Source organism: Moschus berezovskii, chromosome 10, assembly GCF_049115385.1.
Source record: "Moschus berezovskii isolate FMDL1 chromosome 10, NW_MosBer_1.0, whole genome shotgun sequence".
Classification (NCBI taxonomy): Eukaryota; Metazoa; Chordata; class Mammalia; order Artiodactyla; family Moschidae; genus Moschus; species Moschus berezovskii.
Window position 1 is genome coordinate 102,517,538 of NC_142469.1, and position 144,179 is coordinate 102,661,716.

The following is a 144,179-nucleotide window of genomic DNA, read 5'->3' on the forward strand; positions in this document are numbered from 1 at the left end:
GGCTCAGAAGGATCGCTCACCTTTTGGACAACAAGGAGGTGTGTCTGATAAATGTAGTGGACACAGGGCAGGCAAACACATCTTTATTTGCACTCTCTGCCTTGGTCCTGATGAGAATCTGGTGGATGCCATGGAGATGCCACAGTGATGCCTTGGTGCCATGGCAAAGACGATCACTTGGAGTCAGGTGCGTGGGCTGGACTCTCACCATCATGGGTCACTAGTGGGGTGGCCAAGACACATGCCCTCTCAGGGCCTTAGTTTTCTCTGTAAAATCAGAGTGGTGCCTCTGAGGTTATTGTGGGATGTGGAACAAAATGATCACTGCTCCAGAAAACTGGGTGAAGCGTTATTTTACTTTGCTTTTCTCTTTCCCCTTTCCCCGCTGTTTATGGAAACCAAGAGGCTGATGTTTTCCTCCAGGTCTGCTGTGCCTGAATGAATGCTGTCCCCGCATCACCCCAAGGAGGCATGAGTCCGCCCTCTCCTTCGTTCTGCTTCTGTGTCGAGTCTTTTAAACGTCGTGTGCACATCGCCACTGTGCCATGGGTACTGTACAATGTCACAGTGAAGATACACACTCAAATGTACAGCTTAAAAAGGAACCAAAAAGCCACGAGCCAAACCAAAGCCAGAACAAGACTTGACATTGGACAACAGTCTGAGACACACGCTGTCAGCACCCTCTTGGAGTTGGTCCTGGATGGCATTTGAACTTGGCTTCTATTTCTCCCCATGAAACAGAAGAGCATTTTAATCTACTTTGCCACATAAGAATGCCATGACAATGTGTACAGAGAGTGCTGAACTCTTTGAATGCATGGTTATTTAAAAAATTAACTAGAACCAGAGATGGTGTGCATGGACACAGACTGATTTGCATAACTAGGCATAAACCATAGAAATAACTTGGAGGCAGGCTAGTAAGGGATCATAATTAAATAGCTGATGATCTGCTTAGCCCAATAGTGACATTGCTTTGTTTTGCTTTGATAAACAAAATAGAGCAACAACTAGGAGCTTAAGAAATTATGTGAAAAAATAATTAAGTCTATCAGGACGATTGCAACAATAGAATGGACAAAGAACTGACCAGAAGGAAGGACACTTCAGACAGCTTATATTTTTGAGATGATCAAATTCAGGATAGATGACCATGGTTCTTAGGTCAGGTGTTTTGAGGTCTTTTAAAAGGTTTTAAGGAGATCAAACCAGTCAACCTAAAGGAAATCAACCCTGAAGATTTACTGGAAGGACTGATGCTGAAGCTGAAGCTCCAAAACTTTGGCCACCTGATGTGAAGAGCCGACTCATTGGAAAAGACCCTGATGCTGAGAAAGATTGAGGGCAGGAAGAGAAGGGGGCGACAGAGGATAAGGTGGTTGGATGGCATCACCAACTCCATGGACATGAATTTGAGCAAACTCCGAGAGACAGTGAAGGACAAGAAAGCCTGGTGTGCTGCAGCTCAAGGGGTTGCAAAGAGTCAGACACAACTCAGCGAAAGAACAACAAAAGGCTTGAGAAAACTTTGAAGTTTCTTTTATGACTTTTAAGATTAAAAACACTCTCAAGTTTGTAATCAAATCAGGATTCAGACTCATAAAAGTTAGTTATTTCATTTACTCTTGAACAGTCCATGGCCAGTTGTTCTGATCTAAGATGGAAAGTTGTCATCAAAATGGAAAGTTGGAGGTGATGTTGCGTCAGACTTTACTCTGAAATGTCCACAGAAGAAAGTGACTCTAATAAACTGGGGAGACAGGTGAATGCCTGTGTATTTCATGAGGAAGGGAGGAGGGGAGAGAGGAAAAAAACCACCCTTTGGTGAGCCTTCCCTGTGCGCTTCTGCTTCTCATGTGGTCATTTTATTAAAACCAAATCCAAAAGTGAAATCCTGAAATAACGAGCATCCTAGTGGAGCATTAATGACTAGGGGAAGACCAGTATGACTTTGGGTATTTCCAGTTCTCTCTTTTTCTCTATTCCCTCTCATCCAGTTAGTCAGAAAATCACCCGACCTGTATCTTCAAGCTGTTCCCAGAGTCTCATTGGTTCTCATCCCCTCCATGGCTGTCCTTTCGGTCCAAGCACCATCTTTCTTCACCTGGATCATCAGAGCCTGCTTACTGGTCTTTCTGCTTCTATGTAAATCTTGTAGTCACTCTTATGATCAGAATCCTCCAGTGCACCATTTCCCAAAATAAAAGCCCAAGCCCTTACTGTAGCCTGCGACATCCTTACTATGATATTCCTTATCTTTTAAAACTCATCTCCTGCTAACTTGTAATCACTGCTGTGTTTAGTGTTTGAGAACTGCAGTGCCTGGAGCAGTGTCAGGCATGAAGAAGATACACAATAAATATTGACTGAATGGACAAAATAAATGGCAACTGATCAATCAGCATTTCCTGGAAGTTAGTCTAGTCAAAGCTATGGTTTTTCCAGTAGTCATGTATGGCTGTGAGATTTGGACTACAAAGAAAGCTAAGCACCAAAGAGTTAATGCTTTTGAATTGTGGTGCTGGAGAAGACTCTTGAGAGTCCCTTGGACTGCAAGGATATCCAACCAGTCCATCCTAAAGTAAATCAGTCCTGAATATTCACGGGAAGGACTGATGCTGAAGCTGAAAGTCCAATACTTTGACCACCTTATGTGAAGAACTGACTCATTGGAAAAGACCCTGATGCTGGGAAAGATTGAAGGCGGGAGGAGAAGGGGATGACAGAGGATAAGATGGTTGGATGGCATCACAGACTAAATGGACATGAGTTTGAGTAAACTCCGGGAGTCAGTGAGGACAGGGAAGCCTGGTGTGCTGCAGTTCATGGGGTCGCAAGGAGTCGGACACGACTGAGCAACTGAACCGAACTGAACTCTGTGCTTGGTACTGTGATGACCTTTTTGGGTGGCAGACAGGATATAAATATAAATCTTTATCCTCATACTCTTACAGATGGGGGCAGGTACTGGTCAGGACTCACAGGTTATGTTGGATAGACACCCCACTCCAACTTAGCCAAAGGAAAATTTGTCTCCCAGAAGCAATCTTCAGGAAGTGCAGGGCAGAGGTTGGCGCCCAGGACTTACCCACCTGCGCAATTTTTTCTCCCTCATTGGTTGTCCTCCACCTGGGCATCTTTGAGGAAGGGCATATTTCAGCCTACCTCAGACTTTTTCCACCAAGTCCAATGAGAAGAGTCCTGATTTGATTGACCTGGCTTAGGCCACCGGCCATCCTTGGACCAACTGGGGTGGGAAAGAAGGTGGTTAAGAGGGGAGCCCCACCAGAGCCCCTTGGCCTGGAGGAAGGGGTTAGTCTTCCCAAAATAAAAGCAGAGAGGAGGGAGTGTTGCGGAAAACCAAGGCTCCATGAAACGGTGGGGAACGGTTTCAAAACTAGGGAGTAATTAAACATCAAAATGATTGCAAATTACAAGAGCTCTGGGAGCTCACAGACCTTGCGGGATAAAGGAGGAACGAACCCTCACGGGGACCCCGGAGAAAGTTTCCCAGAAAGGCAAACCATAGGATTCTGCCTTTGCTGGGTGCTCATGGGGACAAGAGGTACCTGCTGGGCTTAACGACTTGGATGAGTTTCTTTTCCTAAAAGAGACGCTGCGTTTCAGTTTTTCATCAGTCTAGAAACCTTTCCCTCTCTGCAGAAGGACGCAGGTCTGGGGGCCGTCACAGTGGAGGGCTACCTCGACCTCAGGTTGTGAGCTGCAGCCCCATGAGCACCGCCAGGAGGCTGCTGGAGACCCTGGCGAGCGCGGACCGGCCGGCTGCAGGCGTCCGGGTCGCCTCCAGGGGCGCTCCCAGTCCGCTTCGAAGGCGGGGAGCTGACCACAGATAGGTGGAAATCAGGATAGGGAATCCCAAGCCGTGTTATATCACAGAGATCGGAGTCAGCGAGAACAGGCAAGCGCTCCGCCTTTCTTTGCGCGTTTACAGGATGCTTCCTTTGAACCCAGTTCACCGGCTCCGCACAAGACAGCTGGGAGCAGCGGTGTGTCCTTGGACAGGAACACCCCTCTCTAACGCGGGGTGTGGGGAAGGCGGGGGTGAGCCTCAGGGGTGACCGCCGCGTGCTGATCGAGGTGAAGGAATCTGGCCAGGGTCCCCACCGGGGACGCCAGAGGTCTTTTTTTAAGGCGACAGAGGGCACACCTGGGCTTGGCGGCGACTGGACGTGATGGGCCCTTTACTGAGCCAGCAAACCAGAGGACGTTAGACACCCGGGGCGCCCCCCAATCCCTGCGTCTTAAGACCCGCCCCAGCGGTTTCCCGCCGCTCTCGGGCACCCTGAGCCCCGGCCCCGCGCCCCGCCCGCCTCGGGCCGCCACCCCCGCGGCCCTCGCGCCGGCAGGGGGAGCCCGCGCGCGGCTAAAAGGCGCGGCCGGCGGCCGGAGGCCTCAGTGCGGAGCGCGGCGGCCGGGGCGCGGGGCCGGGAGCTCTCGGCGCGGGGCCAGGGGCGCGCGGGCGCGGCGCAGAGCGCTCAGACGCACACCGACGGCGGGGACCCGACGGCAGCCCCTCGGCGCTCCCGGACTCTCGGGCCAGCGCCCGCCCGCCTGCCCGCCGCCCGGCCCAGTCGGCCGCGCACCCCGGGGCTCGCGATGGCCCCCGAGGTCGGGGCGTCCCCGCGCGCGCGGCGCCCGCTGCCCTGGGCGGCGTTGCTGCTCCTGGCCGTGCTGCTGCCCGTCGTCTCCCCGGCGGGGGCTGCTCCAGGTACGCGCAGTCCCGGGCTCGGCCGCCGGGCTCTTCGCGCCCCTCTGTCCAATTTCCGTGCGCCCCTCGACCGCCTGTCGCTCCGGGCACCGCCACCCTCCCTGCTCTGTACTGGCTGCATGTCGGGTCCCTAACCTGTGCGTCCTCATCGCTAGCGAGTCCCGGCGCGGAGGGGCGACTGGGGACGACGGGTCCCGGTATTCGGTGCCTCACGCGCGGGAGGCGAGCGCAGGGACACGGTTAGACGCAGGGGACCTCAGCTTCCTAGGTTTCAACTTTGCCGTCGAATGCCCGGAATTCGACATCCCAGGAACATTCAGGCAAAGGAAAGCTGGGGGGCGCGGGAAGAAAGGAAAAATGACCTTTCTGCGCTGCGGTGGGAGTGGGGGCGATGCTTTTCTTCGCCTACAATTTCCCCCCGGGGCATCCTTCTTTTCCTCCTGTTCACCTGCCCCGAGGCACGGATGCCTGGTGTGTGGTGGATGGTTCCCGGGAGACCAGAGGGAGGCGGACAGGCAGGACACGTCCATGAGCGCGCGGGGAGAGCCGTGAGCCGCCGCGGGGCGGTCGGGTACCTCGGTGCCCGAGGAGAAGCCCGGCTCTTAGGGTGCATCTCGGTGGGAACTTTGGAGCTGGGAGAGGACTTCTGTCTTGAGAGGAGAGAGGGGAAGCCGGGAGTCGGTTCGGGAGGACCTCACCCTTCCCCTAAGGCCGAGGCTGGACACCGGGTGGATGCTTTCCTCGGGGGCTGAAATGTGAGCAACTGCTTTTCTGAAAACGCCAGCGCGCTGTGTTCACATTTCTCGTAGGTTTCCCGCAGAGAGAGACAAGGGTTTTCATCCCCAAGCCGTTGGTGGCCTTTGTTTCCACCTCCTGTGCAGGCACTTTCACACGACACTGCATGGCTTTTATTTATGGCATCGGTTTGTAGGAATCCAAGAAATGGACATTTTTGTTGATACTGTTCACTCCCAGCTGGGTTATAAAAAATTCAGACGCGATTCCAAGGAGGGCTACTTGCTTTGTGAGACTATTTCGTGTCTCGATTGCCCTCTTACTACAAGTGAAAGGGGGAAAGGGCCACACTGCTTGGTGACTCTTTTTGGTGGGTGCCTCATGTGTAACGCTTGCTTCAGGATTACGCCAAGTACTGAGATGCCACTTGTTCATAAAAGGCGGTTCCAGCTGTGGGTTTATTTCCTCTCTGTTAGCTACTTATAGGAAAGCATTATCAGAATATTTTTTATAGTATTTTATCAATAATAAGACTATTTTAAAGCCTTTCAACACCCCCGCCCCCGCCACCTACAACCCATGGCTTTTTTCCCCCCCTCTAAATTAAATTCTCTGAATGTTGAAAGAGTTTTTGTATCAGAAAGGAGACTGAAGCTGGAGCCCGTGCCCTGCTGGCATTTTACAGCCTTGGACCTGCTAGACTGCTCTGCCACCTGCTTGATGGGTTATGTTTGAGTGGGTCTGAGGTCCGGGTGGCTTGTAATCGCTCCCGGGACCCAGCTGTGTTCCGTGCTGCTTCTCTGCCTTCTGCTCTGTAAATCACTGAGCTGTGGAATGTCGGAGCTGGAACGCTTGCTGGCACTTCTCTCCACTCTGTTGACGTGGGATTTGCAGGAAAATGATGACCAGACTAGAAGCAGACAAAGGAGGACTAGCGTATTTTGAAATGCGTATTCACTGCCTTTAAATGATAGAAGGAAAGCAACAGATGTAAACTGCCGAGAGCGCCCCCATGCTGGGGAAGAAATCGGGGTCACAAAATGTATTTCATCTGCTTCTCTGGAAGGCTTCCTGTCTGTCTTGCTGTAATAGCTACAGTCACTGCCCCAGACTTGTACTCTGGGTGTTACAGCAGGGCTGTGGACACACTGCTTCCTCTCTGGCTCAACCGAAGCATAGGCTTAGCAAGCTTCTTGAGTCAGAGCCTCTCCTAGTCCCCAGAACTTTGGGACCAGAATCCCTGTAATGAAATCCCCCAGAGACAGATTCCTAGTGGTGGACCCACCGCGGCTCAGAGGAACTTTCTTTAAAGCACAGATGATTTGTAGGGCATGCTGGAGACCTGAATAAACCCTTCATCTTGATGGTCAATTCAAATGTAAAACGAAGTAAGCAAGTGATGCCTTTCACCCCCTCTGCCCTCTCTACAATAAAATGCAACCCAACCATTAAAATTATGATTGCACTTGTCAGCCTGATAAGATAGCTTTCTAGAAAACATGCAAACACACACACACACACACACACAAACACACTGTCATATATTGATAGTGGTAATCTTAGGGTGGTTTGGGGTGATTTATTTTTCTTTAAAGCTTAAAGACTCAGGGAATCCTCAAGGTCAAAGCGATTTTCAAAGAAATACTAAGATACTATTTGCCTTTTTCACAGTGTTGTATCTGTGGAGACAGTACAAAAGTTTGGTGGGAAAACTGGTGGTGCTTTAAGGTGGGAAAACTGGTGGCGCTTTAGGGTGAATCTTGGCATCGGTGCCCTCATGAACTCAGGGTCACTGCATCTTTCAGACTTTTGAAGGAAGGATATGCTAGTTTCAATGAAGAATGTCCTTGGTGCAAGAGTAAAAATGATAGATTTTGCCAAATCTCTACCCTTGTATGCATGTCTTTTTAATATGCTGTGTGAAGAAATGGGAACTGCATGATTAGGACTTCTGACAGCCCGCGTTCATCAGTGAAGTGGAAGTGTTCGTCGCTCACTCACGTCTGACTCTTTTCAGCCCCATGGACTGTAGCCCGCCAGGCTCTTCTGCCCATGGGGTTTTCCAGGCAAGAATACTGGAGTGAGTTGCCATTCCCTTCTCCAGGGGATCTTCCCGACCAGGGATCGAACCCAGATCTCCTGCACTGCAGGTGGATTCTTTACTGGCTGAGCTACTAGGGAAGCTCATTGGTAATTGTGCAGGAAAGCAGTTGTGTGATAGTGTGAGGTGTGAGCTGAACTAGCTGCTTTTTTTCCACGAAACACCACCACAGCTGCGAACAAGCCAGTTATTTTGACTTGGGTATTTGGCAGACGTCTCAAAAAATGAACAAAGGTGGGCTGCTTCTTCTGGTAAAATAACTGCTCGAGTGTCTTGCCAGTGAGAAAATTTGAGCTGTCAAGTGAAAATTAGAATTTTGCCAAGTCACCGCCATCATCCTAAGCTTAAAAGTGTCCCACTAGTTAAACAGTTTTCTAACAAGATAGGTGCTGATAGAAATGATTTTTGAATACTGTGTTATAAAGTGTATCAATGTTTAGAGGCTCTGCATAGCCAAGGGAACTGGTAAATCCAGGTGACTGATGCACAGTGTTACAAAACCTTGCCTGGCTAAAAGATTCATCGAAGTTCAGAATAGCCCAGTGGATTTTTAATGTAACGAAATGTGAGAAATTCTTTATATGGTTTCAGATTGTACACTGCAACTAACCTTGAAGGAACTGCTACTTGATGAGTTTTGGTGTAGTATCAAAGACTTTCCAAAATTATCTGTAAGGCTATTGAAATACTTTTCCAATATCTGTATGAGGCCTGATGTTTTTGGAGGACTCCAGTGAAAACAATATACTGCAATAGGTTGCAGTTTGATAGGAGATCCTGCTGTCTTCCGTGAAAGAAATTTGCCAAAATGCCAAAAATGCCATTCTTCTCATTATTTCTTTTTTATTTTGGAAGACAGTTTATTATAAAATCCAGTTTGTTATGATGGCTTGTAATGGTTTACTATTGCTATTTCAACATGAATTAATAGGTATGTAGATTAACCTCTTCCAAGATTTAATTTCTAGTAAGTAGACATAAACATAACCTCTGTGAGATGGTCGTTAATTTAAGCATAGAAAAGAGTCTGAGAACAGGAAGTTTGATGACAGCTGGTGTGTGGAAAGGAAGTAGGTTCAAATCCAGGTGCATGGGTTTGTCTCCGTGCTGTCGCCCTTCACCTGCTCTGTGACCTCAGGCCAGTTAGTCAGTCCCCGTTAGACCAAGTGAATGGAAAGAGTCCTTCTGCCCCTAGAAGCCCTCATAGGCTCTCCTGGGACCCAGGCTCCACGCAGCTCCGAGGGTGTCCCTCCTCCTCTGTCCTCTGGAAGGAGGGGTGAGCTCCTGGAAAGATTCCTCTGCCCCTGGAAGCCCTCCTAGGCTCCCCTGTGACCTGGCTCCCTGCAGCTCTGAGGGTGTCCCTCCTCTGTGTCCTCTGGAAGGAGATGTGAGCTTCCCCTTTCTTTTTATCTTGTGCATTGGATTCCCTCCCCTCGGATGAAAAAACTTTTGTCAACTGAGCACAGAATTCATTAGTAGTGTTTAGAGGTTGTGATAGAATTGCAGAGAGGTAACTTGTGTCCCTGAAAAGTTATCACTGGTCAGCTCCAGGATACCATCTTACCAAGACTGTCCCTAGCTCTGTTTAAGACCAAAGGGCCTGTTCCCTGAAAACTGGCCTGGTTGGAGATGAGGAGCGGAGGGGTGTAATTAGTTTCCTTTTGCTGCTGTAACAAATTGCCACAAACTTGCTGCTGCTGCTGCAAAATCGCATCAGGCGTGTCCGACTCTGTGCGACCCCATAGATGGCAACCCAACAGGCTCCTCTGTTCCTGGGATTCTCCAGGCAAGAATACTGGAGTGGGTTGCCATTTCCTTCTCCAATGCATGAAAGTGAAAAGTGAAAGTGAAGTCACTCAGTTGTGTCCAACTCTTAGCGACCCCATGGACTATAGCCTATCAGGCTCCTCTGTCCATGGGATTCTCTAGGCAAGAGGACTGGAGTGGGTTGCCATTGCCTTCTCTGAAACTTAGTGGCTTTAAATAATGCACATTTGTTATAGTTCTGGAGGTTAGAAGTCTGAAATGGGCCTCACTGGGATACAACCAGGGGTTGTGTTGCTTCTCCGGGCTTGAGGGAGGATCCAGTTTTCGCCCTCTCCAGCTTCTGGAGGTGCTGAGATCCTCAGCTGGTGGCCTCTCCAGCAATGACCTCACCCTGCTTCCATCCATGCATCACCTTCTTTGACCTTCATGCTCCCTCTTTCGCTCATAAAGACCCTTGTGATTACACTGGATGGTCCTTAACTTAATCACATGTAAGTTGATTTTGCTGTGTGAGGTCACGCACTCACAGGTTCTGGGGATTAGGACATGCACATTTTGGGGGGCATTATTCTCCTCCTGCATGGGGTGAGAGTTGGGGGAGGTGATTAGATGCAAATATTTCAGGAAAGTCTCCATGACTTTGCTGATAAGAAGCAGATCCTTTTCATTGGTCCCTTTGGAATTTAGGAGTTTCTTGAGTTACAATAAAACTTCTTATCAGAGGCTTTCATTTCAGTTAGAAAATATGGGGGTGAGTATTTAAATATATAAAGATAAAGGAGAGAAAAGAATATATATGTATATGTAATCAGATGTTTAGCCATAGAATATTTATGTTAAGATACACCTGAAATTGAAAACTTGGCTGCCTTTGGGGAGGGCTGGGTAACTGGGGGGTGGGGATAGATATTTCATTATTTTAACAGACATACATGAGAGCATTTGGAATCAGGGAGATAGTGGTTAAACACATGGCAAACACCCTTTTTCCTTCTAAGATGTTATACTTGTTTTTTCCTTTTTTTGAAATCTTTTATTTTTTATATATATATTTTATTTTTTCTGTATATATATTTTTATATTTATTTTTTATCCTTGTCTTAGTTACAAAGAAGAGGGATTTAATTTAATTGGGGGAATTGTGTTACTATTGTCATCTTATTAAGGAAGGTTCTCCAGTATGGATCAGATGGTTAAAATTTGGAAATTCTGAATGAGGAATTTTTGTGGCCCTGAGTATTAGGTGACGTCATGTGGAAGGCACATTTTTTTTCTCCCAGTTTCTTCCGTCTTGGGCTCCAGGCCTGGCGCTCGGCAGTGTTTGCGGCCCACGGCCCTTAGAGGGCGCTCCGGGCCTTCCCGCCGCGCGGCGCTGCCCGCGGGCCCCTCGCGTTGCGGCCCCAGTGGTTGGGGGGCTTTTAGAACACACGTTCAGTTACCTGCTTTGGTTTTCCCTTGGTGTTTTGCCTTTTTTTTTTTTTTCCCATTTCTGCTACTCACTGGAGCTTGCTTCAGATACTAAGCTAGGAAGGACACATCACTCATTGTGATGCCTGCAAGTTAGCAATTTTCACCTGACTGCTGGTGAGAAAGAACTTGAAGCCTACACCTAAAGCTGAGGTCAGCAGCCCTTTTTAGCTGCTGGGGTACCCCTGGAATCTGCAGGTTCCAGCCAGAGCTGCAGCAGCTGGAGGATGAGTGAGGACCCGGGAAGCCGAGGGGTGGTGCCTGTCTTCTGGGTGCTGGAACTCAGTTTTGAGTGAGTTTTAGTGAAACTGTCTCTCTCAATATCCACCCCCTTCATGCTCTGTGGATTCTTTTTGTATCCAGGGAGACTGATGCAAATCCTCAGATGGGTTTAATAAGTGCACCGAAATAGTTCAGTTCAGTTCAGTTCAGTCGCTCAGTCATGTCCGACTCTTTGCGATCCCATGGACCGCAGCACGCCAAGCCTCCCTGTCCATCACCAACTCCTGTAGCTTGCTCCAACTCACATCCATTGAGTCAGTGATGCCATCCAACCATCTCATCCTCTGTCATCCCCTTCTCCTCCTGCCTTCAATTTTTCTCAGTATCAGGGTCTTTTCCAATGAGTCGGTTCTTTGCACCAGGTGGCCAAAGTATCAGAGTTTCAGCTTCAGCAGCAGTCCTTCCAATGAATATTCAGGACTGATTTCCTTTAGGATTGGCTGGTTGGATCTCCTTGCAGTCCAAGGGACTCTCAGTAGTCTTCTCCAACACCATAGTTCAAAAACATCAATTCTTTGGCACTCAGCTTTCTTTATAGTCCAACTCTCACATCCATACATGACCACTGGAAACACCGTAGCTTTCATTAGACAGACCTTTGTTGGCAAAGTAATGTCTTTGCTTTTAAAGATACATTTCAGGGTTAGAAGGTCGTTTTATGTGGCCAGATGGTTGGTCCAAGCCAGAAAACATGGATTGCGGATGCACCTGTGTGGCTTGTGGGAAAAGGGTGGACAGTGGGTCCCTGCACCCCCATGCCATGGCTGGAACCAGTTAGCAGCATGATAAGCAATCCAAACAGCTGTGCAACCACGGCTCCTAATTTGAGATGACTCCATGTTTGTCTGCCCATGCAGTCCCACCAACACTCACCACAGCTGGACTGCCCAGGGCTGGGCAGGGCCAAAGAGGCCAGAGAGCTGAGGGGGCATGTATTGTTTCCTTGGAGCTTAGAGGAACAACTTCAGCCCAGGTCAGGTCAGGTGAGGGTGGCTGGGGCGCGTGGGCCCCGCGAACTGCCATCTGAACCAGGCCAGGGTGCCTGTTAACACTGACGGGTTCTCTGGGGCAACAGAGGGGAAAGCGGCCAGCACCATCTCCTGAGGGCAGTACCACCTCATCCTTGTAGAGTTTTATGAAAATAAAATCCTCTGCCAAGAAAGCTCAGCCTGTCCGCCCTGGTGATGGCCTGGATGTGTGGTTGTCGCCTGCGGCTTCCACCTAGCACATGGAGAGCAGAGGTGAGCCTGTCCCACTGAAGCTGGGGCGGGGGTGGGTGGGTGCAGCGTGGGGGTGTGAGGCTGAAAAGGGTGGAGGAGCTTATTTTGCTTGCTGTGGGTCCGTTTAAAGAAAGCTTTAAGGGATTGTTTCCCTAGACAGAAATGTCAGAGCTGAATGGGACTGTACCCGGTGTCACCAATGGGTGGTTGATTTAGGGGGTGACTGTCAGTTCAGAGATTGCATGTTCATACCTAATGACTTTCCATCCTTATCTATTCCTAAGTGCTCCTCTTGTTCCATCTTATGTTCCATCTGCAGCATGTTTTAAAGGGAAATAACTTGTTATTCTTGATAAATCTTGTGAAGTCCACATTTTTCTCACAATCTTCCTGTTCACTCATGGTGTATAGTTAATACAAGCTGTGGGTTTCACCTGTGTTTCATAAACCAATATCTTGTATGCAATCTATGCTTCATCCCTTCTGTTTGTCTTTCTTGTGCTTTATGGCAGATTACAATAGGGCTTTGGACGACATTATCATGTAAAAGATTCTCTTTAATGGTTTTTGGAAGCTTTTATTTTCAGGGAGTTGTAGATTCCCTTTGCAATTGTAAGAAGGAATGCAGAGAGCCGGTGACCATCCTCCGGTTTCTCCCCCCAGGTAACATCTTGCAGGGCCGCAGCACACTGCCCTGGGTGGGCAGCTGATGCTGGTGCCATGTGTCGACTTTATCCAGCGTGCACCAGTGTCATGTGCTTGTGCGTGTGTGTGTAATTTCATCACACGTGTAGCCTGTGCAACCACCGCGGTGGAGATACAGAACGTTCCATCAGAAAGACCCCGCCCACTCCTCTTTGGCAGCCACGCCCACATCCCTTCTTTCCCTCCTTCTTGGCAGCCACCAATCCATTCTCCATCTTTGTAATTTTGTCGTTTCAAGAATGTCATATCAGGGACTTTCCTGGCAGTCCAGTGATGAAGGCTCCACGCTTCCACTGCAGGGAGTTCTGGAGGGGGTCTAATCCCTTGTTGGGGAACTAAGATCCCTTATGGCATGACCAAAAAACAAGTCATAGCATATCAATGGACTTGTATATATAACCTTTTGAGATTGGCAAAAGCCTGTTTTTAAAAAGTATATGTGTTAGCCCTTTCTGCTTGAGATCACAGCAGTTAGTTTGCCTGTATTTTCTGTGTCCTTATATATTCCGGTGAGGAATCTGGCGTGGCAGGGAAGTACCACGCCCACCCTGGTCCACACCATTGTACCCGGATCACTGCAGTAACCTTCTCACTGGTTCCCCTGCTCCTGCCCTCTCCCCCTACACTCTGTTTTCAAACCCCCAGCACAGTGGTTCTCATGATGCATGAAGTCACATAACCTTCTGTCTCTCTCAGATAGAAAACCAACACCAAGCAAGTTTTCGAGGCTACACATAATCATCTTCCACACCAGGCCCTCCTTCACCTTCAGCATCCATCCCTGGGCCTGCTTGCTGGTTCCTTGTGTGCTAGGCACCTCCCAGCCCCAGGGCCTTTGCACTTGCTGTTCCATTGGCCTGAACAACTGTCCTTAAACACATATGGGATATCCCTCATCGTCTTCAGGTTCTTTATGGGATATCTTCTTCTCACGCCGTCTCACCTGACCACTCCCCGCCATTTAACAATGTAATCTTACCCCTACCCCACACTGCTTCTTATCCCAGCTTTATTTTTCTCCACAACCTCTGTCTCTACCTGAGAGTGTGTGTATATCACATGTGTGATGGTAATTGCCTGTCTTCCTCCTCTGGAACCAAAGCTCCGTGATCACATGATGTTAGGTCAGTTTTCTTCACTGAAGTCTCCCCATTGCCCGGAATGCTGCCTGGAAATAGTGGGTGCTTAGTGAATATTCACTGAATGATTGGATGTGCTTTCTTTGGTATTAATTACATACGACATTTGTTATTTGTTGTTCAGTCGCTAGGTCGTGTCCGACTCTGCAACCCCATGGAGTACTGCACATCTGGCTTCCCTGTCCTTCACCATCTCCCATACTTTGCTCAAACTCATATCCATTGAGTTGGTGATGCCATCCAACCATCTCATCCTCTGACGCCCCATCTCCTCCTGCCTTTAATATTTCCCAGCATCAGGGTCTTTTACATGGTGAAGTCTCTCAGTCATGTCCGACTCTTTGTGACCCCTTGGACCACCAGGCTCCTCTGTCCATGGGATTTTCCAGGCAAGAATACTGGAGTGGGTTGCCATTGCCTTCTCCAGGAGATCTTCCCGACCCAGGGATTGAACCCGGGTCTCCCGCATTGTAGGCAGACGCTTTACCGTCTGAGCTACCAGGGAAGTTTTTACATGGTAGGTATACTCATTTCCTAGTCCTTCCAGTGAATATTCAGGATTGATTTCCTTTAGGATTGACTGGTTTGATCTCCTTGCTGTCAACAGGGACTCTCAGGAGTCTTCTCCAACACCACAGTTCGAAAGCATCCATTCTTCAGTGCTCAGCCTTTTTTATAGTTCAACTCTCACATCGGTACATGACTACTGGGAAAACCATAGCTTTGACGCTATGGACCTTTGTCAGCAAAGTGATGTCTCTGCTTTTTAATATGCTGTCTAGATTGGTCATAGCTTTTCTTTCAAGGAGCAAGTGTCTTTGAATTCCATGGCTGCAGTCACCATCCGCAGTGATTTTGGAGTCCAAGTAAATACAGTCTGTCACTGCTTCTACTTTTTGTGTGTGTTGACCTGACGCCAGCTTGGTGTGTAGGGTTGGTGGGTGTGGGGTAGGCGCATGTGTCCCTCTTACCTGAACCGGTGGAGTCAGACGTGGGTTTGAGGAGTGTTGGCTTGTGATGGAAGTCCCACCTGCGGTGAGAGGGAAGAATTTTATTTACATGGCTGTTGTTGTTTAGTCACTAAGTGGTGCCCAATTCTTCGCGAGCTCATGGACTGCAGCCTGCCAGGCTTCCCCGCCTTTCACCATCTCCTGGAGCTTGCTCAGACTCATGTTTGTTGATTTGGTGATGACATCCAGCCATCTCATCTGTCGTGCCCTTCTCCTCCTGCCTTCAATCTTTCCTAGCATCAGGGTCTTTTACATGGTAGATGCACTCATTTCCTGGGGCTGCCGGGACAAAGGGCCACAATCTGTGTGGCCCTTTAAACAACAGAAGTTTATGCTTCCATAGGTCTGGAGACTGGAAATCTGAGATCTGCAGGGCAAGTTGGTACTCTTCCTGAAGGCTCTAGGGAAGAATCCTTCCTTTTCTTAGCTTCTGGAGGTTTCCAGAATCCTTGGTGTTTCCTGGCTTGTGGACGCGTCACTCCATCTGTTTCTCCTGTCGTGTGGCATCCTCCCTGTGTACCGTCTTATGAGGATATTGATCATATGGAATCAAGACCAACCCTACTCAAGCATGCTTTCATCTTAATGTGATTACATCTGCAAATGCCTGTTTCTAAATCCCATCCACAGGTCCTGGGCGTTAGGACCCAACATAGCTTTCTGGAGAACACAGTTCAACCCACGACATGTGGTATGCCTACATACCAACACGATTCCTTTTCAGTAGGTGAAAGAATTCACACAGCCTCCAACACTGGCCCAGAGTTGAGATGTGGGCAGACACGAGTCACTGTGTTGCATTGTGTGCTGAACTGTCAACCCAGAGCTTCAAACACCTACACACATTCAGTGAGCCGCATTCATAGATCCAGCCTGGCTACAGCCTCCATTCATAAAGTAAGTGATTAAATAGTTAACTCAGGGAAGTCCCCTGAGAAGGAAATGGCAACCCACTCCAGTATTCTTGCCTGGAGAATTCCATGGACAGAGGAGCCTGGTGGGCTACAGTCCATGGGGTTGCAAAGAATTGGACACGACTGAGTGACTTACACTCCCTCACTCAGGTCTCCTATGGGCAAGTAACTCTGCTTGGTTCTAAGGCACAGGCTATAAAGACTTATTAAAGGAGCTAGAATTCATGTAACAATAAATAATGGCATCAAATGTGATCAGTAGCAATATAAGATCATCCAGTACTTTCTAACAACTTCCACCTGCCAGAGAGTGTTAAGTTCTGAATATTTTTACACCGATGTACCTAGAATTGTAAGATTGACAAATGAGTGAAGTCACTCAGTTGTGTTGTACTGTTTGTAACCCCATGGACTGTAGCCTACCAGGCTCCTCTGTCCATGGGATTTTCCAGGCAAGGGTACTGGAATGGGTTGCCATTTCCTTCTCCAGGGGATCTTCCCAACCCAGGGATCGAACCTGGGTCTCCCACATTGCTGGCAGACGCTTTACCATCTGAGCCACCAGGGAAGGTTGACAAGGGGAACCACCAAATTTGTCCCAGGACTTTGGCCTGGTGAGTGCACTCCGAAGTTGATGCAGCCTGCATTATTTTCCTGTGTAGTAAAAGTTGGGATGTGTGACTATCTTTTATCTAGTTTGTGTTCCTTAGTGGAGATGTCTAGGTGGCAGCTTGGCTTTCCCAGAGTGTCTGATTCCCTGACATTCATTGTGTCATGGAAAGCTACCATGTTCTCTTTCTGCTGTAACCACCCCCCGGCCCTGCTGCTTTTAATACCATTTTCTACAGGCTTCCCTGGTGGCTCAGCTGGTAAAGAATCTGCCTTCAGTGCAGGAGACCTGGGTTCGATCCCTGGGTTGGGAAGATCCCCTGGAGAAGGGAAAGGCTACCCACTCCAGTATTCTGTCCTGGAGAATTCCATGGACTGTATAGTCCATGGGGTCGCAGAAAGTTGGACATGACTGAGCGACTTTGACTTCACTTCACTACCCTACCCAACAATTTCTTTTGATTATTTTCTAATAGACTGGGATGGTTGAAGCATCTGCTTATGTTGAATAACTCTCAGAATCCACAAACGTACCTATGTATGTTTCACCACAGTGAAAGGGCAGAGAAAAGAGGGATGGAGAATACGACGCTCCCTGCCTGAGACCTGGGCTGATCCTGTCTTACAGTTTTCATGACACTTTGACTCTAACACCCAGGAAGGAAGACCTCTGGGAGATGAGACACGGCTATTGTCTGAGTGTGTTGTGTGTCTCTCTTGTGTCTAAGAGATCCCGTGAGAAGTCTCTGGGGTGAGTTCCACAGGTCCACTGATGCTCTGAAGTTGTAATGAGTTTTCGCTGCAGGGAACAACTCAGGAGCATTCTGAGGGATAAAGAGCAGACTGGATGAGAGTTTTAAGAGATTCAGTTCAGTTCAATCGCTCAGTTGTGTCCAACTGTTTGTGACCCCATGGACAGCAGCACGCCAGGCCTCCTTGTCCATCGCCGACTCATTGAGTTCATTGATACTCAATGTCCATCTGGTCGGTGATGCCATCCAGCCATCTCATCCTCTGTCGTCCCCTTTTCCTCCTGCCTTCAATCTTTCCCAGCATCAGGGGCTTTTCAAATGAGTCAGTTCTTTGCATCAGGTGGCCAAACATTTAAGAGATTAAATGTCCTCTTAGAATTCAAGTTGTGGAAAGCAGTGGCCAGTGCTCCGCTCATGGGAGCACTGAGGCCACACTTTGTTCTCCGGTCATCCTAGCCTGGGGAGGACTTTCTGACCCTTGATAATGTGTATTGTCAGTCGCACTCAACTGATCTTTCACGTTGGATGCGCTTATTCCTCTTCTCAGATGCCGGTCGGGTGCTGCCCTCAGGAGACTGAACACCCCTGCCTTTCGTGTATATCTGTGATTGCGTCTCTTGAATCCCGGGGCAGTGCCTTGCTTAGTAATCCCATGTCACCCCATTGACACATTCATAGATGTCTACTTTTGAAGGAGGGCTCCCCAGTTGGCTCAGTGGTTAAAAAATCTGCCTGTCAGTGCAGGAGACGTGGGTTTGATCCCTGAGTCGGGAAGTTCCCCTGGAGGAGGAAATGGCAACTCACTCTACTGTTCTTGCCTGGAGAATCCCATGGTCCATAGGGTCACAAAGAGTCAGACATGACTGAGCGACTGACCATGTAAGCACCTTTGAAGGTGGGGGAACCTGTTGGGGTTTGACTGGGGAGAACCACCTAGTCATAGGAAGGATTGAAGACTATTTTAGACACATCACTGATAGGCAGACTGAATAGGGGAAATGGGATTAGATGACCCAGCTTTCCTCTCAACTCTCAAGATTTAAAAATTCTAGTAAGTACATTCTGTGAGTTAATTCCCCAGAATGAGGAAGGTGAAAACCCAAAGCCTGTTGATGCTCTGTGAGGAGGGAGCGTTGGCCCAGAGCCCAGGTGCTGGGACTCCTGCCAGGTCATTTTCTTTTGGGTTGAAATCGGTGACATCAATTCTGTGGCTCTTCTTCCCATATCTCATATTGTTAGTGCTTTATGATTTTCTTTCACATTTTATTCTCACATCAATCCTTTGAGGGTAGCCGTAGCAAAGGAAGAAACTAAGTTTAATATTTGCAGAGTGAAACTTCAGTGGCATATTTGCTTGGTTTGGGGCTTTGAATAGGGAATATCTATAGCTGTGCTCAGTTGTGTCTGACCGTTTGCAGCCCCATGGACTGTAGCCCGCCAGGCTCCTCTGCTTGTGGAATTTTCCAGGCAAGAATACTGGAGTGGGTTGCCATTTCCTACTCCAGGGGATCTTCCCGACCCAGGGATTGATCCTGCGTCTCTTGCATCTCCTACATTGGCAGGTGGATTCTTTACCACCAGCGCCACCTGGAAAGCACTTGAACTGGGTGAGCATGTCCTATTTATGAATGGAGAAAAATGGGCTCTTGTCTGCCTTTACTTGACACTGATGGATATTCGCTTCTTGAAAGTCTCTCTACCCATGTCTGCCACGATGCAACCTGAATTCTGGTTCTCTATTTTATCACTAATATATTAGATTTAAAACAACTTTGAGTCGTCTTTTAGACATCAGTGTTCTTTGGGTTCCACTGGAGATGCTAAGTAGACGGTTGAATAACCCTGGTGCTCAGAGGACAAGCCATTTGGGAACCATCAGCACACGAATGGGGTTTTCAATCCTGGGACTGGATGTGCTAACTTAGAGAAGGCCCCGGAAGTGCACGCAGAGAAGAGGGTGATCCAGAGCGGGCTTGGAAGCACTTGAACATTTGAGTCCTGGAAAAGGGGGAGGAGCTGAGAAAGGAGACCAGTGATGGGGAAGAGAAACCAAGGAGCAGGGTGCCCTGGAAGGAGGCAGATTGTGGGCTGGAGGACAGGAGAGGTGCTTTCAGGAGGAGCATCATTCATGTGGTTGGAAGTAGGGTAAGTCCAGGACCAGGAATGAGGGCTCAGCAGCATGAGGCCCTCCTGATGCTGACAAGATGCTCGTTCAGTGCAGTGAGCTCCCGTGTCCCCGTGAATTCAGCTTCCGCTGATGACTTTCAGTCTCGCACCTTTGGCTCTGATTTCTCTCCAGGCCTCCATTTACTCCTTGCAGCTGTGGTCAGGGCTGAGAGGCAACCAGCCGTAGTAGGAAGAGCATGGTCTGTGGTTTCAGAGACGCCTGGCTGTGACCACTGTCACTTTGTAGCTGTGTGCCCTCAACAAGTCACTCAACTCTCTAAGACTCAGTTCTTTCGTTTTTGTTTTTGGTGGTGCTGGGTCTTTGTTGTGGCGTGGTGGGCTTTCTCTAGTTGCCTCATGTGGGCTTCCCAGGTGGCTCAGTGGGGAAGAATCCACCTGCCAAGCAGGAGACATGGGCGCGATCCCTGAGTCGGGATCAAGGGGGAGGAAATGACAACCCACTCCAGTGTTCTTGCCTGGGAGATGCCGTGGACAGAGGAACCTGGTGGGTTACAGTCCACGGGGTTACAAAGACTCTGACATGACTTAAGCGACTTAGCCTGCGTGTACGAACTCTTCTTAAGCACCTGTGGATCCCCAGTGCGTAACTCAGCATCTGACACATAGAACGTACTCAGTAAATACCTGAGGAGTACTCTGCAGAAGTAAATGAAATGGCGGGACTTCGCAGGCATGTAACACGCGCGTCTTTCCTTTCTTCTCCGTTACTGCTCACTCTAGTTTTCCCTTTTCACAAATGGTCCCATTGCAATACTTGAACATTTTGCTTATCGGGTGTGTTGTGAATATTTTCAGTCCACTGCTAGTTTATTTGCCTCTAAACCCATTCGTAACCAATAAGCTATTATCTGAAATATTAAAAGATTTTAAATGTGAAAATATATTTTAAAAAGTGATTATCCTCAGCCATCTGGGTTGTCACTAGATCCGTGTGGCTGGCTTCCGGTCCTGTCTGCCTCAGTCACCCTGTTTTATACCTTCCTCTCCATAGCATTTTCTTGGCCTCTCTTCTAAGGGTGTTTTTTAGGGAGCTCTGAGTAAGATGAGTGGTGATTTTAGCCACAGTAATGCCCAAGTATTTAACATAGTTAGACAATGACTTTCACATTTTGGGACAAGGAATGAATTTTCAAGGAGTTTTTTTTGGCTGGTGTGTCAAGCAGTTTGTAGTAGGCTGAATTTAAGCTGGACCAGCAAACAATGATTATTCTTTAAGAAACTATTTCTCAGCCGCGAACTGAATTTGAAGAATGTGCAAAAGACCCACAAAAACCTGAAAAGTACTGGTTTCTGGGTTTCTGCTGCTGGTCAAGAGCAGACAGGAGTCCTGTATTCCCTTCTCTTACTTAGGTATTTTCTTTTCAGGGTCCTTTGTTTTCTTATGGTTGTCATAAATAAGTGTATCTATGGAATTCCTCCAATTTCATTTCCCTAAACCATTCTGGGGGCTTCCCTGGTGGCTTAGTGGTAAAGAATCCACCAACAATGCAGAGGACACTGGTTCCAGATGTCAGTTCGATCCCTGGGTCAGGAAGATCCCCTAGAAAAGGAAATGGCAACCCACTCCAGTATTCTTGCCTGGGAAATCCCATGGTCAGAGGAGCCTGGCGGGCTACAGTTCACAGGGTCGCAAAGAGTTGGACACGACTGAGCAACTGAAATTTTGCTTTCATTACACGTATGGCATCATCTCTGTAAGGGGACATGACTGAGCAGCTAAACCACCACTATCAAACCATTCTGGAAAGCTGGTGGTTTCGGTGGGGAAAAATTCTTGTTTTTGTCTTGAAACAGTAGCTTTTGCTTACATTGCTTCCTGAATAAAATGGCCAAGGGCTGTAAAACCTTAACTACTAATGATCAAGTTCTGCCAGCTCTGCTGGTTCAGTTCACTCTAATTTCTGGCTGCATCAGTGTCCTTACTCAAGTCCGAAGCATACTGACAAATAAAGCATTGACATTGTGAAAATCAAATTCCTGGAGTGGATCCCTTAAAAACAACAAACAGGAAGAAATTAAAGTTAAAACAAAGAAGCTCTCATTTAGAAATTAAGAGAAAAAAGTGACTTGTTTTTATGGACTCAGATAAGATGTTATCAAGGAGCAATGAATCGGGCTGCTAATAACGTGATATCTGGTGAGCAGTGGCTGAACAGGTTAAGGAATCGTTTATCTTACTCACCAATAAACTCAGGGGCAGAGAGGCTCACAGGGACCCAGTATTTTCATTCTGCCACTGCAGACCAGGTCGTCATTCTCAGACGTGTCACTTGATTGATGTTGCAAGATGGCTGCTGCATCTCCAAATATCGTATTGACATCCCAAGGCGGGATTGATGGAGGAAGAAATAGAAGGCAAAAGCACATGACAGCAGGTCTTGATCCCCCACCTGTTTTTTTAATGCTTTCTTGGAAGTGGCAGCAGTAACTTCCTCTTAAGGGTCATTGGCTTGAATTGACCACGTGGCCACCCCTCGATACAAGGGAAGCTGAAGGGTCATGAATATTTTGTATCCTCACCTCTGCTGTAGGAGACCATGAGAGAGGAAGAAGAAGCTGGGCATGGTTCCTTGGTACCCAATCCAGAATGTCTGTGCAGCAGTTTCTGAATTAAGTGCAGATTGCTAAACTGTTCTTAATTAGCTGGGAAACTTGGCTTGCGTGGGACTAGTGAAAAATTCAACTTAAAACATCTCAGAAAACATCTTGAGGGCAAAGGCAGATTCATTTTAAGAGTGCCCTTTGGGCTTGAGTATTTGACTTTAGCTTTGCCACTTGTCTTGAAGCAGAATTCTTTGCTGCTTCACCTTGTGTTTTTCTTCTCTGTTGATATTGCCCAGGGTGGTAGTGGGGCGAGGGGGAGGGAGAGAAAGAAAGAAGATAATGGAGGGGAATAAAATGAGGTTAAACCAGATTAGCAAAATATTCTGGCTTTCTCTCTTCACCCCAGTTTTCCTCCAAATACAAACAACCGAGAATCTAGAACATTCTAAGCAAACTCTGTCCACTGGGAGCTGTTAACCGTTGAGGTGATGGGAGAGTGCTTGAATGACAGCCCTTGTTTACCAGCATCAGAGGACTGTGGCTGCTTCGAGAGTGCAAGTGGCCTTGGGTGGGAGGTTGGGAGACCAGGGAGAAAGCCCTGCCCATGTGACATCAGGCTCTTCCCCTGAGAAGTCCTCAAGTGCCCATAGGAGTGCCTGGCAGCCTCGAGCACAACCAGCTTGCATTCAGCCCCCAAGGGGAATAGTTTCCCAAAGTTGAGTGTGAAGATCAGCTCTGTCCGTGACACAAAGCCTTCTGATGCTGGTCCAGTATGGAGGACGTCTGCACAGGGATGGATGCCCTGTGGCACTGACAGTCCAGAGGGGATGGAAAAGGACATAGACAAACTCTTACTTAAGGATTAGCCAGTGACTCGAGTTTTGAGATTTGGAGGCTTCACTATTTGACTTCTTTGAGCTGATGGAGAAAAAATGTGATTTACAGTTGTACGCAGTGACCATCTTGTGCCCTTATAAGCACAGTGGCATGTATGCATGCGAGTTTAGCCTTTTTGTCTGAATAAAGTGATGCATTGTTGTTATCAAAATACTAGAAAATGCTCAAAGGGGCCAGGGTCTCAGGTTAGGCAGAGGCCACGGGTGAGATGAGTAGCAGGACGCAGCTGGCCCCTCTGGTCATTAGGAAACCTGACCTGGGGCTTCACACACACACAAGAGTTGTCTGGATCATTTGGAATCTCCTAGCTTCTCCGTCTACACCCTCACCAGGGGACATATTTACCATATTTGAGGGCATGGGGTGGAATCCAGTAAGTCACCAGGACCTGGAGAGGTCGACTGGGTTTTGAAGACCGTAAACTGAGGTTAAAAAGTCTGGAAATCCTCGGACGCCCTTGATTTCCTGAGGGACTTGGGACATCTGCTTGCCTCGGTGCTTCTCTCTGCAGGAGGCCGGCATTGTGTGGTTCCCCAAGGGGGATCAGAGGTTCTGTTGGCAGAGCTCCTTCAGCTCCCTGGAGTGTTTTTAAGTGTAAAGACTCCATGACCTAGAGTTTGGTTTCACTTTTTATTGCAGCTCTCCCTCAAGAACCATGCCAACTGTGGGGACACTTTAATGGAACCCCATGCCTAGCGTGAAATGTCAGAAGAGGAGCCAGGCCATTATTTTAATACTCAGACTCCATCCACCCAGACCCAGCTTTCCAGGTGGAAAGCTCAATCATCCATCTGTCAATTTTACTAGCGTTGGTTTTACTTCCCACAGTTACAAAATACCATGTACACCCCTGCTCCTTTTTTTGTTTTTGAAGGGAAGGTTCATAACTATTTGGCAAATAGAATTCCAACATTCATTTGAAAAATTATTTAAAACTCAGTCATTTTGGTGTTTTGCCCACACATTGCCAACCATCTGGATATTTCTGCATTTCTGGATGGATATTCCTGTGCTGTTTCGGATCTTATGGATAATTGTTGGATTTTTCCAATCTTCCCCAGAATCATAGTCAGATTTGTAGATCATGTTGCTTATTCCCCCAAGCCCCAAGATACACTGCACTTCAGTACATCATAACCTTTCTTGGCATATCTATGGGATTTTTGGTCAAACGTTCATGGTTACACTGAGATTTGTGTTTTCTTCATTTCAGAGTCTGGGAACTATTTGGCGGTTTCCAGTGGAAAGTCAGAATTGAATTTCAAACAAAGAAGCAGTAGGGAGACTTACATAAACATGAAGGTTTTTGTGCATTAAAGAGCAATCCTTGGTATACTTAAGAAATAATTTTACCATTTTGGGGTTTTTAGGGACCGTTTTATTTCACAAGCTCTTAACATTCCTTTGGGGGTTTTCTCCGTAACCAGGGTTGTCCCCTCCTACTCCCCCGCCTCCCCTGCCGGACTGGGTGGGCTGCAGGGAGCTCTTAGCTGAGAATGGCAGCCATTCCTGGCTGGTATTTGCCTTCATGTCTTTGGGCGTGTCTCCACTGGCAGCCTTTTGTGACTAAATGTACTGGCTGCCGGGGTAGCTTCAGAAAGTTATTTTTGACTTCCATAGAAGATTTTGATTAATAGGCTCTTAATCCATTAGGTTCTGAATGCAAGTGGCGAAAGCCCAACTTGAACTAATTTAAATCCCAGAATCCATTGGCTTGTGAAACTGCACATTGGGAAGGGCTGAGCTGGTCTGAGGGAGCCCTAGACTCTTTCTATCTTTGGTCTCTTCTCCGCGGGACAGTAAGAGCTGGTCACCCACAGTTCCAGCCAGAGGCTAAGGCAGTGGCTAGGGTCCGGCTCCAATGAGAACGTTTCCTGTGAAGACTTTGGGGCTGGCTGGGGTCACAGGGACAGAGGTCTGTTACCAGAAGAATTGGGGGAGGCTTCACTGGGCAGAAAAAATAATGTGTCTTTCACACAGTGCATTTTGGTTCCCTGCTGTGCAGAGATTTTTTTCTTTTAGGGTCTTGGAACTCCACAGAAATGTAGTCTCCCTGGAGAGATTTTGGATTCAATTATTTTTACTCCAGGGAATCCTGAAGTGCTGTGCGTCTGTGCTCAGTCACTGAGCTGTGTCCGACTCTTTGAGACCGTGTGGACTGTAGCCCACCAGGCTCCTCTGTTCATGGGATTTCCCAGGCAAGAATACTGGAGTGGGTAGCCATTTCCTTCTCCAGGGGATCTTCCCAACCAAGGGATCGAACCCACATCTTCTGTGTCTCCTGCACTGCAGAAGGATTCTTTACCCACTGAGCTACCTAATCACCACCAATTCCAGTGAAAGATGGCAGAGATGGCAGTTGAGTGAATCCTGACTCCCTCTGGGCATTTGAATGAATCTCTTTGGGCTGAGGCTAAACAGGATAAGAAGAAAGGGAGGAGAGCAGTGTGGACTTCAACTCTTTCCATCTCATTTAAGCCACGAGGCTGAGAAGCCTTCACTCTTGGACTTTACACTTTCCCCAGGCCTTTTGTGGTAGAAGGTACTTACATTGAAACTTGGTATTATATCTTCAGAGTATATCCGTGCTGTCGTTTCATCTCATTGCTTAAATCCTGTGGGCTGTTTTGGATCCCATGAGGTTGGACAAAATTTGAGATTGAAATAGAAAAGGCCAGAAGTGGATTTCCAGGCTAGAGGTCAACTTGGCTTTGGAGTTGGTTGAAGAATGAGGCTTCTTCTTTTCAGAGCTTTTGGGGGGGGCGCCTGGGGGACTCCCCACCTATGACCCCAGGAGGGTACATGGTGGGAGCGTGATTATTCCTGGGGGAGGCTCGGAATGAGGGGGAAGTGGCCTGGACCCTCACTCTGAAGAGGCAGCCACACTTGACCTCACACTGATGGTCGTGACCAGTGGGTGAGGGAACGAGCCCCTGGGGAGCTCGGGAACTTCCACTATCCTCTCCTCACACTCCTCACCCTGCGCTCGCTCCCCCGCTGGACGTGAGCTGATGGGAGGGGTGAGTGGTGACGGCCCAGCCTCCACGGCTCTCCTTTCTCTACACGGAGGCATTTATGGATTAGCGGAGGCAGACACATTGGGCTCCTCTTGGAATTCGTCTTGCAGGAAGGCTGCTTCCACCTTCACTCCTGCTTCGCTATGGTGGGGTTGGGGAGTGGTGCTGGGTGGAGGCCAGGCTTGCTGCTCTCACCTCCCTTGTGAGGCAGTGATCCTGAGCTGATCTACTCTGCAGGCTCAGTTGTGTCCAACTGAGGGTTTAGAACTGGAGAGGGAGGGGTTACAGAAAGCTCCACAGTAGTCACACTCTAGATCCACCTTCTCCAGGGCAACTTCATCAGTAATAAACCCGAGAGTTTGATTTTCTGACTCCCGTCTTCCCTGGTGGCGCAGTGGTAAGGAATCCACCTGCCAATGTGGGAGACGTGGATTTGATCCCAGGGGTTGGGAAGATCCCCTGGAGAAGGAAATGGCAACCCACTCCAGTATTCTTGCCTGGGAAATCTCATGGACAGAGGAGCCTGGTGGGCTATGGTCCGTGGGGTTTCAAAGAGTCAGATACTACTTAATAACTAAACAACAACATCTACTTTCTTAAATTGATTGAACTCAGATGTGTCATAAGGACCACTTTTGTCCCTCATGTTTCAAATCCAGGGGAAGCTCCTGCATACATTTAATCAGATGAGATAAAAATTATGTGAGATTTGTTATTTATCAGCTCAGGAGACACATATAGGTCCTTTTTCATCACTGTCCAATCATTTGCTATTTTCATCATTGTCCACTATGGCTATTTAACATCGATCTATAAATTGTGTAGTACATATTGTGAGTTTCGAGAACCAAATAGATTTTTCAGATTTGATTTTCAGGTCAAATCAAACTGTTATTGTCTGAGTCATTTCTCTCAGTAAGTATTACTACCTCAGAATATACTGGGTTTTACCTATTCAACGTTTTACCAGTTGGATTTTCCACCTCGGCTGTGGGATATATCCTCATTGTTGATGATGATTCTGTGAGTGGTGGCTCCATCCAGTGCTGTCACAGAAATGAAAGAATTTGAGCATGTTTGTCAGCTACTGTTTTGTTTGTAGATGGCAGGTTGGCTGTAAATCCAGCTTAAAGTTTTTGTTTATTCCTCTGATGTTTGTTGAACCTTGTGCACCAACACTTTGGTGTAGCAGGTTTGGTGAAAGTCCATCAAGTTGGGAAGCGATGATGGAGCAGATACAGAGGAAGCATGAAGGTGGATCAGTGGGGGCTTCACAACTTCTCCCTCGCATCTGCCATCCGTCTACCTTCCTTTCTCTTTTTGCTTATCTGGAGAATGTAATCAAGTAACTGTATGATATTTTTTTTTAAGGCAAAACAAACAAAAACAATACTTTGGATCCAGAAAGAATCAAAATCTTAAGCATTTCTCCATGAATTGTGCCATTTTTGGATCAGTCTTACCCTTGACTCATTGTATTATTGGATTCTGAACTTTTCTTCTCTTATTCTGAGAAATTGCCCTTGGTAGAGCTCTCTTTCTAGAAATGTATTTTTTTCCTAGCCTTTGTGGTTAGACCTGTACCTTGAAGGATGGGTGGTGTGTCTGAACCAAGAATCTTGAATGTGTTCAGTTTGGAATTCACACGCACCTCTCAAATAGGCAGTGGGGACTTGGTCTGGGATGGTTAGTTTGGAGCTGAGCATATGGAAGTTATTGGTTGTACGAGTAACTGAAGCATAGGGAACACCTTACACTCCCCTCCCCAGATCCAGATGGATCTTCTCTACTTCCTTGGAGCCCAGGTCAGTTTTTTCACAGCCACTGGGTCTCTTGGGGGAGAGAGGGAATTTTGGAGGTGGGAGATGAGTCCTTGAGCAGATCTGTACCTTAAGCCTTCAGGGTCTGGGTTAGTCCTGGTTCTTCTCCAGACTTTAGCCTTCGTCTTGACCTAGAGCTCTTTTGGATGGACCCAGACTCCCACGGGAGTCTCGGAATTGAAACAGGACATTGGGAAGTTGTCAGGATCAGCAAATAAATGGTTGCTCCCGGAGTTAAGGAGGAGGTCATCAACTGGCAGCCAATGGACTGAGTCTGGCCAGCTGGTGTGTGTGTGTGGTTATGTGGGTGTATATGTTCTTCTTCACATAGTGGTTTTTTTACACTTGACTGAGCTAGTATAAAATGGAGAAATTTCACATACAATCCAGGATTTCTAGCTTCCTAGAAAAACCTCCAGAATATTGGACAGTCTGGGTCCTGAATTCCCTTTTGTCAGCCGGTGCCAGAAACTAAACTGTACCTTTGTGTAACGTGTATATTCCTTCATATGTCTCCACTTACTTGCTTCATTTTCCTGGTCCTCAGGGGGACTCTTGGCTGACCTCATTAGTCTAACCTTAGCGTCTTTTTGTCAATCCATCAGTCATTTACGTGAGTACAGAGTGTGTGGTCAGTATCTGATGCCCACATATGTGCCAGAGTGGGTAGGTGGGGGTGGTGCCCTGTCCACTGTGATCAATGAGCCCTGCACATGGGCAGACCAAGCTGACCCTGGGTACCTAGCTCTGAACTCAGCCTTCTTGAGGGCTTTTGTTAGCCCTGGAGGATCCCTTGAAGCCACTCTGTGGACTCTCCAAGGATTGACATGGAGGAGCCCTTGGAATCTTGGAACCATCCTTGAACAGATGTGGATCCATACTTTGGCCCTTCAACCGAATTGGCCTCCAGGGCCCTCTTGAATGAGAGCTGGAGTTTGGAGCTTAGACCAAAGTGAGAACTCTGGGCGCCAACTGTCCCTTATTTTTCATTCTCAAACAGACCAACAGGGGCCTCAGGGGAGCCATAGCACTGAAATGTCTAGCTTGGCAATGACCAGGTATCTGAAATGTCATCAAAATACCATTTTGCCACTTAGTACCTGGTAAAATATTCTTGACTCTGGATGGGGTTTACTGGTATGAACTGTGGAATGAGTCTGCTGTGGTATGCGATTGCTTGAGTCATAGCAGACGCTGCTGGCTGCTGCTTCTGTCTTGAGCACCTTACCATCTGTCTCCCTTCAAAGACAGCCTTGACTGGGGGGAGATGGGGAAGGACACGGACAGGAAATTCTTTGTACTTAATCTAAAATCCTGGTGGCTGCAGCTTGAACTCACTTCCACATTTTGCCTTCTATGGAGAAGAGAAAACAGCTTGTCACGGCCCTCGTGTATCATGCACGCTTTGTGAGGTCACCTCCCAACGTCCCCTCTATCAGGCCATGTAATTCCTACCATGTTGACTTTGGGTTTGTCCTTTTTCTCTTTGGAGAAGCAGTTCATGGGGTACACGGCTTTAAAGAGTATATCCCTCCTTACCTTAATCAGATGAGAATCCTGCAAACTGTTCCAAGAAGGTTCTGTGCTTCATTTATCTCACCGTGCGGATGGTCTATGACACTTACAAATAAGTAAGAAATCACTCTGTCACGTCTCTGCCTTATGCTACCAGAATGGTACTCCTGAAACACAGAACCCAGAATGCAGTCCGCAGACCTGGAAACCTGCTTCAACTTCCTACATTTCATTTAAGGAAAGAAGTCATGAGACCTACCAAACGATCAGGAATAGAACACATCACCGTGTTTCTAGTCCCAAGAATAAGTCTCCTGTCGAGTAGCCCAGGTTCATGCACGTTGATCTGCGCCTGCCTAGAACAGTTCTTCCTTAATTAGAGGCTGGTTTGATGGATTCCTGCAGAGCTAAGGCACATAGTGAGGAGTGGACCTGGCGTGACCACAGATTTCCTTTCACCCGTCCTTCCTGTTCTTTTCATCCAAACTTTTCTGAGTGAGGCATGGGTGCTGTTGACCAGGCAGCATCAGCACCGACATCAATTTTAAAGGTCAAAGTTGATGAGAATCCAGGGAATGATAATGTCCCTTAAGTCACCATAGTATTGTGTGTAATTGGCCTGATTCGTGTGTGTTGGGGGTGGTGTTGGGGAGGGGTTTTGGCTTAAGGTGTTTGGAGAACCTTAAATTCAAGACTGATTTTATAAGGCAGTTGACCCTAAGGGATGATTTCAGGATCCCCTAAAGGCCTTTGTGTTTTAGAAACGACCTTCATTAGGTAACTCTCTAAGTCCTAAAATGTCACTATTAGAAAGTTGTTACTTTGGTCCAAGGGCTTCCCTGGTGGTTCAGATGGTAAAGAGTCTTCCTACAATGCGGGAGACCAAGGTTCAATCCCTCGGTCGGGAAGATCCCTTAGAGAAGCAAATGGCAACCCATCCCAGTATTCTTGCCTGGAGAATTCCATGGTGAGAGGAGCCTGGTGGGCTACAGTCCATGGGGTCGCAAACAGTCAGACACGACTGAGTGACTAACACGTCCACCTCACTACTTTGGCCCAAGATTTTGTTATACAAATGTGAATATCGTTCACTTACTCCATTCCTTCCATAGAGAGGAGCCGACTAGGAAAGACAGCAGGAGGTGGAGTGACTGTGGGTGAAGGCAGAGTGCCCCTCCGAGGGGAGAAATGGCATGAGAAGGTGGGGTAGGTGGTGGAGGAAAGGGTAAACCCAGCTGGAGCCCTCACGATTGGTTTTAGGATACCAGTGGCTTCCTAAATCAAATTTTCATGGGTGTGGTCATTGATCATTTATGAGCAGGGACAGAGTCCGAGGGTCTGTGAGCTGTGGGAAGAGCTGGGCATTGCGGTTGGACACAGCAGGATTTGCATTTGGTTCTACCCCTGTACAGCTGTGTGACTCTGGACAGTTCTCCTAACGTCTCTGTTCCACACCTTGCTTGCTGTCTTCATCTGCCATATGGAGGGAGTAAACCGCACCTCCTGGGCTGTGTGTGCTAAGAGTACCTCATGCGGTGTGAGTTTCAGGCAGAGGGTGGTGGGTGTTAGGCACTCAGTAAGCCCCCTTTTCTTGTCCATTTCCCTCTCCCATTTTTATACTTTAGAGTTGGTTTACACCAGATGTTTTTTTTTTCTGGTGTACAAATGCTGACTGTTATTGTGTTGAAACACACTGACGATACTCGATCACTGGCAGGAGGAGAACAAATAAAGTCTTACACGGACACACTTGGAAACTGATGGGGTAAGCGGAATGCAGTGATGTGCGTTTGGTTTTGACCACCCAGGGGGATTTGCCTCTGTTCTTCTTTACTTATTGTAGCTCCTTGAGGTTCTCAATGTCCCCCTTTCCCTGGGCGGATGCACCATTTGACCGCGATTCTCATGTGATTTAGAAATGATTCCGTGCCGTGTTCAAGGACAGAGGTGAGGCAGAGCAGCAAAGAGCAGCAAGTGTTTTTATGGATTGTTCCTCCTTTCAGATGTCAGTAATGAACGGGGGTCATCTTCAGACCGAGGCCATTGTGTATGGATTGAATCACTCGTGCACAGCGGAAAACGTGATGGTGTTAGGGCTTCACAAATCTCACATTAGAGACTATCTGTCCAGGATCGAACTTTCCTGAAGGGAGGTTTAGAACTGAACTGTAAAGAAAAGCCTCGTTCATGTATTCATTCGTTTTCTTCCTTAGGAGAGTCACCCAACCATTTTGAGGTGTTGGAGTCCTTGCTCTGTTTCCATGATATTTTGGTCAGGGTGAAGAACAGGATTCTTGGGAGTGATTTCTGCTATGGCAGGAAATGGGGACTGCAGCTACAGAAGGTCAAACCCATGGCAGAAAAAGGGGGGAGGTTTTCACAGTGAAGCCTTGGAAGAAATAAAGGAAACTGAAGAAAGGGAACCCCTGTCCTCCAGCCAAGAAAATCCTGCAAAGTTCCCTGCAGGCGAGGAAGGGTTCATGAGAATTAAGGCAGAGCCACCATGATTGCTAATTTTAAGTATCCGGATGCTCACTAGTGGGCTGTCTTTACTGTCTCCTCAACTCAGACTTTCCCCGATGGCATTAGGCTTTTTGTCCTTGATGTCTCCCGTCTCACGTTTACAGGCCCCTCACCTCTGATGTTGGGGAAGAAATGCTTTCTGGGGATTGCTCTGTGCCTGTCCTCCGACATTGTGTTTTTGTCTCCAAAGTGGACACTCTTTCTCTAGTACCTCAAAAATTATGATATACATACTCTGGTTTTTCATTCCTTGAATTTCTTTAGTGGGATCCCAGGAGTTCTCTCCTTTTCTGATCATTTTCCTTCTAAGGCAGTGGGGTAATTTTGGGAAGAATAAGTGATATATGTTAACGTCAGCTATACTTATTTTGTTCAGAATCTTCATTAGTGTTAAAAATTACATACTAACCAATCTACGTGTTGTCATGAAACACTCCCCTTTCCCTCATTTCTATGAGTGTCTAAATTCATTTTTCTGAGTGTTCTGAAGTTTAAATGTTCCTGGGTTTTTTAGGTTACCCTTTTTGCCAGCTGAGAATGCCTTGCATTGGTGAATAATCAGTTTCATATCCAGGTTTGCCCTGACGTTGACTGTTGTGTGAATATTTAGCATCTGTTTATATCACGTTGCATTACGATATCAGTTATATTATGAACTGATAGATTGTGTTTGACAAAACATTATGTTTCATTTTGGTTAGTTTGGAAAACCAAGAACACTGTTTTGGAACTTCATCAATGAAGATAAAAATGTTGTGCTTCTTGATAATTTTTCTGTCTTCTTCTGGAACGAAATATGGAAACATTTAAATTAGCGACCTGCAGCTAAAACCAGAGGTTTGCCTCTCTTTCAAGATGTTGATCTTGATTTGTTTTCTTTGTGGAAATGACTGATTCTCTTATCCCCCTTTAGATACAGTGGATATTCTTCCTGATCATGAGAGTTTTATGTTGTTCTTCTCAGGGTGGTTTTAAAGATTGTCCAGCTGTATCATGCCAAATCCGGAGAATTTATTTAATATATGAATGCTTCTGGAGAATATGTCAGATTACTATTTTGTTAATCTTGTCCTAGCAAAGCAACACAATCAAGCTGGGGAATGCCTGGAGTTTATTTTGATTTGTTTCACTTTTGGTTTAAATGTACCACTCACAGTTCTCTGAAATACATAAAAGGTTGAGGGTTTGGTATGTTTGTTTTGCTGTCACACTATAATGATGTCCAAACATGATGGTACTTAAAGTCTTTAGGATCAGACAGATGGAAAGTTGTTTGCTCTTTCACTAACCATGTAAGAGAACATTGGAAAAAAACTCGTTTTCCCAGTCTGCCCTTCTCGTAAGTTGATAGTTGTGCTGTTTGCATAGCTGACCACCCACTGAAGCCAAGGCACGTGAAACTGCTGTCCACTAAAATGGGCCTGAAAGTCACGTGGGACCCACCCAAAGATGCTACCAGTAGATCCGTGGAGCATTACAACATTGCTTATGGGAAGTCACTGAAAAGTCTTAAATACATCAAGGTGAATGCGGAGACGCACTCCTTCCTTATTGAGGATGTGGGTAAGTGACCCTCTGTCTTGTTCCCAGTCAGAACTAACTGTCCACCTCCATTCTCCTTCCATTCTCAGGCTGGCTATTTGGGAGACAAAAATGGCACCCAGTGGTTCTTTGGTTCTTGGGTAGCCAAGGTTAAGAGCCTGTTAAACAACAGCCTTCATCTTGCTCATGGGCTTCCCATCCTGCATTTGAATTCCTGGATCTTTCTCCAAATTGATGTAGGAAACAATTCTTAGTTTCTGAATGTGCTTTTGGAATATACGTTGATTCTTTTTTAGCTCACAGAAACTTGACTATTGGACAAGTTTGTAGTCTGACCTTGAGATTTCTAATTTACAAACCAGTTTATAATTAGGGATTAGTTAAACAATGTGTCCCTTCAGGGGTGTATGGTGTGTCTGGCTTTGCCACATCTGATTCAGAGATATAACATTTCTCCCCGTTGAATTTGCTTCTGGAAGTTTGGAGTATTTAACATTTTGCCTAAATATATTCTTGTATCAGTGCAGGTGTAGGTGATTTTGAACTTAAACTTTGAGCTACCTCCTGTGGATCCTCTGTATTCCCCTTTCTCAGTCCCTCTGGCCTGAGACCCCATTTATTCTACAGTCATTCCGCGGTCCAACCTTAAGATGGATCCTACAGAAGTCATAGAAGTCAGCACCTGTGATAACCAGGTCCCCCTGGCCACGTTAGTGTTCTCCTACTTTCCCTCAGTGGATCAAAACCAACTTGTGGCTCTTTCCTGTCTTCATGGCTCCAGCTAAACGTACATTTCTCTGAATCTCCTCCGTATCACTAGGGCCCCAGTGTCCAACTGTGATGTTAAATGGAGATTTATCCCACAAAGGCACGAGCAGGGTCCCAGTTTCTTGCTCAACCCTTGGGTTGTGAGGTTGACTGCAGAGAAGAAAAACGTGCAAAAAAAGCCCTAGAACTCACTGAAAACCAAGAGTATCCCCACCCCTCCCCTGCACCCTGCCCCCGGCAACTTCCTGATGAAAATCAGAAGTTTTCTGAAGCGAAACAGAGACATTTGGATGAAATTTCTTTGAAATACGAATAAGCTCAGAATGAAGAGAGAAAGTGCTGGCGATGCCTGGTTTTGCTTTTTGTCCAAACCTACAGCATTTCCCAGTTGGTCCAGCAGGTTGTGCCAAACCTTAAATACCACCAGGTCCCATCATGGTCAGATAGAAGGCAGACCAGTCTTGAGCCCAATAGGGGTCCCAGATATATCACTGGTCCTGGACCCCTGGCTTGAGAACTGAAGTTTTGTGAAAGGAATGTTCCTCACTGGGAGAAATGCAATGATCGTTATTGCCTTTGACAGAACTCTTTCCTCTCCAGCCCTTTATCCCCTCAAATGCCCACAGACTTTCATCTCTTAAAGGAATTGGCACCTTTGCTTATCTTTCACATGATAATAATTCCTTTTGAGGAAAAACAGCACTACCAGAGTTTGCTTTTCAAAACTGTAGGTTCAAGGTACCCTTGCTTTGTAACATGGTGTCTGGGTTTTCTTTTGCTCCCCAGCAATTTCAGGATATCAGCTAGAGACCTTCATTATGTAACCTGGATCCCTAGATGCACGTCAAAAAGTGTAGTCCAGTTATTTCAGGCATAGCATTTCCAAGGTCTCGGGAAATGTTTTTTTTTAGATCTTTTGACTATTTTTGTTGAAATAGTCAAAGAAAACCTGCACACATAGTAAGGGAAATATTTTATTGTGAAAAGAAGAAAATTTCATGAGGTTCTACTTATTGCAGTGTAGATTTCCCATGTGCTAAATTTCTTGAGTTGCATTGAAATGTTTTTACAATTTTTTTGGAGGTTGCCATTGGGAAGTTTTCTTTGTCGTTACTAACACTGTAGGTTAAAACATTTAGTGGACAGTGTGTGTCTGTTTCCTACATTGATTTCATGTTAAAAAAAGCTCAAAAGCTTATTTTTGTTGATTGCTCATGAATCCAGGTTTATTGCACATGTCATGTGCTTTGTACTAAATAAATTTTGTGTTCTTTTGGTCAGATGTGCTTCAATTGCCTGAGACCAACGTTAGTGATTTTGATTAAAGAAAAGAGAGAAGGCTATAGTTAGACTGGTCTCTTAATTTGGATTTTTATATTTGGTTGTAAGTGGTATGAGGAAGACTGACTTAAGCTGTCATTCGTGGAGATTTGAGACAGTGGCTTGACATGAACCGTGTGTTTCAGAGCCGGGGGTAGTGTACTTTGTGCTGGTTACCGCAGAAAACAGCAGTGGAGTGAGCCGTCCTGTTTACAGAGCGGAGAGCCTGCCTGGTAAGTCTTACCTTAGAACTGGAGGCTGTGTTTTTGTGACTTAGTCTGGGAACTCAAACAAGAAATTTTTAGATTTGGATAGCAAGCTGAAAGATTGAAAACTAGGAGAGATTTATCCCTTCTTCTAAAGTACTTTTGATATAGGTTACTAGCGGTTTGTCTTAAGTTTGGGGGTACTCACTACAGTTAACCATGTATAAAAAGCCAAAAATATGTTTTGTCCATACAGTTTAGGGGGCAGGTCACTTGCATGGCCTGAGCAGGTCCTTTGGAAGATTGTTGAGAAGACCATTGAAATGTACACTGAGGGATGCAGTGAAGTGTGGAAAATCCAGCCGTCCTCCTTTCTAACGATCAAGTTGCGTTTTCCTAATTTAGGAGGTGAATGGATCAAGATTGATGGTTTTCCCATTAAGGGTCCAGGACCATTTAATGAAACCGTCACAGGTACTGCTCGCTCATGCGGTTCATGTCTTCACTGAAGCACCGTCTTGAAAGAGGGCTGTGCTTCTGTCACACACATGTGCTCACAAACCTCCATTTGGCTCCCATCGCTAAACTAACACACACGCCGCACAGTTTCGGTCGATCTGCACTGCCCTGGATGGACCAGACTGCAGCCAGTATCGCTCATTCCTCACCGCTCTTTCATGTTCTGGTGTGGGGGTGTGTCCTTGTCTACATCCGGGGATGCTGTTGCTCTGTTAACAGGCAAATATGGTGGTTGAGATGGCAGTCCTGGCCCGATGAGGATATTTACAGCTCTTCTATGTGTGGATGCAGAAATGAATGCAGCCCACCAAACAGTGGCTTTATTGGCTAATATGCTGCATCCAGGCTTCCTCTCCTTCCTGATGCACAGGATAGTTTGTGATCCGTTCGATAACCTGCCTCCCATCTCTGCTCCATATTTGTATTCACGTGTGTTGTATCATTTGGATGTGGATGTTGTCTGGTCGTATCGTTTTACTTGTTGAGAGAAGTGTTGACATTTCTTGTGTCTCTTGAATATGTTTAATTAATGGTTAAACCGTAATGCAAAATGAAAGCAGTTATTTCAGAGTGTGGTTGACTAAGTATCCTAAAGGCAATGTGGCAAGGCGTGGTGTTTTTAAATATACCAATCTGGTATTATTGTTGAGAGGAAGGTGAGTATGTTGAAACCAGTGACCATAATCTGCCTCTTGGGTCACATTTGATGGGAGTAGGCAGTTTTCAAAGACCATTTTATAAAAATAGGGAATGGAAGAACAAAACAGCCTGAAAAGGAAACTGAATTTTGGGAAAGGTGATGTGTTCTTGTTCAGATATGCTGAACTTAATGTAATGGACCTGTCTTATAGGTGATTGGTGATGAGGGCAAGAGGTAGGCATGGGTTAGGAGCCATGCTGAAGAGTGAGAGTTGAAGTAGGAAGGGTGATGAGAGGCTGAGAATTAGGAGAGACAAGAGTAAAGCCAAGGATCAAATTTGACAGACACGAACAGTGAGAGAGTCCAGAAGGTAGTACACCTAGAAACTGTGCAAACTAGGAAGGGCGTTTATTTTGGAGGCTGTCCGCTCCTGCAGACACACATGTAAACATTCACACTTTTCACTGACAGACATACTGTGCCTTTGAGCCTTATACTTTGTCTTTTAAATAGCCATTTTGTTTTTAATCATCTTCCTGATAAAGTTTTTGAATGGCAGTTTTAGAATGAGTAATATTTTTTCTTATGCCGTCTTTAGTAGAAACAGGCTTGTGTGTGTCCTTTCTGAGGAAGCATGTGGTATAGAAACCCTGGGAACTGAGAATCGCAGACAATCACAGCCCAGTTCACTTCTGGGTTTATGACTGTGAGGTCCTTTAACCTCTCTCTGCAGGAGCCTCTGTGGATTCTTGACGCCAAAGAATGCTCTGCTATAATATATAACACTGTATTTGTCATACATGGTGCTAAGAAAGATCCTGGAAGGAATTTTGCAGCGTGTGATGTAAAACAGACCTTTATAAAATGTAGAGATTTAGCTCCAGAAAAAAAAAGACATTTCATTGTTAATGAAAATAATAAAAATAATTTACGAGAAATTATCAATAAGTGACCAACTTTGCATCTGTACCTTTTGAAATAAGGCCTGGTAAATATGCTATGCTATTGAGGAATGGTTAATATATGATAATCCCATTAAACAAAAGAAGTACTACTTTTGATTTGCACATCAAACATGGTAGAATGAATAGTGTCTTGCACTTATATACAATGCTTTTCCCCCCAAATGCATGTACAGTCTATTTTGATTTAATAAAATACACAGTCTTTAAATGCAAAAATAAAAAAAACAAACACCCAAGAAACCCAGCAACAGCAAAGGAAGGGATTTGTCCTAGAAATGCAGATATTAGCAACTGCATCTGGTGTGAGGCCCCAAGGGTTGGCTCTCGTGCTTTGATCCGTAATACCTCACGTTCTTCCAGTGTTTATTTGAAACTAGAGGAAAATCCATTCTTTTATTCTGCTGGAAACTGTGGCTTCCGTTCACATTTCAGAAGGCCTCTTTGCTGGCTGGGAATCTATCTTGACCTCATTGTCTTTACTTCAAAATAGGACTCTAGTTCTGTGATCAATTCATTCAGTGTCTCTGGTTTTCCAGGCACGATTCTGGGTGCTAAAGATGTAATAGTGAATAACATTGACAAGGGTTTGCCTTGAGACTATATTCTAGTGGGAAAGACAGACAGTAATTGTTGTTCGGTTGCTAAGTCTTGTCTGACTCTTTGCCACCCTATGGACTGCAGCACACTAGTCTCCTCTGCCCTTTACTGTATCCCAGAGTTTGCTCAGATTCATGTCCATTGAGTTAGTGATGTTATCTAACTATCTCATCCTCTGCTGCCCCCTTCTCCTTTTACCTTCAACTTTTCCCAACATCAGAGTCTTTTCCAGTTCATCGGCTCTTTGCATCAGGTGGCCAGGGTATTGGAGCTTCAGCTTTAGCATCGGTCCTTCTGATGAATATTCAGGATTGATTTCCTTTAGCATTGACTGGTTTGATCTCCTCGCTATCCAGGGGACTCTCAAAAGTCTGCTCCAGCACCACAACTCAAAAGCATCAGTTCTTCAGTGCTTAAGCCTTCTTTATGGTCCAACTCTCACATCTGTACATGACTATTGGAAAAACCATAGCTTTGACTGTATGAATCTTTGTCGGCAAAGTGATGTTGATGGTTTAGCTTTTTAATGTGCTATCTAGGTTTGTCATAGCTTTTCTTCCAAGGAGCAAGCGTCTTTTAATTAATGAATGGTTGCATTCCTTGTCCACAGTGATTTTGGAGCTCAAGAAAGAAAATCTATCACTCCTTCCATCCCCCCGCCCATCTATTTTCCATGAAGTGATGGGACCAGATGCCATGATCTTAGTTTTTTGAATGTAGAGTTTCAAGCCAGCTTTTTGACTTTCTTATTTCACCTCATCAAGAGGTTCTTTTGTTCCTTTTCACTTTCTGCCAATAGAGTGGGAAAGGGAGACAACAAGCAATGTAAGCAGAGAGTCAGGCATATAATCCGCATGAGTTTGGTAGAGATGCCATAACAAAATATCAGAGGCTGGTTATCTTAAACAGTAGATATTTATTTCCTCACAGTTCTAGCAGCTCCAAGTCCAAGATGAAGGTGTAAGCAGATGTGATTTCTCCCCAGGTCTTTTTCTTTGGCTTATCTTTCCTCTGTGGCCATGAATCCTTGGCTTCTCTGTGTCCAGATTTCTGCTTCTTCTAAGGACACCAGTCAGATGGGATTAGGGCCACCTTTGTAGCTTCATTTTAACTTAGTCACCTCGTAAGACCCACACTCCAAATTCAGTCCCATTCTGAGGTAATTTGGCTTAGATCTTAAACATACACATTTGAAAGAGGAGGGATACAAAGTTTAGCCTGTAACGTGATCATAAATTCCTTGAAATGTGAGCAGCACGGTGATACAGAACAAGATGGCGACGCCAGGCCGAGGCCCTGTGGGACTGTCTGGGATGCCACACGAAGGGGACGAAGAATGTGTGGTGAGTCCTGGAGGCGGCCAGGACCTGGGTGACTTCAGACGGTCTCTCATACACATGTGGATGCTCCTATAGGACTAAACAGAAATGCAACTCTAGGGCAGACGTTTTGGCTTCCTCTTTGGTTGCTCACCACATATCTTTTTGTTAGAAAGTGGTCTTGGTATTTAAATGTAAAATCTTTCCTGTTGAGATGTAAACCCATATCCCTTTGTTTTGTCCTTGGGGAAGAGATGTCACAAGTCCCTTCACGTATTGGAATCCTATTATTAAGCTTTCCTGCAGCTTTTCTGAAGCTGTTTTAGCTTTTCTTCTGTGACTGGATCTGGGTAATCTCCTCTGTGCAGAGCTGGGCACTGGGGGTCAGGATGAGAACCATGGTCCATCTCTGCTTCTAACTAGACCACGGGCTTGGAGGGCAGTTCATGGGCTTTCACCGATCTGTTTATCTGGGGAATTTTAGCTCTCAATAGGCTCATAAGTATTTTTAGTAATGTGGTTTTCTAAAAATCAAATTCTTTGTGCTTTTCTCAAGCGATGGAACCCACACTAGACACAGAACTGAAATAAAAGTTTGATTTTTACTTCATATTTTCTTTCCATTCTATTTTAGTTCATGAAACTTACTAATTTTTTTTTGGACAGTTAAATTACAGCTCAGACTCAAGTTTAGCGGAGTTCACAATTCTCTTAGGCCATTACAAAAATTATTTATTTCTGGCTGTACTGGGCCTTCTGTTGTGCGGGCGATTCTCCAGTTGTTGTGCTTGGGCTTCTCATTGTAGTGGCTTGTCTTGCTGCGGAGCATGGGCTCTTGGCCACTCAAGCTTCAGTAATTATGACATGTGGGCTCAGGCATTGAGGCTCCTGGGCTCTAGAGACCAGGCTCTGTAGTTGGGGCACAGCTGGGCTTAGCTGCTTCTCGGCACATGGGAATCTTGGGATGGAACCCGTGTCTCCTGCATTGGCAGGCAATTCTTTACCACTGAGCCACCAGGGATGTTCCTTTTTAGGCCATTTTCACCAGCATGATTCCCATGGTCTAGCCATTCCCTTCCTTATCACGGTCACCCCGACCTCCAGGCTGCTCCCTGAATCCAAATAGCTTGAAGGCACGTAGTTCATTATGTGCATCTCCACACTTGCGTCCTGGGCTGCACAATTTTGGTGCTGACAATCCGTTTGATTGTCTCTGCTCCTGTCCCCTAGGATGGAGCTGCTCCCCTCCAAATCCTAGAATCATGAAATTCCCCATCATTTCGCTTCTTCAATGCCGTCATGTCATTAGATTGTCCAGGCTTCGGATCTGTAGACACTTCCCGTTGCCAGACTCCAGAAACTGTCTCCTGGCTCATTTCTGGCTTATTTTATCTTGCTGCCAGCATTTGACCACACTTATGTCAGCATGGCCATGCCAGCCTCCCCCTATCCCTGGCTCTCTGGCTTTCCCTCCTGTGTGCTAATTGCTGAGCCTGCGGAAGAAATAAGAACTAAGCTCATCCACCTTGTGACAGCTTCCTATAACTGGTTTTCTAAGTTCATCTGGACCCTAGGTTCTGCTTGGAGATTATTCTGTTTGTCTTTTCTCAGTTTCCTTTCTTTCTCTCCAAAACTTGGACATTTTCTTCAAGTTCCTTCCTCCACCTGCCTTCCCCTTCTGACCTGCTCTCCCACCTGACCTTGCTTCCTGTCTCCCTGGGAAGTAAAGGTCATTGGGGTGACATCTCTTGTCTCCCCTTCCTTGACTTCTAAGCCTTCATGACTTCCTTCCCTTCTCCTGGCTCTGAAGAAAGGTTGCTATTATTGCTTCTCTCTCAGACTGACTTCATATACAGAGAGCTTCTTTGCAAGCACGGTTAGGACCCAAGGGCTGTTCTGGATTCATCTTTGGAGCCCTCCCCTCCCTGTAGGACCTGGCTCAAAAGCTAATTTGGGCAGGTGTCAAATTATTTGACAGTGAAACTATGAGACCTGAAAACTGAAGCCTGGCATCTTTCGCTTCTTCCCTGGCACTCCTTTCATAGGACGTATCTGTGGGTGTACCAGGAAAGATGTCCAAGCATGTGTTTTGGTCTTTTCTATCAATAGTTCATCAAAATGAGCACCCATCTTCAGGTGCATTTTCTTGCTAGTTTGTTTATGTAGGTGTGAAGTGAAGTGAAGTTACTCAGTCGTGTCCGACTCTTTGCAGCCTCCTGGACTGCAGCCCACCAGTCTCCTCCGTCAATGGGATTTTCCAGGCAAGAGTACTGGAGTGGGTTGCCATTTCCTTCTCCAGAGGATTTTCCTGACCCAGGGATCGAACCTGGGTCTCCTGCCTTGTAGGCAGATGCTTTACCGTCTGAGCCACCAGGGAAGTCCCTATGTAGATGTGACCGATGTGGAATTTGAAAGCTCTAATCGCACTGTTTTGAGATTGCCTCCTTCCCTAATCCCTTGGTTTAAGTGCATAATGAATCCATCCAACCATAACCATCTCCACTGCTCACTCTTACACCCCAGAGTCAGGCTCAATCAACAGTGAGACCCTTCAGATGTCTCAGCCATACAATTATGGGGCTCCCCAAAAAGGCTCCAGGCTCCTTTCTAAGAACTATCTCAGGTTCTAAACTTCCTTCTAAGGTTCTAGGGTTCCTTTCAGCCCTGACATTTCATGAATTAACAACACTAAGGCAGTCTGAATGAGTGATTCCAAGCTTGGCAAGCCATTGGGGACCATTGCTGAGAAATGACTGTTTGCCTTGGTCTCCACCCTACTTAGAATGTTTTAGGCCAGCAAATTCTGAACTTATCTCGGCCAAGGAAGAAACACTGAATTATAGATTTTGGGTGTTGAGGTTGTGAGTGAATACACAGAGGTGCACAGGATAAAGAATCGTCTCCAGTGATACACTGGAAGTGCTGCCTTCCTTCTCTGGGTGCAAATGGTAGGCTTTCTGCCAAATGAGCCAAGGAGATGCCATGTTAGCTCACTTAAACTGACCCGTGTCGGTGTGACTGGGTAAGAGGAGCCACTGCGGTGCAGCGATAAACAAACCACATCCTCCGTTGCTTCTGCCCTGGGGGCACTACCATGTAATCTGGAGCCAGATCCTGGCTGCCGTGGGCCGGGCCTGAGCTTTAAGTATTCCCCGCTCCAAAGTTTTAAAATTAATTATGAATCAAAGACCATCCTCTTTTCATATAGCAGTTTCAATTTAAAAAGTCTCTGGCCCACAGTTCAGTTCAGTCGCTCAGTCGTGTCCGACTCTTTGCGACCCCATGAATCACAGCACGCCAGGCCTCCCTGTCCATCACCAACTCCTGGAGTTCACTCAGACTCATGTCCATCGAGTTGGTGATACCATCTAGCCATCTCATTCTCTGTCGTCCCCGTCTCCTCCCACCCCCAATCCCTCCCAGCATCAGACTCTTTTCCAGTGAGTCAACTTGTCGCATGAGGTGGCCAAAGTATTGGAGTTTCAGCTTTAGCATCAATCCTTCCAATGAACACCCAGGGTTGATCTCCGTCTGGCCCACAGGGAGTTAACAATGTCTATGACATTATTTTCCTCAGTAGCTCTTTCTTGCAGTTATTCGATTTTTTAAAGTATGCAGTTTGGAGGGTGGAACTGGTTTCTGGTGCCTGACCTGGGTGGGGGTGAGCTCTTCGAGGGCAAGGCAACAGTGGTTTACTCATCTTTGTATCTCCAGAGCCTGGGCTGAGCACAAAGTAGGCAATCAAGGATTGTTTACTGGGTGAAATGCATTTAGAGGCTGCTTCTGCTCCACACCCGTGCCCAGGAAGTTGAACTGTGTGTCAGAGCTCAGGCACCTGCATCTCATTCAGCCCCCGACTGTGGGGGTGGCCCTGGCAGGCCGCTTGGTCACCCCAGAGTGGTGCTGTCACTAGTCAGTGGTCCTGGTTCTTGCCCACTGTTTCTTTGGAGGGGCCTGGGTTGAAGGATGGCGTTGAGTGCATTTGGAGACTGGAGTTCCTCAGGGCTGGTTGCTCTGTGGAGTCAGTCGAGTCCACCTGCTATGAGCTCACCTCCCTCCACGTTCAAATCTTCATCCCTCCGCGGCTCAGGTCTCTGTCTGGGTGCTGGTTTCCAAGCCGCCTCTCACGTTAGAGCGTGGATCAGTTCAGTTCAATTCAGTCACTCAGTCGTGTCCGACTCTCCGCGACCCCATGAATCAGAGCATGCCAGGCCTCCCTGTCCATCACCAACTCCCGGAATTCACTCAAACTCATATCCATCGAGTCAGTGATGCCATCCAGCCATCTCATCCTCTGTTGTCCCCTTCTCCTCCTGCCCCCAATCTTTCCCAGCATCAGAGTCTTTTCAAATGAGTCAACTCTTCACATCAGGTGGCCAAAGTATTGGAGTTTCAGCTTCAGCATCAGACCCTCCAAAGAACACTCAGGATTGATCTCCTTTAGGATGGACTGGTTGGATCTCCTTGCAGTCCAAGGGACTCTCAAGAACCTTCTCCAGAACCACAGTTCAAAAGCATCAATTCTTCGGCGCTCAGCCTTCTTTATAGTCCAACTCTCACATCCATACATGACCACTGGAAAAACCATAGTCTTGCCTAGATGGACCTTTGTTGGCAAAGTAATGTCTCTGCTTTTTAATATGCTGTCTGAAAGTGAAGTCGCTCAGTCGTGTCCAACTCTTTGCGACCCCATGGACGCCAGGCTCCTCCATCCATGGGATTTTCCAGGCAAGAGTACTGGAGTGGGTTGCCATTTCCTTCTTCAGGGAATCTTCCCAACCCAGGGATCAAACCCAGGTCTCCCGCATTGTAGACAGATGCTTTACTGTCTGAGCCACCAGGGAAGTCCAATATGCTGTCTAGGTTGGTCATAACTTTCCTTCCAAGGAGTAAGCGTCTTTTAATTTCATGGCTGCAATCACCATCTGCAGTGATTTTAGAGCCCAGAAAAATAAAGTCAGTTACTGTTTCTACTGTTTCCCCATCTATTTGCCATGAAGTGATGGGATCAGATGCCATGATCTTAGTTTTCTGAATGTTGAGCTTTAAGCGAACATTTTTACTCTCCTCTTTCACTTTCATCAAGAGGCTCTTTAGTTCTTCTTCACTTTCTGCCATAAGGGTGGTGTCATCTGCATATCTGAGGTTATTGATATTTCTCCTGGTAATCTTGATTCCAGCTTGTGCTTCTTCCAGCCCAGCGTTCCTCATGATGTACTCTGCTTATAAGTTAAATAAGCAGGGTGAAAATATACAGCCTTGACATACTCCTTTTCCTATTTGGAACCAGTCTGTTGTTCCATGTACAGTTCTAACTGTTGCTTCCTGACCTGCATACAGGTTCCTCAAGAGGCAGGTCAGGTGGTCTGGTATGCGCATCTCTTTCAGAATGTTCCACAGTTTATTGTGATCCACACAGTCAAAGGTTTTGGCATAGTCAATGAAGCAGAAATAGATGTTTTTCTGGAACTCTCTTGCTTTTTCCATAATCCAGCAGATGTTGGCGATTTGATCTCTGGTTCCTCTGCCTTTTCTAAAACCTGCTTGAACATCTGGAATTTCACAGTTCACATATTGCTGAAGCCTGGCTTGGAGAACTTTAAGCATTACTTTACTAGCGTGTGAGATGAGTGCAATTGTGCGGTAGTTTGAGCATTCTTTGTCATTGCCTTTCTTTGGGATTGGAATGAAGACTGACTTTTTTCCAGTCCTGTGGCCACTGCTGAGTTTTCCAAATTTGCTGGCATATTGAGTGCAGCACTTTCACCGAATCATCTTTCAGGATTTCAAATAGCTCAACTGGAATTCCATCACCTCCACTAGACAAAACAAACCAAGCTGCAAAATCCTGGGAAAAGTTTTCCTTAGGATATCTAACACCCCTTTCTCTTAGCTTACCTCGACCAGGAGGCTGTCTCTGTGTCCACAGTGAGGTGAGGAGATGCCAGAGGTCCACATTTCAGCCGTTGAGGAGCTCAGAAAAGGAGGCTCGCTTCCTTTGCTTTCTGTGTTCCTCCAGGGCCCTCAGGAAGTGCAGCTGAAAACTGAAGCACCAGCAGATCGGTCCAGATCGGATGCGCCAGTGATGCCTTTTTTCATCATATGGGAGTTTCACAGAGGAACCTTTACAGCCAGTCCCCTGCAGGATTTCCCCCTCTTGCCTTCCATGCTAAGTCAGTGGGGGCTGGGCCAGGGATGGGGAGCAAGGGAGCTGGGCCCAGGCCAGGGCTCACTCCTGGTGCAGGTGGCTGAGGACCTTGGCAACTGATATCGCTGTTCCTGGCTTATCGCTGAGCCACTGCCCTGAGTAGGATGCAGGGACGTTAGCCCTGCCCGTGTGGCAGTGGAGAGACTGCTGACCTAACATACAGAGAGAGTCCCCTCAAAGGTCTTATGATTTGTGAAACTGAGGGACATGTCCATGCAGAGAGTTGTAGGACTGCTGAATTCCTGTGTAGAGTTTGCCCGCATTGTTAATGTCCTGCTGGCCACCGTCTTGGGGTGACTCGGCCTCTGCCGCCTTGGTCCAGTGCAGTGACATTGGTGGCATAGTCTTCACTGATATTCATATCACTGCTGAGATTATAGGACCTCTGGGCTTCCCTGGTGGCTCAGACGATAAAGAATCCGCCTGCAACAAAGGAGACCTGGGTGGGCATGGCAACTCACTTCAGTATTCTTGCCTGGATAATCCCCATGGACAGAGAACTCTGGCAGATTGCAGTCCATGGGGTCGCAAAGAGTCAGACAGGACAGAGCGACTTTCACTCACTGGGATCAAGGTCAGTAACTGTTGACCTTTTTGGATGACATCCTGGAGCTGCCGATATCCCGGTCATTCTTTGAGGCTTCTCAAACTGGGTCCTCAGAACTTGCGAGAACATAGCGCTGCCAGGAGAGCATGATGGGAACTATTTTCTTGGCAGAGACACCAGGCAGGTCCAACGGGAAGTGTTTTCTTGGTGGCCAGTCATTTAAAATGTTATTTTTGACTTTGAAGACAAACCAAAATATTATAGGATAGTCTATAAAATTCAAATGCAATTTTGAGATGAAACCGAGATTGTGGATCAGTTACCAATGCTCCAGGCTTGTGGGGGCTGCGTTTGTTTTCTTCGCTGTTACATGAACCTCAGTGAAGAGCGTGAGGGGCTTTGTTCAGCGGTAAAATGATCCAGTGCTTTTGTGAAACAAAGAGCCAAGTCAAACAAGATAGTTGGAGTGGAGTGGTCCCAGGGCGGCTGAAGCATCTGCTTTGTTTCTGAGATGGTCCTGCTGGAGTTTTGAGGACCACGTTTGTGGCTCAGATGCTGGCGGCCTTGTTCCAGCCTGTGGGGTTGGCCTCTGACTACACTGTCCCTGGGTTCCCTGTGGCTTCCTCATCTGGTGACAGCCAGGATGTCCCCGTGTGATCCTAGGAAGCAGGGAAGAGGAACCCGTGAAGAACTGGGCAGGGAGCGGCAGAAACCTTAAACTGATGGCACTGAGGTTTGTTTGCTTTAAAAGTTAGCTTTACACACTTCATAAAGGGCTTCCACAGTCCTGACATTACTAACATCATTAGTAATTGGCACTGATTTGCTTGGAGGCGATCGAGGTTCTTTGTTTTTCTTTCAAGACCTTCTCTTTTCTCCCAGTCCCTGAAAAAGCAGCAAGAATGGACTGACTCGGTTGATGGCTTAGGGGCGCTGTGCTAGCGTCTCTGAAGGATGCGGAGATCCGTGCCTATCTCTCTAATTCTCCCCTTGGTGTCCTCACTGACTCCCCGGCAGGCAGCCAGGCCCTTGAAGACTGAAATCTGGGTAAATGTAAGGGGAATGGTGTGACGAATGGCTTCTGATGGGACGAATGGACCCACATTCCCTGGAGGGCAGTCAGTTCCCTTGGGAACTTAGCCAGCATCTTCTGAATGCAGGGATTCTCATGACATGATAGTCCTAGATAGATGGTGATGCCTGGCTCTGCAGACCAGTCCTTCCCCCGAGGGGCACCCAGGGGGACGCTCTCCCAGACAGGCACTATATGTATGCCACCGTGTGGCTGCGGGTGACACCAACTCTGCAACCGCTGTGAGCTTCTAGATAGGGGTGGAGGGAACCAGGGATGCAGCCCCAACAGCCCTGGGTTCCAGTGCCAGCTGAGTGCCTGATGCTGTCCGGCTTGGAGATTCTCCCTTACTCTCTTGGAGCCTCACTTCTGTTGTCTATAAATGGGGTATTTATTGGGTTATTGTGAGGATGCTTGTCCAGTGCCTTACCTGGCAGGGATCCAGTTGATGATGAAGTTTGGTGATGCTCCAACAGACTGTTCTGAAGTAAGGCATGAGATTTCCTTTCTCCTTCTCGGGTTTCCCTTTTGGCTCAAATGGTAAAGAATCTGCCTGCAGTGTGAGAGACCCAGGTTCGATTCTTGGGTCGGGAAGATCCCCTGGAGAAGGAAATGGCAACTCACTCCAGCATTCTTGCCTGGAGAATCCGGCGGGCAGAGGAGCCTGGTGGGCTACAGTCCATGGGGTCACAAAGAGTCGGACATGACAGAGTGTCTAACACTCTCTTGTTAAATAGCTGGGCTTGTCCAAATAAACAACAGTTCAGTGCATCGTTAAATGTACCGAGGGCCTTGATTGGAGAGGAGAGTGGGGCATTAAAGGGAAACTTTAGAGTACGTATTGCACATGTGGTTTTTGGGGAGAGGAGCTCTGGGAGCCTTTCAGAGGGGTTGCAGGAGGGCCGAGTGTCGGAATTCACCCGGGAAGAAGGAGCCCATGGCAGACCAAGGCTGTCAGGTGTTGCCAACCTGCCCGCACTCTGGCCTCGGCTGGCATGGAGGGGAGGGCACCCAGACTCAGCATGGGGGCAGCAGGCAAGTGTCTGGTTCCTCTGGTTGAGACAGCTGGTGTCATCCCCCCTGTACCCCAGTGCATCTTCCCTCCCCAATCCTGCCCCCTCACCTCTTCCTAATCTCTTTCATCGCAAGCGCACACAAGCTCCGGAATCTCACCTGTCCCGGATACAGGTGGGAGGGGGTGTGTTTCCATAAGCCCCACCCCCCAGGTGTTCTGATGCACAGTGCAGTGTGAGGACTGTGGTCCAGGCTCGTGGGCTGGATTCCTGCCCGCCCTCAGACCAGCGTCCCTGGTGGCCTTGAGGTCTGATGTCTGGGAAGGGTGGGGAGGCCGTCTGGGGCCGAGGCTGGGTGAAGAGAAGGGCGGCTTTTCCTGCCCCCGGGCTGAGGATAAGGGCTGTCTGTGTGAAGCTTGGAGGCCAGTGCAGTGGGTGTCAGGTGGGTCAGTAGGACAAACCACTTGCTCTCCGAAGCTCTAGACTGAGGGATCCCTCACATCCTCCTGGAAACAAGAATGTCCTGGAAGTTGAGACCGGGCCAGGGAAAGCGGTCACCAGACAGCCGTGGCCATGGACTTTCATGCCGATGAAGAGGAGGGGCTGACTCAGAGGGGTGTGTGACTGAGATGCTGACGAGGACGAGGAATAGTGTTTCTGCTTACGGTGCAAAAAGAGCCACCTGGGCGTCGACAGCCTCGTATATGAGAAGCCTTTCAGTGTAGAGTCTTTGGCGATACGTCCACTTCCTTTGCTCCTGTCTGGTTCTTTGAAAGTGAAAGTCGCTCAGTCATGTCCGACTCTTTGCGACCCCGTGGACTATACAGTCCTTGGAATCCTCCAGGCCAGAATACTGGCGTGGGTAGCCTTTTCCCTTCTCCAGGGGATCTTCCCAACCCAGGGATCGAACCTGGGTCTCCCGCATTGCAGGTGGATTCTTTACCAGCTTTCTTTGAAACACATTTTTTTTTTTTTTAGTGCCCACAGAAAACTCTGTGATGCAACCACAGCTCACCTTCTGGAAGGAGCCGCCAGCCCACCATGAATCTGATAAAAGAGGGTTTTTATCACGACCGATCACAAACACAATGACCACTTAATGTGTCCTTGATAGGTGCCAGGACAGTGTGAATTACAAAACCCAGTAAGCTGGACACTTCTTGACCGAGGAGGAAACTGAAGTTCGAAAGGCAGTGAGATGTAGACTCAGATTCAGACCCTGACTTTCAAGCCCACAGAAGCCCAATTCAGAAGCTACGTGTTTACCTCGCGCTGAATTGTAAACGGGCAAAGAAAGCATCATGTTGAATTTTGGATTGTTTTGTCTGTGAAAAGAACAGATCTTTTTTGACTCCCTACAATTTCAGAATACTTGCCATTTTGCATAGCTGGCGATGCACATCAGGGGCGATGTTCTGATTCTGCCTGGCTTTCAGACGTTTGTTGCAGTCTACAGGGGAATCGTTTCACCTCACTGACATGCTTAATGGATGGTGTGCGATTAATCACTGTAGGTCTTCTGAGGTCAATTCATTCTGAGCAACATCTACCTGGTTAAATAGTCTCCAGAGCAACGGAGGGAGTCTGTCCTGCCAGGTTCAAAATATACTTGGCACTGGTGGATGTGACCATCATTCCTCTTGGCCATTGTGACTTCCTGTTTTCAGGAGAAAAGGCTTACAGGGATTTATTAGAAAATTTTCAGAAGGCTTCTGTGAGGCTATCACACACAGCTTAGAGAAAACACTTAGAAAATCTCATTGCAAGTGAACTCGAACCAAATGAACATATTTCTTCATGTGTACATCAGCTTCCCAGATGCTCTACAGAAGATCTGTAAAAGCTAACTGACAGTGTGTTTCATCCAGAACGGAAATTTTCAAAGTGCTTGAGAACATTGGGGTTGGCTTTAGGGCTGTGTACAGCGGAATGGCATTGTCCCCTCACTCTGGTTTCTAGAGTCGATGGCCTTCTCTGGTTGCTAAGGGCAACCTGCTGAGTAGCTTCTCTGGTTCCTTAGCTATGCTGTCTGATTCACTGAAAAAAACACATACTTGCTGGCTGGGTCCCTTCTCTGTTCACCTGAAACTATCCCAATATTGTTCATCGGCTATACTCCAACACAAAATTGTTGTTGTTCAGTTGCTAAGTCGTGTCCAACTCTTTGTGACCCCATGGACTGCAGCATGCTAGGCTCCCCTGCCCTTCACCATCTCCCGGAGCTTGCTCAAACTCATGTCAACTGAGTCAGTGATGCCATCCATCCATCTCATACTCTGTCGTCCCCTTCTCCTCCCACCTTCATTCTTTCCCAGCATCAGGGTCTTTTCCAGTGAGTCATCTCTTCACATCAGGTGGCCAAAGTATTAGAGCTTCAGCTTTAGCATCAGTCTTTCCAATGAATATACAGCGTTGATTTCCTTTAGGATGGACTGGTTGTATCTCCTTGCTATCCAAGGAGTTAAAGAAAAAACACATACCTGCAAATGTGAGGCCTACTGTGCAAGGCATTATGCTCACACTTGGAAGGGGGCCTGTCCAGCTTAGAACCCATGTTTCACGTTTATTAGCAGAAGAGGTTGGTGGCTGGTGGGATGGCTTGTGGGGAGGGGTGAGCATGAGTGGACGGGGTCTCGGTGGACCAGCGGGGAGACTGGCATCAGGGTGGCTGCATTCAGCTCGCTGCTTGGCACTTAGCCATGCGGCCTTGGGTCAGGTGCTTCACCTCTTGATCCTCAGTTTTCTTGTGGGGATTATGACATCTGGACTCCCTGCCTGGGAGATGTTGGAAGGACAGTTAAAATGAACCATGCGAGAGCGTGTACCCAAGTATGAGGTTCTGTGTAGAAGAGGCAGTGTGGTTGGTCCTAAGGGCTGGCCTCAGCCCTGTTGCCAAAGCTTGCTCAGCAGGCCTGGCTTTGTTCTGGAACCCTGGTGTGGAGGGTTGGATGGCAGCCCGGAGCCTGTGAGGGGAGCCCATGCGGTCTGAGGGGGCAGCTGCTGTCCCTGCCTCTGGGCAGTGTGGCTGAGATTTAGTGGGCCTGGCCTGGGTCAGGATCTCAGGCCAAACCCTGTACCATCTGGAATGGAGCCCCTTGTCCTTGGAACCTACCCCCTTCCTCTTCCTCAGGGACCCTGGCACTTCAGGACATCCCAGTGGTCTTTCTCCTTCTTTCTGTTTGTTCGAAATTTTGCTCTTGAGTGTCAAGGGTTATTTGTTCTGGAGCATAGGCCCACAGCACTCCCCAAATGAAGAAGACGTGTTAGTCGCTCTTTGCGACCCCATGGACTGTAGCCCGCCAGGCTCCTTTGTCCATGGAATTCCCCAGGCAAGAATACTGGAGTGGGTTGCCATTCCCTTTTCCAGGGGGTCTTCCCAACCCAGGGATTGAACCTGTGTCTCCTTCACTGGCGGTGGATACTTCACCGTCTGAGCCACCAGGGAAGCCTTAAGGCCCCGAGGTGAGGCTCACTTCCACCGATGCTGGTTCCACTGTAAAGTAGATGGCTGGGTGGGTCTCAGGGCGGGGACTGGGCCACAGAGCTGGGAACGCCACTTCTGTTCAGTGATTTACTTCTTAGCTGAATCTTGATAGACCCATGCATGTGGGTCAACTTGCCTGTCTTGCTGGAGATCATCCCAGAAGTCCCAGACCGATGGGTAGCCCTCTGCAGTGGTGGGGAGAGTGGTTGTGTCACCCGGGGCTTCATGACAAGAGAGGTGAGGGCGGCCCTGAGGCTAGGCAGATCGGTGACAGCACCGTGGAAACTCACCACGTTTACTGCTGCCCCTCGGAGATAGACTGTGGCCGCTGTGGGGGTTGAGGGGAGCCTGCCAGTCCTGCTGTGAAGAAGAGCAGTGCAAATGGCCTGTGGCAGCTTGAGCAGGCGTCATTTCTCACGTCTGCATCACTGAGGTTCCCTTGAGGAGGTATGAGCTTTTCTTTAGAGTAAAATGAATACTGTGTATTATTGGCAGACATAATTTTTAAATAATTTATTTTTCACTGAAGGATAGCTGCTTTACAATATTGGTTTGATTTGTGCCATACATGAATCAGCCCTCGGTGTATGTATGTCCCCTCCCTCTTGAACCTCGCTCCCACCTGCCGCCCATTCCCACCCCTCTAGGCTGCTGCAAAGCCCCGGGTTGAGTTCCCTGGGTCATATAGCGATTCCCATTGGCTGTCTGTTTTGTGTACGGTAGTGGGTATGCATGCGTGCTACTCTCCCCGTTCGTCTCACCTCTCCTTCCTCCCGCTGCCCTGTTCATAAGTCGGTTCTCTAGGCAGACATCATTTTCACCTTATGGACTTCTTAAAAAAAAAAAAAAGCCCCGATGCCTGCCCAAAGCTGGACACTCTGGAGCCAGACGCCAACCCGAGGGGGTTCCCCTGGGAGAGCCTGTGGGCTCGCTCATCAGAGGGGCTTCTGCTAAAACAGTGTGTTTTAGGCGGTGATAGTTTGCATTGGAGGCACACAGAGTAAAACTTGACTCGGAAAATGTAACGAGAGTGAAGCCAAGTTTTCTGCTTCCTTTGACATTTCCTCTCTCGACCTCTGTCCCCCTGCCTATGGCTCATGTCAGGTTTCTTTCATAACTTTGCATAAAGCTGAAAATGACGCAAACACTATTCCTGAAAAGTTAAACCTGGTTGTGTATTTTGTTCTGATGCATGCCATCCAAAAATGTGCTGATTTCAAAAACCAAACCAAAGTTTCATCGAGACTAAGCGTGCCACCCCTCGTCCAGATGTTGCATCTCGTTAAGTCGTTTTTACCAGATATTTTCACTACTGGCTTTTAAAAAATGATTCCTACCCTAGCCCCACGTGGACAAGGTCTGTTCAGCAGTGACACATGCTGATGAAAATCCACAGTCACCCACAGATAATACAACTGCTTAACGAGACTCTCAGCAGTCTGGATCTTTCTAGAAACACTGAGCGTCCTGTTCTTAGGAGTATGAAGGAAGAGGTCCCCAATGGGACTCATAAGAAAAATCAACTCATAGGATTAATGTAGGAACTCATTCAATGAATCAGTATTGTGCTGTTAATGAATTGGACTATTCATACTAAACACTTTAGACAGATTTTCTTTTCAGTTATAGAGATGCACATATTTGTCATTTCCATATTGCTTGGTGGTCCCTAATTTTTATAGAGGCTAGATTCTTGAAATGGAGAGCTCCATCTATGAACTTGGAATAAAGCTGAGTTCAGTTTACATCCCCAGGGTGCAAGACAAAATTTTATACAGTTAGTTCATTGACTGTGCTATTGGATTAAAAACAAAAAAAAATCTGAATAAGACAAAATTTTATATAGTTGGCTCATTGACTGTGCTATTGAATTAAAAACAAAAAAAAAATCTGAATAATCACTACTTTGTGTTTTGGGAAAAATAGTTGTTGAACCGTGATTCCCTTAGCAGCCTTTAGGAATGAGGGTGCCCCGTGATTGATTAGGTAACTCCAGCTAATTTACAACAGGATATTCCTTTTGGTTCGAAGACACACTCAGGTGACTGATTTCTTGGCATAACCATCTCCAATGGCTGTTATTGTGCTGTTGAAACTCACGCTAACTCATGACATTTTGTTTTGTTTGTCTGTTTTGTTTTGGTTAGTGTTAAAATATTCACTTAGGTGGGAATTTTCCAGTCTAATAAAATTAGAATTGGTGGTGGGGGGTGATGTACATAGTGGAGGAATGATGCCTGGGAAATATACCTGGCTTCCATAGCCAGAGAGACACGCACTGGATCACTGGAGCCCCCGAAAGGGCTAGAATGTGACCCGCTGTCAGAAACAGGTGGCGTAGTCATCATGTGGTCTGTAGCTCTCGTTCCCAAACGTATCATCAGCTCTTAATCGATGTAAAAGCAAAACTTCGAACAATAAGTATTGGCCTTGCTTTGAGGATGTTAACTGTGAGAGTGACTCCTGAGACTTATCAGCTTAGCAAGAGTACTGGAAATGGATTCATTTGGCAGGAAGGCAACAGCAGACGTGGGGCATGGCAGCAGGGTTTGTCTGAAGGGGCACGACTTGGACACGCCAGAGAAATTAAGATCAAAACCAGAAAGCAGGATTGAGCTCTTAGCGAGTCACCATAAAGACAAGGAAAGCCCAGTTTTTTTTAAAACTTATAGTGGAAAAGCTTCCAGGAGGACAGTTAAAAATAGCGTGAAAGTGTGTTTGCTATACTTTATGCTGACCCTTTGCTTTCACCAGGGAATATAGTTTTTGGCTTTAAGGGGGCAAGAGGAAATAGATGAAAAGAAACACTGTAAAGCGTCCAGGATTTCTGGCTGGCAGTCTCACACACGGTATGTTTTCACTTTAAATCCTTGAGACCTCGTGGCCTCCTGTGTGCGGTGGACACTGAGTGTCGATGCCCTTGGGGGAAGAATGTTCTTACTAGAACTGGTTACCCAAAGTGGATGTTTTAAGCCCAGCTGCTGATTGTCATGGATCCATCTTTGGGCATCCATCCTCTGTTGGGAGCTCCGGGGTTTGCTGTTTAATAGTCTTGTGTCATGTCCTCTTTAAGAAAAGGACGTGCCCAACAAGCCCTTGCGGGTCCGAGTCCGCTCCTCCGACGACCGGCTGTCCGTGGCGTGGAAGGCACCGCGCCTCTCTGGAGCCAAGAGTCCACGGCGATCCCGGGGCTTCCTTCTGGGCTATGGAGAAAGTGGCCGGAAGATGAATTACGTCCCACTGACGAGAGATGAGCGAACGCATGAAATCAAAAAGCTAGGTGAGTTTCATGTTCATTGCTGTTTGATGTCTTAATGATCTTGGCGATCATTTTTAGATTGTGAAGCTCCTTTGAACAGAACGTTGTCTTTCGGCTGTGATGTTCATTTTCCAGGTGTTGCAGTTATTCAGAAATTCACTGTTCAGCCCTCCTTCCACACCTCCATCCTTCTCACCTTCCATCAGCGGTGGGACAAGGCCACCAGCAAGTGCCTATCAGCGGCTTCCTGACGGGGGTCGCGCTGATGCTGTGGCCTGTGGACTCTAAAGCACAGGCTTAATAGTTGTGGCCTACGGGCTTAGTTGTTCTGAGGCCTGTGGGATTGTCCCAGAGATGAGGGATCGAACCCATGTCTCCTGCCTTGACAGGCAGATTCTTTACCACTGAGTCACCAGGGAAGCCCCATCGTTTAGGTTTTTAAGCTTCATCTTAGATCCTGGGGCACTGGACCTTGGGTCCCATCGAGATGAAGCATGGTGGCCGCTGATGGAGCCTGTGGACCAAGTCTGCCCTCCTTCCTCTTTGCAAACGCTCACTGGGTGAAGGAGGCATCACAGCATCGGCCGCAGAGGCTCCAGGAATGTTTGCCAGGAGAGGTTATGAGCTCGGTTGCCTGGTTCGAGACCTGCTTGCCTTGCTCATCAGCAGGCCTGGAGAGTGGACAGGGGCCATGCTCCGAGGTGGGGCAGCGATGACCCCTTGCTCCTGGTATCCCCTGGGGGTGGAAACCCTGCAGCACTCCTCGATCACTGCTGCTTTTCTGCCTTCCTTTGCACCCCCTTATCTACATGATGAGTCTGGCAGGAGGCACTGGGCAGGCGTGGCTGGGCCCCTTCCTTCCGCATCCTGTAGGGGAAGCTGGGCTGCAGAGCACAGTCTGTTCCACTCCTCTGTGCCAGAGTGGTGGAGGGCCCAGGGTTGCTCGGGCCATGAGGTCTGTCTGCCTCTGGGGTTTGGTATCAGAAAGGGCACCTGCCCCAAGTTCTCCAGCTTGGTGTGAACCAGCAAGAGATACTGTGGCCCCCCTGCTTAGTCTTGTTCCCTTCCTAACTGAATCAGTGCTCAGGTGAGGAAGAGGGTGTGATTTTACTGGGTCCTGCTGAGACTCCAGGGGGATACCATGGTCTTATCACGACGCAGTCGTGGCCCAGCTCCCAGCACACGCGATGAGGGGCCAGAGACTGACCAGGGCAGGTTTGAGCTGCTGGAGGTGCTGAGCGGGAAGCCAGGCTGGATTTCCTCCCCGAAAGATCCATGGCAGCTACCTTACTGCTCTGCTCAGACACCTACTGTTGGAAAAGTCAGTTGAGTGTTGCTAGGGCAGGTTTGGCCTGGCATCCTGTGGGCTTTACGGGGTCTCCACATGGTGGCACAGGCAGCCATGAGCCGGGCATGGCATTGAAGCCTTAAAATAGATGCCAGGCTTTTTCCAGCCAGAAGAGACTACCTATCTGTCTGCTCCAAAGCCACGTAAAATCACTAGGGGTTGCAAGAGAGACTGGAGGAATCTGAGAGGTCCATGTTTTGTGAAGGCTGGCTTCTGGATTAGCAGCAAGACCCAGAGCCAGAGGCCTGACACCTCATTTGTATCCATCCATTCCTGGGCCTACCCCTAGCCCTGAGTGGTTGTGCTGTGCAGGTCATGTGGCGGTTTTGGGGAGTCGGGCCAAATTCTACCCAGAACATCAGCAGAAGAGCCGAGTCCCCATCTTTGCGTTTCTGACACTGCAGGTGAGCATTGTGCAAGTGGAGAGTTTTCACTGCCCGAAGTTCTTTCCTAGGCACCACACATTAAAGTGTCCTTTGGTGTTGACGAATTTTTCATCTGACTGGTTCTGTTAACTGTGTGTTTCCTTAGTAGTGAAGCCCTGGCTCACTTGAGCAGAGCAGAAGGATTTTTTTTTTTTAATTTGGCTTCCTGAACTTGAGCAAATGTTGGCACTGAGGTCAGGGGTAGGCCCCAGTCCTCGCCTGAATGGACAGCTCAGGACTCCACCTGCTAGTTTTGGAATGTTCACCAAATAAAAAGTATTGGATTTGCCATCGTGAAGATCTACGTGATCACATAGGAGGAGGTCTCACTGGACACTAGCTCATCCTGGCCGGGAGGATGAGGCGACGTGAATTCCTGGGAATGTCGGAGTGGCCTGCTGTGTCTGAGGACGCCAGACTCCTTACTTTATCCTGCGTAGGATTTTAATTCCACTGGTAACGGAGACGCCATGGAAAGCGTGGTACTGCAGGGAATGGCCAAACTTTAAGGAAACTTGGAGAAAAATGGGCCTGTGGTCCCATCAGCAGAAGCCCTGCCCTCGGAGTCATTCATGAAACATGTCTTCTTGGGCATATTCTAAGTCAGGCACCATCCTGGCACGGCCCCCCACAGTCCCCTACAGGGGCAGACAGTACCCAGAGTGCGTAGAGCTCACTGTTGTGAAAGCGGCTGCAGGGGACAGAGAAGTGTCAGGGACAGGCGGCTCTCTGGCCTCTGGGAGGGGCCGCCAGTGTTGAATCTTGTCATCAGAGGAGGCCCCCGCAGGTGGTGGGAATACGGAGGGGGAGGAGGTAGCCAGCCCAGAGGAGGTGGGAGCCGGACAGTAAAGAGGAACGAGCCTTTGGAGTCCTTCAGGACATTTCCATGGACCTTCGGGAGTCAGTTTCTGCCACGTCACACTGAGGTCAGGAAGTGAGGGGAGTTGGTGGCTCTGATGAGCAGGGCTGCGACCTGCGGTCCCAGGGGTCCCTTGGATGGTGATGCTGCGTTCATTTTGGAAGTTTTGTTTCTACTGTATTCAATGGTAAAGGAGCACAGGAAGAAGTGTGCTTTTATACCCCTGGGTCTCTGATATTTCTGTGAAAAAGTGGTGAATTGTGGCATGCCCAGCTGTCAGGCGCTTTCTCAGTCCAGGGTCAGTGTCCCGTGGGCTCTGGGCTCTCTGTCCCCTCTCACCTATGTTAGTAAGAGCCCAGGGCTTGTCCGAGACAAGCCTAGCATTTGGGCCATGTCCTTGGGGTCATCTCACCCCACTGAGCTGGCTCCTCATCCATGAAAAGGAGATGATGAGAGTGGCTTCCTCATGGGGCTTTGTCGGTACTCAGTGAGGAGTGAGATAAAATGCTTAACCCGACACAGAGACTAGAGCCGGCACACACAAGCCGGCGTTACGGTTTACTGCAGTGCAGCCTGCTCCTGGAGACCATCTCAGGCCACACTGACCTGGAGAGCACAGCAAATCCAAAATCTGGGCATTCAGCAAATCAAGAACTTAAATAATTATATTGCAGACATGCGGGAGAGTCCGTCATGGGAAACTGGTCTTTTCTTGGTGGTTCCTGATAAACGATGAACCACTGTTTTTCACATTTAGTTCTTTATACACATTCCTGGATTGTGAGATTGAAACAGTAAAATTTTTCTTTGTTGACATTTGGTGTGCTTGTCAGTAGCGCCAAGAGATTAACAGATCTGAAGGGACTCCAATGTTGAGACATTTAACGTTCTGGGAATCCAAGTGTTACAAACTTGATTTTTTTCAGGAGTTCTGCGTAAAAACCACTTCCTGACATAAATCGTGTTCTTTTTGAGTTTAGTTCCTACAGTTCTCAGTCTCATCTGTAGTTGTCCTGAGTAAGTTAGAATGCCAATAAGATGAGAAGGGAAGGTGGTAAGGGGAGGGAGACACGGACAAGCAGGGGTGTGCTTTCCAGAGAACCAGGGCAGAACCTCATACCTTGCTTGTTGGTCCACAGCCTCCGAGTCGGTGTACGTGGTCTCTCTGCAGTCCATGAACTCCCGGGGGCAGAGTCAGCCGGTCTACAGGGCTGCCCTAACGAAGCGGAAGATTTCAGGTATGTCTCCAGGGACGCATCTGGTCAAGTGCTCTAGGGCTTGGATGTTTTCCAATGATGCTGGCCGGTTGATGACGTACATGGATTTTATTGGGTATAAGGGGCAACAGGGGGGAAGACTTGGTCACATGTTGGAGGCACGAGGGTTTCTTTTCTACTCAGAGGCTAGAGTGTTCCTGTGATGCAATCTATCCCTGTGTATATTTGAATGGCTTCAGATTTGTCATGATAGCCCCAAGCATTTATTCCATTTACAGGCAGGGTCTGATCCATGCATAAATTGCCCTTGGTGACAGACTGGGAACAAAGAGAGAGAAGGGTAGGTGTGGACCGGGCAGCACACAAGATATGCCCTCACACTTTGTTTCAGCTAAGACTGCCTAAAAATGGCATTGAGAAGAGCGAGGAAAAATGTGGAACTGGCTTGCTGATCGCCTGATCATTGGCAACTTACCTAGGGATAGTGTTTCCACATCTGTTCACAGATGTTTTTTATGTCAGTCATATATAGTAACAAATAACGTATACCTTTTCTGGATCGTGTGCCTTAGTTTAAAGAGGCAACCCATGACATAATGATATTCGTGAATTCACAATTTATGTAAATAATATATTTATATGGTATAATCTTATATTGATAGTTACTGTAATTGTACATTGTATAACAAAAGTCACACATGTATTATGTTTCACTTTTAAAAAATTCTTTAATTGCTGCTCTAGAAGAAGTCCCTGTATCACTTTTCTAAAGGCTACATGGTTAGCTTCCCCTGCTTGTAGTGAAAGCCACAACCTTTTGAAACATGATCCTTGAAAGTTGAAAAGACAAAACAAATGAAAAAACCGCAAAACTCCAAGAGACTAAGAAAAGCAAAACTGAAGACATCTTGTGAGTCTCAGTGTTAGATTGCACATAAACTTTGTGACTGTACTGTAGTCCATTGGAAACTGGCAAACTGAATTCTCTTTTCTATCTGAATATAACATTTAATCTGCTTTGGAATCATATATTCTAAATTGTGAGGACACTGAACTCAATGTGATTTGTGCAATTGTTGAGCGAGAATTTTTATTCATGCCGTAATCACCCAGGAAATGCTCTGATTTGAACTTTTCTTCCCCAAACTTTTGCTTCCTGTAGAAATACTATTATTTCCCAGAAACTCAGAGTGTTTACTGAGAAAGCTCTGAGTGATCTGGACTATCTCTGACCAAGGCAAAGCATCTCCTTTTGCACGACTGTCCTTATGTTGATTGGGTTAGGCAGCTTAGAATGTGTTTAAGAAGAGAAAGAATGGAGATTTTTGGTTTTCTGCGTTGACCAATCAAATAATTGCTTGACTTCCTATTCATTTTATTTTATCTAAATCAAGCGTAAACAATCTAAAAACTAGGCTCTGGGGGCCAGCAGGACTCAGGGCAGAGCCTGCTGTAGGGACAGCCTTTCCACATGCCACACTGTCGTTGCAGAAGAGGATGAGCTGGACGTACCTGAAGACATCAACGTCCGGGTTATGTCATCCCAGTCTGTGCTAGTAGCCTGGGTGGACCCTGTTTTGGAAAAACAGAAGAAAGTTGTTGCATCAAGGTACTTTTCCCTCTATGTCTTTATTTTCTGTATAAGAGACGTGGTTTTTCTGGCCTTGAAGAGACATGTATTTATTTGGATGATTGTATTGTCAGACATACGTGAACGCCGACCTCTTTTGTAGCTGACAGGTAGACTGTTCTAGGACAATCTAGCTGAATCTGTGGGTGGTACACATTCCCGCAGATTAGATGTGGGTATACACTCAATATGCCAGCAAATTTGGAAAACTCAGCAGTGGCCACAGGACTGGAAAAGGTCAGTCTTCATTCCAATCCCAAAGAAAGGCAATGCCAAAGAATGCTCAAACTAGCACACAATTGCACTCATCTCACACGCTAGTAAAGTCATGCTCAAAATTCTCCAAGCCAGGCTTCAGCAATATGTGAACCATGAACTCCCAGATGTTCAAGCAGGTTTTAGAAAAGGCAGAGGCACCAGAGATCAAATTGCCAACATCCGCTGGATCATGGAGAAAGCAAGAGAGTTCCAGAAAAACATCTATTTCTGCTTCATTGACTATGCCAAAGCCTTTGACTGTATGGATCACAATAAACTGTGTAACATTCCGAAAGAGATGGGAATACCAGACCACCTGACCTGCCTCTTGAGAAACCTGTATGCAGGTCAGGAAGCAACAGTCAGAACTGTACATGGAACAACAGACTGGTTCCAAATAGGAAAAGGAGTGCGTCAAGGCTGTATATTGTCACCTTGCTTATTTAACTTATATGCAGAGTTCTTCATGAGGAACGCTGGGCTGGAAGAAGCACAAGCTGGAATCAAAATTACCGGGAGAAATATCAATAACCTCAGATATGCAGATGACACCACCCTTATGGCAGAAAGTGAAGAGGAACTCAAAAGCCTCTTGATGAAAGTGAAAGAGAAGAGTGAAAAGGTTGGCTTGAAGCTCAACATTCAGAAAACAAAGATCATGGCATCTGGTCCCATCACTTCATGGGAAATACATGGAAAAACAGTGGAAACGTGTCAGATTTTATTTTTGGGGGCTCCAAAATCACTGCGGATGCTGATTGCAGCCATGAAATTAAAAGATGCTTACTCCTTGGAAGGAAAGTTATGACCAACCTAGATAGTATATTAAAAAGCAGAGACATTACTTTGCCAACCAAGGTCCGTCTAGTCAAGGCTATGGTTTTTCCCGTGGTCATGTATGGATGTGAGAGTTGGACTGTGAAGAAAGCTGATCCCCGAAGAATTGATGCTTTTGAACTGTGGTGCTGGAGAAGACTCTTGAGAATCCCTTGTACTGCAAGGAGATCCAACCAGTCCATTCTAAAGGAGATCAATCCTGGGTGTTCATTGGAAGGCCTGATGCTAACGCTGAAACTCCAATACTTTGGCCACCTCATGTGATGAGTTGACTCACTGGAAAAGACTCTGATGCTGGAAGGGATTTGGGGCAGGAGGAGAAGGGGACGACAGAGAATGAGATGGCTTGATGGCATCACCGACTCTATGGACATGAGTTTGAGTGAACTCCGGGAGTTGGTGATGGACAGGGAGGCGTGGCGTGCTGCGATTCATGGGGTCGCAAAGAGTTGGACACGACTGAGCGACTGAACTGAACTGAACTGAACTGAAGACACACAGCAGGCCCTCACACCTCATCTGTTCATAGTCTGATCTTGTGTCTTGGATTTTCCTAGATTCTGTTTCATTCTTTGCCCCAAGTTTTGCTTTGTCTCTTGAATGTTCTTTTCAGGCACAGAGGATGTGTGTCCATCTTAGGAAGAAGAGCCTTACCGTCTTCCTGGTGTTTGGAGATAGTGGCAGCAGGAAGGGTCTTGTGTAGAGTGGTAGGCATGTGTCTAATGTCTTGTTCAGAGTGACTCCTCTTGAAATAGTATTCAAACGCTGCATGGCTTCCCGTCCAGCTCATCTATACATATGTAACAAAATGTGCTTTATTTTGTCTTAATCCATGATGTTATGCTCTTCTGGTTTTTATGGTCATTTGCAATAGTAATGGAGGAAAAACCAGTCATGAGGTTAAAATAATTTTTGTGTTAAAAAGGCCACTGTTATTGTTCAGTCCTTAAGTCAAGTCCAACTCTTTGCAACCCCACAGACTGCAGCACACCAGGCTTCCCTGTCGATCACCATCTCCTGGAGCTTGCTCATACTCATGTCCATTGAGTCAGTGATTCCATCCAACCATCTCGTCCTCTGTCGACCCCTTCTCCCCCTGCCTGCAGTCTTTCCCAGCATCAGGGTCTTTTCTAATGAGTTGACTCTTCTCATCAGGTGGCGCTTCAGCTTCAGCATCAGTCCTTTCAATGAATATTCAGAGTTGATTTCCATTAGGATTGACGGTTTTGATTTCCTTGCTGTCCAAGGGACTCTCAGAAGTCTTCTCCAGCACCACTGTTCAAAAGCATCAATTCTTCAGCACTCAGCCTTCTTTATGGCCCAACTCTTACATCCCTACAGGACTACCAGAAAAACCATAGCTTTGACTATATAGACCTTTGTCAGCAAAGTGGCCACTGGTGAATGCCATTTCTAGTTAGTGGTAGACCAGCAGTCATAAAAATGTGCGTTAAATGACTAACACACAGCCAAGAGAAAGCACACAGCCAAGAGAAAGCCAAAGACTTGGTGGTCTAGTCATTATATATTATTTTTTTAGCCTATTTGCAACCAGGAAAAGTGAATATACTGTAGAAAATGAATGGAATATAATGCTGAGTGTATATATATATATATAAAGCATATAGATGTTATTCTACATTATATATATATATTATATTATTTGTTCTAGCTGGAGCTTCTGTCACTGTCTGCTAGTAAAAAAAGACATACGCTTCTTGTCAGAGACCTCAGAAGATGCATAGTGGTTCTCTCCCAAGCCATAGGGCCTCCCCCAGCAGGAAGTGTTCCTGATCAACATGGAATTTGATTTCCAACATCCTGATGAAAACAAAAGAAGACTTGAATTTTCTTAGTAGAACTCTTACTGCTAATTGGTGAGCTGTGTCTGCAACTGAGGGCTTCCCTGGTAGCTCAACTGGTAAAGAATCTGCCTGCAATGCGGGAGACCTGGGTTCAATCCCTGGGTTGGGAAGATCCCCCGGAGGGAAAGGCTACCCACTCCAGTATTCTGGCCTGGAGAATTCCATGGACTGTATAGTCCATGGGGTCACAAAGAGTTGGACACGACAGTCTTATCCTAACTCATGAAATATCATAATGAGTAGCACACTATTAAGGAATCAAATGGCGTCTACTGTAAGGTGGCCACAAAGAAAACTCCCGAGAAAAACGGCTCAATGGACATGAATTTGAGCAAACTCCAGGAGACAGTGAAGGACAGGGAAGCCTGGTGTCGGACACGTCTGAGCGACTGACAACAATAAATGGTGTTTGTAACTCGTAACGTCGCGTGTTGAGGGTGTCTTCTGCCTGGGACTGACGAGTGTGACTGTGTTGGGTCATTTGGTGCTCCTCTGCCTGATAAGCACACAGCAGAGCTCCTCTTACAAGCTTCTCGCTCCTGCTCCGTCTGTTGTCTGTTCTTGTTCCATCTCACGGTAATAAGTCTACTCAGAGCTGCAGGCTGCCTTTCCTTACAGAACGCATAGAAAACACGCCTGCTTTGGTACCTAGTGAGTCTTCTTGTCTTTCTTTTCTGGAGAGCCAAGGTGCTTTAGGCTGGATCTGGTTCTTACTATTGCCCATTCCACACCAGGTACACACACACACAGCACATACACACCCCTCCCACATACACACACACACCACATACACATGCACAGACAACACATACACACACACCACATACACACACACACCGTGCATACAGACACACACCATGTACACACACACCACATACACACACACCACGTACACACACACACCATGTATACACACACACTCATACACACCCCCTACACCCCACTCCCACACACCATGCACACGTACACACATACACACTGACACACACACACACACCACATACACACACACCCCTAATAAGGCACTTGCCTCATCAAAAGTGTCCCCCCTTATCCCTCCCTTTTAATCTCTGCTTGATCTTTTGAGCAATAAAATGTTTTGGTCTTGAAAACACACTAAGCTCTTGTCATTCCTGGGCTACTTTAGACACACCTCTCTGGAACTTAAGTAGATTCTTTGAACTAATAACAAAATCACAAGTTTAGAACTTTCTCTTCTTGATTTCACCACTCACCTCCCGAAGCCATCGCTTTCGGGGAAGGGAGAACATCAAGGACGCCAGTGTCTGCCTGCAGAGACCCGGTCAGCTGGGTGTGTCGCTGCTTTGCATTTTCTTACAGACAGTACACCGTGCGCTACCGGGAAAAGGGGGAGCTGGCGAGGTGGGACTACAAGCAGGCCTCTGGCAGGCGCGTGCTGGTTGAGAGCCTGATTCCAGACACCATGTATGAGTTTGCAGTCCGCATTTCCCAGGGCGAACGAGACGGCAGGTGGAGCACATCTGTCTTCCAGAGAACACCGGAGTCTGGTCTGTATTCAGAATGGCCTTTGAACTTGCAACTTGGGAATTACCTCTAAAAGGAGATTTAAAGACACTTCAGGGAGCCATAGTGATCATGGCCAGGAGAGGCATTTTTCAAAGTAGCACTACCCCTAAATCTCGTGAGAGGCTTCCTTGGGTCCATGCTTTATCCTTTACTGGCTATTTTCCTGAGCATGTTTTTCTATCATGTGGAGTGCATTAAAACCACGTGGAGCCTTCATAAATCCCCGCTGTCCGTGTGAACACCCCTGAGTAACAAACACTTGGCTCCAGAGTATTGGAGAGACTCTCCTTTCTTAAGGCTCAAGTTGTGCTTGATTCTGGGGGAGAAATTTGTTCTATACTCAAGGCTGCAATTATTATCTTTTAAATTATGTCTTTAAAAACTTTGTCCAGAAAACAACCCCAAAATTTTATCCAGAGGAAGTTGGAACTGGATTGTACTCTTCTTTGTATATTTCAGTATTCGGCAATGAGAGAAATTCTGAATTTCTAAAAACATTTCCCAATGTGTGTCTAACCTCCTTGCCCTATGAGTTGGTAAAGCTGACATAAACTGCTAAATACACAGACAGCAAGTGGAGAATTTTCTCTCATGTATAATAAAAATTAACACAGTAGCTCTGAAATGAAACATATGTATGTAGGGACCATATGTCATTTACTTTTATAACAGCCATAAGGGCCTTTTTAAACCTTGGATTCTTGTCCTTTTGTAGCTCCTACCACAGCTCCTGAAAATTTGAACGTCTGGCCAGTCAATGGCAAGCCTACAGCTGTCACTGTAGCTTGGGATGCTCTGCCTGAGACCGAGGGGAAAGTGAAAGGTAGGAACCTCACGACTGAGAGTATAAGGCACACATGGGGGTGAAATACCCAAAGAGAACTGTGTGCGTTGACTCTGATAAACACCGGTTCTAATCGCAGGCTTGGCAACTGCAAAGCAACAGGGAAGTTAACATACGGATTTGGAATGCCAACCCAGTGGACAAGGATTTCAGCAAGGTTTTCATTGTCAGTCAGATCGGGGTCATCGTGCAGATGGCTTTCCATCGCCCCCTGTATGCAGGGATTTTGATACTATTATCAAGAGGGCTGTTGTTAATTGAATGGATGTGACATCGTAACCTTTAACCAAACAAAGTGACACCTTGTTTTCCATTCTACGGATCTTTTCATTGTGCCAGTTGGGATCATGGCAGGTCAGGCTGAGCAGGAGCCCCACGGGCTCAGAAATGTCTTGAATCAGTTCAGTTCAGTTCAGTTCAGTCGCTCAGTCGTGTCCAACTCTTTGCAGCCCCATGGGCTTCCCTGTCCTTCACCATCTCCTGGAGTTTGCTCAAATTCATACCCATTGAGTCTGTGATAACATCCAACCATCTCCTCCTCAGTTGCCCCTTTCTCCTTGAAAATTAAAATGTTGTATAGATTTCCCCCCCCTATTTGTCAACATTTTGAACAATTGAATTTTGGGGGGGATGGGATTTGAAGGAAAAAAATGAAAAAAATATGAAACATGAAAAAAATATTTTTAAAACATGAAAAAAAATACTGTAGATTAAAAAAATGAAAACAGAATAAAATAGTCACAACTAGATAAATTTTAAAATAGTCTGTTGAGAACATTAAATAAAAGCACAAATAATTTCTTTTTAATGTAAAAACATTCAGAAACCTTTTGGAAATCTACTTGGAGACATTTAAAAGAGTGATATTAAGGGTTAGGCTTCCCAGGTGGCTCAGCAGTAAAGAACCTGCCTGCCAACGCAGCAGACGTGGGTTCAGTCCCTGGGTCAGGAAGATCCTCTGAAGTATGAAATGGCACCCCACTCTAGTATTCTTGCCTGGGAAATCCCATGGACAGAGGAGCCTGGCAGGCTACAGTTCATGGGGTTGCAGAGTCAGACACAACTTAGCAATTAAATGACAATTGACGGTTAGGGTTCAACTATACAAATGTACTCTAAGGGTACTTTTTATTGTAGCTTGATTTTGGAAGAAAACTTTAATATGCAAAGTTTGTGTAAGCTGAAGACAATTTAGCAAATTATCACTGATCTCCTTTGAGAATTTCTTAATTAAAGAAAATGGATGATTCTCTTTTGTATTCAACCTTAAGTTATCTTTGCTAATCTATAAGGATATCTTTTAATGAGACAGTAAAAATTACAGAAGATAGAAGAAAGTATTTTCTAAAATTCAATGCTTTCTTTCTAGGTTTTTAAAGAATATATTGTACTATTCTTGCTCATTTTTTTTTTGCAATAAATCAGAAATAAATGAAGAAACAGTTAGCCCCTTTTAATCATTCTTTTTATGACAATTTGAACATTGGCTTCTGTATTATTATCATGATGCTGAAAAGACTTCTGAAACCTGAATAAAAACATATTTTAGCTGACTACCTTTTTCAGTTATTAAAAAAAGTCAATTATTGTTCCTTGGTGACCTTATTACCATGCTACTTACTTTTTTCCTCCATTCCCACATCTGACTTTACATTTATAGCTCTTTGGCAAAAGAAACTCCCTGGTAGTCAATTAAATATTCCCAGAAGTAATAATAGCTACTGAGTTTTTATGTCCAAAAGAACTCATGTACCTCACTAACCTAAAGGTGTAGTGGTGGAATTGTAAATTCACAATTATCCTGGGGCATTTTTTACATCTGAGAAAAAGAAAATATAATAAAAGAGTATACTTTGACATGGTCAAATTTTTTCCAGATGAATTGAATCCATAAAAACAATCTGAATTACAAAATTTTATAGACAGTGGGTTTTTTAAATTGTTACTTTTGACCACCACAAATGACTAGTTTGTTCATTTTCAACAAGAAAAGAATGCTGGTTTATTTATTTTTTTTCAGACAAATGCTGAAAAGGATTTTTGGATGAAAGTTTTTTAACTAATGTACTTTTTAAAGATTAGAGCTTAGGGAAAAAGGAAAGACCATCCATGCTTCCCTAAGAAGTATGATGGTTGCATGGTTATTGTGTAATTCTTTCCTCCCCCCACCTTGGTTAGCTCCTACACATATTAACTCAGTAAGTTATAAACCTTGAGTTACTGGCAGGAAAATATTCATGACAGTTTTTAGCTGAGGATGAAAATTATGCTTCAAAACCTTGTTTTTCAGTCGCTAAGCTGTGTCCGACTCTTTGCGACCCCATGTACTGCAGCAGGCCAGGCTTCCTGGTCCTTCACTATCTCCCTGAGTTTGCTCAAACTCATGTCCAATGAGTCAATGATGACATCCAACCATGGGACTGAAGCCTTGGAATGGATGGCTTCAAAACATGACTTCCTTATGTTGCAGTATTTCTGTGTAAGTGCAGAGATATATTAGTTCCTTGGACTGAATTTGCTATGATTTTCAAAGCCCAAGGCATAATATGTTTGTAGATATAGGGAAACATCAAACATCACATAAGTCTACGTACAACTCAGCAACTTATCTTTACAGTTTTAAAAACTGAAAAATCCTTTTTCAAATAAGAACTTTCCTAATTATTACAAGAGTGAAATTATATTTCAAATATGGAATTTATCTGGCTTAATGTACACATACAAACAGCCCCTATTCATAAAATGGAACTCTTAGAGGTGTCAGCAGCTATTCAGAATCAGTTCCTAGAAGTTGTCTTTCTTTTCCCCCCGCCCCTGACTTCTTCTATTCTGGTTATATTCTGTCATGGTAAATTAGTAAATAAACACAATGAGGAAGAAGCCCAAACAGTGTAAATATTTTTGGTATGTTGTGTGAAGACTGGCCTCCTGGGGTCCATATGCTGAGTGTGCAGTAAATGGAAAATTGCCAGCTGATTGACTGGCGGCCTGATTGAGTCGCCTGTTCACCTCCTACTGTGTCTTTATGCTCCAGCTGCTGACTTGGCATGCATAGCTAGAGTATTAATTTTAGTAATGCGCATTCTAATTCATCCTGCCCGTACAGTCTGTCTGCTGGACACGGGACTGTTTTCAGTTTCCTCCTTCCAACCGTCTGCCAAATCATTTCAGAGTACATTCTTTCATACGCCCCGGCTCTCAAACCATTTGGAGCGAAGTCCCTCACCTTCCCTGGAGAGACGACATCTGCCCGGGTAGAAGGTCTGCAGCCTGGGGAACGCTATCTTTTCAAAATCCGGGCCGCCAACAGGAGAGGACTGGGGCCTCATTCCAAAGCCTTCATTGTTGCTCTACCACCAAGTAAGCATGCTGTGTTTGTGGCTCTCTTTCTCTCTCTTCATTACTCCTAACTGTGCTGTGTTATTTTAAATCATGCTCATGGGTTTAGAACTGCTCTGTTGATGAACTGCGGGGTCAAAGTGCCATTCTGATGTCTAAAATATTTTTGTGGTCCCTTCCGAAATTGGTCTCCCCAAACCCTAATATGATATTGATTGCTAATGACATTAATGATTATTATGATATTAATTACATACTATGTGATTAATGGATTCATCCGTGATTAATCGTATATCATTGTGTAATTTGGGGTTTATGATGACAGGGAAAGAACATTTTACAGGCATAATGGGACATTTTTAGTCGGCTCCATTTCAGTGAATAAATGGCACATAAAATTTTTATAGTCTGTATTCCGTGGTTTTGGAGTACAGCAGTACCCAGAAGAATTTCAGTTACCTTGTTTACCTGCTCAGTATCAAAACCCAGCAGGTCAATAAAACCCAAAACTGGAGTGGGCTGTATTTTCCTTCCTGCTTCTCTGAGTTTGCCACAGATGTCGGTAGCTCTCTTCTTCATTATATGCTGTGAGGATCCACAGTCTACTGCAGTTCTATCTTCAAAACGCTGAAATAAATGAAGTTTGCTCTCTCTGGATTCCCCAGCACTATATAAATCCTTCTGCCCTGACAGCATCCTTTTCCTGCATTCAACCCTGCTCTCCAAAAAGAGTAAATTGTAGGGTTCACATAATGTAATGCTTTGCCTATCCCAGGGGTCTTTTTATTTTAAGCTTTATTGTGGGATTACAAATGTATCCATCATTAAAGGGATTTTAAGTCATAAAAAAGCAAGTAAGGACATGTTATGAGGAATAGGGAAGTCTTTGTAATGCTTCAAAAATGACAAATGTGTAGCTCACCCCAGTCATTTGCAAATTACACACAACACATCTGCATATAACTTTAAGTACAGATCACTGAACATTCTGTGCCTGGCTTATGTGTATTTCTTGCCTACATTGTAAGGAACAGCTATAATGCATTTGTAATATCTTGACAGTTAAATTAAGAAAATCCTATATAAGATTTTGTACTTATGAACTCAATGGATTACTTTAAAGCACTCATTTCAGAATTCCTTCAAATAAGCTGTGGCATAGCCCGATTCAATTTATAGAAACTCAGCACACATATCCTCTAGGACTATATTGCTTAAAGCAAAATAGAACTTTAAAAGTTATCGGGGCTTCCCTCGTGACTCAGACTGTAAAGAATCTTCCTGCAGTGTGGGAGACCTGGGTTCGATCCCTAGGTTGGGAAGATCCCCTGGAAAAGGGCATGGCAATATAAGGACTATATTGCTTAAAGCAAACGAGAACTTTAAAGGAGATTGCTATAGTTGAGAAAATAAGTGTCCAGTGTCTAAAGGAGGAGAAGTTATCAGTTTTATTACTAGTGTTCGGCACCTCCATACTGCCATCTTAATCATTTTTCATCACACATCTTTCAGATTGCTTCTTTGACAGCAAATTCTTTAAAATCTGTTACAGCCCCTACCAGTGAGTCTGACGTTCAACAGAAAACAGACACGGAAGATCAGCACAAACCTGAAAAGTCTGAGCCTTCCTCATCTCCTAAAGCGCCAGCTCCCTCAGAGCATACTCACTTGCCTGTTTCTCCCCAAGGGAGAAATGTCAAGAGCCCGCTTCTCGACTTGAAGAACAAAATATTGGCTAACGGTGGACTGCTCAGAAAAGCCCAGCTTCCCCCCAGGAAGAATGGAGGTTCGAGGCTTCAGTCCACAGAAATCACGGAAGAAGAGGAGCCAGATTCCCGCGGGGACGCACCAACCTCTCCCCCGGAGATCCAAGGCCAGAAGTCCCAGCAGAGGCCACCAAGTAGACCTGTCCACCCGGTCGTAGCTGCTGGGAGGACTCCAGTGAGAGCCCGCATGCCCGTGCTGCCGCAAAAGGAAGGCGTGGACCAGCGCGGCTCCTTGCCCACCTCCCACCCTCGTCCGGGGGCGCCCCCCTCCGCATCTGCATCTTCTTCTGCCTCCCGTCCACACCCCGAGAGCAGCGCTCACCGCCTTCCTGGGGGACCCTCCACCAGCCGGCCTTCCAGCTCTACTGACAATGACTCAGTGGGTCTAGAGGAGGAGGAAACCACCGCGAGCTCCCCGCACCCCAAGGACGCCCTGTCGGAACACCTGCCCGGCAAGAGCGCAGCGCACGCTCGGCCGGCCCTGTCGTCCGGCCGCCACCCTGCCTGGAGCGCCCTGCGCGACCGAAGCGCGGCCCACCATGGCACGAGACCAGCCCTGCCCGCCCGGAGGGCACACCACTCCGAGGATAGGGAGGAAGGTTCCAGGGCCTCAGCCCCACCCTCGAGACTTTCTCCATCTCCTGGGGGCTCATCTCGGCTCCTGATCGCCAAACCGCAGCCCGGGTCTCCACTCTCCCGGGGCTGGAAGGATGGTCAGGACGCGCTGGCCGCCAGGTCCAACGCGCTGTCAGCGTCCACCCGGCCGTCCTCGGCCTCCTCGCGTCCCTCCTCGAGGACACAGGCCTCTGAGGGAGCAGGTGACTCCGATGGCGGTGGTGACAGTGATGCGGAAGAGGGAGGGAGGCCGGCTGCAGCCACCGCCCCAACATTTAGGGCCCGGCTGCCCGCGGGCCCGCGGGTCTCTGGACACTTCAGTTCGCTCAGAAACAGGCCCTTCGCTGCCCACGGCAGATATCCACACAGGTTTGGCAATGGCCGGGGACCCCGGTTGCACCCCTTCAGCTCCCCTCCGTCCACCGCGTCCCCCCAGGTTCACCCGAGGGTGGATTCTCACCCAGCTTCTGACCATCGGCGCGGCCCCGAAGGCCAAGAAGACAGCGAAGAGGAGGCTGAAGACGAGAAGCCACTTCCTGCCACCGTGGTGAACGATCTTGTGTCTTCCTCCTCCAGGCAGCCTGCCTCCCGGGGCGCCGACCATCTGAGAAGAGGCCCCCAGAGAGGGGCGAGCCTGCAGCGGAAGGAGCCCCTGCCGGAGAACCCCAAATCCACGGGCGCTTGGGCTGGGGTGCCCCCTCAGGCCAAACCCCCGTCCCCTACGGCTCAGGATACGCAGCAGAGCACAGACGCGGGTGCAGAGGGCGGGACTCCTAAAACGCAGCTGGGTGGCCGGCCGCCTGCGCCACGGTCCCCGCACCACCCGGGGCCCACGGGGCCCAAAAGGATGGGTGCCGGGTCCGCTGTTCCGGAAAAGCCGCCCTCCTCGGCCGTCCCGGCTTCCCAACCACAGCCCCACGGCCCACAGAGCAAGGAAGTGGGGCGTCCTCCTTCCAGACCCCAGCCTGCGTTCCCCTCCGAGGCCGGCCGTCCGCACCCCACGTCGCAGGAGAGCGCCTCCTTCTCAGACTCTTACTCGTCCAGAGGCGGACAGTCCTCCCGCGCGGCGTCTCCCCAGAATCTGGACGACGACAGTGCAGAAGCGGGGACTGGGGGTGCCCGGGCGCCCGCGTACTCGGCCGGTGCCAAGGAGGCCACCCCGTCCCTTCCCAAGCACCGCCAGGTGGACGCTCAGGCAGGAAGCGCGGGCGATGGTCACCTGCGCAGGCCCGGCAGCCTGCACCCACATGCCCGCACCAGGGGCCCGGGCAGAGCAGGCCCCCAGTGGGCGGGGAGGAAGGACGGGGCGTCCCAGGCCTCGCCAGCCAAAAGGGAGCCCCTGCCGTCCAAATCGCAGCAGTCGGTGTCAGCCGAGGAGGAGGATGAAGACGTGATGTTCTTTAAGGGAGGAAAGGACAAGGACCCGCAGTCTTCCTCTGCTCCGAAGTGGCCCTCCTCCTTCAGCCCCAGGGGCGGCAAACACGTGGACGGGACCCTCGCTAAGGGGGAGACGGAGCCAGCCATCGTGCTGGCGCCCCCCAGGGCGGGCTCTCCGCAGGACGAGAACGCCACCCCGGTGAAGCGGCCTCTTTCTCCACCTCCGGGCAGCTCCCCGAGAGCCTCGCACCACCCGCCCAGACAGCCCGCTCGCAGCCCCGCCGCCACCCCGAGCCCCACGGTGGGCACCCCCGCGCCGCCGCGGTTCACCACGCGCGCGCCTGCCCCGTCCACCCCCACCACCCCGATGCTCTCCTTGCGCCAGCGGATGATGAACTCCAGGTTCCGGAACCCGTTCTCACGCGCGCCGGTGAGACCCCCTTCGAGACCAGGTGAGTTGTTTTTACCTGAACATTGTCTTGACGGTTCTCAGCAGGGTTCATAGCAATTCCCGAGAATCTTTTCTCTTACGGAGGATCTGCTCTGTCTCAGCCTTGGGTTAGGAGCTTTGAGATGTAAATACGATCTCATCCTGGTAACCATCTCCTGGATTTGCATTGCTTCTCCGGGTCTTCAGATGAAGCCCGGGTTTAGGGGTCTGAGTGGCTTGCTGGAGGTCAGACAGCTAGGAGGTGGCTGAGCGGCTGTTCCAATCCCAGCACCGACTCCACAACCCTCTGGTAGGTGTGTGTTTGTGTGCTCAGTCCTGTCTGACTCTTTGCTGCTTGGTGGACTGTAGCCCACCAGGCTCCTCTGTCCATGGGATTCTCCAGGCAAGAATCCTGGAGTGGGGTGACAATGCTATCCCATCGCGCTTCTTTGAGTTCCTTAAGCTCTAAATCTGTGAATGTGTATCACAGCTATGATGCCATACTCAGGTTCCTATGTTTTAGGTTGTTCTTGTGCCAGGGGGTATTAGGGAATCCACAGGAAGGATTAGTTCCTGTGGAGGCTGGAACTTGTTCTGGTTATTCTGCATATAAACCTCTCAGCTGAAAACATCTTGGGACAAACTCAAATCATCCTCGGTGAGGATTGCTCAGATGTTGCAATCAGTGAACGTTGTTTAAAACCTCCAGAAAAGACTGAAGGATGATGGTCGCCCAGAGGAGTAACATGCTGATGTGTGACTTAGGTTTTGGACAGAATATAGACAGCTGTGAGCTGGAGTCTATGTGGACCTCAGAGCAGGAGCTAAGGTATTTACCTGAAATCTGCATTCGGTCAAGTGGTGCTTTGCATTCCCCTTGCATGGATTCGGGATTAATAGAACATTCTTGATTAAATGTATTAATAGTTGTTAATCCATGCAATATACTCTTAATTTAGCTCAATGTAAAGCCCTAGTATAAAGCCCTAGAACATTGTCTTGACCTCCATGAGGAGGTCAGTTTTCCATTAAAACGGACTGTTTATGCAAACCTAACACCCCAATAATAGATGTGAAAGTCACATTCCCTTGTACATAGTAAAAAAGTCAATAAATTCTTATTTTTCATTAACTATTTGAGCGAGGAAAATGTCTCTGACCTGCAAATAGCTGTCGGGAAGTCCAGGCACTTTATCCAGTGGGCCAAACTGGAGCAGATGCTTCCAGCGGAGGCCTCACCCAAGCTGCAGGTGATCAGAAAGGGCAGGAGGTGAAGAGAGAGGGCAGGTGCAAGGAACAGTCGGATAGCAACTAAAGGGCCTGCTACCTCCTCTCTGAGCAAATCCTTCTGCTGCCCCACTGAAGTCAGCAAGCTTTGAGTCAGGACTGTGTGTTTATACTCGGTGATGGATGATCTGGACCCAAGTCAGCGAGAGACAGTGGTTGTGTTTAGTATAATCCACAGAGGAGAGCAGCACGGTGTCTCATAGATGTCAGAGTTTTCCCTGTCCTTCCAACTCTCCCTCCCTCCACCTTCCAGCTGGCTAAAATAAAGCTACGACTACTACGGTCTTAAACTTTACCTGGAAATTTTCCTTAGGCCAAACACTCTCATTCCCCCAATATTGTAGAAAACTGTCACTGTACCATGCTCTTCACGGACATTCTTGCTTGTCATGTAGAAGTCACAGTTTCAGTCTATCTTCAGCTAATATATTTGAGCTATTGGTTCAAAATTCTGTTTAGTGTTTCTGTTTGAAATGATATGTTACTACTTACAGGGTGGTATGAAGCCAACTTTTCAGGAGTGTTGAATTTACCAGGTTCTGTATTTTTTGTTTGTTTGGGAACTTGTAGGTTATAATGGAAGACCCAATGGAGAAGGGAGAGAGCTTGCTGGTAGTAATGGAAAGCCAAGTGGACAAAGAATGATCAATGGCCCTCAAGGAACAAAGTGGGTAGGGTAAACTTCTTTACACATACCAGCTGTTTTCATGCTGTTGGGAAGAGAGAAATGGTGGGCATTGTGTAATAAACAATGAAGCAGTCTTTTGTTCTCTAGTTTTAACCACTTGTATGTCAGTATACTTATACTGTATTTTTTCTTCCAGTGCTCAGAAAAGTCTTTGATTGTCCTGAGAACTACTTTGCTTTCTTTTCATAGCTAATTAGGTCAGGCATGGGCATTTGTTTGACTCATTTGACTCATTGGAAAAGACCCTGATGCTGGGAAAGGTTGAAGGCGGGAGGAGAAGGGGACAACAGAGGATGAGATGGATGGATGGCATCACCGACTCAGTGGACATGAGTTGAGTAAACTCCGGGAGCTGGTGATGAACAGGGAGGCCTGGTGTGCTGCAGTCCATGGGGTCGCAAAGAGTCAGAGATGACTGAGCGACTGAACTGATACTGATGGGCAGTTCCCATTCTTCTTGACTGGTTAAGGAGGTCACATAAATGGTTAGGCCAACCAGTCAGACAGAACCTGAGGCACAGCCTCTCCAATGAATTTCTGTTTTCCCACTCCTGTTGGCTTTATTTTAGTTTGTCTTTATGGTTCGATTAAACAGAACATATTTTCTGTAAATTATCTCAAATCCTTTGTAAAAGGAAGCAGGATAAAAACAACTGAACCAAAACAAAAATATCCAAATCAAATAGGCAGTTTTTATCAGATCACCTTTTAAATCTTCCAACAATTCTTGTTTGACTGAAATAAAAAATAAGTATTAGTTCTTTATGTATGTTTAAGCTAAATGACTTTAACTTCCTGAGGTTAAGGTAAATGTTTAGGAGTTTTTGTTTGGTTGAGGGTGATGGACAGAACACTTAGAATGTTCAGAGATTTAAAATATCTTTTCAAAGAATCAAAAAAATTATTCATAGTAGAATTCCCAGTCAAAATTTCTCATTTATAGCAGTAAGATTTAGGAAAGCATATTGATGAACTTCAAAGAATTTTTAGTCACAGGTGGCCTCAAGATACATTTTATCATTTCTCAAAGGAACAAAAATTTATAGAAGGAAGAATACATATGAAAGCGAAGTGTCATTGTAAAGAATTTTGAATTGAAACTGTATGGAGTAGATTTCAAAAGTAGGGTTTATTTATATGTTTTATTATAATTACTGAGATAGTACCCAACAAGTGGCCTGCTTGCAGGGGTTCCTCCAGTGACTCGGTTGTTCAGAGTCATGGTTTTCAAACACTGATGGGCATCAGAATCCCTGGGGTCTTGTCTATATGGTTTGGTTTGGGCCAGGTAATTCTCATATCTGACAAGTTTCCAGGTGAGGTTGGGGAAGCTGGCCCAGGACCATATTCTGAGAATCATCAGTGTGGCACATGAGTTGTTTCTTAACAGATATAATACCTTTTGTCGAAGTTGTATAATTTCTTAGAACATGAAATTTTTTTCATGTGTGCTATATTAGGCTAATTATAAATTAAACTGGTTTTGATGTAACAACTTTGATTTTTAACACACAGCAAAATGGAAACCTGTCGTGTTCATGGCAAGAAATTAAAACAATTCAGAAATGTATAAAAAGATAATAAGCATCCCAAACCACTTCTCAGAAATAACCACTATTAACAGTTTGGAATTTATCTGTCCAGAATTTTCTCTCTACACTTTTAAGCTTATATATACAAGTGAATATACTTCATTTTGCAAAATAATCAGTCCTTTAATCTAAGTCTGCATCAGGATATCTCATGATAAATTCAGAATTTCCAAATCCTTTTCACTGGCTTCACAGTATTTCACTGTATGGATGGGCCATGATATATTTAATCTTTTTCCTCCATTGATAAACACCTAGGTGGTTTCCTGCTTTTGACATACAACATACTCAATGGTAAATGTATTTTGAACATCTTTTGAATATTTGAGAAAATGTGAAACAATTGTTATATGGATAAACAATTATGAAATATGACTGTTTTGTACTTCATTCCTATTATACCTTATGAATGATGCTGTCAGAAATAATGTTTCCTATTTGCCTGCATTCATGTAGTTGGATTAATGTGAATGTTTTGAAATGTTCAATATGTCCTTTAACCTGTGTCATGGATTTAGGTCGTGGACCTTGATCGTGGGTTAGTATTGAACGCAGAAGGAAGGTACCTACAAGATTCACAAGGAAATCCTCTCCGGATTAAACTAGGAGGAGATGGTCGAACCATTGTGGGTAAGTGAGAATGGTCCTCATGGAACAAAAGTGCCCTGAGTCATCTGAGGCGTAACAACTTCTCTCTTCCTCCTTCTCCTCCTCATTTTTAATGGGGGCCCTTGGTCCAGTTACATTAACCTTGCGGAGAGGAGGTGCCTCGGAAGGGGTGGAGCTTAGCTTCTTCCCTGATCCAACTGTCTTCCTACAGACTCCACCCTGTAGAGGAGGTGGCTCTTGACTTCATTCTTGGGATTGGGTAGTCCAGAGCAAACTTCAGCAACACCACTTCTAAAGCCAAACCCTGCCTGCTGCCTGTTTTTGTATAGCCTGTGAGCTATACAGATTGCCAAAAAAATCACAGAATAATATCTGTGACGTGAGTATTATATTACATTCATAGTTCACTCTCCACACATGAAGTTTTCTTGGATCACAGGAACACGCCTTTCTTGGTTTCCTGTCTGTGTTTTTTGCTCTGCAGTGGCAGAGTTTGATAGTGGCAACACAAAGCTTAACATATTTACTCTCTGGCTCTTTGCAGAATAACTTTGCTACCACTGGTCCAAAGTAACACTGAAGTCCGTAGTGGTAGGAGTAAGGACGGGGAAAGAATCACTTTCCTTCCTAGAGACTTAGGGTTGTTGCAGGTAATGGGGCGTAACAATGAGGTATTTATATACTTTTTATAAGCTAGTACAGAGTAATGGACAATATAAAAAGCCCAGAAGTTTCTGGATAGCAGCAGGTACTATGACTTCCTCTGGTATCCTTTTCATTATTTCTTTGCCTTTTATCGATTATAGAATATAAGACATTGAGAAGATACTTTCCACTTGCTTTTTCTTCCCCGGATTGTTTCACCTGGCTGCATGGCTATTATTTGCTTTTGTTTCAGATCTGGGAGGGACTCCCGTGGTGAGCCCCGATGGCTTCCCGCTCTTTGGACAGGGGCGCCATGCCAAACCCTTGGCCAGTGCCCAGGATAAGCCCATTTTGAGTCTTGGAGGCAAGCCCCTGGTGGGCTTGGAGGTCATCAAAACAACCACCCGTGCCCCCATCACAACCACGAGACCCACCACCACGACCCGTCGGCCCACCACGACCCGTCGGCCCACCACGACCCCTCGGCCAACCACCACCACCACTCGCCCGACGACCACCCGAACCACGACCCAGAGAACCACCACCACCACCCCGGAGCCCACGAGCCCCATCCCCACCTGTCCCCCTGGGACCCTGGAACGGCACGACGAGGATGGCAACCTCATAGTGGGCTCACGTGGGGCCCCAGAGTGCTACCCTGAGGAAGGTAACTTCGTTCTGTTGATAACTCGCATGGTAGCGTGGCATTTCAGAGGGGGGTCACAGAGCCTGCCAGGGGCAGCGAGAGAGGTGCACAACTTCAGATCTAAGTGCGCTTCCTCTGTTTTATCTGGCAACCCTTGTCCCCACCCGAGTCAAAAATTTGTCTGAAACATGAGACATTGTTAGTTTGAAGCAGTGTTTCCCGAAGTGTTTTCCACTGGATATTTGTAGATTGTGTGTGCCTGCCAAGTTGCTTCAGTTATGTCCGACTCTGCAACCGTATGGTCTGTAGCCCGCCAGGCTCCTCTGTCCATGGGATTCCCTGGGCAAGAATACTGGAGTGGGTTGCCATTTCCATTAGTAGATTAGTACTTGTTATAATTTAGAAAAAAGGTTCTGTGATTAGCTATGTGATTCAGACAAAGTTAAAGGAATTTCTGACTGTTGGACTCTCACCACTGAATAGTCTCATTGTGAATTCCAAGAATAGTATTTCCCAAGCATGTTTGAACAGCAATCCTTGAGATGGTGAAGAATCTCCCTGCAGTGCAGGAGACCTGGGTTTGATCCCTGGGTCAGGAAGATCCCCTAGAGAAGGAAATGGCAACCTACTCCAGTATTCTTGCCTGGAGAATTCCATGGACAGAGGAGCCTGGTGGGCTACAGTCCGTGGGATTGCAGAGTCAGACATAACTGAACGACTAACACTTTCACTTCTTTCCCTTTGAAAAATGCTTATGCTTACGTGATTTGGCTCTCATGGGAGCGGGGCTGTCCACTGGCTAAGACTGAGCCCTTTCCTGATCTGGGACACCCAGTCCCAGCTATCCTGTGCCCCTGCTGTGTCTTCTTACTGAGAATCCCCCCATTGCGCCCCTAAAGAATGGAACCTGGGGAGCACTTTGGGCCAAGTCGCGGTGGAGCCGAGATGCTATCATCTTCTCTGCTTGTCCCTGTTTGAGCTGCTTGGGGGGGAGGTCATCTGTATTTGCCTCAGGCTCCAGAAGACAAATTCATCTCCTTTCCCTCAGGTTGAAATGAATTGCCATGCAGGCTGTAAAGCTTCTGTCTTTTTAAGCTAATGCAGAGTGAAGACCCTTCATTTCAGGAATCACACCCATGCCCTGAGTTCGTAGCACACCATCGTGCAGTCTGAACATGATTGCTGTCTCCAAATTGAGAATTCTGTTTGAAGTTAGCATTTCCATGAAAAAGTTCCAAATGAACAGGAACATCTGATGTATCTGAAAAACTCACAGCAAAGAACAGGAACATATGAAGAAGAGGACAATCGGGAAGAAAATTCTCACACCACCAATTAAAAGTGAGTACAAATTTGAATTTACCTTCGGGTTTCTGGTATGAAAGTATCTTGTACTTTCCTTGACTTCTTCAGCATACACTGGTGTGGCTATTATTTAATTGAAGTATGATTAGAACAGATATTTCTTTACTAATAGGTTATAAATGGAAGAGTGGCTGTTTGGATTTGGTTCTAATTACTACTACTATTATTATTAATATTTTACATTTTCTTTTCGCTTTTATGTAGGTCTTTTCATTTCTTTTCATGTTCTTTTCATTTACTTTGTAATTTTGGACTTTTAGTTGCCATGAAAGTCAGATTCTTGATATTTTTGTTTCTTTTCTTTGCAAATCTTGATAGAGAGGTATATTTTTTACTTTACTTCTGTGCGTTTGTCTGATAGCCTAGCCTAAGCCAAATTAGTGTCTAAGGGTTAGTAATAGTTTACCTCTAGACAGCATTTTGAAAATAAGGACAAAGTCTTGGAAAAAGCTAAATTTTGGGAGAGCAATATATCTTAATTGTATGTCTATAATTTATTATTTAAAAATACTTCACTACGGCTTACCTTCCTTTTTCATTTCTGCTGCTCCACTAACAATTTCATTAAGTATTTTCTTCCTAATATTATTTCTAACCATAGTTGTTTCTGTTTATGAAAAACATCTTTAACAATAGCTTTCTTGACATAAAAATCACATGCCATAAAGTTCACCCTTTTAAAGTTTTAAAGAGTTTAGCATATTCATAGAGTTGTGCAATTCTCACCGTTATCAAGTCCCAGAATATTTTCATCACCCCCTGAACAAACCTTATACTCATTAGTAGTTGCGTCCCATTCCTGCTCCTCCCAGCTCCAGGAACCATTTGTCTCCTTTCTCTCTATTTGGCTGTTCTGGACATTGTGTGTAAATGGAATCCCGTGTGTAAATGGAATCCCGTGTGTAAATGGAATCCCATGTGAAATGTGTCCTTTTGTGTCTGGCTTCTTTCACTTAGCTTAATTTGTTTTCAAGTTATCTGTACGTCTTTCCTTTTCCTTTTACTGCTGACTAATACTCCATTGTATGGAAAGACCACCTTTTATCCATTTATCAGTTGATGGACATCTGGGTTGTTTCTACCTTGTGTCTGTTATGAATAATGCTGCTGTGAACATTTGTGTACATGTTGTTTTCTTTGGAATATCTGTTTTTAATTCTCTTGTGTAGAGTTGTTTTGTTGGTTGGTAACTCTTTGTTTAACTTTTTTCCCTACTACCTTTTTAAAATTTTAGTGGGAGGATCAGTTCAGTTCAGTTCAGTCGCTCAGTCGTGTCTGACTCTCTGCGACCCCATGAATCACAGCACGCCAGGCCTCCCTGTCCATCACCAACTCCCGGAGTTCACTCAAACTCATGTCCATTGAGTCGGTGATGCCATCCAGCCATCTCATTCTCTGTCGTCCCCTTCTCCTCCTGCCCCCAATCCTTCCCAGCATCAGAGTCTTTTCCAGTGAGTCAATTCTTCACATGAGGTGGCCAAAGTATTGCAGTTTCAGCTTTAGCGTCAGACCTTCCAATGAACACCCAGGATTGATCTCCTTTAGAATGGACTAGTTATTGCTTTACAATGTTGTTTTGCTTTCTGCCATACAACAGTGTGAATCGTACGAACGTCTTCTCCCTTTTGAACCTTCCCCCTGGCTTCCCACCCTATCCTGCCTCGCTGGGCTATCACAGAACACCAAGTTGAGCTCCCTGTGTAATGCAGCAGCTTCCCACTGGCTATCTGTCTTACATAAGATAATGTGTATGTTTCCATGCTACTCTCTCAATTCATCCCACCCTCTCCTTCCCCTGCTGTGTCCGTAAGTCTGTCCTCTATGTCTGTGTCTCTGTTGCTGTCCTGCACATAGGTTCATCAGTACCATTTTTCTAGATTTCATATATATGTGTTAATATACGATATTTGCTTTATGTTTAACTCTTTGAGGAAGCACCAAACTGTTGTCCATAGCAGCTGCACTGTTTTCACTCCCCGCCAGAAATGTATGAGGCATCCAGTTTCTCTCCATCTTCACCAGCACTTGTTATTATCTGTTTTTTTCATTCTAGCCATCATAGCTTGGATTCCTTGCACTACACTATTTTATAGGAGGGACTTGAGCATCCGTGGATTTTGGTATTAGCAGGGGTTTCTGGGCCAATTCGCAGGGGCTTCTGGGCCAATTCTCCGTGTACACCGAGGGACAGCTGTAGTTCGGTCTACAATGTGCACTCACAGGTGCTGGGGTTCCATGTGTACACACATGTGCTTTTTACCAAACGCATTTTGGCCATGGCACTTTGCAGCCTAGTCACCTGAAATTGTTGTAAGGAAGCTGACTTAGACGCTCTGCTGTGATCACTGTGAGAATACCTGCCTTTCTGAGACTCCTCTTCTCAGCCCCCATCTAGCCAAGAGTTTGTTGTTACCTTCCGTTGGCAAAATCCTAACATTTTGTTTTTAGCCCTCCAATTTTTTTTTGAACTTTTAGTTTATATTAGAGTACAGCCAGTTAATAATGTTGTGGTAATTTCAGGCGATCAGCAAAGGGACTCAGCCACACATGTACATGTATCCATACTGCCCCCAAACCCGCTCCCATGCAGGCTGGCACATAACGTTGAGCAGAGTTCCATGTGCTGTACATAAGTCCTTGCTGGTTATCCATTGTATTAATAACTATAGCAGTGTGTACATGACCATCCCAAACTCCCTGACTATCCCTTCCCTTGCCGCCCCGCCACCCCTGGCAACCGTGAGTTCATTTTCCTTTGAATCATTTGTAAGTTCGTCTGTATCATTTCTTTTTAGATCCAACATATAAGGGATGTCATACAGTGCTTCTCCTTCTCTATCTGGCTCACTTCACTGGGTGTGACAGTCTCCAGGTCTGTTATGTCATACAGTGCTTCTCCTTCTCTATCTGGCTCACTTCACTGGGTGTGACACTCCCCAGGTCTGTTATGTCATACAGTGCTTCTCCTTCTCTATCTGGCTCACTTCACTGGGTGTGACAGTCTCCAGGTCTGTTGTGTCATACAGTGCTTCTCCTTCTCTATCTGGCTCACTTCACTGGGTGTGACACTCCCCAGGTCTGTTGGTGTTGCTGCAAACTGCAGGATTTCATTCTTTTTAAAGCCTAAGTAATATTCTTATATATGTATATGTACCACATCTTTTTAATCTATTCCTCTGTTGATGAACTTTTAGGCTTCTAGCCCTCCAAGTTTAAAAATCATCTTTTCAAATATCTTAGTCTTTGCTCTCCTGGTTATGTCAGTACCGTCTTTTCCTTGAAAACACTGCTTTAACAGTGTTCTGGGAACAGCCTTGTTTCATAAATTATTCAGTAATTTAAGCATTTTTTCTGGATATCATAGTTATACATATTCCTGTATGCATAGATGCACATTGTATGTTTATTTCTAGTGTGCTGACACCCTTTCTCTCTTTACACACACACACACACACACACACGCATGCACAATTTTTTGCTTGCCATGACTTCTCTATTAAGTAATAAACTCCTTGCAGTAGAGACAGCGTCCTCTGCTTCATCTCAGATTCCTTGTGGTACCCAATTATGCATCTTTGGACATCTAAACCATACCCTAAGCCATAGGCATGCTCCGTTTTCTAGCGGAGAAGTTAGAAAGTCTTTCGAGAAGTCTTTTTACCAGTGCTCCTTGTTTTCCAGGTTCCATTTTGACAGCGGATCTGATGGTGTCGTGTGTGTTTGGAAATGTTATGAGCCAGCTGAACATCTTCAACAATTTGTAACATGACCTTGGGGCATATTTTAGAAGAACATCAGTCATTATGGAAAACAGTTCCCTCCTGCCACGGCTCACTTGCAAGACAGAAAATACAAAGAGAATAATTGAAAGTTCACTTGAGCTGGACCAACCAAATAATTTGCAAATATCTTTGGGTTTCAAATGACTTTAATTTACCTTCTCTCCAAACTTTTAATGAGAATCTACTTTAACTGTTTTTTTTTTTTTTTTAAGTATCTCTGGAACTAAGACCCAAACATTTTGCACTCTCTTTTTTTAAATTTCAGGACCGTTTGGATAAAACCACTCAAAAAATATACATACCACATGGTTGGTGGCTGGCTGCTACTTTTATGTAAGCTTTTGACATCGATTTTGGGTTGGCTTAAGAACGTTCAGTTACTCCAGATACTCCAAATTGGCATTCAGGTGGGGCAAATTCTGAGGGTCAGCTTTTCCAAAAAAACAAATTAAGTAAATCTGTTTCATTACAGCTGGAAGTTTCTTTGACTTGGAATCAAGATGGTGCTATTTTAGAAAAATTATCTCTGACTTTATTGGTTTTAAAACAAAAAAAAAAAGAAGCACTAAATCACTCAGTAGGGTGTTTACTTTTGCCAGAAGACTCAACTGTCACTCGTCTCAAGAAGCGATCCAGGCTCACAGGCGAAGGGCGTGGTTTCTGTGGTCCGGTGCGGGACCAGAGTGCCTCGGCGCCTTAGGGAGTTGTCCTTGGTATCAGATCCGTGAGGGAGACTCGACTCGTCCCCTTTCGCATTCACTCTGGGCTGCAGCACTTGTACCATGTATTCATGTTGACCGGGCCAAAAATAATGGCGAAATGAATCTGAGCTGATAATAAACCACAAGAGGACTACGTTCTTGAAAGTTAATAGACAAGGGAAAGAAAATGGTGTCATGGAAAACAGCAGCAAGACAACCCCAAATGTTAGGTGGTGTGAACTTGAAAACTCTGATTTAAACCAGCCCAGAAGTAATTCCTCTTGGATCCAGGCATATTGACATTGGAATGAACTGGAAAAAAAAAAAAATCTTGTCTAATCGTTTTTCTCAAAATGCCCATCCTGAACGGTGGATCTCTTACAACCTCTCTTTGATGACATTTGCTGGCCACGTCAGAACCCACCCAGCATCACCACCTCCGTGGTGAGGCAGGTGGGATGCATCTCACGGGCCTCTGGTGTCTATGGGGCTTTTCACTATGATCCCTGAGGGGCCAGATAGGCGAGACGAGGTCGCCATTGTCCTCAGCTGGTGGAGTTGTTCTGGCAGCATCACATTCATGAAGTTATTCGAAGTAGGCTCAAAAAAGGCTAATAGAAGGATTCTATTGGAATATTTCAGGGGACTGATCAGTTATTTCCTAACCATAAACAAAATTCAAAATTGGTGCTTGTAATTTTTTAGTGACGGAGGTTTATATACTTTTCTAATTCAATTCCCCCTTCATTATGCTGCAGAATGATGATTCTAATAAAGCGCCTGAAGGTTTACAAGCAAAAGACTGGTTTGTCCAACTTTTAAACAGTGGAGGCAGTTTGATGAAGTATAAAGTCTTTGGAGCCTAGGCCTTGCAGTTCAGTTCTGTTTTAGCTCTTTGTCCTTTTCCAGCTGTGTGACTCCAGGCATGTTATAAATCCTTGGTGTCCTTGGCTGAGAAGTGGGTATAATCAACCCCACGTATCTGGAGATTTATGTGAGGATTAACTCAAACAATATATAGCTGACGGTGCCCGATGCCCCGAAGGCATGTGATGCTTCCTGCTTCCGTCTCCTCACTCACCCTCTCTGCCTCTTAAGTGTGCCTTGGATTGAGAGTTCTGTATAATTTGCTGGGGCTTCAGTTCAAAGGAAGTGAAGGAATGTTTCTGAACTTTTTTTTTTTAATTAGGAAATCTTTTGCCTCAATATTTCACCAACTGCAGAGAAAGGATCTCCTTTTTTAGCTGCATCTGTCTCCCCCAAGCAGAGACGTCATGTATGGATTTCCTCCCATCTTCCCAAAACAACTTCTGCTTAAAGCAGTACCTAGCTCGTGGAGGCAAAAAACTGTTTTTGCTTCACTCACTCACTTTTTTGAACCAAGTTTTCATCCATGCTTGTATCAGTTTTGTTGTTGTTTTTAGTCACTAAGTCGTGTGCGACTCTTTCGCGACCCCTATGGACTGTAAGATCTTCCCTAGTAGCTCAGCTGGTAAAGAATCTGCCTGCAATGAGATCCAGGTTCAATTCCTGAGTCGGGAAGATCCCCTGGAGAAGGGATAGGCTAACCACTCCAGTATTTTTGGGCTTCCCTGAAGGTTCAGCGGGTAAAGAATCTGCCTGCAATGTGGGAGACCTGGCTTCGATCCCTGGGTCGGGAAGATCCCCTGGAGAAGGGAATGGCTACCCACTCCAATATTCTGGCCTGGAGAATTCCATGGACTGTATAGTCCATGGGGTGCAAAGAGTAGGACACGACTGAGTGACTTTCACTTCAGTTCATAGACTGTAACCCTCCAGGCTCCTCTTTCTATGGGGTTTCTTAGGCAGGAATAATGGAGTGAGATGCCATTTCTTCCTTCAGGAGATCTCCCTGACTCAGGGATCAGACCCATGTCTCCTGTGTCCCCTGAACTGCAGGTGGATTCTTTACTCCTGAGCCACCAGGGCTTCCCATTGAGCCATCTGGGAAGCCATTAATAATAGTCATTGAACAATGGTTCTTATAATTAGGGCTTCCTGGTGAATAAAAAAAATCACAAATAAAAGTCTACAGATTGCATGTATAGGATAATTCTGTAGTCATAGCAGATCTAGTGGCTTTATAAGTAAAACCCAACTTGTTTGTAAAGAGATGTTTGTAATCATTGGAATGTTATTTCCAAACTTCATAGGCAAGTTAAGAAGTTCTGATCATTACAGATTTCTCTCCCGAGTCACTGAGAGGGGATGGAAGCTTAGAGGGAGCAGTGAAGCCAGAATAGAACAGAGGAGAGGCAGGAGGGCACCTGGATCATGTGAGCGGCAAGACCGGGGGATGGAGAGAATGAGTGAAAAATCAAAGTGTGAGTCGCTCAGTTGTGTCCGACTCTTTGCGACCCCATGAACTTGCAGCTCTTCAGGTTCCTCTGTCCATGGGGTTCTCCAGGGGAGAATACTGGAGCGGGTAGCCATTCCCTTCTCCAGGGTTCTTTCCGACCCTGGGTTCGAACCTGGGTCTCCCGCCTTGCCAGCAGATTCTCTACTGTCTGAGACACCAAAGGCCATGAACAAAGGAGTTCCCTGCCCTCGGAGAATGTCTGTTCTCAGGCCTGCCCCCCCATCCCTCTCCCTCCCGCTTCTGTCCCCCTCCCCCTCCCCTCCCTTCCCCTCTCCCTCCCTCCCCCTCCCTCCCCCCTTCCCCATTAGTCGGGAGGAGCGCCCTCTGCTGGAGGGTTGGGAGCGCTGGGGAGGTGGCTTTTCCAGTGCACCCTCCTGAGCACAAAGGAGGGAAACTCCGTTCCACCTCCACGTTCTCAGGCTCTTCCTCCTGAGGAAGCCGAGGTGGCCGTGGCCGGGGAGGCTTATCCCCCTGGAAACCAGCAGCACGGGGCTGGATCACCGTGCCCCTGGCGCCATGCTGAGAAGAGAGCCCCGGGGCATTTGCTGACTGCCCTTGCCTGCTCCTTCCTAGATGAGTTCTCGGGGCTGGAGACCGACACGGCAGTGCCCACGGAAGAGGCGTACGTCATCTATGATGAAGGTACGATTGATTCCAAGCACATAATTGGGGGCTTTTCTGATTAGAGAATCTGATGTTGGTTACTAAGTGCGTGCACAGTCTCTCAGTCACGTCTGACTCTTTGCGACCCCATGGACTGTTAGCCCACCAGGCTCCTCTGTCCATGGAGTTCTCCAGACAAGAATACTGGAGTGGGTAGCCATTCCTTTCTCCCGGGGATCTTCTCCACCCAGGGGTTGAACCCGGGTCTCCTGTGACTTCTGGCTTGGCAGGCAGATTCATTACTACTGAGCCACCTGGGAAGCTGCCTGGGAAGGCCGAGGTGGGCTAAGTGGATGGTCTCAATTTCTGTTTCCCTCAGAACTTGGGGCTGGAGGGCAATGCTTAGAGAAGGGTGGTGGTACTCCCCTTCCAAGTTACCTCCCCTTGCCCCATAAAAATTTGATCCAGAGGAAAACTATGCGCTTGATACACAGATGCAGCCTCCAGACAAGACCCCTGAGCCCCCTTCCCTCCTTCTCAAACCTTCTTCTTCTTTTGGAAATTCTGGAGTTACTTCAGTCTGAACACCCCTGCACCACCCATCCACGTTAATAAAAACGACTTAGTTTAACTGAGTTCCAGCTTCCCCTCTTGGCTTTTCTCACTTTCATTCTTTCCTTTCCTTTTCTACATTCAAAAAGCAATGCGGTAGATGTGCTGATTTTTTAAAAATCAGAATGTTTTCAAGTGAAGATGAAGTTTCTGAGATGAAGAGACTTGCTTTGCGTGGCGTCTGGTCACTCCATTCGTACTAATTACTGCTGTAATTATACTTACTTCCCTGTGGTTTTTCCTGTGTTTTGTAAATGGCCTCTGAAATTGAAGGAAATTCGCGTAGAAAGCTTGTCCCCTTTCCAGTGCTGGCCTTTGACACTTGGGGTGTCACTCCTCACTAATGTGCTCAGTCTGCCCGCTGCTGGTTGTAGATTCAAGGCTCTTCAGTCACGAATGTGGGAATAACGTCACCTCTGATGCTGTCACGATTTTCAATGTAGTGGTTTAATCCCCAGTTTAAAAAAAAAAAAACCTGAAAGTAAAACATCAGATGTGAGAAAGCAAAGGAAGTTTTTTTTTAGCACCTTTTGAAATAAAACCCTATGATTTGGAACTGTTGAAAAGGGAGCAGAATTTTTTTTTTTGTTAATGGCTTAGTTCTCTCAATAGGATTAGTCCCACCTCCCCTCAGAAAATAACCCATACGCAGGTGACAATTCTTTAAAAAAAAATCAGATTTCTTTTCTCGTGTGATACTTTTCTGGCTTTAAAAGGGAAAATCACTTAGGCAGAGAATGGTCATGGACCAGTAACAGGAGCATGCTCACGTGGGTGAGTTCTAAAGTTCTGTCCAGCTTTGATTCCAAAAATCTCATTTTTCTTGTCATGTGTGTTTCTTTTTAATTTTTTTCCTTCCTTTATTCTACCTGCAGCTGCTTTTCCCTAAGGACTGAAAAATGGTGGGGTGGGGGTGGGGGATATTTTGTTAGCAACAAATTCTGTTCAGGCGTAGGGTTTATTCTAGAGTCTGCTGCTGCTGCTAAGTCGCTTCAGTCATGTCCGACTCTGTGCAACCCCATGGACAGCAGCCCACCAGGCTCCTCTGTCCACGGAATTCTCCAGGCGAGAGTACTGGAGTGGGTGGTCATTTTCTTCTCCAATTCTAGAGTCTGTTTGTGTGCCTATACACTTCAGTGTTGCATTCAATCTTAAGGTATCTTTTGACAGCACATGGTGCCCCTTTTCTGGACGTGCCCATCATGTCATTTCAGATTATGAAGTTGAGACCTCAGGGCCGCCGCCCACCACCCAGCCCTCCACCACCACCACCACCACCACCACCACCACCACCACGCCCGCCGTCATCCCGCCTGAAGGCTCCATCAGTTCCTACCCCGAAGAAGAATTCGATCTGGCTGGGAAGAAACGTTTTGTTGGTAAGCAGAAGTTCCTTAATCAGAGAAACATGAGTTTTTAGCTCTCATCCTTTGAAGAAGAGCAGAACAAATCTCTTGGCTTGGCCGAGGCAGCTCGTTTGGAGCAGAGGTTTTTCCCAGGGTGAAGTTTCCACTTGGGCGAGTCAGTGTGTCAGTCCTGTTTAGACGCTTTCTAAACATGATCTTGCTCTCTGCAGAAGTCAGGGGAGCAGGCATGTAGGAGAACATTTCGTATCCGATGGAGCAGAGTTTAGAGAGGCTGTCTTATGTAGATGAGAAGTAAGAAATACTTAATAATCATCAAGTCCAGGGACTGTAAGTATTTTTGTTATAGCCAACTTTTCTGAGATGAGACTTTTACTAGGCCTTGCCTACACATTGGTTTTTTGTTTGTTTGTTTTACTTACTTATTTAGGCTGCCCTGGGCCTTAGTTGTGGCATGTGGGATCTAGTACCCCGACCAGGTATCAAACCAGGTCCCCTGCTTTGGGAGTGCGGTGTCTTAGCCACTGGACTGCTAGGGAAGCCCCTGCGTGTTGTTTGTTAACTTCTCCCTAAAAGAGGAGCAGTTTGATGAATTGAGCTACTAGTATATATCTTACAGTTTCAAAGAGCTGAAGGTGTTTTCCTTGAGGTTATTTCCTATAGTTTTCCTTAGCCTCAAAGACTTGTGATCTAGAAATTGACCGTATTCCTCTTTCTCAGTTATTAAAACAGTTTCAGGAAGAAATTCTATGTCATTAAAGTGTCTTTCATCCCCTTTGGGAGCCTTCTTTTCCCATGCCCTTAATGAACTTTGCTAATAAGACAGATTAACATATCACTAAGTGGAAAAATATAATTTATTACTGAGTGGAGACAGGCAACAGCTTAAACTAATATCACACTTTTCTGTTTCCAAAACAAATGTTCTGCCATCAGCGAAGAACAGCTCTTGCCAGCCAAGATGTAGTATTGAGTGTCTGAACTACTCGTACTTGAAGAACAAGAATCTTAATTGGAAGGAGGATTCCTGAGGCCAGTGGTAATGCTGGCCCATGGCATGCCTCGGCCTGGCTGAATTCACCGAATGTTCTGACTTTTCTCTCTGTGGTTCCATGACAGAAATTGAAATGCTTTCAGTGCTATTATTAGCTGTTCCGAAGACCTCTTCAAAGACTGAAAGGCTTACTATTGTCTGGCTGTTTTCATATGCCTGTAACTTTATAAAGCACAGTAGACAGCTCCCCCAAACTTCCTGATCAGATCCATGCACAAGCTCGAAATACCTAATTTTGTATGGATTATTGGAAAACAGAGGAGCTTAAAAATTGCTTTCAGTGCTAACAGCCACTGGGAATGAGAGGCTGTATGAGGAGATGCAGTGGGATGTTTAGAAAGTTCTAGGAACTGTTACTTGGGAGCACTTGGGGGTCTTGAATGTATAAAGCCCAAATCCAATTCCTTGACTTTTCTAAGTTCTAGTGTGTATGTAATAAGAAGTCTTGTGGGCTCCTTCTCAGCACCGGTAGGTTCAGTTCTTATCCTGCCTTAATCCTGGGGCCCTTGTATCTGCTGAGATCATGCGTGTAGGAAAAGCTTGAAGCTATCCATAAAGGCGAGCCGCTGTTTTCATCCTGAGCGGTAATGTTGTAGAAGGCTGTTCAGGCCTGGCCTGTGCGGACATAGGTGGTGCAAGGGGTTATGTGAGTCCCTGATGTTGCAGGGGAGGCCAGACTGGACTGAGGCTAAGGTTGTACATCTTGGCTGGGGTATGTTTTTTTTTTCCTGGTCCCAAGACAGTCTAGGGAATGAAATGTGTTCAGAGAACTCCAAATTGGATTCAGTTGCACTTTTCCAAGTTTAAGGGCACAGGAATGGCAGAATGCTGCAGACTTCTATTAGACATTAAATTGTAGTTTGGAGAGGTTTCAAAACCACTATGAGGACATCGATGTTGATGGGACAATGGGATCTTTTGAAACTACCAGATTGAAAGATATAATAAATATGTGGATCCATTCAGGAGAGCTGGGATGTGCACTTGTGTTTGGCCTCAGGGCTGATGACCCTGGATGTTTAGCAGAAAGAGACTGAATGTTGGGTCTACTCCATGGAGCAGACATCATGTTTCTGCCCTCAGAGAAAGCCTTCAGCAACCCGATTGGGTATCTTTGTTCTTTTCCAGCTCCTTATGTGACGTACCTAAATAAAGACCCATCTGCCCCATGCTCTCTGACTGATGCTCTGGATCACTTCCAAGTGGACAGCCTGGATGAAATCATTCCAAATGACCTGAAGAAGAGTGACACGCCTCCTCAGCATGTCCCCCGCAACATCACCGTGGTCGCGGTGGAAGGCTGCCACTCATTTGTCATTGTGGACTGGGACAAAGCTGCCCCAGGAGATATGATAACAGGTGTGTCCAAAGCAGGTGCTCAGAGTTCCTGTCAATCTGCAGGTGGGAAATACAGACCATAAGGGATGAATGGATGATGGATAAGTGGATGGATGGAAGATGGATGGATGGATGGGTAGATGGATGAAAAAGGGATGGATGGATAAATGAATAGATTGGATAAATGAATGATGGAAGGGTGCCAGGGTGGCTGGTTCGGTCAAATATCTAGATGGAGAGATGCATGGATGAATCGGATGGACGAATGCAGATATTTTCTTTTAAAAGGATGAAATAGAGGCAGTAAGGGAAGCCTTGTAGGGCAGTATGAGGAGCTGGGTGGAAGTCAGAAGTCCTGAATCTTAGTCCCAGATGTGTTTGTATGACCTGGAGCTACTACTTCATTCTCCCTGGACCTTGGTCTCCTCCTGTACAAAACATCATTAGGTCTCTTACCCTGTAATCCTGCAAGTAGCCAGGGAGTCCACGGAGTCACTTGTCAGATGAGCCCCTGCAGCATGGGTGATGACAGCGCTCCTACTGTGTGCTTCCCAGGGTCATGATCAACCCCGGGGTCATGACTCAGGCTCTTTCCGGGTCTGCTCGGTGCTTCCAAATCAGTCTTGGCACTCCTGAATTCCTTAGGTGGGAACTGGATGTGATGGAGAAAATGCCCAGGGATCTTGAGCCTCCAAGATCTTGGTCTGTGAGATGTTCATGAGTTCATTCGCCAAAGACATATTTGAGGATAAATTTGTTGAGATGAGTTATTACAGAAAAAGAGTTAATGTTTTCTTTGGATAGACACCCTTCTTTTGCAAATGATTCCTTTTGGGTCAGTGAGTTATTTAAGAGGAAGGAATGGGTGTGTGTGTGTGTGTGTGTGTGTGTGTGTCTCAGGGCTGGGGATGGTGGGATAAGTAGGAGTTTGACATATTGTGTCACTACCATGCTACTGTCCTTCATCAAATTTGAAATTTTTAATGTTCTTGCTTTAGGTCCCCAGTATGATCTCTTAAAATGAGAAAAAAATACCCAAGCACAACCAGAGAGCTAATTTTTTTTTTCTTTAATGAAGTTTGCACTGCAGCCCAAAAATCAGGATAAAGGACACAGGACAGAATGCCTGGGTATTGTGCCAGGCAAGATGGAAGGGCCATGGAGAGCCAGGGTGCAAATCAAGGGGTCTGAATCTTGGTGTAGCTATACTTGCTGGTCCCCCAATCTACGAGTTGCTCGGTCCACTGGGGCCAGCTTCTGTGAAGTCCAGCATGTTCCTAATAGAAAGCAAATAAATCAATGGAAGGAGGAAAGCTTGTAGTCAAACAGCCAGAAAATCCTTTTATGAACTGAATATGATTTTATGAATGGCAGTTTTGAAAAGCAAGCAAGGAAACAGGGAAAAAAAAACCATGGAAAACCTTATCTTAAGCTACTTAGCTTTTGATCTCTTGAATAACAGATGTTACTTAACATAAATATACCCCTGTGCCCTGAGCCATGGGGCTTCTGAGAAACAGAAGGATGGATACAGGATGAGAGGATCAGCCACCTTGGACATGCCCCTGGGGCTGGAGCCTGAGGAGTCTTCGGAGAACTCCTGTCAGTGTCGCTGGACTTAACTCCGACGCAGTTCCTGTATCATCCCATAGAGGGCGTGCTTCTGAAACACATGCTCCTGTTAGCTTTGCATCGAAAGCCTTCCGAAGCTCCCTGGAGACTGGGGTCATCTCATCACCACATACCCCCACCGTCTAATCACAAACCAAGCCCCAGGGCCCTAATCACGAGCACTCATGCCGCAAGCATAAATAATACGGCTGAGGTGTTATTGAGATGCAGGTTCCAATAGAAAGTTATGCCAACTCCTGCCAAGCTGCTTATCGTGGAATATTTTAGTGCACGACAGCCTTATGATATGCAGAAGAAGCATGTTAGGCCCTAGAGGCTAAAAGAGAAAAGCATGAAAGCGCTTCATCAGTTAATGAGTCAGGCACCAGCTCTTTTAGCTGCAGAACAACAAGGTGAAGTGGATACCCAGATGCCTCCTAGACCCAATGGGAAGATCACACTTCCGGGCCCACTGCAGGGTGTTTGGGTCCTGGTAGCTGCCTGAGATGTAGAGCACTTTGCTGATTTCCACTGGCGGTTCTTTTCTTTCACACGTGGTTGAGTCAGCGTGTAACCAGATGGTGGCCAAACGACACGAAACTCCCACAAAGTAAATAGGCCCATGACTGCCGCCTACCCTGATCACTCCTAATGAATGAAGCTGTCTCTTCATCAGCAGTGACTCAGTGGGAAATCACCTTCGTGGTGGTCTCTGAATCTTTTCAGGACTGGTTTTAATAAGAACAGAGAATGCAGGAGTTACATGTGCTCAGCAAGCACGTTATAAAAATCCAGACACAAGGATAAGCAGGGAAACCTGAGTAGTATATGGGATGAAGTGCAGCATTCTAATGGATATGAGATCAAAGAGGATGAGCCGGGCTGATCCATTGAAGCCAGGGCTCCTCGGGCACGTCCGCCCCCCGCTGGACCCTTGTTGGGTACAGAGTCACCATCAGCTCATGTGACTTGATGTCACCATCTTCAGAGGAGGAGGGTACCCTATGGAGAGAGCAGCAACATTTTCCAGGTCCCATGAATTAGTTGTTGGAAACAGAGAAGAAGGAATTTCTTTGAAAAGGCTTCAGAGCCCGGGCCCCCTGTTTCTGCTCCCTGTGTGCTGGGGAGGAGCTGTGTGACTCTAATCCACTCTTCCCATCACCAGAATAGCCCTTGGGGAGGCGATCGGGGAGAACAGGTGCTGAATGAAGCCATTTGCCTCTTCGATGCCTTTGAGTTTCTTCATCTTCTCCTCCTTGACCTGCGATCTGACTCTCAGCCCGTGTCCTCACAGGCTAATCCTCTGTGGCCCGACATTAAAGCTCGGGATCGCTTAAGGCCTGGTCCTAAGTCACTTTCTTCCTCAGCTCAGCTCAGCTCAGCCGCTCAGTCGTGTCCGACTCTTTGTGACCCCAGGGACTGCAGCACGCCAGCCTCCCTGTCCATCACCAGCTCCCGGGACTTGCTCAAACTCTTGTCTATTGCATCAGCGATGCCATCCAGCCATCTCGTCCTCTGTCGTCCCCTTCTCCTCCTGCCCTCAATCTTTCCCAGCATCAGGGTCTTTTCCAATGAGTCAGGTCTTCGCATCAGGTGGCCAAAGTGTTGGAGCTTCAGCTTCAACATCAGTCCTTCAGTCCAGTCCAGCTAGCCTCCCACTCACCACAGCTAGAGAAAGCCTGAGTGCAGCCATGAAGACCCAGCGCAGCCAAAAATAAATAAATACAAAATTTTAAATGCTTATAAATATATATTTTCTTAAAAAAGACATGTGTGTGGGTAAAATCCTGGAGAGAGAAAACAGAGTAAGAAGAAAAGCTTCAGCTTCAGCTGGAGGTCTTTTTAAAGACCTCTTTATGCACAGGTCTTTTAAAAATGTATATATGTATTTACAAGCATTTACACATTTTTGTTTGTTTATTTTTGGCTGTGCTGGGCCTTCAGCGCTGCCCTCAGGCTTTCTCTAGCTGTGGTGAATGGGAGGCCCCGGTCTAGTTGCTGTGTGTGGTCTTCCCGTCGCAGCGGCTTGTTGCACAGCAGAGGCTGTGGGGCGCATGGGCTTCAGCAGCCGCAGCCCGAGGGCTCTAGAGCACGGGCTCGGTAGTTGCGCTGCCTGGGCTTCGTTGCCCCTCCGAACATGGGGTCTTCCCGGACCAGGCATCGAATCTGTGTCCCCTGCAATGGCAGACGGGGTCCCAACCACTGGACCAGCACGGAAGTCCCGACGCAGGTGGTTTCAGTGCCTCGTGGTGATGAGTCATTGGTTTGTAGGTCAGGACCCAGCCTGCTCTCCTCTGAGCCCCAACCTGAAAAATCATGTCCACTTGGCATTATCATCCGTCACGCTGCCAAAGCTTCTCAGACTCCGCATATCCAGAATCAGACTCATGATCCAGACACACACCTGCTCATCTGGGTTTTCTGTCTCACTCTCCGTCCATTCTTGCAAGCCTGAAGCTTTGGAGTCATCTTCCAATCTCCTTCTTTATTTCCCCTCTGTATTCAGTTCATCACTCAATCCCGTCACCTTTACCTTTCAGACTTTCCTGCACGCGTCCATTGTTCTCCATTAACCACCCCAGTACCTGAGCTGTTGTGACCACTCACCGGGATATTGCCACCACTGTCCTGCTAGACCACCCCCTCCATATACCACACTGTCTGGTCCTCCACTCGGCACCCAAGAGATACACGGCAGACAGTCTTGTTGTGTCGCCCCTTGAATGTCTTCCTTTTCTTTTGGAATGAAAAGCAAAAGCCTCTGTGATCAAAGAGGCTTGCATTTTTTTTGTTGTTGTTTGATGCTTCTTTAGCTTCGTTTCATGTCACCCTTCCCCTCACCCTGCCCCTCTGAGGCCCTCCTGCCTCCTGCTTTCTCCCTCGCTTGCGGCTTTGCCCAGATACCCCTCTACCTGGACTTCTCCCCACTTCCCACCGTGCAGCTTAACTGCTTCCCATCCTTTACTTATCAGCCCCATTTCATGGTCCTGGGAAAGCTCTCTGTGTCCGGCTCTCCCCATCTGCCAGTGCCCCAGCACACAGTTCCCATCAGGCTGTATAAACAAGCAGTTTAATCCTATTTGTCTGCCTTGCTGCTCCTGGAGTTTTCAGTAAAATGAATGATCATTTAATCTCTAGCACTTAGTATACAGTAGCACTGACTTGCAGGAGGCACACAATAAATATTGGTTGAATTAACAAATATGAACTTGGACCAGATATTTGACCTCTAAGACTCAGTTTCCTCCTGTGTCAGAATGGAGACAGAGAAACCTAAGGTCAGGAGAATTCATCACAGTAGAACCCGATCCAAAGTATTTGGCATAACGTTCGGCACAGAGGAAGTACTTGACCAATATTTCCTTCCCACGTAAGGAGAGCAGCGTAAAGGTTGTGTGGCGCTGCGACAGGAAGGCCACTTGGCCCCGGGGGGCAGCCTGGCAAGCTGGGCAGGTATCAGGGTAGAGTCCACCCGCTGAGGTCCATTAACAGCGGATAAGGCAGAGCTGCCTGGCTGTTGTCACTGGACGTCACGGGCGAGGGCAGGCAGAGGAATTCAAGAACTAGAAGCCACAGGAGAGTCTAACAAGAGGTGGAGAGACCTATCGAGTTTGGGACCTTTCAGCCACAAGACGCGGCACTCGCCCCCACCGACGCTTCATTTTGCATGAAGGATAATTGTATGCGCCTCCGCCGGGAACTGCTTCGATACTTGTGTGGAGGCCACTGCTCTTCCCTTGAGCTGTGCGTTCACGCTTACATGTGATTAGTTCGAGGTGAGCCCGGGACTGTGGGAGATCAGGAGAAGGAAGAAAAGTAGGGAACCAGCTAGTCGTCAGGAAGTGTGTCTGCCGTTACCTGCATCTGGTATCGCCAGTGGGCACCAGCGTTCTACCCCCTCCCGACCCAGCACACTGCTTGCTCGCCTTCTAGACTTTTCCCACAGAGCTGCCCCCACCCCACGGCTCCTCCCACCGCCCCCTGAGTTACGCCTCTTGGGCGATGTGCTTCCTTGAAGCTCACTGGGCTCCGCCTCCTCTCATCCTGCAGGTTACTTGGTTTACAGTGCATCCTATGAAGACTTCATCAGGAACAAGTGGTCCACCCGGGCTTCATCAGTAACCCACCTGCCCATTGAGAACCTGAAGCCCAACACGAGGTATGATGCGTCCAGCATTATGAGCAGAAACTGAGGCCTGTGTGCGTGGCCACTGACATCCTTCGGTTGGAAAGGAAAGGACTAACTCAGCGTGCTCTTACAGCTTCTCTTGAATTCTCTAGTTGCCTCTCACAGACTGGACGAGAAAGCTCACCATGTCTCGTGAGCGTTTCTTTACAGAAAGGGCTGTGTGCTTTGTGACTGTTAGGTTATTGTGTTTACGTTTTGTTCCCCATTGTCCAGAGACGGAAACTACCTACCATTGGGAAGGGTAAGATTGTTCTGTGTGTTGAAAGGGAATCCACCTCTTTGCCGTCACCAACATGGTGACTTTATGCAGCGCAAGCTTCATATATGACATTAGTGGAGCAGTGATTGAGAAGCATTTTTTATTGTAGTTGATTTACAATGTTTGTTAATTTCTGCTGTACCAAAAAGTGATTCAGTTCAGTTCAGTTCAGTCACTCTGTCGTTTCTGACTCTTTGTGACCCCATGAATCACAGCACGCCAGGCCTCCCTGTCCATCACCAACTCCCGGAGTTCCATCGAGTCGGTGATGCCATCCAGCCATCTCATTCTCTGTCTTCCCCTTCTCCTCCCACCCCCAATCCCTCCCAGCATCAGAGTCTTTTCCAATGAGTCAACTCTTCGCATGAGGTGGCCAAAGTATTGGAGTTTTAGCTTTAACATCAGTCCATCCAATGAACACCCAGGTCTGATCTCCTTTAGGATGGACTGGTTGGATCTCCTATATATATGTGTGTGTGTATATGTGTGTGTGTGTATTCAGACATATATACATACATACACACATTCTTTTTTATATTCTTTTTGATTGTGGTTTATCACAGGATATTTAATATAGTTCTTTTGCTCTACAGTAGGACTTTCTTGTTTATTCATTCTGTATATAATAATTTGCACCTGCTAACTCCAGCCTCCCACTCCATGCCTCCCCAACCCTTGCTAACCACAAGTCTGTTCCCTGTGTCTGCAACTCTGTTTTTATTTCATAGGTAGGTTCTTTTGTGCTATATTTTAATTCCTGCATATAAGTGATATCATATGGTGTTTGTCTTTCTCTTTCTGACTTACTTCACTTAGTAGGATAATTTTTAGTGCCATCCATGTTGCTCCAGATGACATTGTTTCATTCTTTTTCATGGCTGAGTAATATTCCCAGTATTCCATTGTATATATGTACCATATCTTCTATATTTGTTGATGGATATTTAGGTTGTTTCCATGTCTTTGCTATTGTAAATAGGGCTCCGATGAACATAAAGCTACATTGTAGGCCCAGGAGTGGGAGTGCTAGATCTCACTGTAATTCTATTTTTAGCTTTTTGAGAAATCTCCATGTTGTTTTCTGTAGTGGCTGCACCAACTTATTTATTTCTACCAACAGTGTAGGAGGGTTCCCTTTTCTCCACACCCTTTCCAGCATTTGTTATTTGTAGAGTTTTTGGTGATGGCCATTCTGATTGGTATGAGGGGTACCTCATTGTAGTCTTGATTTGCATTTCTCTAACAGCTAGTGATGTTGACCATCTTTTCATGTACCTGTTGGCCTTGTATATTTCTTCTGTGGATAAATGTCTAATTAGGTTCTTTGCCCATTTTTCAATTGGGTTGTTTGTTTTGTTGTTGTTGTTGAGTTGTATGAACTGGCTAAACATTTTAATAGCTGGTACTCAACCTCTATGATGTGGAAGTTCGGATCTTTCAAGAAAGATGTATTTTACACGTTAATATCAGTTGTAAGATGCATGGCTTCCTACACGGAGAAGTGGGTCGCCAGCCAGAGGGCCATCTGGGAGTGAGTTTTTAGCCCTCAGTATGAAATGTGCAGAACTTGTCTCGAGGGTGCAAACAGTGTGTGTGTGCATTTCCTATTTTATATTCTCTGGTCTTGCTGGTAACAACCATCAGGAAAGCTTCCATCCTTGGTGGGTGAATGTGGGCGGAACATCAAGGACACAATGGTCGCGCTGTGGTGTGCTTGTAAACTGGCTGTCTGGGAAAAAAAAAAGTAACAACTGCTTTATGGTATTTGCCAATTCCAAGCTAGTCTGGGACTGCAGAATTGCTGATATTTAACAATCTGCTCTCTGAGGCCTGTAGCATGGCTCCAGCACACCACGTCACGTCCAGCCACCATATTTCCACAGCAAAATGTTCTGAATGATGTGACTGGGGCCCGAGGTCTCCCGTTTTTTTATACAGTCAGAGGAACACAGAGGAGATTGGAACAAAATGCTCTCCTTAAACAGAACTGTTGACCCTTAAACAGAACTGTTGAAAGGGATAGAAACTGGACAATAGCCTTGGGCACCGAGAGACTTCTGAACTAGCGGAGAACTTTGCTCAGGGCCTGTTAACGCCCTGGGCTCACTTGAACTGAGCTTTCATAAACTATTACAAATTTCTGGATTGAGCAAATAAAAATATCAGGAAATTGAGAAAGCCCTTTTCTTAGTTCTTCCCTGATAGTAATGAAAAGTTGATTCATTAAACCAAGAACAAAACGAAAGAAAACAAAGTCAACATCCCTTTTTTTTTGATGGTTTTTAATTGTGTTCAGAGTGAATGTTTTTACAGCCCAGCCTCAGGAGCAGCTGAAGGAGGCCTTAGATATGCTTGGCCTCCTGGCTACTTGTAAATCCTGGACTCCTGCTGCCCCTACCCCAACAGCCCAGTTTTCTTGTGACAACTGTTGGTACCAAACTGATGTTGCGTTTTGAATACTGTCAGGGGATAGTTATGTGGGATGGTTTATTCATTCTTCCTATAGGTATGAATGAGTGTCCACGGTTCACTCAGTGAGAGCTTACTGAGTGCTCAGGGCCAGGCCCCAGGCTCCAAAGAGGGAAGAGCAGAGGGGTTGGGGAGGGGCCTACAATACACCATGGCCCCTCATGGTGCTCACAGTCTGACAGAGACCCATGGTTTATAAACACGTAGATATGGACTTTCCCCGACCAGCATTCTGAGAGAGAAGTACCCTGTGCTGTGAGTGTGTAATACGGGGCTTTTTTCCTGAGCTTGAGGATAAGGGGCGGTCAGGTGAGGAAGATGCCCAGCATTTGACCTGGAGAAGGTAAATGAGCTGTCAAGTTGCTTGAGGCAGGAAGGGTGTTGGGAAGCTGGTGTGTTTGAGGAAGAGCAGGAGGCCGATGCGGTCGGGGGACGGAGGAGAGAGGGGGCTAGTGGCTGGACCAGCTGGTGGCAGATGGGCCCCAGTGTCTCCCGAGGCTTGCGTCCTGCGTCCACCCATGCTGGGGGCCCTGGGAGACGGACTGGGAGCAGCAGCAGCCACTGGGGGTTCTCCCCAAGTGTGGCTAGCTTGTCTTTTGTTCTTTGGAGGGAGAGTGCTCGCTGACTTCCTCCTGTGAGGATTTCCTTCAGACCCCTCCATGCCTGAGTGCATGCTAAGTTGCTTCAGTCATCTCCAACTCTTTGTGACCCCAGGGACTGTAGCCCTCCAGGCAACTCTGTCCATGGGATTCTCCAGGCAAGATTACTGGAGTGGGTTGCCATGCCCTCCTCCAGGGGGTCTTCCCGACCCAGGGATCAAACCCGCTTCTCTTGTGTCTCCTGCATTGGCAGGCAGTTTCTTTACCCCTAGCACCACCTGGGAAGCCCAAGGTATACAGATCTGCCACCATGGAACCTATTCAAAAGAAGGTGCCAGAAGCTTGTATAAGAAGGCAAGGTGTGGGATGCTTTTGTTACTTAGGTGAGATAGAGACACTTCAGGGTATGAAATATATATTTTAGTCTGTAGAAAAACATTTAATGTGATTTTTGAAAATTTTACTTTTTTAAATAATACCATATTGTTTTTCAGCTGGGCATATGTAAACTTATTTTGACACAGTAGGTGGAGTTCAAATGGAAATACATCTTTAGAACTGGGTTTTGTGGAGGAATGGAGTTGTTGCGTGGACAGGGGGGTCAATTTGGAGAATATTTAGGTTTCAGTGTAAAATAGAATGGATACAGCTAAGAAATTGGAATAGGCTCTCCCAGCCAATGGGTCACCCCTCTGCCATCACCTCTACTGCACAGGGTGCTTCCTTCTGCCGAACTGGGGAAGTGGTACCAGGTTGCCTCCAGGGATGGCCCGAGAAAGATACAGCAGAAATAAATGTCCCTGGTAGCCTCTGAATATCAGTATCACACCCTAGGTTTCAATTTCCTATTTTTTTTTTAAAGGAAAAGGCGTCTGTAAAGTTTGACTTTTACTGTTGACGTATGCCAAACCCACTGTTTGAACTGCCAGCGGAGTTTGCCTTAAATAACTCCACGACCGCTGAGTTAGAAGTATGCACAATTGAGAACACACAAAGTGCTGAGTGAATTGAGATTTGGGAACTCATATGTTCTTAATTGTGCGTATCTTTTTTTTTTTTTTTAATGAAATTTTAGAAAGGATTCTGTCCTAAATGAGATGTGAATATACTTTCTTGAAAAGCTTAAGAGAAGACTTGGTTTTACCAAATGGACTTTTTCTTTGCTCTCTGTTCAATCAAACCCAAAGTCAAATACCTCTGTGTAACTGTGAGGCCAGAGGCTCCCCTGGGGACCTCAGCTCAGATGCTCAGTAGCCTCGGTGCCAGGGCAGAGGTGCAACAGACATGCGCCATTGCTCTCTGGGTGTAAATAGTTCTCCTTTTAAAACTTTAGTGCATCTTAATTAGTGCGTGTGATCTGTGTGTCTGACTTAAACATAGGATTTTGTAACATTGAAGTGTAGCTCCTGTTGCCCAGAAGCCAAGGCCCCTTCTGAACCCTCTGAGGTGGTGGACACACTCCCCTGCCCAATTTTTTTTTAACCCTCTTTCTTTACCTGGAAGCAGTTAGGGACTGTGTGTATTAGTTGCTCAGTCATGTCTGACTCTTTGCAACCCCATGGACGGTAGCCCGCCAGGCTCCTCTGTCCATGGAATTCTCCAGGCAAGACACTAGAGTGGGTTGTCATTTCCTTCTCCAGGGGAATCTTCCTGACTCAGGGATCGAATCCAGGTCTCCCTCATTGCAGGCAGATTCTTTATCATCTGAGCCACCAGGGGAGCCCCAGTTAAGGACTAAGAGGGCACAGATAATACCTAGAATTCCATGGGGTTGGACAGCATAGAGATACTGCAGGTAAAGTAGGTCTCAACTGTGTTGGCCTCCAGTATTTTCTCATCACTGCTTTTGGTCCTGTAGCTCATGAGAGTCCAAAGAAAGACGCTGTTGGACTCCCGGCCGAACTGGCTTATCTCCTTCTAGATGAACAGGCTGATTCAGGCCATGTGCTTTCTAGCACATTCTCTGTTCCAAGACAAAGATTAATCCCCAGCAGAGCCTCTGCAGGCCTTTTCCACTTCCCCTTCCCAGACTTGCTTCTCTTTCCTTGAGGCACAGAAGCTGGAGACTCGGTGATGTTAAGGCTCCAGAGCCAAGCGTAGCACTTGTCCTGCGCCCAGAACATTGCTGTCATGTTTGTTCCCCCGAGGAGGCCAGCCTCTGGACTGGCTTAGCCTCTCCCTGCCAACAGCAGGTTGCATCATCATCAGCCCATCAGACATCCTGCATTTATACACGACGTCCAGGGATGAGACTTAGGCTAGAACTGGAATTCTGCTCAGTAAGCATTGCTCCCTGCTCCAGCTTCTCTGTCTTGCTGGTGGAACTCAAGATGAGACAGGAGGGGGCCATACCGTCCAATGGCAGGCCTGCAGGGCATGGCCTGCATGGGGTGGGCGAACCCTTGGTGCTCTAAATAACACACAGAGTCCAAGTGACCTGTTTGCCTAGTACGCCCCTCCATTCCTAGTGGGAACATGTCTATGCTGTTCATTATATTGTTCTGAAAAGTTATTTGAAAAGGAGAAAGTTTAGAAATAACATGAAGAAATAGTGATGTTGTATGCATTTGTGAAAAGATAAGACTCAAACCCTGCCACAGAGTAAGTGCTCAGTAGTTGGCTGTTTGTCTCATTACACAAAAATTAAACAAGGTTCTCTTTCAAACTATGTTTTCTTCAAATTTCAGGTATTATTTTAAAGTTCAAGCTAAAAATCCTCACGGCTATGGACCTGTTAGCTCTTCAGTCTCATTTGTTACAGAATCAGGTATGGATGACTTCATGTTCTTTTTTCTTCATTTCATTAAAAACAAATAATCTGAAATCAGGCCTACAATAGAATAAAAACTGAACAAGTATAACTTCTGTTTAGTCAGTTCGTATTGGATATCACTTTATAAGGTAAACATGATTTTCTTTCTGCTAAGTTAAATCTTGGATAATAAAAGTAGTCTTCATTGGAACAGATTGAAAAGTGAAAAGAGCAAATTCCAATGAAAAGGGAAGAAAATCTAGTTATTAGCCATGTGGGAAAGATAACTTTGAATCCATCTAGTTGCAGAGGTAATTTCTTTATTGTTATTGAAAGCAGCCGAAGTTCACACATGTCATGTGATCTGAGGGGCAGTTGCTTCTTTCAATCAGTCAGATCTCTAGGATGCTTCCTTTCCTAGGAGACAACGGTATCTCTACTTAATATGGAGGGTTTAATTAAAATGCTGTCCATTCTGCAAGCAGTGTCAGTCAGAAGATGTCGCTACTTTGGGTTGCTGGTGTGCAGAGCTCTCAGACCCTTTGGTGAAGTGTCCCGTGGTCATGGTCTGAGGCAGTACACACAGCTGGTTCATGGTGGCAGTTCCTGGGTTGGCAGCCTCTCTGTACAGGAAGCCAGGTGGGAGAGTTGGTGCCCATGTCCCAAGACAAACACCTACAGGAGCCCAGCAGGGTCAGCTCCACACTAATGTGGCTCTAGCTTCCATTTGATTAGATTATTCCCTACATGTAGCTTGATCCCAGAACATTTGCCGTTGGAAGATATTTTTAAATGCAGTGATTTAAATCTACTGAATCAAAATATATGGAAAAAAATCTTGAATATGTTTTATACTGGAACTGTTGACAAAGGACATCAAAATTGGTGTTTTCACCTGTTTCATCTAAGAAGTGTGTTTCTCATTAGCATTTAAGAAAGAGTACAAGGAAACCTTTATCAGTGGTTAATTTGCTGCAATAATGTGTCTATGTTTATGGTTGCATTTCCTAAAAATAACGTGGTCTCTTGGCAACTATTAGAATTAACATGATAAATATCTATAGAAAAAAATCCAAATAATTCAAATCTAAATAGTTATCAAGAAACTGAGGGCTGAAATTGGAGAGTAGAAAGATATAAATGTAACTTCTGAGACTGTGATATAAAATTTTTAAAGTCTTGGCATACGCCAAGTGAATCTTACACTTTCTTGATCTACTGCAGCTTGGTTAGCCCTTTCAGTTACAAAAAATTTCCATAGTTTTGTGGCTCCATGACATAATAGTGAAGTCAGCTGTTTCTTTTTCATTCTACAGATAATCCTCTTCTTGTCGTGAGGCCACCAGGTAAGTTGCTCTTCTGCATAATCTTGACATTCTAGTAATAAAGTTGGATATTGAACATGAGATTGTTATGGTTACTCACAAGTAGACATGCCAAACCATTTTTGTATTGTCATAATTTTCCAGCAACTTCTGTGGTTTCTTTGTACCCGCTCTCCTAGGGAAAAAAATGGTCTGGAAATTGTTAGATAGAGCCCTAGTAGACGATAGCTGGGCTTCCCTGGTAGTTCAGTTGGTAAAGAATCCACCTGCAATGCAGGAGACCCCTGTTTGATTCCTGGGTTGGGAAGGTTCCCTGGAGGAGGGCATAGCTACCCACTCCAGTATTGCCTGTAGAAACGCCATGGACAGAGGAGCCTGGCAGGCTATAGTCCATGAAGTTGCAAAGAGTCGAACATGACTAAGTGACTAAGTACACCATGGCATAGACAATAGCTATAAAAACCGTTGTGGGTGGCCAATAACCTGTGAAGTGGTAACTATTTTCCTAACCTCCTTGAATATTTAAAATTGATGAAAAGATAACAGAATGGATTAAGAGTACAAAAAAGCTTACTTTGTTTTTCAAATAAACAGAGAAAAACCTATTGCCTAAGTTCAGGACAGGTCTTAGGAGTGACAGGAGCAGAAGGCATCTATGCTGAGGGGCTTTGGGAGTGGGGAGGTGGGATGGTATGACCCCCAAGGTCAAACTTGTCATTATAGCTTATGTTCCGTGAGGCCAAAAGGCTTTTTCTTACTCTGAGAATCCTTTATGGAAATGCAAATAGTTGAAATATCTTCAGGTGTGAGGAACTCTTGAGCTGTACTTCAGTACAAAGAAAGAGGAGAGAGAGCGTACCCATCGTGAGATGGGAAAACTGCTCAGAAAAGCCCTGCAAGGAGGGCAAGGCCCAGTGAATAAGCCGACATGTCTGGTACTTTGTACAAGAGTATAAACACTGTGAAGCGCTGTGACTTGGAAGATGTGCTTTGTGTTGTCCAGGTGGTGAGCCCATCTGGATCCCGTTTGCTTTCAAACATGACCCTGGCTACACGGACTGCCATGGCCGACAGTATGTGAAGCGGACATGGTACAGGAAGTTTGTGGGAGTCGTTCTTTGCAATTCACTGCGGTATAAGATCTACCTCAGTGACAACCTGAAAGGTAGGTCTTTGGGGATGGCATGCTGTGGGAAGGTATGAAAAGTTTCTAGTTGATCAGATACTAACTTGACATAGCAGGTGCACCAGAATGCAATTGAGGTGTGGACCAGTCACGTCTCAGTCTGGCTCAAATGCAAACCCGTTTTGCAGGCTCTATGCTAGAGTGACTTGTTTTCACACTGGTACTCAAGAATATATGTATATATTTTCAGTCTACTGCTTTTTAGGAATGAAGTCCAGAATTCTATTAGAAAATCAAAGGGCATTCTTCTTTGTTGCTGATTCTATAACAGTCGGCATGCGTGTAAGCTGGAATTATTGAGGACAAGTCCACACTACGGTCCTTGCCACCGGCACAACTTCACAGAGAAAAAATGCAGATGGTGAAACGTAGATGAGCTGCACTATTTATTCTGTGTCCAAACAAAAATTACATTGTTTTCATCACGGTAGGGGATTCAAACAGAGAATAACATACGTGCTTTGAACTACTAACATTTCAAAATGCCGTTTCTACCCAGCTGGCTTTGACTCACCCACCTACACATAATTGTTTCATATTGCAAAATTCACACAACTTTTAATGTTTTAGCATAACATTAAAAAAAAAAACTTTCCTGCAGCTGGTTTACATTTTATCATAGGTCAGTTATTTTGTTCTTTTATTTGTTGCTAGTGATCATCGTTTCTCGATAATCTCAAAATCTCCCCAACCATCCCCCACTCCAGCAATTTATCAGTGCTTATGCCTCTCCCGACAAAAAGTGTCTGTTTCTCTCTGCTTTCCCCCCTTCTCCCACACTGCCCTTTTCCTCCTCTGCTTCAGAATTCCTGGGAGGGGATGCCATGTCTGGTATCGCAGGGTTGAGAGAAACAACTTGGCCCTACTGTGCAGCTCTGGTTCAGGACCAAGGACAGCACCTCCTGCTACAGACACGCCCTACTTCTAGTTACTTAGGAAAATAAGTCTATTTTTACACATATTCATGCTTTTCATAATGGTGTCGGAAAATATTCTCTGACTATCAGAGATTCCACCTTTTTTGAAACCAAAGAGTGGAAAGGTCTCTCATTTATTAGCTGAAAATGCCTAAAATATTTGTAGTTTCCATTTAAGGAACACTTGCTAAGTATATAGCATACATGATCTCAATAAATCCTTACAATGCTTTGAAATCAGTGCCATTAACACCATCTTCTAAACATGGAAAGTGTGAGACACAAAGTGTAAGTAATGTGCCCTCTTCAGTTTATTCCCTCAGTTGTGTCTGACTCTTTGCAACCCCCTGGACTGCAGCACGCCAGGCTTCCCTGTCCATCACCAACTCCCAGAGCTTGCTCAAACTCATGTCCACTGAGTCCCTGATGCCATCCAACCATCTCATCTGCTGTCATCCCCTTCTCCTCCTGCCTTCAGTCTTTCCCAGCATCAGGGTCTTTTCCAGTGAGTCATTTCTTCCCATCAGGTGGCCAAAGTATTGGAGTTTCAGCTTCAACATCAGTCCTTCCAATGAATATTCAGGACTGGTTTCCTTTAGGATTGACTGATTGGATCTCCTTGCAGTCCAAGGGACTCTCAAGAGTATTCTCCAACACCACAGCTCAAAAGCATCGATTCTTTGGCACTCAGCTTTCTTTATAGTCCAACTGTCACATCTGTACATGCCAACTGGGAAAACCATAGCTTTGACTAGATGTACCTTTGTTGACAAAGTAATGTCTCTGCTTTTAAATATCCTGTCTAAATTGGTCATAACTTTTCTTCCAAGGAGCAAGTGCCTTTTAATTTCATGGCTGCAGTCACCATCTGCAGTGATTTTGGAGCCCAAGAAAATACTGTTTCCATTGTTTCCCCATCTATTTGCCATGAAGTAAAGGGACTGGATGCCATCATCTTAGTTTTCTGAATGTTGAGTTTTAAGCCAGCTTTTTCATGCTCCTCTTTCACTTTCATCAAGAGGCTCTTTAGTTCCTCTTTACTTTCTGCCATAAGGGTGGTGTCATTTGCATATCTGAGGTTATCGATATTTCTCCTGGCAATCTTGATTCCAGCTTGTGCTTCATCCAGCCCAGCATTTCACATGATATACTCTGCAGATAAGTTAAATAAACAGGGTGACAATATACAGCCTTGATGTACTCATTTCTCAATTTGGAACCAGTCCATTGTTCCATGTTCAGTTCTAACTGTTGCTTCTTGACCTGCATACAGATTTCTCAGGAGGCAGGTATGGTGGTCTGGTATTCCCATCTCTTTCAGAATTTTCCAGTTTGTTGTGATCCACACAGTCCAAGGCTTTGGCATAGTCATTGAAGCAGAAGTAGATGTTTTTCTGGAATTATCTTGCTTTTTCTATGATCCAGCAGATGTTGGCAATTTGATCTCTAATTCCTCTGCCTTTTCTAAATCCAGCTTGAACATCTGGAATTTCTTGGTTCACATACTGTTGAAGCCTCACTTGGAGAATTTTGAGCATTATTTTGCTAGCGTGTGAGATGAGTGCAATTGTGTGGTAGTTTGAACATTCTTTGGCATTGCCTTTCTTTGGGATTGGAATGAACACTGACCTTTTCCAGTCCTGTGGCTACTGCTGAGTTTTCCAAATTTGCTGGCATATTGAGTGCAGCACTTTCACAGCATCATCTTTTAGGATTTGAAATAGCTCAACTGGAATTCCATCACCTCCACTAGCTTTGTTTGTAGTGATGCTTCCTAAGGCCCACTTGACTTCGCACTCCAGGATGTCTGGTTCTACGTGAGTGATCACACCATCATGGTTATCTGGGTAATTAAGATCTTTTTTGTATAGCTCTTACATGTATTCTTGCCACCTTTTCTTAATATCTTCTGCCTCTGTTAGGTCCATACCATTTCTGTCCTTTTTTGTGCCCATCTTTGCATGAAATATTCCTTTGGTATCTCTAATTTTCTTGAAGAGAACTCTTGTCTTTCCCATTCTATTGTTTTCCTCTATTTGTTTGCATTGATTGCTGAGTAAGGCTTTCTTATCTCTCCTTGCTATTCTTTGGAACTCTGCATTCAGGTGGGTATATGTTTCCTTTTCTCCCTTGCCTTTAGCTTCTCTTCTTTTCTCAGATATTTGTAAGGCCTCCTGAGACAGCCATTTTGCCTTTTTGCATTTCGGTTTCTTGGGGATGGTTTTGATCACTGACTCCCATACAGTGTCATGAACCTCTGTCCATAGTTCTTCAGACACTCTATCAGATCTAATCCCTTGAATCTATTTGTCACTTCCACTGTATAATCCTAAGGGATTTGATTTTGGTCATACCTGAATAGTCTAGTGGTTTTCCCTACTTTCTTCAATTTAAGTCTGAATTTGGCAATAAGGAATTCATGATCTCAGCCACAGTAGCTCCCAGTCTTGTTTTTGCTGACTGTATAGAGCTTCTCCACCTTCGACCGCAAAGGATATAATCAATCTGATTTTGTTGTCGACCATCTGGTGATGTTCATGTGTAGAGTCTTCTCTTTTGCTGTTGGAAGAGGATGTTGCTATGACTAGTGCGTTCTCTTGGCAAAACTGTTAGTCTTTGCCCTGTTTCATTTTGTACTCCAAGGCCAAATGTGCCTGTTAAGTATCTCTTGACTTCCTATTTTTGCACTCCAGTCCCGTATGATAAAAATGACATCTTTTTTTTTTTTTTGGTGTTGGTTCTTCAAGTTTGTGCAAATTCCTAAATCACCTGTAGCATTTTTGGGTCAGTCACTGACTCATCAAATTCCTTTTTGCAGATACATTCTACAGCATTGGGGACAGTTGGGGAAGAGGTGAAGACCACTGTCAATTTGTGGATTCACACCTTGATGGAAGAACAGGGCCTCACTCGTACATAGAAGCCCTCCCTAACATTCAAGGTAATGTGAACAAAGGCCTGACCTATTATACTGGGGGGTGGGGAGGAGGGCTAACATAAGGAGAAAATTCATGCTATCTCTGCCTTTGGTTTACCATTTGAAGATGGATGTTAGCAGCATTTTTGATCATAAAAATAAGGAATCAACAAAGTACTCCTACCATGTGCTGTATTTGGAGTGAGCCTTGGAGAGGTGGCTCAGACAGTAAAGCACCTGCCTGTAATGCAGGAGACCTAGGTTTGATCCCTGGATCGGGAAGATGCCCTGAAGAAGGGAATGGCTATCCACTGCAGTATTCTTGCCTGGAGAGTTCTGTGGACAGAGGAGCCTGGAGGACTGTGGTCCATGAGGTCACAAAGAGTTGGACACAATTGAGTGACTAACACTTTCCCTTTTACTTTGGAGAGGTAGGGATACAGAGGAACATAAGACTTTATCCCTACTCTCAGGAAACACAGTCAGAATTGGAAAATAAGGATAAATATATGAAAGGTAACTAGAGCAGACAACTTAAAGTGCAAACAATGGCAAGTTTTGTCACATGACTGTCCCATTATCAGGTAATTGTGCAGATTATAGTCAGTCTCTGAGTTCAAGAGAGGCAGGCCACTTGAGGCTGCCAGGGGAAGTTTTCAGAAGATGCGGAGTCTGGGCTGAGTCATAAAAATTCATGCAAAGATTAGAGAGTCTTCCAGGGGGAGAATGGCATGAAAAAGAGTACAGAGAAATAAAAAATAAATAAACTCAAACCAACCAGGAAATGTTTCAGGAGACTGTGAATCAATTATTTCATGATGGCATTGTAAGAGGAAATAAGTATATTCATCTCAAAGTTAACAATTTGTAATACATTATTAACTCCAGTAAAACAAGTTTATTAGGCGGGTTTCTCCAGAGAATCAGAACCAACAGCAGAAAGATAGAGACAGAGAGATAGTGAGGAGAGAGAAATAGAGGATGAGATTTATTGTAAGGAATTGGCTTATATGATTGTGGAAACGGCAAGTCCAAAATCTACAGGGTAGCCCAACAAGGCTGCTGGAGATCTAGGGAAGAGCTGATGTTGCAGTTCAAGTCTGAAGGCAGAATACCCCTGTCCTCAGGGAAAGTCAGTCTTTTTCTACTAGAGCCTTCAACTGATTGGCTGAGGCCCACCCGCATTATAGAGGCTTCATTGCTTCTGTGCTTAGTTGCTCACTCATGTCTGACTCTGCGACCCCATGGACTGTAGCCCACTAGGTTTCTCAGTTCATGGAATTCTCCAGGCAAGAATACTGGAGTGGGTTGCCATTCCCTCCTCCAGAGGATCTTCCTTTCCAGGGCCTGAACTCACATCTCCTGTGGCTCCTGCATTACAGATGGATTCTTTACCACTGAGCCACCAGGGAAGCCCATGAAGGCTTCATTACATAGGTACAATTGATGAAAGTATTGACCATGAGTGACTGAACTCAATCTCTAGCTCCTCTCTCCTCCCTGAGGTTGGGGGTGGGACGGAAGCCCCCACTCCATAATCCCACGGTTGGTCCTCTGGTGACTAGCCCTTACCCTCAGGTGCTTTCCAGGAGCCACTTCATTAACATAAGCCCACATGTGGTTGAAGAGGTTTATTACGAAATAATCATTTCCCAGACACTTTTATTGTTCTTCAGTTCAGTTCAGTTCAGTCGCTCAGTCATGTCCAACTCTTTGCAACCCCATGAACTGTAGCACGCCAGGCCTCCCTGTCCATCACCAACTCCTGGAGTCTACCCAAACTCATGGCCATTGAGTCGGTGATGCCATCCAACCATCTCATCCTCTGCCGTCCCCTTCTCCTGCCTTCAATCTTTCCTATCATCAGGGTCTTTTCAAATGAGTCAGCTCTCCTCATCAGGTGGCCAAAATATTGGCGTTTCAGTGTCAATATCAGAGTTATTGCTCTTACCACTCAGGAAATTCCAAGGGTTTGGGGAGCCTCATGCCAGGAGTGGGGATGAAAACCAAATATCCATTTTCTATTATAAATCACAGTGTCACAGATGCATTTTCTCTCTCTCTTTTTTTTAACCTTCCAGGCTACCATCGCCAGTACCGCCAGGAGCCAGTCAGCTTTGGCAACATAGGTTTTGGAACCCCCTACTACTACGTGGGCTGGTACGAGTGTGGGGTCTCCATCCCGGGGAAGTGGTAACCGCAGGAAGATCGTGCCGGAAGCTTGCTCTGCTGACCCCCTCGTTAACTTGAGTGAGGGCCTGCGAGCAGGAGAAGAGGCAGTGTCCCAAGCCCCACTGCTGTCCCAGTGTCAGCAAGGCCACATGGTGGACACTGGACACTTCAGGTGCCTTCAATCTGGAGCTCAGTCCTACGTCTTGGCCTGGACCACACACCGGCTTCAGTGTTGCTGTTAACTTCGCTTCTCTACATGTTTTACTTATAACAGCACGTCCCAGAGATGGCACAGACACTCCGCTACGGGGATGCATGGTGCGATTTTCATCGTTTTTAGGCCCAAAGTTCAGATGCTTCAGTATCTCCAGGGATCAGTATCAACATGCTCAGCTCGCTTCATGGAACAACACCCGCTTTCTTTTTTCTCACTGGACTCCTCCCAAAGTAGCTAAATTTAAGCTTTGGATCCCTCTCTATGCAGTAGAACTGAATTATTAAAAACGCCACTGAAGGAAATATAGCCTACTTAAGATTTATTCTGTGGACTTACCCACTGCTAGACCAAATGTATCAAATCTTACTTGTAAATTCTCAATTTTGAGATATATATATATATATATGTATATATGCATATACATATCTACACTCATCTGCAAGGACATTGATTAAAATTGCTAAATTTGTACTTGTTCACTTGATAAATGTGTGTGGGACTTTTTGGAGCAGGGGTGCTGTTTGCGAACATCTTTTTAGAAGGCTTCAGAGAATATGTACTCTGTATAACATGGCAAGAATGGAAAGGTGTGGGTTCTTTCCATGAATGCTGCCAAGCCCGGGAAATGACTGGGATGTAGTGATGTTATGAGCCAGTAGCAAACAGTGATTTCCATCTTCCACACCCATGTGAAAAATGAACCAGAGGGCTCGTGAGGACAGATCTAGTGTGTTTCCATATTAAGATTTTAGGTCCCAAATGATTATAAAATCCAGTTTAAAAAGACTCCTTTCCCCTTTCCTGCCGAGCCCGGTGTCTCCTCCTCAAAATATAAGCATCTTACCCTCCTCAACTGCAGAACAAGAGGGTTTATGTAGAGACACTTTATTCTAATTCTTCTTTAAATATGGTGTTCTTCACATGTGCATGGTACCTGTGTGTCCTCGGGCAGCTCTGGGGAATGAAGGGTTTGTCTTCTCCTAAGTTTCAAGGTGAAAGACAATAGTGGCGGGGGTGTGGGAGGGACTTCCCCGGTGGCCCAGTGGTTGAGAACCTGCCTTCCAAGGCAGAGGTGTGGGTTCAGTCCCTGGTCTGGGAACGAAGATCGCCATGCTGAGGTGCAGCTAAGCCTACGCGCCGCAACTAGAGAAAGCCTGCCTGCTGCTATGAAGACCCAGTGCAGCCAAAACAATTTTAAACAGAAACAAGAATCAGCAGTGGGAACAAGCCAGGGGCAGATACAGCTCTAGAACCCAGGAGCTGTACCACTGTGTAGACGATGTAATGGTGTAAAGTGATTCGCTACTGGAGTCAGCTATTTTTAGCGCCAGTGCCAGGTGGAAGTGAAGCCTGATGTGTCTGGTAGGTGTGAAGGTTAAAAAGCACAAGGAAACAAGTCACTGCGGATCTTTGTGATGGGGCGGCAGGAGCGGGTGTTTTCAGCAACACCCACAGTCCCCTTCTGCAGTTAACAATAGTGGAGAAAATGCAGACATTCTGAGGGCTGGGAAAACACCAGGATAGAAATCTTCTGGGTTTCTGAGGCTTTTGTACATAAAAGTGGAATTATGAAAAAGGGAATGCCTTTTAAAACACCTATTTTTTCACACTAACCTTCTAACATGTTTCACAATGCCAAACCAAAAATAAGACCTTTAAAGATAAGTGACTTTTCCATATACACCCATCTTCGTTATGGGGCCTCCTGAAGGAGAGATGGGGGATCAAGGGCCCAGCATAGAGATGCAGGCACCTTTCCCATGTGGCTCACTATTTCACACACTAAACCGTGTTTCTGGTCAGCCTCACCCCAAAGGGCTTTATACTTGTTTCATACACAAAAGAACACATTTCCCACAGAAGGATTTACACTTACTTCACAGAAATCCAAAGATTTCAGTGTCATTCACTCATGCAATGTTTTTGAGCTCCTCCTGGAAACTTTGACTGTATTTGAATCTAGAAATCTGCAATTTTATTACAAAGAAATGTCTCAATTCTTTATGGAAATTACTGCAGAGGCCAGATGATAGCTCAGCCAAAACAAAAACACTGAATCTATGTGAAGGTGATAGTGATTCCAATATTCCCTCCAAATTAGGTTATGCAGCAGTTCAAACACATCCACAGAGGTTACATGAAGGTTCCAGAGCTGTGAGGTCCCAGAGGACATGTTTTAGGAGCTCCATTGGCAGCAAGATGCCAAGAAGGGCATTCAAGATTGTAGAGGGTCTGGAAACCATTTTGTGTCAAATTAGGATAAAATGAATGGGATTGTTCTCCTTAAGACTTCATCTACTTCCAAGGCTTTAAGGAAGAAAAGGGTTTGCCAGCTCTGGAGGTCAGAGTAGACACAAGTGGGAATTAAAGGAAAAGAAAAGTTGGCTCAAGGATTTTTAGAATTCTAGAGGAATTTAAGAAGAGTTTAATTACCATCTGAGCCTTGTTGGAAACTACTGAGATGTTCATCACTGAAAGAGCTGAAATATAGCTGGAAATGTCTACACTTTTGATTTGAAGCCCTCAGCCTGTTCTTAATTTGGCGTGTGAGCTCACAATGGTTTTTCTGTGCATTTGAAGGGTTGCAAACAAAACAGACAGAGCAAAAACACCGTATATGCAACAGCGACCACCTGTGGTTCTAAAGTAAAAAGGCAAAGTGTGAGTCTCTCAATTGTGTCTGACTTTGTGACCCTATGAACAGCAACCTTCCAGGGTCCTCTGTCCATGGGATTTCCCAGGCAAGAAAACTGGAGTGGGTTGCCATTCCCTTTTCCAGGGGATCTTTCCAACACAGGAATTAAACCCAGGTCTCCCTCATTGCAGGCAGATTCTTTACCATCGGAACCACCAGAATTATTTAAGGTAATTCTTAAGCTTTAAGTATTTATCCTATAAGACAAAGTCTGTATAACTGCGGATTAGAGTTTTCTTGAGGTTTAAAGACAATTTTAGCAAAGTACAAATTTAAAAACTTATTACTTGATAGATGTTTGCTGGCTCTTCTCTAACTTGAGTAATATTTATTATCTGACTATCAAATCTGAGCTCTGCATCGAGCAGTTGGACTGGGTCCCCAGCTTCCCACTGGTCAAGCCCTCTGTGGTGCGGTCTCAGGAAATAATATGGGCTCTAGAGGACTTCATGCATGTTTAATATAACCATCTGGCTGAAACACAATTTCCAGATTTTACCAAATGAGTTTTTATTTATTTTTTTCCTTTTTTACTTTTTCAGGTCACATTATCTTGGTCAGTCCAGGAGGATGGGGTGTTTGAGACTGTGATGATTAATGGCGTTAAAACGCATTTGCTTCTCTGCACAGAACGCAGGTCTTAGTCACTACGTATAATTAAAACGATTCCACGCATAGAATTAGCCCACATTTCTGCAACATCTTCAGGCCTTAAAATCATCTCCTTAGGATGTAACTATTTTGCAGTTGGAGATAAGAAGTGAGTTTAAAAAGTACAACATGAAAGCACAATGAGACTTGTCATGAGTGGTGATCTGGTTTAAAATCTTAGTTGTAAGAGTGAAAGTGAAAGTTGTGTAAGTTTCTCAGTCACGTCTGACTCTTTGCAACACCATACACTGTAGCCTGCCACACTCCTCTGTTGATGGAATTCTCCAGGCAAGAATACTGGAGTGGATTGCCATTTCCTTCTCCAGGGGATCTTTCCGACCAACGGATCAAACCTGGGTCTCCCGCATTGTAGGCAGATTCTTAACTGAGCCACCAGGGACCAATATATAAATTTAAGAAATCATAATGAGAGCTAAGTCCATAAGGATTTACAATAAAGGTGAAATAAAATTAACATGGAAATGGAGGCTGATAAAATTAACACATTAAAAGATTCTTGGTCCCAATTAGGAAAGCAATTCTCTCTCATGCAGAAGCTGCTTGTTGGTCAAGAATAGAAATGCTCTGATCATTAAGAAAAGGGTTCACCTGAGGTTGGACTGTGCATTCCCAGGACAGGAAATAACGGTCCACCTTCACTTGCAGGAGGTGCTTCCGTGTCGTGGTGTCATAGCCACGCGTTCCAGGAAACAAAGAGCTCAGACAAAGAACTCAAACAATTCACTCAGAAGGACAATGCAGATAGTGGAGTGCAGTTTATTATACCGGCAGGCCCAAGGCAGAGTCTCCTGTTAGCCAAGGACCCCGACCAGTTTTTGTGAAAACCTTATATATCCTGAGTGTACCTGCTCAAACCGCCCCCCAAATTCTCTTAAACTAGTCTGGACAGACGAAAGATGCGAAGGCGACGGTTCACGTGCCTTAAACCCATGATTCGTCTGCCTTAGGCCTGGGTGGTTAACAGTGGACACTTATCAATAGGCCTGTGGTCAAACCCCAATAAGCATAATAGAATTTATGAGTCTATTTGGTTACACAAATAAGTAGGGTATTCTTTTAGGCGACGAAGAGTCTAGGTACGAGCCCTGGGGCTCTTCCACTGCGGGTGGGGGGGTGGTGGTGGTGGTGGTGTCTGGTTTTCCAGTTGATATTGTCATTTCCATAGATACGGGCCATATAGCTCAAAGTCCACAGTCTGGTCCAAGATCCCGCCCAAGATAGAGTCCTGCTTTCAAGATGGAGCCTGTTCTGTTTGTCTCCTCCTTCAGCGGAGGTGAGGGCACCCTTGCTCTTGCCTCCCTTTCTAGGAGCAGAATGGACACTTCCAGGCTACCCACTGTTGGTTTCCCCTCTCAGCTCCCTGTGGTTTTCCACACGGTTTATCAGACCATCCCCATGGTCCCCACTCATCTCCCTGTCACCACTCACCTCCATCCACCTCCCCTCCTATTTCAGGAGACCTCGCCTCAGATCAGGAAGCAGAGGGCGGAGGACGGCAGATCTGCTCACGTGCAGGCGTCCAGGCCCACTCCGCCACCTGCACGCGGAGCCGCCCGCTTAGGCCCAGGACCACGCTCTCAGCGCCTGTAACTGCAGTGTCTCCCTCACGCCCCAAGGTTCAGAACACACACACACACACACACACACATACCCCTTCAGCTACACACACATACACACCATACACACACACACAACCCTTCAGCTACACACATACACACACACAGACCACTTCAGCTACACACATACACACACACATAAACACAACCTTTCAGCTACACACATACACACACACAGACCACTTCAGCTACACACACACACACACACACACACACCTCTTCAGCTACTCCCTCCACACTGGCTTTGAGCTGAGTTCCTGAATGAATCACCCCATCGCCTCCCGCTCCTCAGTTCAGTTCAGTTCAGTTCAGTCGCTCAGTCGTGTCCGACTCTCTGCGACCCCATGAATCACAGCACGCCAGGCCTCCCTGTCCATCACCAACTCCCGGAGTTCACTCAAACTCATGTCCACAGAGTCGGTGATGCCATCCAGCCATCTCATTCTCTGTCGGCCCCTTCTCCTCCCGCCGCCAATCCCTCCCAGCATCAGAGTCTTTTCCAATGAGTCAACTCGTCATATGAGGTGGCCAAAGTATTGCAGTTTCAGCTTTAGCATCAGTCCTTCCAATGAATACCCAGGATTGATCTCCTTTAGAATGGACTCATTCGCGGGCATTTCTCACGTGGCCACACTCTGGCTTCTTGGGCTCAGCTCTCCAGGCCGGTCTCCCCCGGTGGCCACATCCACTGGATGCTGGTCAGGCCATGTCTGTTGTCACCTAGTGGCAGCACTTGACAGCGTGTGCTGCTTGCTATCACCTGCCTGCATCTTCCCTCCCGGCTCCAAATGGCAGCTGGACTGCCCTGTTCCTCGTTTAAGGACAGACCTGAAGGCAACTTTCTCCCTGGTTTGCCTGGGAGGGAGGGGGAAGAGGAGCAGTGAATGCTCTGGGGTCTTGGTGGAGCGGAGGGAAGTGAGGTAAGAGCAGTGAAGGAGGTGTTCCCCTACCATGGGAGGAGGAAGCTAGTTGGGGTTCCATGAGGAGCAGGGCCGCAGGCCACTCCCCGCCTCCCCAGGGCTATGGTGGAGTGAGGGTGACTATGGGGAGCTGATGAAGCTGGACCTCAGCGAGGTGAGGTTTCCAGTCCATCCTATCTGAGCCCGTCCCACCCCACAGGGTGGGGAGCAAGAGGGTGTTCGCCTGCCGGGGCCACAGAGGCCTGGGCAGTGGACACTGTGATAATCACACCTCTCATTTCTCAAATGAATCCAAAATTCACCTGGACGTCCTTCTAGACCCTCTTCTGGGCTGCAGGGTGACCCAAATACACATGATCCCTTCCCTGGTGGAGACAGTGTCCTAGCGGAGCAGATGGGAAACTCACGGGCCAGCAACCAGCTGCAAGCTGGTGGAAATGAATGGAATAAGTAGAGCAGATGGCTCTGTCATGGGCAAGTAGGGACCTAAAGCAGCGAAGGAGCTCCTCAATGGCCAGAGACAGGTGGGGTGGGCCTGGGAGTAGCAGCAAGAATGCTTGAGACCGAAGGGTTTCTACCTTGACACATGGGCTCTCAGATTTGACTCTTAAAGGCAATAATAAAATAACACTCATTTTCTGATCTTTGAACTCAGTAGAACTAATGTAAGTTGGCTCCTTATGTTGTTAAAATTTTGATACCATGAAGGAGGGGGTCTTGATCCTGTCCCACCCAAGGGACCACCGATACCAATCCAAGTTTACCCATCTGACTGATCACCCATCTTCAAGCTCCAGATGTCAGTAGGGGAGACAATAGCCACAGTTCTGTCACCCAGAATCACCCAGCCAGGCCTCATCTCTCCTCCCAAGTGTGGCTAGCTACTGACTTTATGTTTGGGTGGTAAAAGAGTCCTTTTGCCATTTTCCCAGAACATAAGGTATTTACCTCATGATTAGCTGAAATCTCCCCTCCAACAGAAAAATTAATTGGTGTCTATCTTTTCTAGAACTACACCATAACAATTTCCACTACTTCCTGAATTGTAAGTTTCATGAAGGCAGAGGCTGTAACTAAGCAGGACCCTATGGGGATTTCCCAGAACAGACACCCCCCCCACCCCACCCCCATATCCTCTGTCTGCCTTTTGTCTGTAGAAAAATTTTAGTCAAAGAATAAATTTAATCAGGGAAGTGATAAAATGCAGAAAGGGAAACAGACAAAAAAATAATAGTTTAGCCATTAAACAAAGTCAAGGACCTTTTAGTTCCTCCTCAAGGGTTATAGATAATATTCTGAGCGAAATCCTATGAACTATTTTCCAATACTGAAACTCCTACCAGGTAGGAGAAATTAACCACATGCTGCCCACAAACTTGTAGATAACCCCAGACTGATTGGAATTAGAGGGTTGATGATGTTGACTTCCAATTAAATTATCACCAACCAATCAGAAACATACCTACAAGCTGATCACACACCCACAACCACCTGCTCTCACCTTGTCTTTAAAAACCTTCCCCTGAAAGCCTTCAGGGAGTTTGGGTCTTTTGAGCATGAACTGCCTGGATTCCTTGTTTGGCGCCTGTAATAAATACTTTACTTTCTTTCAGCACAACTCAGTGTCAGTAGGCTGGCCTGGCTGTGCATGACCAAGCAGACTCGAGTTTGGTTTGCAACAAGGCCACGTCTGTTATTTCACCTACTGTTACCTCCTGCCATCTAACCCAGAGCCTGGCCCGTAGCAGGTGTCCAGTAAATGACTCGAACGCAAGAGTGAGTGAGTAAGTGGACAACTGAACGCACACTCTGCTGCTCTCCTCCGAGTGCACTTCGTGGTGTCCTACTTTGTTCAGTCTGCTGGTCCCGTTCACTTTATTCCAGAGACTTTGAGGCCAGGGTCATTTTCTCAAGGAAGTCCCATTGGCATGGAGAAATTCATCCAGTTCTGACAATGTCTTCTGTTAGCTTATTTCCCGTTCTATAACAATGATTTTGGCTTTTGCAATTTTTTTTTTCAGAAATTTTGCAATTTTTTTCCAGAAATTGGAGATGAGATTGCTGGTCATTGTAGCTTAGAGCCTGGAATATAAAAGTTTGGTAATTCAAGGTTACTATGTTTATTTTCTTTCTGTCTGATAGCAAGAGAACATGTAGTTGGGGCCAAAAAAAAAAAGCAAAAACTGAGCATGAGAGGAAAAACTCATTCAAAAAGCATCCCCAAGAAGTCTACTCCTTCCCCGGTCTTCCAGAAGGCTAGCTGACACCAGGTAGCCCGGGAGCAGTGTCTCAGGCCAGGAAAGGAGTGGTGAGAAAGATTTTCAAGTTGGTCTCTGTGTTGATGTCTTGCCTTCCTGTTCCTGTCTGGCTGTTTTTGATATCTTTGTAGTCCCCTTGTACTGAGGCCAGGACCCATCAGAGAACCTACAATTTACACTTCCATGCACTCTCCCTTTCTGAGAATAGTAGCTTTGTGAAGAAGCAAAGTTGGCTACCCTGTGCAAGTCTTATTGGACAAGAATGGTGCTGGAACTAGAGGGAGACGAAAGGGACAGTTGAAATGCATCCCTCAGATTATCCTTAGGGAGTTAGTTGATAAGTAGTTAGGTGGAAAGATAGCTAGCTAGCTAGAAAGATAGATAAGGGAGAATAAAACTGAAAAGATTTTTAACAGTGATACTAAGAGAGAGGCTTAGAGAACAAGAGAGATGCCGGAAGGGCCATGCTGGTCTACAGGTATCACATCCTTCTGTTTGGTCCAGATAGTCACTCTCAATCAGAAACCCTGGTTTCTGCTCCACAATTCTTCTCTGTCCTTACTGTCTGCAACCTTTGTCCCGTTTCTCCAAATATGATATTTCTTCAAAGGCTATAAGGTCTGAGCAGATATAGACCTTATACACAGTTCATTAATTATGCAACATTTATTATTTATTAACTTGTAAAAGACCCTGAGATGATGGATCTACATCCCACCAGTAAACAGATGTAACCTTCAAATTAGGATAATTAAAGGAGATTTAGGGCTTCCCTGGTGGCTCAGATGGTAAGGAACTCGCCTGCCAATTCAGGAGACATAAGAGATACAGATTTGATCCCGGGGTCAGGAAGGTCCCCTGGAGAAGGGAATGGCAACCTGATCCAATATTCTTGCCTGGAAAATCCCATGGTCCAAGGAGCCTGACAGGCTACAGTCTATGAATTCATAAAGAGTCAGACGTGACTGAGTGACTAATGCTTTGACTTTTCAAAGGAGGTTTAAGAAAGGAACTGCTTATGTAGGTGCGGGCGGGGACACAGGGAACACTGCATCAGTGGGCTGTTACCACCCTGAACTTGGAGGACCAGAGGGAGGACTGGTTAGCAGAATCCAGGAGAGTCTGGCAGATAAGTCCAGCTTTCGAGAAGTGATGACCTCCCTCAAGGGACAAAGCTACCCTGCAGGGAGGGCGCCTGGGCTTCCTCCTGCTCACCCTTCTCCCTCCCTTAATCTTCCCCCTTCCTCTCACTTTCCCTCCTGTTTCCTGCCAGGGTCGTCATTACCCAAACCCACCTGGAAGGCAGGTGGCAAAGAGGCTGGTTGATGAAGGTGAAACAAGTCACCCCTGCTGCAAAGAGCAGGCTGAAGAAAGGAAGAAGGCAAATCTGCAGAGACAAGTTAGAAGCATCCACCCGCTCTGAGAAGTGATAATGCTCTTTCACAATTGTTTGTGATTTTTAGTACATTATGACATCATCAGCAAAAATTAGTTAAGGATGATTTTTGGAGAGTGCATTAAATAGAAAGGACCTTCGTACTCCCTTCTCTTCCTGGAGCTGGTAGAGACTTTCAAGGACATCTTGTTTAAACTATTACATAGACAAGGAAATGGAGACCCAGAAAGCTGAACTCCCCTGCCAAATTCACACACCGAGGTACAGGCCCATCTCTTCCACCAGCAGGAATGGCAGGGGTGAGCACGTGGTTCAAGTCCTATTTCCCTGGTCGTGACAGACATTGCTGGTCGATCAAGGTGGAAGGAGCTTCATCTCTGTCCACACTGACCTCCCAACAGTGCTCTCAATTGAGCAGACCCAGTAGTCACGTTCCAACCTGCTTGCCATCTCCACACTACACGGTCTCATTTCTGTAAATGTCTCTCATGTTGGCTCAGTGGTAGAGAATCCACCTCAACGCAGGAGATCTGGGTTTGATCCCTGGGTGGGGAAGATCCCCTAGAGAAGGAAACGCTACCACTCCGGTATTCTTGCCTGGAGAATTCCACGAAGAGAAGAGCCTGTCGGGCTACAGTCCATGGGGTCGCAAAGGGTCAGACACGACTGGTTGAGTAACACCGTCACTTTTCACTCTTGCTGTGCTGTACCGCGTGTGGGATCTTAGTTCCCCAACAAGGGATTGGACCCGCGCCCCCTGCCCTGGAAGCCTGGAGTCCTAACCCCAGGCCACCAGGGAATCCCCCATGTCTGTTACTTTTGACGGCTCACAAAAAAACTGAACTCCTCTCGGCCCCATACTGTGCGGTCAGAATAGAGGAGAAATGATATTTTGAATTACGTCAGTGTTTTCCACCCCAGTGTTTGCTTCAGTTGATGAATTTGGCTTCATTCAGCACCAGGTTCTCATTTAGTTCAATTTATCAGGGATTTGTGCGGAGCCTTTGTTAGGCACTTAGCCCTGTGCTGGCTGCTGTTGAGGCCCAAGTGGGAGAAGCTGGGTATGTTATCCTCAAAGGTTTAGTCAAGTTCAGGGAAAGCACATTCTTGCCTCTCCCTCGTGTGAAGGTGACCCTGCGGGTACCCGTCCCAGCTGCCTCTTGTGACTCCCAGATTCATGAGCACTCCACCTTCTCACCCTCTCCCTGCGGACATACATAACCTCCCACTCGGCCCTATGCAGGCAAGGCTTCCAGGACACTCACCACCCTTCCAGGACCTCAATGAGCCCCACCTCCTACCATCTCCTTGGAAAGTTTGGAAATTCATGGATTTGCCTCAGGATGAAAAAGGGAGGGTATTTCAGAGATGGTTCCAGCTGTATGGGAGCTGGTCCTGGCCGAGTAGACTGAGATTCCTCCAGCAATGGACCTGTGTGGCCAACTGCTCCCAACCCCTAAATGCTTACCATGGCCCACGACCTCAGGGGCACCCAGCTGCAGGCCCAGGTCCAGGTCAGGAGACTGGATGCACTACCTGTGCCCTCAGCACACGGGGGTGGTTAGAAACAACGTCGGGCTTTCTTTACCACTCGTATTTATCCATGCTTTCTTTAATTCAACAAACTTTCCATGACAACATGTGCCAGGGAGTGTGAATGAATAACACACAGAGTCCATGCCCATCTCAGAGTTCACACTTTACCCTGAAACACAACTGGAAGGGCTGGACATTTTAGAAAGTTTGGGGAAGTTATATGTAAGTCATGGCTGTTTATGCTTGTTTCTCTGGGTGCTGTCATCTGTGGAGTGCTATGTCCGTGCGAAGCCCAGCTGCTTCGAGACGCGCTACGTTCCGCTTCCAGCATTTCTGGGCTGCCTCGTTGTATAGGAAATATTTATTTGGTGACCACTGCTCTGTTCTGTTTTTGATGCTGAATCAGAAAATGTAGTCTCTCCTTTGGGAATGTTCTGGTTAATGAAAAACAAATGGTGGCCTGAGAGGTACAAAGCTTGTTGACCAGTCCGGAAGAGTTTCTTGGTAGAGAGTCAGGGCTTTGTCCGTAGTCAGGGTATCTCTGAGTTAATTTGTAACGACTGAGTTGGAAAATAGCTGGTAATCTGCTTCATGGGTCAAATATAAGGTGAATATCATTAGTACATCCATCCATACATCTGTAATAGCCAATTGTAATAAATCCTAACTAAGTTCCAGAGACCTTTCCAAGTACAGATTCAGACTTTGTTTTCATTTTTAAACCATTTTATTGAGCTATGATTAACATAGAAAAACTGTATATAGTTAATATATAAAACTTGAGGTGTTTGGAGATGAATCTACCCTCGTGAAATCATCACCGTGATCTATGCCACAAACTTATATATCATCTTGAAAAGTTTTCTCCCACACTCTTTATTATTATTTTTGTGTGTAATAAGAACGCAGTGTAAGATCTACCCTCCTTGCTAATTTCTAAGGCTATGATCAGTGTTACTATAGTCACTATGATGGCTGGATGGCATCACCGACTTGATGGACATGAGTTTGAGTGAACTCCGGGAGTTGGTGATGGATAGGGAGGCCTGGCGTGCTGTGATTCATGGGGTCGCAAAGAGTCGGACACGACTGAGAGACTGAACTGAACTGAACTGATGCTGTGTAGTGGATCTCTAGGACTTATTCAGCTTGCATAACTGAAACTTTGTACCCTTTGATTGGTTTCCCTGGGGGCTCAGATGGTAAAGAGACTGGGTGCAATGCAGGAGACCTGGATTTCGTCCCTGGGTCAGGAAGACCCCCTGGAAAAGGGAATGGCTACCCATTCCAGTATTCTTGCCTGGAGAATTCCATGGACAGAGGAGCCTGGAGAGCTACAGTCCATGGGGTCACAGAGAATCTGAAGTGACTTAGCATGCATGCACTCATCCTTTGATTATTACCACTTCATTTTCTCCTCTGCCAGTCCCTGGCAGTCACCATTCTACTCTCTGCTTCCATGAAGTTCACTATTTTAGATTCCTCACGTAAGTGCAATTATTAGAATTTGTCTTTTGAGACTGGTTTATTTCACATAGCATAATGCCCTCTGGGTTCAACCATGTCGTCACAAATGGCAGGATTTCCTTTCTTGAGGCTGAATAATATTCCTGCGTGAGTGTGTATGTGTGTACGTATAATGTGTTTTTATTCACTTAAAATTTTTTCTGTATAGTAGAATGCACTCTTTTTAGTGTACATCTCTATGAATCTTCATGAATTCATAGTCATGCAATCACTGACATTATTAAATTCCATCACCCCCCAAATTCCCCTCCCCCCACCCCTAGTTCTGTCACCAACTGACCTGTTTTCTGTCTTTATAATTTTGCCTTATCCAGAAGGTCATGTGAAAGTGACTGTATGGGTTTCTGAGTCTGCCTTCACTCTGAACGAGCATACCACCTTTGAGACCCGTGGGTGGTATTGCACACATCACGAGCTCATTCCTTTTGCTTCCTAAGTGCTGTTTCTGCCTGTAAAGGTGAGGCAGTGTGATTGTATATTTACCAAAGGGAAGAACATTGAAGTATTTTCTGATGTGTGGTGATTATGAACAAAGCGACTATAAATGTTCATGGACAGGACATTGTGTGAACGTAAGCTTCTATTTCCCCAGGAGGACTTTCTTAGATATGCTAAGTGTATCAGTATCAGTTCTGTCACTCAGTCGTGTCTGACTCTTTGTGACCCCATGGACTGCAGCACGCCAGGCCTCCCTGTCCGTCACCAACTCCCAGAGCTCACTCAAACTCATGTTCATCAATTACATGATGCCATCCAACCATCTCATCCTCTGTCATCCCCTTATCCTCCTGCTTTCAATCTTTCCCATCAGGGTCTTTTCCAGTGACTCAATTCTTTGCATCAGGTGGCCAAAGTATTGGACCTTCAGCTTCAGCAACAGTCCTTCCAATGGATATTCAGGATTTACTGGTTTGATCTTGCAGTCCAAGGGACTCTCAAGAGTTTTCTCCAACACCACAGTTCACAAGCATCCAATTCTTCAGTACTCAGCCTTCTTTATGGTCCAACTCTCACATTCATACATGATTACTGGAAAAACCATAGCTTTGACTAGATGGACCTTAGTCAGCAATGTAATGTCTCTGCTTTTTAATATGCTGTCTAGGTTGGTCATAGCTTTTCTTCCAAGGAGCAAGCGTCTTTTAATTTCATGGCTGCAGTCACCATCTGCAGTGATTTTGGAGCCCAAAAAAGTAAAGTCTAACACTGTTTCCATTGTTTCCCCATCTATTTGCCACGAAGTGATGGGACTGGATGCCATGATCTTAGTTTCTTGAATGTTGGGTTTTAAGCCAGATTTTTCATTCTCCTGCCAAGTGTACATGTGTTTAACTTTGTGAGAAACTGTCAAACTGTTTTCCAAAGTGGAGTACCAGTTGCATTCTTATCAGCATGTGTGAGAGTTTCAGTTGTTCTACATCTTTGTCAGCATCTGAATGTGTTCACTAAAAAATTTAGCCTTTATAACCAGTATGGAGTCATATCTCATTGTGGTTTTAATTTGCATTTCTCTATCTCACACGCTAGTAAAGTCATGCTCAAAATTCTCCAAGCCAGGCTTCAGCAATATGTGAACCATGAACTTCCAGATGTCCAAGCAGGTTTTAGAAAAGGCAGAGGAACCAGAGATCAAATTGCCAACATCCACTGGATCATGGAGAAAGCAAGAGAGTTCCAGAAAAATATCTATTTCTGCTTCATTGACTTTGCCAAAGCCTTTGACTGTGTGGATCACAATAAACTGTGGAAAATTCTGAAAGAGATAGGAATACCAGACCACCTGAACTGCCTATTGAGAAACCTGTATGCTGGTCAGGAAGCAACAGTTAGAACTGGACATGGAACAACAGACTGGTTCCAAATAGGAAAAGGAGTACGTCAAGGCTGTATATTGTCACCCTGATTATTTAACTTATATGCAGAGTACATCATGAGGAACGCTAGACTGGAAGAAGCACATGCTGGAATTGAGATTGCTGGGAGAAATATCAATAATCTCAGATATGCAGATGACACCACCCTTAAGGCAGAAAGTGAAGAGGAACTAAAGAGCCTCTTGATGAAAGTGAAAGAGGAGAGTGAAAATGTTGGCTTGAAGCTCAACATTCAGAAAACAAAGATCGTGGCATCTGGTCCCATCACTTCATGGGAAATAGATGGAAGAACAGTGGAAACAGTGTCAGACTTTATTTTTTGGGGCTCCAAAATCACTGTGGATGCTGATTGCAGACATGAAATTAAAAGACGCTTACTCCTTGGAAGGAAAGTTATGACCAACCTAGACAGCATATTAAAAAGTAGAGACATTACTTTGCCAACCAAGGTCTGTCTAGTCAAGGCTATGGTTTTTCCCGTGGTCATGTATGGATGTGAGAGTTGGACTGTGAAGAAAGCTGATTGCCGAAGAATTGATGCTTTTGAACTGTGGTGCTGGAGAAGACTCTTGAGAGTCCCTTGGACTGCAAGGTGATCCAACCAGTCCATTCTAGAGGAGATCAATCCTGGGTGTTCATTGGAGGGACTGATGCTAAAGCTGAAACTGCAATACTTTGGCCACCTCATATGACGAGTTGACTCACTGGAAAAGACTCTGATGCTGGGAAGGGTTGGGGGCGGGAGGAGACAGGAACGACAGAGAATGAGATGGCTGGATGGCGTCACCGACTCTGTGGACATGAGTTTGAGTGAACTCCGGGAGTTGGTGATGGACAGGGAGGCCTGGCGTGCTGTGATTCATGCGGTCGCAGAGAGTCGGATATGACTGAGTGACTGAACTGAACTGAACTGAATAAATCTTAAAATTAGATAATGTGAGTTATCCAACTTTGCTCTTCTTTTGAAAATTTATTTTGGCTATTCAAATGCCTTCACTTTTCCATAGAAATTTTAGAATCAGCTTGTCAATTTCTACCAAAAAATTTATTGTGTGATTTTGATTGGCATTACGCTGAATCTATGTTGTGAGAAGCATTCATATTTTAACAATGTTGAGGCCCCCAACCCATGAATCTTTGTTTATTTACATAGATCTTACTTGATTTCTATCATCAGTGCTTTTAGTTTCCAGTATAGGGAGGCCTGGCATGCTGTGATTCATGGGGTCGCAAAGAGTCGGACACAACTGAGCGACTGAACTGAACTGAACTGATACAAACCTTGTATACTGGGCAGGGTCTCCGGCTGCAGCAGACCTGGGACACATGCCGTGTGGTGTAAGCCCTCTTGGAGGAGGTCACCTATAGAGCCAATGAGCAGACAACCCACAAACTGCAGAGCAATTTTATCAAAGAAATTCTTGCATTGTTAAGAAAGTTCTAGGACCTACAACAGATTTCTCAACCTGGGGATCTGGCAAAAGGACTGAGAACCCCCAGGGAATTTGACTTTGGAGGCCAGTGGGATTTGATTAAACAGTTCCACAGGACTGGGGAAACAGACTCTTGGAGGGCACAAACAAAACCTTGTGTGCACCATGACCCAGGAGAAAGAAGCAGTGTCCCCACAAGAGACTGAACCAGACTTGCCTGTGAGTGTCCGGGAGTCTCTGGTGGAGGCGTGCGTATACAGTGCATGCATTAGTCCTTTTGAAAGAGGTTGCTATTACCACTGTTACCCTGTATAGTTTGACCTCAGGCCAAACAAGACGGAAAGAACACAGCCCTGCCCATCAACAGAAAATTTGATTAAAGATTTCCTGAGCATGGCCCCGCACATCAGAACAAGACCCAGATTCCCCCCAGTCAGTCTTTCCCATCAGGAGCTGCCACAAGATTCTTATCTTTATCCATCAGAGGGCAGACAGAATGAAAACTGCCATCAGAGAAAACCAACCAAACTGATCATCTGGATCACAGCTTTGTCTAATTCAATGAAACTATGAACCATGCCATATAGGACCACCCATGGTCGGATGGGTCATGGAGAATTCTGACAAAATGTGGTCCACTGGAGAAGGGGATGGCAAACCAGTATTCTTGCCTTGAGAAACCCATGAATACTATGAACAAGAAAAAAGATATGACACTGAAAGATGAACTCACCAGGTCAGTAGGTGCCCAATACGCTACCGGAGAAGAGCGGAGAAATAATTCCAGAAAGAATGAAGAGACAGAACCAAAGTGAAAACAATGCCCAGTTGTGGATGTGATTGGTGATGGAAGTAAAGTCCGATGCTGTAAAGTATAATAATGCATAGGAAACTGGAGTGTTAGATCCATGAGTCAAGGTAAATTGGAAGTGGTCAAACAAGAGATGGCAAGGGTGAACATGGGCATTTTAGGAATCAGTGAACTAAAGTGGACTGGAATGGGCGAATTTAGTTCACATAACCATTACATCTACTACTGTGGGCAAGAATCCCTTAGAAGAAACAGAGTAGCCCTCATAGTCAAAGAGTCCAAAATGCAGTACTTGGATGCAGTCTCAAAAATGACAGAATGATCTTGTTTGTTTCCAAGGCAAGCCGTTCAGTATTACAGTAATCCAAATCTATGCCCTAACCAGTAATGCTGAAGAGGCTGAAGATGAGTCATTCGATGATGACCTATAAGACCTTGTAGAACTAACACCAAAAAAAAAAAAAAAAAGATGTCCTTTTCATCACAGGGGACTGGAACACAAAAGTAGAAAGTCAAGAGATACCTGGAGTAACAGGCAAATTTGGCCTTGGAGTACAAAATGAAGCAGGGCAAAGGATAACAGAGCTTTGCCAAGAGAATGCTCTGGTCATAGCAAACACCCTCTTCCAACAACACAAGAGGTGACTTCATACATGGACATCACCAGATGGTTAATACTAAAATTAGATTGATTATAATCTTTGCAGTAGGAGGTGGAGTTCTATACAGTCAACAAAAACAAGACCAGTAGCTGACTGTGGCTCAGATCATGAACTCAAATTATTCCCAAATTCAGACTTAAATTGAAGAAGGTAGGGAAAACCACTAGACCATTCAGGTATGACTTAAATCAAATCCACTAGATTATACAGTGAAAGTGACAAATAGAGTCAAGGGATTAGATCTGATAGAATGCCTGAAGAACTATGGGCAGAGGTTTGTAACATTGTACAGGAGGCAGTGATCAAGACTATCCTCAAGAAATGCAAAAAGGCAAAATGGTTGTCTGAGGAGCTTTACAAATAGCTGTGAAAAGAAGAGAAGCGAAAGGAAAAGAAGAAAAGGAAAGATAAACATCTGAATGCAGAGTTCCAAAGAATAGCAAGGAGAGATAAGAAAGCCTTCCTCAGTGATCAGTGCAAAGAAATAGAGGAAAACAACAGAATGGGAAAGACTAGAGAGCTCTTCAAGAAAATCAGAGATACCAAGGGAACATTTCATGCAAAGATGGGCTCGATAAAGGACAGAAATGGTATGGACCTAACAGAAGCAGAAGATATTAAAAAGAGGTGGCAAAAATACACAGAAGAACTGTGCAAAAAAGATCTTCACGATGCAGATAACCATGATGGTGTGATCACTCACCAGAGCCAGACATCTTGGAATACAAAGTCAAGGGGGGCTTAGGAAGTGAAAGTCGCTCAGTCATATCTGACTGTTTGTGACCCCATGGACTATATAGTCCATGGAATTCTCCAGGCCAGAATACTGGAGTGGGTCGCCTTTCCCTTCTCCAGGGGATCTTCCCAACCCAGGGATCGTACCCAGGTCTCCTGCATTGCAGGCAGATTCTTTACCCGCTGAGCCACAGGCGAAGCCCTGGCCTTAGGAAGCATCACTACAAGCAAAGCTAGTGGAGGTGATGGAATTCCAGCTGAGTTACTTCAAATACTAAAAGTTGATGTTATTAAAGTGCTCACTCAATATGCCAGCAAATTTGGAAAACTCAGCAGTGGCCACAGGACTGGAAAAGAACGGTTTTCATTCCAATCCCAAAGAAAGGCAATGCCAAACAATGTTCAAACTACTGCACAATTGCACTCATCTCACACACTAGCAAGATGGCATCACCGACTCTGTGGACATGAGTTTGAGTGAACTCCAGGAGTTGGTGATGGACAGGGAGGCCTGGCGTGCTGTGATTCATGGGGTCGCGGAGAGTCGGACACGACTGAGTGACTGAACTGAACTGAACTGAACCGCACAATTGCACTTATCTCACACACTAGCAAAGTAATGCTTGAAATTCTCCAAACGAGACTCCAACCATACATGAACTGAGAACTTCCAGATGTTCAAGCTGGATTTAGAAAAGATAGAGGAACTAGAGATCAACTTGCCAACATCCTTTGGATCATAGAAAAAGCAAGAGAGTTCCAGAAAAACATATACTTCTGTTTTATTGACTACCCCAAAGCCTTTGACTGTGTGGATCACAACAGACTATGGAAAATTCTTTTTTTTTTAAATTATTTTATTTTATTTTTTTTTGTGACTTTCTCAAAATTTATTTATTTATTTATTTTTTTATAATTTTTTTTTCTTTACAGTTAAAAGTATTTTTATTAAAAAAGCACAAATGCAAAGAAATGAACAGAGGAAAATTTATGTGTCGAACCTGGACTGGTCACTTATGATAATATACATGCTACAATTCCATTCTCCCCAATCATTCCACCTTCACCCTCTCCCACAGAGTCCCAAAGACTGTTCTAAATGCCTATGTCTCTTTTGCAGTCTCTTATACAGGGTTCAGGTTACCATTTTTCTAAATTCCATATATATGCGTTAATATACAGTATTGATGTTCTTCTTTCTGGCTTACTTCACTCTGTATAATTGGCTCCAATTTCATCCACCTCATTAAAACTGATTCAAATGCATTCTTTTTGATGGCTGAGAAATACTCCATTGTGTATATGTACCAAAGCTTTCTTATCCATTCGTCTGCAGATGGACATCTAGGTTGCTTCCATGCCCTGGCTATTATAAACAGTGCTGCAATGAACATTGGAGTACATGTGTCTCTTTCAATTCTGGTTTCCTCGGTGTGTATGCCCAGGAGTGCGATTGCTGGATCATATGGCAGTTCTATTTCCAGTTTTCTGAGGAATCTCCACACTGTTCTCCATAGTGGCTGTACTAGTTTGCATTCCCACCAACAGTGTAAGAGGGTTCCCTTCTCTCCACACCCTCTCCAGCATTTATTGCATGTAGACTTTTGGATAGCAGCCATTCTGACTGGTGTGAAATGGTATCTCATTGTGGTTTTGATTTGCATTTCTCTGATGATGAGGGATGTTGAGCATTTTTTCATGTGTTTGTTAGCCATCTTTATGTCTTCTTTGGAGAAATGTCTGTTTAGTTCTTTGGCCCATTTTTTGATTGGGTCACTTAGTTTTCTGGAATTAAGCTGCAGGAGCTGCTTGTATAATTTGGAGATTAATCCTTTATCAGTTGCTTCATTTGCTATTATTTTCTCCCATTCTGAAGGCTGTCTTTTCACCTTGCTTAGAGTTTCCTTTGCTGTGCAGAAGCTTTTGATTTTAATTAGGTCCCATTTGTTTATTTTTGCTTTTATTTCCAATATTCTGGGAGGTGGGTCTTGGAGGATCCTGCTGTGATTTATGTCGGAGAGTGTTTTGCCTACGTTCTCCTCTAGGAGTTTTATAGTTTCTGGTCTTACATTTAGATCTTTAATCCATTTTGAGTTTATTTTGGTGTATGGTGTTAGGAAGTGTTCTAGTTTCATTCTTTTACAAGTGGCTGACCAGTTTTCCCAGCACCACTTGTTAAAGAGACTGTCTTTTCTCCATTTTATATTCTTGCCTCCTTTGTCGAAGATAAGGTGTCCATAGGAGCGTGGGTTTATCTCTGGGCTTTCTATTTTGTTCCATTGATCTATATTTCTGTCTTTATGCCAGTACCATACTGTCTTGATGACTGTGGCGTTGTAATAGAGCCTGAAGTCTGGCAGGTTAATTCCCCAAGTTCCATTCTTCTTCCTCAAAATTGCTTTAGCTATTCGAGGTTTTTTGTATTTCCATACAAATTGTGAGATTATTTGTTCTAGTTCTGTGAAAAATATTGTTGGTAGCTTGATAGGGATTGCATTGAATGTATAAATTACTTTGGGTAGTATACTCATTTTTACAATATTTATTCTTCCAATCCATGAACACGGTATATTTCTCCATCTATTAGTGTCCTCTTTGATTACTTTCACTAGTGTTTTATAGTTTTCTATGTACAAGTCTTTTGTTTCCTTAGGTAGATATATTCCTAAGTATTTAATTGTTTTCGTTGCAACAGTGAATGGAATAGTTTCCTTAATTTCTCTTTCTATTTTCTCATTATTAGTGTATAGGAATGCAAGGGATTTCTGTGTGTTGATTTTATATCCTGCAACTTTACTGTAATCATTGATTAGCTCTAGTAGTTTTCTGGTAGAGTCTTTAGGGTTTTCTGTGTAGAGGATCATGTCATCAGCGAACAGTGAAAGCTTTACTTCTTCTTTTCCAATTTGTATTCCTTTTATGTCTTTTTCTGCTCTGATTGCTGTGGCCAAAACTTCCAGAACTATGTTGAATAGTAGTGGTGAGAGTGGGCACCCTTGTCTTGTTCCTGACTTTAGGGGAAATGCTTTCAGTTTTTCACCATTGAGGATAATGTTTGCTGTGGGTTTGTCATATATAGCTTTTATTATGTTGAGGTTCAGTTCAGTTCAGTTCAGTCGCTCAGTCGTGTCCGACTCTCCGCGACCCCATGAATCACAGCACGCCAGGCCTCCCTGTCCATCACCAACTCCCGGAGTTCACTCAAACTCATGTCCACAGAGTCGGTGATGCCATCCAGCCATCTCATTCTCCGTCGTCCCCTTCTCCTCCCGCCCCCAACCTTTCCCAGCATCAGAGTCTTTTCCAGTGAGTCAACTCGTCGCAAGAGGTGGCCAAAGTATTGCAGTTTCAGCTTTAGCATCAGTCCCTCCAATGAACATCCAGGATTGATCTCCTCCAGAATGGACTGGTTGGATCTCCTTGCAGTATAAGGGACTCTCAAGAGTCTTCTCCAACACCACAGTTCAAAAGCATCGATTCTTCGGCGGTCAGCCTTCTTCACAGTCCAACTCTCACATCCATACATGACCACGGGAAAAACCATTGCCTTGACTAGACGGACCTTGGTTGGCAAAGTAATGTCTCTGCTTTTTAATATACTATCAAGGTTGGTCATAACTTTCCTTCCAAGGAGCAAGCGTCTTTTAATTTCATGGCTGCAATCAGCATCTGCAGTGATTTTGGAGCCCAAAAAAATAAAGTCTGACACTGTTTCCACTGTTTTTCCATCTATTTCCCATGAAGTGATGGGACCAGATGCCATGATCTTTGTTTTCTGAATGTTGAGCTTCAAGCCAATCTTTTCACTCTCCTCTTTCACTTTCATCAAGAGGCTTTTGAGTTCCTCTTCACTTTCTGCCATAAGGGTAGTGTCATCTGCATATCTGAGGTTATTGATATTTCTCCCGGCAATCTTGATTCCAGCTTGTGCTTCTTCCAGCCCAGCGTTCCTCATGATGTACTCTGCATATAAGTTAAATAAGCAAGGTGACAATATACAACCTTGACGTACACCTTTTCCTATTTGGAACCAGTCTGTTGTTCCATGTTGAGGTATGTCCCTTCAATTCCCACTTTCTGGAGGGTTTTTATCAAAAATGGATGTTGAATTTTGTCGAAGGCTTTCTCTGCATCTATTGAGATAATCATATGATTTTTATTTTTCAGTTTGTTAATGTGGTGTATTACGTTGATTGATTTGCGGATATTGAAGAATCCTTGCATTCCTGGGATAAAGCCCACTTGGTCATGATGTATGATCTTCTTAATGTGTTGTTGGATTCTGATTGCTAGAATTTTGTTAAGGATTTTTGCATCTATGTTCATCAGTGATATTGGCCTATAGTTTTCTTTTTTTGTGGGGTCTTTACCAGGTTTTGGGATTAGGGTGATGGTGGCCTCATAGAATGAGTTTGGAAGTTTCCCTTCCTCAGCTATTTTCTGGAAGAGTTTGAGTAGAATAGGTGTTAGCTCTTCTCTAAATTTTTGGTAGAATTCAGCTGTGAAGCCGTCTGGACCTGGGCTTTTGTTTGCTGGGAGATTTTTGATTACATTTTCAATTTCCGTGCTTGTGATGGGTTTGTTCAGATTTTCTATTTCTTCCTGGTTCAGTTTTGGAAAGTTGTACTTTTCTAGGAATTTGTCCATTTCTTCCAGGTTATTCATTTTATTGCCATATAATTGCTGATAGTATTCTCTAATAATCCTTTGTATTTCTGTGTTGTCAGTTGTGATCTCTCCATTTTCATTTCTAATTTTATTGATTTGGTTCTTCTCCCTTTGTTTCTTGATGAGTCTGGCTAGTGGTTTGTCAATTTTATTCACCTTCTCAAAGAACCAGCTTTTGGCTTTGTTGATTTTTGCTATGGTCTCTTTTGTTTCTTTTGCATTTATCTCTGCCCTAATTTTTATGATTTCTTTCCTTCTACTGACCCTGGGGTTCTTCATTTCTTCCTTTTCTAGTTGCTTTAGATGTAGAGTTAGGTTATTTAGTTGACTTTTTTCTTGTTTCTTGAGGTGTGCCTGTATTGCTATGAACTTCCCCCTTAGCACTGCTTTTACAGTGTCCCAGAGGTTTTGGGTTGTTGTGTTTTCATTTTCATTCATTTCTATGCATATTTTGATGTCTCTTTTGATTTCTTCTATGATTTGTTCATTATTCAGCAGCGTGTTGTTCAGTCTCCATATGTTGGCACTTTTAATAGTTATTCTCCTGTAATTGAGATCTAATCTTACTGCATTGTGGTCAGAAAAGATGCTTGGAATGATTTCAATTTTTTTGAATTTACCTAGGCTAGATTTATGTCCCAGGATGTGATCTATCCTGGAAAAGGTTCCGTGTGCGCTTGAGAAAAAGGTGAAATTCATTGTTTTGGGGTGAAATGTCCTATAGATATCTATTAGGTCTAACTGTTCTATTATATCATTTAAAGATTGTGTTTCCTTGTTAATTTTCTGTTTAGTTGATCTATCCATAGATGTAAGTGGGGTGTTAAAATCTCCCACTATTATTGTGCTATTGTTAATTTCCCCTTTCATACTTGTTAGTAATTGTCTTACATATTGCGGTGCTCCTATGTTAGGTGCATAAATATTTATAATTGTTATATCTTCTTCTTGGATTGATCCTTTGATCATTATGTAGTTTCCTTCTTTGTCTCGTTTCACAGCCTTTGTTTTAAAGTCTATTTTATCTGATATGAGTATTGCTACTCCTGCTTTCTTTTGGTCTCTATTTGCATGGACTATCTTTTTCCAGCCCTTCACTTTCAGTCTGTATGCGTCCCTCGTTTTGAGGTGGGTCTCTTGCAGACAACATATATGGGGGTCTTGTTTTTGTATCCATTCAGCCAGCCTTTGTCTTTTGGTTGGGGCATTCAACCCATTTACGTTTAAGGTAATTATTGAAAAGTACGATCCCGTAGGCATTTTCTTTATTGCTTTGGGTTCAAGTTTATACACTCTTTCTGTGATTCCTGTCTATAGAAGATCCTTTAGCATTTGTTGGAGAGCTGGTTTGGTGATGCTGAATTCCCTCAGCTTTTGCTTGTCTGTAAAGCTTTTGATTTCTCCTTCATATTTGAATGAGATCCTTGCTGGGTATAGTAATCTGGGCTGTAGGTTATTTTCTTTCATCACTTTAAGTATATCTTGCCACTCCCTTCTGGCCTGAAGAGTTTCTGTTGAAAGATCAGCTGTTATCCTTATGGGAATCCCCTTGAGTGTTATTTGCTGCTTTTCCCTTGCTGCTTTTAATATTTGTTCTTTGTGTTTGATCTTTGTTAATTTGATTAATATGTGTCTTGGAGTATTTCGCCTTGGGTTTATCCTGTTGGGGACTCTCTGGATTTCTTGGACTTGGGTGATTATTTCTTTCCCTATTTTAGGGAAGTTTTCAACTATTATCTCCTCAAGTATTCTCTCATGGTCTTTCTTTTTGTCTTCTTCTTCTGGGACTCCTATGATTCGAATGTTGGAGCGTTTAACATTGTCCCAGAGGTCTCTAATATTGTCCTCATTTCTTTTAATTCATTTTTCTTTTTTCCTCTCTGTTTCATTTATTTCTACAATTCTATCTTCTAGTTCGCTTAGCCTGTCTTCTGCCTCTGTTATTCTACTGTTTGTTCCCTCCAGAGTGTTTCTGATCTCATCTATTGCATTATTCATTGTATATTGACTCTTTTTTATTTCTTCTAAGTCCTTATTAAATCTTTCTTCCATCTTCTCAATCCTTTTCTCCAGGTTATTTATCTGTAACTCCATTTTACTTTCAAGATTTTGAATCATTTTCACCATCAAAATTCGAAATTCTTTATCAGGTAGATTCCCTATATCTTCTTCTTTTGTTTGTGTTGGTGGGCAATTATCTTGTTCCTTTACTTGCTGGGTATTTCTCTGCCTCTTCATCTTGCTTATATTGCTTTGCTTGGGGTGTCCTTTCCCTCTTCTTGCAGTTTGTGGAGTTCTCTTTATTATGTAGTTTCTTCGCTGTGTGTGGGGTTGGACAGGTGACTTGTCCGGGTTCCCTGGTTAGGGAAGCATGTGTCAGTGTTCTGGTAGGTGGAGCTGGATTTCTTCTCTTTCCTTTAGAAGACAATGGGCTGCTTTTCTGGGAGCCTGATGTCCTCTGCCAGTATTCAGAAGTGGTTTTGTGGACTTTACTCCACGTTCAAATGTTCTTTTGATGAATTTGTGGGGAAGAAAGTGGTCTCGCCGTCTTGTTCCTTCCTCCCCAGAACACTGGATTCCTATATTCCACCTGGTCGTGGAGTATCCCTTCCCAGCCGCTCCAGCAAGGCGCAGCCGCTGTACCCTACCTTGGACGAGGGGTATCTCCTCAAGGCCGCCCCTCCTGCTTTGAATGTGGATCAGCTCCTCTCGGCCCTCCGGTGCCCAAGCAGCCACCACCTCCTGGACGTGGTACAGCTCCTCTCGGCCACCGCCCCAACCCTGGGCGCGTGGCAGCTCCTCTCAGCCACGATTCTGCACGTGGTCGGTTGCGCCGGGAGCCGGGCGTCTCTCGCGTCTGCGCCGCCGGGAGCCGGGCGTCTCTCGCGTCTGCCTGGAAAATTCTTAAAGAGATGGGAATACCAGACCACCTTACCTGCCTCCTGACAAATCTGTATGCAAGTCAAGAAGTAACAGAATCAGACATGGAACAATGGACTGGTTCCAAATTGGGAAAGGAGTACATCAAGGCTATATATTGTCACCCTGCTTATTTAACTTCTGTGCAGAGTACATCATGTGAAATGCTGGGCTGCATGAATCTCAAGTTGGAGTCAAGATTGCTGGGAGAAATATCAACAACCTCATACATGCAGATGACACCACCATAAAGACAGAAAAGAAAGAGGAACTAAAGAGCCTCTTGATGAAAGTGAAAGAGGAGAGTGAAAAAGTTGGCTTAAAACCCAACATTCAAGAAACTAAGATCATGGCATCTGGTCCCATCACTCCATGGCAAATAGATGGGAAAACAATGGAAACAGTGACAGACTTTATTTTGGGAGGCTTCAAAATCACTGCAGATAGTGACTGCAGCCATGAAATTAAAAGACACTTGCTCCTTGGAAGAAAAGCTATGACCGACCTAGACAGCATATTAAAAAGCAGAGACATTATTTTGCTGACAAAGGTCCAGCTAGTCAAAGCAATGGTTTTTCCAGTAGTCATGTATGGATGTGAGAGTTGGACCATGAAGAAAGCTGGATGCTGAAAATTTGATGCTTTTGAACTGTGGTGCGAACTGTGGTGTTGAAGAAGACTCTTGAGAGCCCCTTGGACTCAAGGAGATCAAACCAGCCCGTTCTAAAGGAAATCAGTCCTGAATATTCATTGGAAGGACTGATGCTGAAGCTGAAGCTTCAATACTTTGGCCATCTGATTCAAAGAACTGAGTCATTGGAAAAGAACCTGAAGTTGTGAAAGATTGAAGGCAGGAGGATAAGGGGATGACAGACGATGAGATGGTTGGATGGCATCATGGATTCAATGGACGTGAATTTGAGCAAGCTCTGGGAGTTGGTGAAGGACATGTGGTCATAAATTGCCAAACAAGACTGAGCGACTGAACTGAACTACCACATGTAACGGTGTATAGGCTGAACACTGTGCAAGAATGTGGAAAATCTATTTAAAAATATATTGAAGAACTCAGTGTCTGCTTTCTATCAGTTTCCCCATATTTTGAATAATCAAAACCTGCTGTCAGATTTGAAATATAATTGGACTGTTAACTTTCACTTGCAGAAGAAGAGGGAAAGTACTTTGTGCCCCAAACTGAAGGACAGAAGAACAGCCAAGCTTCTGGATCTTTAAGAGGCCAGTTGACAGGACCTACAAGGACTGATAATGCAGACCCAATGGGCAGAGGGAGCTCTCAGCACACACATGCTTGAGCTAATAGCACTGAGCTAACATGTCCTCTGTCTCCTCCCACCCGCCTGAAGGCTTGGTGCAAAGTACACCCCACAGAACTCAACACAACCTCAGAGAGGGAAGGGGCATCCAGTGACTGGAGATTAATTTTCTGCCATCCAATGGAGTCAGGGCAGTGAGGCTCTGAAACAAAGGTGCAGTTTTGGCTGCATAGTGGACTGAGATTTGTAACTTCTAGGCATGAATAAGATTTCTTCCTGGAGACGGTCTGTACTTGAAATCCATATAGAGGCCCAGCCAAGCAGACTTCCATGCTTGCAAGTAAATATAAGCTATCAAGGCTCAGCCTGTCACTGATCAGGCAGAAGACTGCCCAGGGAGGTGCTTTAGCATGTCGGCTCCACTGCAGGGAGGAGGGGACCTGGGCTTCCCTGGTGGCACTCTGACACCTTGCCCTCCAGGGTGTTCCCTCCTCCTCCGTGGTCTCACCACCTCTTCCCTTTGGTGATGACTGTCTTCAGATGAGTCTAAGAAGGCCAGACTGCCCTCAAGGTCATCCCTAGATGCACCTGTCTTCTCACACCTTGCAATGGACTGAGTATCTGTGTCCCCTAGGGCATGAAGGCTGAAGCCCCAATCCCAGAATGGTGGTGTCAGGAGGTGGGGCCTCTGGGAGTTGAATAGGTCCTGAAGGTGGAGCCCTTATAGGAAGAGACACCAGAGAGCTTGCTCTCTCTCTCTCTCTGCCATGTGAGGACACCGTCAGAAGACTGCCATCTTTGAGGCAGGAAGGGAACCCAAACATGCTGGCCTCCTGATCTGGTATGCCCAAGTCCAGAAATGGGAGACATAAAGTCTGTCATTTGGGCAGCCTAATCTGTGTTATCTGTGACTCAGACACTTTCTACTCTAATTCCAGCTTTGCCCTGAGCATGGGACGCTGTTGAGAGCTGAGCGCAAAGGTCCTTGGGAAGGATGGTTAACTCAGAAACAGTATGGTGGAGAGACAGCATCCAGTCTCATGATGTTGGCACTTTCTGTGGACTTGGTCCCTTCTGTGATCTAATTCATTCCTGTTTCCAGCCATTTCTTTAGAAACGTTCACAAATCAATTTCCCATGATCTCCATTATCTACGGCCCCATTTTTCATGGCTACTGATAACTCATCAGCCAAAGACAGCACAATTACAGAATACATTTAGTTGTATTGAGATTTAATTTTGTTCCAAGGCTCCTGGTGGCTCAGATGGTAAAGAATCTGCCTGCAATCCGGGAGAGCCAGGTTCGCTCCCTGGGTTGGGATGATCCGCTAGAGAAGGGATGGCTACCCATTCCCACGGACAAAGAAGCCTCACCAGCTACAGTCTGTGGGGTCGCAAAGAGTCGGACAAGACTGAGTGAGTAATCGCACGCTTTGATACCGGACAGATAAAATAGGAAACCCTGAGTCAGTTTAAATTAACTTGTTGAGAAAGATTCTCAAATAAAATCCAGAATATTTTTAAATATCACTGAAAATATTTTTGGCCTCTGAGTAGAGGTATGTTCCCCACTGAGTATTCATTTTGATGGTCTCTTGTAGATAGACCATTTAATTCAATTGGTTCAATTCGATTTTATTCAGTTCATCTCAGCTCAATTCCATCACACAGTAATATTTATTAGCTCCTACCTTGGGCGGCAAGGAGAGCCAACCAGTCCATCCTAAGGGAGATCAGTCCTGGGTGTTCATTGGAGGGACTGATGTTGAAGCTGAAACTCCAATCCTTTGGCCACCTCATGCGAAGAGTTGACTCACTGGAAAGGACCCTGATGCTGGGAAGGATTGGGGGCAGGAGAAGGGGACGATGGAGGATGAGATGGCTGGATGGCGTCACTGACTCGATGGACATGGGTTTGGGTGGACTTCAGGAGTTGGTGATGGACAGGAAGGCCTGGCATGCTGCGATTCATGAGATCGCAAGGAGTCAGACACGACTGAGTGACTGAACTGAACTGAACATTTACATATAGCAATTTGCTAGGCATTTCAGTCATGGTCCCTAAATTTGAAAATTCATCATCTAATTGGGAAAAGAACAACTCCAAGACAATTTGTAAACCAAAGGGTAGTAATCAGAGGAGCCAGGCATGACGAAGATAAAGCAGGGATACCACACTTTCCTCCATGTCCATGGCAGACAGTACAAATCATTGCTGCATTATCTCTGTGGCCAGTGATGACCTCAAGATATTTCTCAGTCAGGCATTATCAACTGATGCATATTGGTATGTAAACTAAGCCTCTTATCTCTCCCTGGAATAAATTATATAAGTGCTCAGTTGAGTTCCAAATTGGAGAATTTCATTTGGGTTTGTGCCTGAAAGCTTTTTGCTTATGAAAATAAAGTAGCTTAGATTTGTTGTTCGAGAATGAATTAAAACAACATGAGCTTTTACTGAATTTGTCCCAGTCAGTTCACAGCATGACTTTATACAGTATTGCAAAGACATTAAACAGAGAGATTTGAAATCTGAAACCGAGATGGAAATTTCAAAATTCTGCAAACTATATTGAGACCTAGAAGAAGAAGTTTCCACTGTACTTTACCACCATTCAATATGTGATCTTCGGGAATTCACACCCCTTCAGTACCTTTGAGCCTCATGATCGAGTCGGGAAGTGTAACTTTTAGGCCACACTCGGTCTTCACTGCTGTGCTGAAGTTTTTCTCTAGTTTTGACAAGTGGGGGCTACTCTCAAGTTGCAGCGCGCTGGCTTCTCACTGCGGTGGCTTCTCTTGTTGCGGGCCATGGCTCTAGGTACGTAGGCTCCATCGTGGCGTTACTAAGCCCATGGCACAAGGGCTAAGTTGTTCCACTGTTTATGGGATCTTCCCTGATCAGGGAAGGGACCCATGTCCCCTCATCGGTAGGCAGATTCTTAACCACTGGACCACCAGAGAAGTCCAGTATAATGTTTTTACAGTAGCTTTGCCAAAATGATCTGAATTCAGCGTCCCAGGAGGCACAGTGGTAAAAAATACCCCTGCCAATGCAGGAGACACAAAAGATGCAGGCTTGATCCCTGGGTTGGGAAGCTCCCCTGGAGAAGGTATCGGAAACCCACTCAGGTATTCTTGCTTGGAAAATTCCATGGACAGAGGCGAACCTGGCAGGCTACAGTCCATGGGGTTGCAAAGAGTCAGACTGGACTGACACATGCAGGCAATATAAATAAGAGATACAAATGTAACATCTCTGGTTGAAGTCCGGGCAAGAAGACCTCTGTTGTCTCCTCTTCAGCCTTCACCTCAGACTTCTGGAAGCCCCTTGAAATAGTGCAAAGAACCTTAGTAATTTGAGGAACACATTTTGAAGATTCCTAGGTAAACTCTGGGTGTTGGTGATGGACAGGGAAGCCTTGTGTGCTGCGGTTCATGGGGTCGCAAAGAGTCAGACACGACTGAGCCGCTGAACTGAACTGAGACGAGATTCATTATATACTCTTCCGGTTCTACACATGTCAATGAGTGTAAATCAGCTCGATCTAATTCAGTACAGTTGGGATGGTATTGATAAAAATAACAAACTCTGGAAATCATTTATACCGAGGGAAAATCTGAGGAGATGGAGCAGATGGTCAATCTTTTGGGCAGTTTAGGGCCACTCATCACTCATGATGTCCTGTTTGGGAATTTCTGTGTAAGCCATCTGATTGTTTTCCTATGACTTTGTTCCCTCCTCCACCAGTGGCAGCGTGAGATCACCTCTGTGTATGTAAAATGAGAGAAATGAATAAACTTTTTGTGGACTCCAAGGCCAGACTTTCAACTTCAGTCTATTTTTAGTATTTTGACATTTTCTCCTTGACATCAGTTCAACAACACATTAAAAAACCTTTCCAAAAGCTGCAATTATCCTAAATACAGACTCATTGGATCTGCACGTCATTGAGACATCAAGGTCAGAATTAGAGCCTCTGAAACTTACCATTTGGCTACCACTTCTTTAAAGCTGCTACATGTAGGAGTGGGGCTCCCCTGGTGGCTCAGTGGTAAAGAATCCACCTGCCAGTGCAGGAGACTTGGGTTCGATCTCTGGGTGGAGAAGATCCGCTGGAGAAGGGAATGGCAACCCACTCCAGTATTC

At 45.7% G+C, this 144,179-nt stretch overlaps 1 protein-coding gene across 1 annotated transcript; it reads left to right on the top strand.

Moving 5' to 3' along the window:
- Positions 1-4,434: 4,434 nt before the first annotated feature.
- Positions 4,435-113,541, top strand: FNDC1 (fibronectin type III domain containing 1). Its single transcript, XM_055433027.2, has 23 exons — positions 4,435-4,732; positions 33,305-33,499; positions 35,713-35,799; positions 36,178-36,246; positions 55,210-55,416; positions 59,167-59,265; positions 60,736-60,853; positions 65,176-65,363; positions 66,098-66,205; positions 69,398-69,586; positions 71,118-73,775; positions 75,611-75,711; positions 77,839-77,950; positions 78,828-79,241; positions 88,022-88,090; positions 89,878-90,042; positions 92,210-92,440; positions 98,081-98,189; positions 104,234-104,313; positions 105,615-105,644; positions 106,627-106,788; positions 110,545-110,667; positions 112,725-113,541. The coding sequence occupies exons 1-23, from the start codon at positions 4,621-4,623 to the stop codon at positions 112,838-112,840; spliced, it is 5,742 nt and encodes a 1,913-aa protein (XP_055289002.2). The 5' UTR covers positions 4,435-4,620; the 3' UTR covers positions 112,841-113,541.
- The last annotated feature ends 30,638 nt before the right edge of the window (positions 113,542-144,179 follow it).

What these genes read in the sequence shown, in the direction of transcription:
- FNDC1 (XM_055433027.2), top strand. Translation starts at nt 4,621, where the DNA reads ATGGCCCCCGAGGTCGGGGCGTCCCCGCGCGCGCGGCGCCCGCTGCCC. An exon ending in CTTCCTTATTGAGGATGTGG is followed by an intron (nt 33,500 to 35,712) that starts GTAAGTGACCCT and finishes CGTGTGTTTCAG; the next exon opens with AGCCGGGGGTAGTGTACTTT. An exon ending in TCTTGTCGTGAGGCCACCAG is followed by an intron (nt 105,645 to 106,626) that starts GTAAGTTGCTCT and finishes TGTGTTGTCCAG; the next exon opens with GTGGTGAGCCCATCTGGATC.